This window comes from Lonchura striata, chromosome 1, assembly GCF_046129695.1.
Source record: "Lonchura striata isolate bLonStr1 chromosome 1, bLonStr1.mat, whole genome shotgun sequence".
Classification (NCBI taxonomy): Eukaryota; Metazoa; Chordata; class Aves; order Passeriformes; family Estrildidae; genus Lonchura; species Lonchura striata.
In genome coordinates this window covers 131,319,394-131,433,959 of record NC_134603.1, presented here as the reverse complement: position 1 = coordinate 131,433,959, position 114,566 = coordinate 131,319,394, and the positions used below count along the sequence as shown (strand labels likewise).

At 38.1% G+C, this 114,566-nt stretch overlaps 3 protein-coding genes across 9 annotated transcripts; 2 read left to right on the top strand and 1 right to left on the bottom strand.

The window, feature by feature from the left end:
* Positions 1-11,707: 11,707 nt before the first annotated feature.
* On the top strand, positions 11,708-24,397 carry MIOS (meiosis regulator for oocyte development). Of its 2 annotated transcripts, XM_021538358.3 has the most exons (11): positions 11,708-11,785; positions 12,708-14,069; positions 14,266-14,364; positions 15,241-15,498; positions 16,324-16,493; positions 18,125-18,190; positions 18,752-18,910; positions 19,673-19,825; positions 20,986-21,190; positions 22,265-22,394; positions 22,609-24,397. In XM_021538358.3, exons 2-11 carry the CDS (start codon positions 12,773-12,775, stop codon positions 22,703-22,705), a joined length of 2,634 nt encoding a protein of 877 aa, XP_021394033.1. In that variant the 5' UTR covers positions 11,708-11,785; positions 12,708-12,772; the 3' UTR covers positions 22,706-24,397. The 2 variants fall into 2 exon arrangements, with proteins under 2 accessions (XP_021394033.1, XP_077643973.1); XM_077787847.1 differs by lacking the exon at positions 11,708-11,785 and having other exon boundaries at positions 11,847-14,069.
* Positions 19,311-31,028, bottom strand: RPA3 (replication protein A3). Of its 2 annotated transcripts, XR_002466150.3 has the most exons (5): positions 30,858-31,028; positions 29,931-30,005; positions 27,928-28,036; positions 27,250-27,397; positions 19,311-19,491 (listed from the first exon to the last, which is right to left on the bottom strand). XR_002466150.3 is itself a non-coding variant. In XM_021538365.2 (4 exons), exons 1-4 carry the CDS (start codon positions 30,954-30,956, stop codon positions 27,315-27,317), a joined length of 366 nt encoding a protein of 121 aa, XP_021394040.1. In that variant the 5' UTR covers positions 30,957-31,028; the 3' UTR covers positions 26,457-27,314. The 2 variants fall into 2 exon arrangements, 1 of the variants encoding a protein (XP_021394040.1); XM_021538365.2 differs by lacking the exon at positions 19,311-19,491 and having other exon boundaries at positions 26,457-27,397.
* UMAD1 (UBAP1-MVB12-associated (UMA) domain containing 1) lies at positions 31,021-109,743 on the top strand. Of its 5 annotated transcripts, none has more exons than XM_021538360.2 (5): positions 31,021-31,071; positions 33,852-33,903; positions 37,960-38,078; positions 91,045-91,127; positions 108,000-109,743. In XM_021538360.2, exons 3-5 carry the CDS (start codon positions 37,997-37,999, stop codon positions 108,255-108,257), a joined length of 423 nt encoding a protein of 140 aa, XP_021394035.1. In that variant the 5' UTR covers positions 31,021-31,071; positions 33,852-33,903; positions 37,960-37,996; the 3' UTR covers positions 108,258-109,743. The 5 variants fall into 5 exon arrangements, with proteins under 5 accessions (XP_021394035.1, XP_021394036.1, XP_021394039.1 ...); XM_021538361.2 differs by having other exon boundaries at positions 31,042-31,090; XM_021538362.2 differs by lacking the exon at positions 31,021-31,071 and adding an exon at positions 31,169-31,351.
* The last annotated feature ends 4,823 nt before the right edge of the window (positions 109,744-114,566 follow it).

Genomic DNA, 114,566 nt, shown 5'->3' with positions numbered 1-114,566 from the left:
TAATAACGAAGACAATATGTTAAATGTAAAAATCCTTCCTAAATTTCCTTTTAAAGTCCATCAAGCAGATACATATCCAGAAACCATAAGTGCAGTCCTCTAAAATTAGAGAGGAAATAACAAAGTCTCTTACCTTTGAAGGCATCCAGAAAGCAAATTGTGGATTAAAAAAGTTTTCAGTGTAGAAAATATGTCTGGTAGGTCATACTGGAAAATACAATTTGTTAACCAAAATAAAGCAAACTACAAATAAATAGCCTATCCACTTGTAAATTTTCTTTTATTGCTGCTGTTTAGTTGGGCAAAGTTTAAATGAAGACAGTTGGGCACTTTGCCAGTGCTGAGCCAGAGACTGAGCCTTTTCATTAAAGGGACAATGTCAGTCTGGGAGCACAAGTGTTTTCCCACTTTAAGTAACTGTATTTTTACATTTAAAAAACCCACTTTTCGACAACCTACATCTTTACCCTTCACTCTGCCAGTCACATGCCTTCAGCTTGTCTGTGTTAATGTTGCAGCACTGGCTAGATCAGAAATGTGAGTGCAGTACATCACTTGCAGGCTAGAACTGAAGTCGGACCTGATGGTTTGAGAGTCTGCCAGGACTGCAGGACTCAAAGGTGGTAACTGAAGTAGCAAGTACAAAAATAAAAGATGACTTGGAAAAAAAAAAAAAAAGAAAGAAAAAAATCTTCTTGAGCTCTTGAGTTTCCTCAGAAATTCTTTCTGCTTTTTAAATCCTCTGAGGGATCAGATACAGACATGATATCTAAAAGGGGTCATGCAAGCAGCTTTCAGAATGTTTCATGGAAATGATATTTTTTCTATCTACTGGCAGACTTCAGAGTAAAATTGTGTTATCACAGGGTTGAGTAAAACAATGGGGTGAGAGGAAGCACGCCAATGGTAAGTCTCAAGGAATCATAACATGCCCCAAGGGAGTTAAGTGCAAATGCCCAGCAGAAGGTAGCAGACATCCTCTAGACAGGTGCTGCCTACCAGGCAAAACATGCCTCAGCACCTGGTCACAGGGCAGAATCACAGAATATCCTGAGTTGTAAGGGACCCACAAGAATGTAGTCCAACTTCTAGCCCTGCACAGGCTAACATCAAAAATCACACCATATGCCGAAGGAGTTGTCCAAAAGTTTCTTGAACTCTTACAGGCTTGGAGTGTGACCACTTTCCAGGGGAGCCTGTTCCAGTGCCTGTTCCTGGCTGCCAGGACACACTGTCAACTCATGTTCACCTTGCCATCAACTAGGACCTTTAGAGCCCTTTCCATCCTCTTGTTCCCCACTTGTCCTTACATGCAAGATTATCCTGTCCTAGGTGCTGAATCTGGGACTTAATGTTAAACTTTATACAAATGGTGATTTCTGAGCCCTCTAATTTGTAAAAGTTTTTCTGCAGGGTCTCTCTGATGGAGTCAATAGCTCCTCCCAATTTAGTATCATCAGCAAATTGACTTAGTATACCTTATAGGCCTCTGTCCCAATAATTTATAAAAATGTTGAAGGACCAAAGATAGAGCCTGCAAAACCCCACTAGTGGCAGGTCACCAGTTTGAAGTCACCCCATTAACTATAACCCTGGGCCTGACCCCTGAGTCAGTTGCTCACACATCACATGATGTGTTTATCCAGCTGTGTGATTGATATTTTGTCCAAAAGCATCTTGTGAGCGACAGTGTAAAAAACTTTACTGAAATCTAAAAATATTGTATTGACTGGCTTCCTTTGATCAACTAGGTGGGTTACCTTGTCATGAAAGGAAATTAACTTCAACAAGCAGGATATTTCCTCCATGAAGGCATGCTGGCTGTGACCGATGATGACTGTATTGTCCTTCAGTAGTTTTTCACTACTTCCCAGAATAATCTTATCCATAATTTTGCCAGGCACTGATGTGAGACTGACAGACCTGTAGTTACTAGAGTCATTGTCTAGATCTTCTTGAAAATTTGGCTAACATTTGCCAGATTCCAGACAACTGAAACCTCTACAGATTCCCAAGACCAGTGAAAAATCATTGAGTGAGGTCTCACAAGGAGATAATCTCTTTGACTACCCTGGAATGAAACCCACCAGTCCCTATACACTTAGCAGAATCCAGCTGCGGCAGTAAATACTACATTAGTTCAGGACTGGCTGGGATATACTAACTAGGAGTCAGTGAGTACATTGAGCTTTTATGTAAGCAGAAAATATTTCCTGTTGATTTTAAAAAATGTGGGTGAAAGGGAAAAAATAGGGAGGAAAAAAATAAGGCACAACTGACCAATGAACATAAAGTATCTGTCTTCATTAAGGTCAGTAAACATCCTTCATGTAGCCTGGTGCATGGTGTCTCTAATGATAGACTGAACACTTCCTTAAGCACTCACTTTCTGCTTCTCCAAGGCTAGATCCCTTTACAGAGACATTAAGCTAGAAATACACCTTTGCCAACACTGTTACCTATTCATGTGTGCTGTGAGCCATTAGTATGATACTACATGTAACTTTAATTAAATTAAAGGGTGAGACAAATGTGAAGGAACTCCAAGAGATCTTAGCAAAGATGGAGATAATACTAATCTGTTTCAGTTGGTTTTGGCTGGGGCAGAGCTGATTTTCTTCACAGTAGCTGGTATGGGCTGTTTTGGATTCATGCTGGAAACAGTGCTGAAAATTCAGGGGTATTTCAGCTGTTGCTGAGTAGCACTTACGCAGGGTCAAGGCCTTTTCTCCTCATCTCACCCCAGCAGAGTGGGCTATGGATGCACTAGGAGTTGGCAGTGGACACAGCCAGGGCAGCTGACCCCAGCTGACCCAAGGGATATCCCAGACCATATGCTATTATGATCAGGATATAAAGCTGGAGGAATGTTGTCTGGAGGGGCCAAGGCTCAGTGACTGGCTGAGCATGTGCCAGCTGGTGGTGAGCAATTGTTTTCATTGCACCAGTTTTGTGGTTTCATTTCTCTTTGCTATTTTCCTTTTCATTACAATGTTATTATTGTTATTGGTTTAAAAAATTAATAGGTTAATTAGTTGGAAAAAATGAATAACCTGTTCTTCTCTCAACCAATGTGTTTTCTTATTTTTACCCTTCCAGTTGCATTCCTCCTATCCTGATGAGGGTGGAGAGTAAGCAAGAGGCTGTGCAGTGCTTAGTTGCTGGAGAGGATTAAGCCATGACAGGTTGCATATGAGAGCTGTACCTTTGCCCTATGACTGTACATAGTACCATTCCTACATAGCTTTGTCAGTTTGTTCATTCTCTGTTAACATGGAATGTACTGAAGGAACATGCTGCTAACAGAAAAAAAATTCTACCTGCCACCACTGCTCACCCTCTTCACCCTGTTCAAGTGAGGAAGGATTTGCTGGCCTAGCAGATGCAGCCCCATCCTAAAGGGCTTCCTTCCTAGAAACCTCTACTTTGTCTCCTGTCAAATATGTGTCAGATTTATTGAGGCTAATTGTCTTCCTTAAGTAAATGTTGTCTTCATTACACACATGGAAAACAAAGAATTTTCAATATTTTACACTAAATAGCTGTTAGTGCTACAAATGATAATTACTGTTAGCACCCAGCATCTGTTGTATTAGAGACACAGGTGATGATCAAACATTTCATTAGCAACAAATTAGTCACACAGATCACTCATACTCTCATACTGTTTACATACTTATTCTTACCCTTATGCACACTTAGATCAAGACTGCAAACAGCCTACCACATCAACAGCTACGGAAAAAATTCCTTTTCCAGCAGTTGGCAAGTTGTTAAAATAGAATTGAATTAATGAATTTCCAGATGTGTTCAAAGGTTTCTCACTTTTCTGGGGGATCTGCAAACATGACTTTGATCCGGCAGAGATCAGAAAATGTTAACACTTATGATTTTTAGACACAACAATTTGACTAGTCAAATATACATGTATTCTGGTAGCTCTGATGCACATGCTATATTTGGACAGCAATGGGGTCAAGTTTGGTTGCATTTTTGCCTAGAACATCTGTAAATCTGTTACATGTTGGTCTGTAACTGGTCTCTGGGAACAGCCTAAGCTCTTTTTCACTTCTTACTGTGTTTTGGAAGTACAGTAAGAATCTTGACAGCTCCACAACAGGATTGTTGATTTACAATTCACAGCTTTTTTTTTTTTTTTTACTAGTGTTTTTAGTATATATTTTCATAGCTTTGTATTCCCTTAGAATTCAAATTTAATGAAAGTAATGCCTCCAGAATTACAGCACTGTTTTAATAATAATACTTCCTGCAAAGCTTTTCAGTGTTTCAATTGCTGTCCTGAACCACATGCTCTGAATGAGATCCTCAGCATAATCAGCTGCCAGGACTACTGAATCTGTCTAAATGCACTCATTACGTGACCATACTAAACCCTAGTCTGCAATACAAAATTTTATCTGTACAACTCATTTTATGTCGCTAGTGAGTTTCAAGTTAAAAAGCCTTCAGTACCTGCATACATGCTAAGTCATCTCTTCTACTGGAAAAAATAATGTATAGCTTTTGTTCCTGGTACATACCTGCATTCCTTGAATATTTCCTGATATTCTCATTACTGAAACTCAAATGATGGTAAAGAAGAAATAAAAAGAGAGAGTTGAAAAATATAAGAGAGCGCTTTTGTATGAAGACAGACATAGTAAATTATTATTCTGTTGCTTGAAAAACCACAACTGAATGCCAATATGATACAATCTATACAGGTATGAAAGAAGGTGAGTATTCTAGAATATATGAATATAAAATGTCAGAGGACTTATTTTTGATGATATCAATCAAAACTCAGTGTCTTAAATTTATATTTTTTGCCCTGGTGTGCTCTTCACTTAATAAGAATGTATAAGGAAATATCTACTATAGTAGATATTTTTTCTCTGGCTAGGAGACATCACTAGTAGGTGCAATTTGAAATAAATATTTTAAACAGCTTTTAAAAATCACTGTTCCTATATATTGACTCAGTGCTGTTGTTATTCATAAACTGCATAAGTGAAGTTGTGATTACTTGCCTTCTTAAACCAGATTGCAGTAAGTGTGTCAAATTGATCACTTAGTTGCTGAATTGTTAAGCTATGAAGATATTTATACTATATAAATCCTGCCCTCTGGTGTATCTACATGATAATGCATAAAGATAGTAATGATAGTAATGATAGTACTTCATACCGGGTGCCTCATTGGGCATTTAATCATTTATACACACCTAGTGAAGGAGGCTACTGTCTGGGCAAAACATTTGTGCCCTTGTAATAGAAGGTGGAAGCTAAAGACCAAGATATTAAAAGACTAAGAAACAATAATTTGAGGAGAACAATATGTCCTGAAGAACTGGTTTTACTCCTTAGCTCCTCCCTGATCCTGAGATTCTAAATATCCATTTCACACATTCGTCTCTTTTAGATATCTAGATTAAGAGCACCAGTACATCACATGGATCTTCTGTCTACTGCAAAGTTAATGAAAGCTAAAAGTGAATGTATTGGCAAAGTGGTATGAACTGCTTGAAATAAGTAGGATTCTAGGTTGTCAGAGAAGTGAAATTACAATCTTGTTGTGTCACTTCTGTAGCAGAAGCCTGAGAAGTGTTTTGCACCAGTAATAATGTAAATTATTACTTATATTTGTAAAGAAAACAGAGCATGGATCAAAATGGCAACTGTTTACAACAGATTCACTTTACTTCCTGGCAGTCCCTGAAATTCCACAGTTTCTGAAATACCACAGCTTCTATTTGGACCAGGCTCACTTTGTTTTCCTTAAAAAAAAAGACAAACACATACCCCTCAGTGCCCCCCCCCCAAAAAAAAAAAAAAAAAACAACCAACAAAAAACCACCCAACCCCCCCCACAAAAAACCCTAACCAAAAATCACAAAACCCACAAAAACTACAACACCAAAAAAAAAAAAAAAAAAAAAACCACAAAAAACCCCCAAACAAACAAACAAAAAAAAAACACCAAAAAAACCCAAACCCAAACCCATCCAAAATTCCAATTTAGAATTATTTGTTTAAATGTTTTACTTTACTTACAGCTTAAAGCAAAGATGGCCAAATGTGTAGCCATTGCAGCATCCATTGTGTAGACATTTTGTGGCTACAAAAAATTGCCAATTTGAATAAGGGCTTTGGTCAGGCTAAGCAACACGGAATATTGTTAAAAACCAGCTTATTTCAATTTCAAATGCTTTAAGCAACCCTTTGTAAACCCTCTCTGTCTCTGCCTATCATAATATATGATAGGCAAATGAAATTCTCTCTCTAACAGCCTACAGTGATCAAAACTGAACAGTTACCTTTTATTTAATGAGTTTTCCTAGAAGAATACGAGTTCTAATATATGAAAAGACTTGTCCTCTGTCACATATATCCCCTGCTCTATCCTTCTAAAATCAGGATTTATATCTCATGCTACCTTTGGACTTTGAACACTCAAACTTTGCAATCCCTTTGGTCTAGGTATTCTTTCAGGAGCCTGGATACCCTAAAAAGTTTAGATAGGACATTAATTTCTAAACTTCCAAAGACCAGTTTTTCAATTAATAAACTGCAGTAGTTATCTTCAAAAGAAAACAAATGTACCTGTGAAATTCTTGCTGTATTTATTTCAATTCCCCTTGCTCACATTTCTATACATCCCACTGAATAACAAGTACAGCAACCACCAGTAACATTAAAGGAGTAAGTGAAGCCGAGAGTTTTTTCCCTCTTATCCAAGCCTGTGCAGTTGACAAAGGTCATTCTGCCATCAAAAGAAGAGTCACCTTCCTTACTTAAAAGGCTTTCTGTTTTGAATGCCTCAAGTAATGAATGACAAAGGTGAAGGACCTGGAGAGCCAACTGGACCTACTGGATCTTCTGAACATTTTTCGCACTGAAAATATATGGCATTTGAATACAGCAACTTGTATTATGTTTTTAACATGAAATTATATAAAATTAGGTGATAATTCCAACATACAAAGAACAAAAGCATGATCTGTTAAAACAAAATAATTTTCAGTAGAATACTAAAGCCTGGAGGAAACAGTCATGCAAATTGTGCCTATGAATTCAGCATCATACTGCTAAATCTGTGAATCTAATTAGGATCTTTATAAAGAGACATACATTTCACATAGACAGAGAGCTCTGAACTCCAACTTCAAACTCCCAATGTAATGAATACTTTCTTCTCTTACCAAAAATCAGATAAAGCAATACTACCAGGTATGCATCATGGCATGAAGAAGTACAACACTATATCTGAAACAATCTGCTAGGCTCCATCAAGATTCTGCAAGTTTAAGTAATCAAAACCCAAACCAGTAGTAATGCTAAAAATAGCAATGACAGAATATATACTTTTTCTGTAAAGGGAAGAGCAGCAGTAGACTTAGACAACCAAAGTAATACTTGACATGTTTTTAAACCCAGTGTTAACACTGCATTGCGATATACAAAACTCCAGCAGTATTTATATGTTTCTGTATTCCTGAAATGATTTAGCTATTTTGGCCAGACATGACACAAACACAAAAAATCTGGAAGATTAACACAAACTAAGCAAAACACCAGCCTTCCAGGAATTAAATATGAAAAAGCATAGCAAAGTTGTAGGAAAAAAGCCCTTCCAGTTATATCAACTGGTTTCCAGTTAATATAAAAAAAATATTAACTAACCAAATATTAACTAACCTTGGTATACCTTGATGTCCTATAAATTTTAATGTATCTTTAAAGAAGAAGATAAGTTCAAAATGGAATTTTTATTATACAAAGTCTCCACATGATTAAAAATTCTTAAAGAACTCAGAGATTTTCACATAGAGCAAACTTGGACTACTCTGCAGTTAGAGCAAAGAAAAAAAAAAAAAATATAAACATCATCCATGAAGAGAAATTGCTGAAAACAGTTTGAGATTCAATGGCATGAAAGTAATTGTTACGTATAAATTCACATTAGAAATGAAGCACATCTTACAAGGAATAAAACAGGGGCTGATCACAAATCCAGGCAACGTCTGAGAGGCCAAAAAAAGTAGGATTAAAATGAGACTTGATGAAAGTCAAGCTGAATTAAATGCTTCATGATTTAGGGGTTTAAATGTGTAAGTTTATTTAACTATATCAATTACAAGAAACAATGTACTATAAAAATCACTTGTTATGCAATGGTGATGAGGAGATTAATAATCACCTATGTACAACACCAAAACTAAACAGATATTCTGTATTATTTACAAATAAAGATGCTGCTAGTGAACAAAGATGCAAACGTGGAGACAGCTAGATGCAAACTAAAAGAGTAAATTAGGGCATAGAAAACAGAAGCAAAGATCCAAGAGTTTAAACGAGTTCAGAAACATTAGGGGAATTCACGACCTCACTAATGAAATACTGGTGCAGCATTTATTTTGAGATCAACATAGGAAACATAATTTCTGCACGTGGTAGAATGATCAAATACAAATCATCTATGTCCCAGCAGTTCATGTAACAGATCTAGTAACTGTGACACAGTGGTCCCTGGCGTGACAACATTCATTTGCATTCTGAAACACAAAATAACCCTTATGTTTCTCTTAACTTACTTTGTATCTGTCATTGCAGTAACAGCATCTATTGCTTCAAAATACCATCTCTCATTTTCAATCTCTCTGAATCTCTCTTGTGCAAAAGACACAGGCAACAGCTCTTCTGCAGCTTGTGCACTTGGTAGTAGTTTATTTGGACCATCATTAGGACTCAAGAAATGAGCAAGATGTCAGATAGTTCAGATGCTGATTCCCTAGTACCTGAAAAACTTACCCTTAGAATCAAAGATATTGTGTAATTATTGCAAGTATTACCTACATTTATAAACCAAACTCCCATACTTCCCCATGGAAAAATGTTAGGAGTACACAAACTGAACTTCATCTTTGTTATAAAAAGAACCACCAGTGATTCTTGGAAATCTTGGTGACTCTTGGAAACAGAGGTGAAAAAGTCACTATGTTCCACTTCAACATCAGTAGAGAAAATGGAATGATGAAACATACAAGCATGAAAATCCAGCCTGCCAGTTTTGCCTTTGATACATGATAGACTACTTAATCTGAATTACTTTTGTATTTTTCCACATGATTTGGTCTATTTTATTTATCAAAACAACTGCTGAGCTCCTTAAGAAAAAAAATGAGCTGGTTTCATGAAGTGCTTTTTAAATTGAAGGAATAGTACAACAATATCTAAAACAACTAGTTGTTGCAGAACTAAATGACATTAGTGGCTTAAATTAATGAACCCTATTAAAATATAGCACATAAAATGTATTTTGTAATAAATTCTTCACTATGCTTAGAGACAAGAAAAGAGACAACAGGCATTAACACAAATGATGTTCAAAGCCACTCCATACACATTTTTAAACTAAAGTCACTGAATACACGCAGATTATTGAAAAAAATGAACATTTTATCATACATTTATCATTTATCATACATTTTCTTAAAAATATTTTGCTAAGTTATAAAATCATTGGAGAGGCCATAAATAATTATTTGCTATAATTAAAAAAAGAAAGTAGGAAAATATTTAATAAGGAAGCCAAATATATATGCATTTCCTTTCTTTTATAAAAAAACAAAGTAATAAAAGCAGCTAAAGTAAGGAGCTAATGTCCTGACTCTAACAGTGCTGCAGGAAACTTTAAAAATGTGACGTTTAAATATTTCCAAGCCAAATACCACTGTTTCATTATGAAGAAAGTTATTCTGAGAGAATCTGAAATTGTTGAATTAGTACTTTAGTTTGTAACTTTTATTACAGCCAATTTTAAAGAGCATTTAAAACAAAAGGAAAAAGGTAACAGTTGACATCTCTATGGCTTGCAGAAAAACAGGTTGAAAAATCCTAATCACATAGGAGTGAGGAAATACGATTTTTTTTCCCCAGGTAATTTATATGTAAGAAAACTTTATCATTGTGTCATCAAATAATGGGAAAAGTTGCCCAGAGAGTTGCTGGTAGTCCCCAGCTGCTGTGCTTTGGCTGTCTGTATGTCCCCAGAAAGAGGGGGTAGAGTTAGACTGGATATGAGGGAGGGATTCTTTGCTGTGAGGGTGTGAGGCAGTGGCACAGGTGGGCCAGAGAAGCTGGGATGTCCCATCCCAGGAAGTGTTCAGGGCCAGGCTGGACGGGGCTCTGGGCAACGCGGTACACTGGGAGGTGTCCTTGGCAGGGGCATTGGAATTGATACCTTAGAATGTCAGCTTATATATATTTCATATATTTGTAATCCTGAAGTGCTTTAGTGTATAACTCTAAACTCCATATGGAGTGTGAGCTATAAGAAATGTAAAGTGAGGTGGGGGGGAGCAAACTTAGGTAATGACTTCGTTACCTATAGCTGTAATTGGAAGATTAAACCCCAATATGCAAAGGGATCAAACTTATCAAAGTATGAAAACTTGTGACGCATGGTCCATTTTTGGGTGTAGCTCCTGAGGGAGCTTCGTCTGCCCTAAATGCACCTAGAGGCCCTTCAACAAATATAACTGCTTTTTATTCTCTTAATTGTGTCTGGCCTCTGTTTTAAGGCAGTCACAAAAGTGATGAGACTCAGATGCTCTTTGTGGTCACAGAACGCTTCAGGCTGGAGGGGGCCGCAGTGGGTGCTCCAGTCCAATCCCCCTGCACCAGCAGGGCCACCCTGGAGCCCACTGCCAAAAGTGCGTCCTGAGGGGAACCGCCGCCGCTCCCGGCCCGGAACCGCCGCCGCTCCCGGCCCGGAACCGCCGCCGCTCCCGGCCCGGAGCCGCCCCCGCTCCCGGCCCGGAGCCGCCCCCGCTCCCGGCCCGGAGCCGGCCCCTCTCCCGGAGCCGCCCCTCTCCCGGCCCGGAGCCGCCCCCTCTCCCTGCCCGGAGCCGGCCCCTCTCCCGGAGCCGCCCCTCTCCCGGCCCGGAGCCGGCCCCTCTCCCTGCCCGGAGCCGCCCCCGCTCCCGGCCCGGAGCCGCCCCGCTCCCGGCCCGGAGCCGGCCCCTCTCCCTGCCCGGAGCCGGCCCCTCTCCCGGAGCCGCCCCGCTCCCGGCCCGGAGCCGGCCCCTCTCCCGGCCCGGAGCCGCCCCGCTCCCGGCCCGGAGCCGGCCCCTCTCCCGGCCCGGAGCCGCCCCGCTCCCGGCCCGGAGCCGGCCCCTCTCCCGGCCCGGAGCCGCCCCGCTCCCGGCCCGGAGCCGGCCCCTCTCCCGGCCCGGAGCCGCCCCCGCTCCCGGCCCGGAGCCGCCCCGCTCCCGGCCCGGAGCCGGCCCCTCTCCCTGCCCGGAGCCGGCCCCTCTCCCTGCCCGGAGCCGGCCCCTCTCCCGGAGCCGCCCCGCTCCCGGCCCGGAGCCGGCCCCTCTCCCGGCCCGGAGCCGCCCCGCTCCCGGCCCGGAGCCGGCCCCTCTCCCGGCCCGGAGCCGCCCCCTCTCCCGGCCCGGAGCCGCCCCTCTCCCGGCCCGGAGCCGCCCCTCTCCCGGCCCGGAGCCGGCCCCTCTCCCGGCCCGGAGCCGCCCCCTCTCCCGGCCCGGAGCCGCCCCGCTCCCGGCCCGGAGCCGCCCCTCTCCCGGCCCGGAGCCGCCCCGCTCCCGGCCCGGAGCCGCCCCTCTCCCGGCCCGGAGCCGCCCCCGCTCCGCTCGCGCCGCTGAGGGAGGAGCGCGCGCGGCCCTTCCGCTTCCCCGGCGCGCCGGAAGCGCCGCGCGCTTCCCGTTCCCCTGCGCGGCGGCGGCGCCGCTGGGGCGGCCGGGCCGGAGCCTTCTGCGGGCTGGGTGAGCGGCTGCTGCCCCCGGGAACGGACGGAGGGACGGAGGGAGGGTGGCAGGGTGGCGGTCTCCCGGCTCCGGTCCGCTCTTGCGGCCGCCTCCGCGCTCCGCGTCTCCTGCCGGGAGCGGGCCGCGGCCGGGGCCCTGCGGCCCCTCGGAGGCGGCCGGGGTAGTGACCTGCAGGCACACAGAGGGGCCCAAGTGTCGTAAATAATGCTGTTTTTTCATACTTCCCCATCTCGCCTGTCCTTTTTCACAATGATAGCAGACGTGTGCAGGACCTCTGCGGTCTGTTTGCATATAGGCACGTGTAGTGATTCTGGGCATGCAGCTACCGAACGTGTGCGGGGAGTTTGACAGTAATGTGCCTATTTGTTGCTGGAACAGATACGAACGGAGACAGGGTAGCACTGGGGCAGGTGGTGGGACTGGGAGCTGTCCAATTAGATGACAATATTAATTTCTGTTGAAATCTTCCAAGAGAGGAAGCCTTTCTAGCCTGTGGAGTAGGCTTTAGACAAAACTGACAGACTAATTTTTGTCACTTAATGCTTTTTAATTAGGCCGGGAAATTCACTTTATATGTTTGAAGGAGTGGGTCTTTCCCAGAGTGTGCCATATGTGTCACACCCACGCATCCTGCCACAGCGCATCACGGGTAATGTCTTCTTGCTTAATACTGGTGTGGAGTTTGTAAACACAGCAAATCCTGCTGTCATCAGTTTGTAGGTGGCTGTGTTGGTTCTGTCTTGGTACATACATACCACCAGAAACAGCAGGTGTTGTGAGGAGAGTGCATAATGATTTGGCGTGAAATGTGTTAGGAGATAAACTCCTATATAAATAATTTAGTTTTGTTTGTTTAATGATGATTTCAGATAAAGAACTTGGGTTTTGATAACGTTCCTACAAATTATTTTCTCAACAGTTTCCATATGCATGGATATCACCTGAACCTTCTTAGCAGAGTTTGTGTGTCAACTTACCCTAGCCATGAGTGGCTCCAAACCTGATATCCTGTGGGCCCCACACCATGTTGACAGATTTGTTGTGTGTGATTCAGAGCTGAGCCTTTATCACATTGACTCTGCCGTAAGTTCTGAGCTCAAGGCAGGGTCCTTGCGGCTGTCAGAGGAAACTACGGCCACGCTACTGTCAATAAATTCGGATACACCGTACATGAAATGTGTGGCTTGGTATCCCAAGTATGATCCTGAATGTCTCCTTGCTGTTGGACAGGCCAATGGCCGAGTGGTACTTACCAGCCTTGGTCAAGACCACAACTCAAAATGTAAAGATTTGATAGGCAAAGAGTTTGTTCCCAAACACGCTCGGCAATGCAATACTCTGGCGTGGAACCCACTGGATAGCAACTGGCTTGCTGCTGGATTAGATAAACATCGGGCTGACTTTTCCGTACTGATCTGGGATATCAGCAGCAAATATGCCCCAGAGACTGCAGTTGCTACAGAGAAAGTGAGGCTTTCAGCAGGAGATGTGGAAGCAGGCCTGGTAGTTACAAAACCACTATATGAATTAGGACAGAATGATGCTTGTCTCTCTCTCTGTTGGCTTCCACGGGATCAGAAACTGCTACTAGCTGGAATGCATCGAAATCTGGCTATCTTTGATCTTAGGAACACAAGCCAAAAAATATTTGTAAACACCAAGGCTGTCCAAGGAGTGACTGTTGATCCCTATTTCCACGATCGTGTTGCTTCCTTCTATGAAGGTCAGGTTGCCATATGGGATTTAAGAAAGTTTGAAAAGCCTGTTTTGACCCTGACAGAGCAACCAAAACCCTTAACAAAAGTTGCATGGTGTCCAACAAGGACTGGACTGTTAGCTACTTTAACGAGGGATAGTAACATCATTCGACTGTATGACATGCAGCATACTCCCACCCCTATTGGAGATGAAACTGAGCCGACAATAATTGAACGAAGTGTCCAGCCATGTGAAAATTACATTGCTTCATTTGCCTGGCATCCCACAAGTCAAAATCGAATGGTAGTAGTGACTCCCAACAGGACTATGTCCGACTTCACAGTTTTTGAAAGAATTTCTCTTGCATGGAGCCCAGTGACATCCTTAATGTGGGCTTGTGGACGGCATTTGTATGAGTGTACAGAAGAAGGAAAGGCTAGTTCCTTGGAAAAAGACATAGCAACCAAAATGCGCCTCAGAGCTCTGTCAAGGTATGGTCTTGATACTGAACAGGTTTGGAGAAATCACCTCCTAGCTGGAAATGAAGATCCTCAGCTGAAATCACTTTGGTACACTCTGCATTATATCCTTTATTTTGTTGTAGTTTTTGTCCTAAGGAAGTAAGATATGTTTATATGTAAACTACTTACATAAAATGCATTAAAATCTTTAAATACAATGCAACATCCTGTTAATACTTTGTATATGTTAACAGGATGTGACTTTAAATTTTTAAAAACATTTTTGGGAAAAATTAAGTTTCCTATACATGAAAATACTTATGAAGCAGTATACTGAAGATATGGATCAAAAACTTACAGGAAACAAAGGTCCCTTAGTTTACACTGGCATTAAATCAATTGTGAAGTCATCTTTGGGTAAGAATGTTCCAACTTTGCTAAGTATTGTTGTAGTATGTTTGCAGAATGATGCACTCATGAGTTTGTCTTTGGCAATTGTTCAAAGAGACTATTCAAAAATATAAAAACAAAGTATTTCTGTTTGTGTTTTAATAATGTAAGTTAATGTAACTTCCAGAGTTTTCAGTGTTCTTGGAAAGTCAGTAATTATAGAAGCATAGAATCCTCAGAAGTAAATCTTGGAACTGTTTCAAACAGTTGAATTTTGACTATGGCATTAAGAATTCTTGCTCCCTGAATAATATTATACTTTTTTGCATAATATTATATTCCCTGCAGAATATTGTATTTTTCAAAGCTCCACATGATTGCTGTTTTCACTGTTATTGTATTAAGTATTTTTGTGTGACTATGTTTAAATAAGCTGACCTGTTCTGAAGTGGTGATCAACCCTGGTTCATCACATTCTGCCTCTCATGCTTGCTGAAATCTTTCTTACTATAATTTATTATTTGAATACTTTCTCTCTTCAATATATGTCTTCAGTTGTGGGAAAGCTTTTCACACATTTATGCAGACTGAGAGCTGGTAGAGCAGGTGCTTGACAGTGTATTATGTATTTTCAATTTGAACATACTGAGAACTGTCAAATGTAATAAGTGGTAAAGAGAAAAGGACTGAGAAATATGTGTCAAGCTTAGGTGCATAATTTTTAGTAGATCAAAATAATTTTGTGCATGCTGCTCCTTCCCATGGAGTTGTAAGCAATGTTAAAGTACTAAAATGAGACACTCAGCTTTTGCGCTCTGCTTTATGATTGAAATCAAAGCTTTGTGTTGTGATTGCAATTGAAACTGTGATTTAAGCATAATTTAATTTATTTCCCTTTTCTAGGAACAACAGAGAACCTCAGACACAGCAGGAGTGGATCTGATAGACAGGCAGATATTATTCAGTATCTGAGTGAGGAGAGATCTTTGGCTTTGCAGCTCTGTGGGTGGATAAAGAAGGGAACAGACTTAGATGTGGAACCTTTCCTAAATTCATTGGAGCAGGAGGGAGACTGGGAGCGAGCTGCTGCTGTAGCACTTTTCAACTTGGACATACGGCGAGCAATACAAATTCTGAATAAAGGGGCTTCCTCAGGAAAAGGTGTGTACTGTGTTTTGGTTTTTATTTTGGCACTGTGTTAGTAGATTTTTTCCGTTAACAAAGTTATAGAAAAAGTATGGAAGAGGTGCTTGCTCTGTTGTGAAATTGTTACTTGAAACACTTGTATTGTAGCTTGACAAATCCTGATATTTCACTCATCAGACTACCATATGCCATACTGTCTATTTAAAATAGATCACGTTTCAGAATTTCCTTCCTGATAAAAGCCCCAGAAAGGCTTATGTTCAGAACTAGTGGGATTCTTTTTACTTTAATGGAGCTGCTGGGGAAAAAGTGTCTGTCTGTTCCTTCCACAGGGAGGGTTCAGACTGTAGACATGCTATTTTGAAATTCAAGAATAAAATTGAACTTTCTGACAGAATGAACATTTACATTGAGTAGTTTTCGCATTTTTAGACAGCGTCTTAGCTTGAAATTTTTGTATAAAATTGTCATCCTCCAGCTAGGTCTATTGAACAACAGCTGGATATACAAGCCTGTCTTTTCAGTTTTTGTGGATATGAATTAGGATAAATGACAATCTTTTGTGATAGCTATTTCAAAATACCACAAGTAGTGTGATGATGTTTAAAGGGGTTGTTATGCATGTAGATGCTAACTTACACAGACAAAGGTATATAAAGTTACTATATGTAGTAGTGTCTGCACATGACTTAGGTAGTGTTAATTCTACTACATTTTATGTTGCATCCTAACAAAACATTGTGCTTCAAATGGATGCTTTCATTTACAATTTTAACTGGATGTTTTTTTAAGTCCTTTACTTGAATGATATTGTTTCACTGATTGCTTTTCATAAATCAGGTGATCTGAACCTTAATGTAGTAGCAATGGCTCTGTCAGGCTACACAGATGAGAAGAACTCACTTTGGAGAGAAATGTGCAGTACTCTAAGGCTGCAGTTGAACAATCCCTACTTGTGTGCTATGTTTGCTTTCCTGACGAGTGAGTCTGGTTCATATGATGGTGTTTTGGTGAGTAAATTTCTGTGATAGGTTAAAATTTCTTTATGAAATAGGAGCTTATAGATACATGCTCTTATGTAGGGGGAGTCCTGTATACTCCAAGAATTAATCAAATTAATACCTTTTATCCTGGTGCTGGCAAATAGCATATCTTTCTGCAGAAGAGTTATCTCATATTAGTGAATGTTGTGTTAGTGAATAAGTCATGCATGAACGGCCAAAATAGAGATTATAGTTAACATGTTTTTAAGAGGAATTTTATTTCTAGCATGGAGTTATTAAACCTCCAGAAATACATTATCAAAATAATGTAAGCTGTGGGAAGAAACAGAATAGAGATTAATAATGCTTTTGCAAAAAGCAGACTAAATGCAGAGGAGTTTGCAGAACTTTCATCAAGCTACCTTTGTATTGAATTGTACTTTATTTTCCCTTACTTACTTGTTAAAATAATTTCACTTTGTTGAAACAGTAAATAGAGTAGTTCTAGGCCTTCTGAAAGTGATACAGAAATGCCATTTAAAGGGCAAAGTAAATCTTTAATCATGAGCTACTTTGAGCCTTTGGAGGAGTTAATGTACTTGATTCCTGGCTAGAGAAGAGTAGAAATACTTGATTCAGTATGAATTATTTAGCCTAGGACAGGACTCCTGTAATGCAGCAGAGTAATTGGCCCAAAGCTGTTGAAAGTGAAGTTGTCATAATTTGATGCTCTTAGGGTAATGAAAAATAAAAATGGTTAGAATCCCAGAGGAGAGAAACCTGAAATTTCCCCCCTGGCCCCCCCCCCCCCCCCGCCCCTGGGAGAGAGTATTGTTGTTCTCTGGATGTTTGGTAGTACTTTTATAGACTTTTTTATTGATCAATAGGCAATTCACACATGATAAGGTGCTGTTTGTTTTGGTTTAATTTTAATTTTTCCTTCAGTGAGGCCTGTTGAAGTCTGCATGAAAGATTTTGCCAAGCACATCTTATTTTGGCAATGAAAAACAGTCACAATTCCTAATCTGAAAATATCAGAGGGAAAAGTATGGGCATAGCTAAGTGTGAGAATTAATATAGAGAAATATTTTTTTTCTTCAGTGTCACATCTAGTAAAATGGTTATACACTGCTGAACCTCAAGTGTTAATGTACTTCTGAGAAATTCGTTCTGGATGTTTAGTTTTTGTTTGCTTGGGGTGTTTTGTTTGCTTTGTTAACTTTTTTTTGCAATATAAGGAAGGAATGGAGTGGTTAGGCTACTTATTATGTAAATACAGTAAACTGAACTGGGTTTATTTTTCTTCTGCCTATGACTTGGCGAGACACCTGGCTATACATGCTGGAAGCACTAAGTCCTCTACAGGACTTGCAAAGTTCATTTTTGTAGAGTTTCATAAACCCTATAGGATGTGTTGTACCAGGCTTTCCTGGTAGATTGTTCCCATATCCATAGTCTTCCTCTGATACCTGTGTCTGTGAGTACAGACAAGTAAGCTGATATTTAGACTTAGCCTTCTCCAGATGGCTACATTTTCTTTGTACCAAATCAATTTAATTGCATTAGTTAGACAGTACTGCAAGTGTTCTGATTTTTACAATGTGTTGGAAAAATGAATACATATCTGATGTTAGTAATTCCCATTTTTCTCTCTAAAGTATGAAAATAACGTAGCTGTACGAGACAGAGTGGCATTTGCTTGCAAGTTCCTCAATGATGCTCAGGTAAGTTTGTGATTGCACATTTAAAAAACTTTTTATTCAGAGGCAGAAGGAACTCTGGGGTAGAGGGGTGAACAGTGGAAATAATGAGTCATAAGTGATTTTTTTTTTCTTACCACAGTAGTATATAAGGTATAGTATAATCTAGTTTTTAGTTTGTACTTCCAGCTTAATTTTTGATTCCATTTTTGGTTGGTTGATTTGGGGGCTTTATTGGTTTTGTGGTTTTGGAGGCATTAACAGTGCACCTGCTTTACTGGAGAGTCTTTCTGTTTCTTCAGTATTTATCTCCAGGAGTTAATGTTCTCTCAAATTCTGGTTTGGTTTTGCAGCAGAAATGTTATATTTTAAATTCACCAAAGTATTCTAAGAATACATAACCACTCTCCTTGCATTTTCTGTCAGGAAGCTTAAAGTTTATTTATAAACACTTGATTTCATGCAGTTTCATACAATCTAGTAATTTAACTTTTTCTGCATAACATCCAGCAAGCAATTAGTTCTGTTAGCTGCAGATGCTGTTTTTACATATATTTATATATTTCTTCATAAATATTCTTCTAGCTCAACAGGTTTATTGAAAAGCTGACAAATGAAATGAAAGAGGCTGGGAATTTGGAGGGAATATTATTAACAGGGCTGACAAAGGATGGAGTTGACTTGATGGAAAGTTATGTTGACAGAACTGGAGATGTCCAGACAGCAAGCTATTGCATGCTACAGGTCAGTGTTTCACTCAAAAGTAAATTTTATGGAGGAAAACTAAACATAGTTTCTTTATCTTGTGAACTAAAAGGTATTTTCTGTATTTAATTCGGACACTTGGTTGTTTTTGGTTTTTTGGTGGTTTTTTTTTTTTTTTGTGTGGAGTAATCTGAATCTTAGTGTTAACTGTTAAGTGTGTCTTCACACTTAGTGTGAAGAGGTAGCTTAAGGAGATAGTAAAGGAAAAAGGCAAAAGAAAATCATAGCTGAACTGGGAATACCCATTTATTTGTTTATTGCTGGTGTGTTTCCTGACATTGTCTTTTTTTTTTTTTTTTTTTTTTTTCTTTCAGGATTTTGGTAGAGAAAAAATGTGAGGATTTTTGTTTTTTTTTGTAGGCTTTGGGTTTGTTTTTTTTTTTTTTTTAATAATGGACTTGCCTTGGCCCTTACACAGTAGCAGCGGTGTATATAAGTGCATATGCAGTCATGACAGTGATAAAGATTGTGATACATGACAGAACTTTCAAATCCTTCATCTCACAGGCATGAGTTCTTAGGAGGATGTGGCAGCACAAGTATTTTCAACCAGAGAGAACCTGAAGAAAACATTTATCAAACTCACATTACAATTTAACACAAAATTCATCTTCTTCCTGATAAATGACACTGTATTATTTCTTATGCCTTGTAGTACAACTTGTCAAGCTTTTGAAAAAATGAGCAATATGTATTGTGTGTCTTTAATGTATGTCTGACATTTTTTCCTGCCTACTTTAGGGTTCTCCATCAGACGTACTTAAGGATGAAAGGGTTCAGTACTGGATTGAGAACTACAGGAATCTTTTAGATGCCTGGAGGTTTTGGCATAAACGTGCAGAATTTGATATTCATAGGAGTAAGCTGGATCCCAGCTCAAAGCCTTTAGCCCAGGTAAATATAAATCTTATATGAAATATGACCAGTCCAGAAAGGAATGTGACATGGTACTTCTGTAAAAAAACCCTTGCTAGCCATATCTTGGTTTTCATGAGGATTTATGTGCAAAAGAAATATTTCAACTTAGCCTGCCCTAAAAAAAAGGAGGTGTCACTTTTTTTTTCAAATAACAGGTCTTTCAGAAACTGTAAAGTATCAACACTTTTATTCTGGGGAAACTGGAAATTAATTTGATTTTTTTTTCTCTCACATGCTGAAAAATGAAATCAGAGATGTATCACCCAGCTGAATTCAGTGTCAGGGTGAGACTGATGATGCTGAAACCATGGAACTAGTTCAGATTGCTTTTGTTTTAATTGAAAAAAAATTTCAAAGCTGTTTTGAACCCTTGAACCTGAAACTAAAGTGAACAGCAGCAAATTTCATTATCAGTTCTGAACATACACTGACCTAAAAACTAATGCCCTGCCCAAATGGTGTCTTTTTAACATGTAGTGGCAGTTTCAGCCAACATGGTCTTACCATGGCACTTTTAACTCTCTCATGTCTGCTAAGTATGTTCATTACAAGCTTTAGGGCCTGAGAGTTTCTGAGGAAAGCTGGTTTTGAATTATTTTAAGCAGAGTTGTTCCAAATGGGAGGGAGCTGAGTTTACTGGTCCTTCCTTATGTTGTTAACATAAATAGCCCTAAAGAATTTGAAATACATGCTCCTTGGTATCAAGTCATAACTTGTGACATGAGGGATTTAGGTAAATACTATGATAAATCCTTATGTTGGGGATCGTAGTGTGAGTCATCTGACTAGAAGGAGGGAGAGACTAGACTTTATGTAGTTAGTAGAATAAACCTAATTTCTTCCATTACTGAAGATACAGCTTTTATTACCTTAAATAATATCTTTCAAAGTTTTAGCAAGTGTGCATGTTTTTATGTGCTTTTGAAGTTAGTGAGCATCATTAAGGACTACTTCTCAGGGCTGTGTGCCTCATCTATAAACCAAGATGTTAAGAGCTCCTACACAAGTAGCCGTGGCTTTCCAGGGCACTCTAGAATATGTGGTAAATAAATGTTAATTAGCTTGAATGGATTCACTCACAGGTGTAGTAAAAGTGGAACCAAACCAAGAAATTAATGGGCATCTGTTCTCTTTAGGTGTTTGTGAGTTGCAATTTCTGTGGAAAATCAATCTCTTACAGCTGTTCAGCTATTCCTCATCAGGGGCGAGGTTTTAGCCAATATGGAGTCAGCGGTTCACCAACCAAGTCAAAAGTTACGAGCTGTCCTGGTTGCCGTAAGCCCCTTCCCCGCTGTGCACTTTGCTTGATAAATATGGGAACACCAGTTTCCAGCTGTCCAGGTATGACACAGTGGGTTTTAGTTATTCAGCTACAGTACTAGTTGGAGGCCAAATTAGCAGTTCCTATTGAAAGATCTTCTGTTGCACTTTTATTTTCTATTTGTGCTTATACTGTAAATATTCACACTTGTCATTTTGAAGGCAGAAAGACCATAATTGAGAACTTGTTTACATCCCATCTAATTTTGGGATGAAACTTTTGTTTCAATTCTTAATGGTCAGACAGTATGCGGTTACTTGGTTCTTAAAATTTTCCATGAGATTGTCAGTCAAATTCCATAGTTAAACAGATGTAAAAATCCAAGTATTGTGAGGATCAGTATTGTGAGCTTTACAACTGAAAGAAATGGGGAGTGTGTTTTCTTGAGATGAATTGTAGTCATGCTACACAAATCATTGAATGTGAATTAATTAATTTTTCGCTGGAAGAGAAAGAGAAGCATGGTGTACCTTTTGTTACTAAGCATGAAAGAAAGCATGGGTCATGCTGTCACAGCTAAGAGGTATTATGGCTGGAATTGTTTGGTTGTAAATGCCTTTGGCTCAGCATTATATAATGTCTACGTGAAAAGGATTTCAACCATATTTTTAAGTCAGTCTCATTACAGAGCCATGAGCAGCTGTACTGTTGTCATGTTTTACCTCTTCTCATTCTTTCACTCATCTTTGTTGTGACTTCTATATTGTACTTGTTCCAATCCAACTTAGATTTTGTTGATTTTTTTTCTAAAGCAGATGATTTCATGTACAGCAGAACAGGCCCATAATTCACGGGACTATAAATCAATCAATAAGGCATAAATCACCATTGAAGGAGATTCTGTCTGTAAAACTTGTTTAATAGGCAAGTTTAGCATATCTATAAGATGTGAAGCAACCGTTTAGCAGTCTAATTATTTTTTGGCATTCTTACAGCTCTTAATATTTTTACTGACTTCTATTTTAAAATCATGATGCTTTTTCACATAATGTTCCTTATTTCATAATCATTTTAATGGTGTTGTTGGACTGAAATGTAAATTAAGTGTAATGATTTTCAGCCATATTTGTGGGGGTGGGTTTGCCTCTGGACAGGAGGATCCAAATCAGATGAAAAAGTGGATCTTAGCAAAGACAAGAAGTTAGCCCAGTTCAACAACTGGTTTACTTGGTGTCACAACTGTAGGCATGGTGGACATGCTGGACATATGCTGAGCTGGTTCAGGTAAGTTGATGTTAAAATTTTGTTAATTTTCATACATGTTCTGCACTGAATACAGCATATCTTCTTCCCTGTATCTATCACTATAAAGTTGAAATAATAAAACTGAACTATGATATTGGGTTTTTCTGAGATACTATACCTCTGCACATAGTTAAATGTATAATTGCAAAATTATTTTACCTGTTTTTTTCTTTTTTTGGCTGTTGCTATTTAGGGACCATACTGAGTGCCCAGTTTCTGCCTGCTCTTGTAAGTGTATGCAGCTGGATACAACAGGGAATCTCGTTCCAGCAGAGACTGTGCAGGCATAAATACTGTTAGAAAATGTGTGGCTCTCTAATGGATGTCCATCATAGTCCAAGCAGACATTTTAGACAAAGGTAATTTGTAACTTACTGTGAAAAAATAAATTGCTATCAAAGTAGTAAAATGATGTGTGTATGACTGTGCTTGGTAGAAACAGGAATTCCTGAAGTGAGCCTATAGGTACAGTGCATGGCCCTTATTCAGAGGACTGAAGAAAAGCACTCCTGGAATTGTGGACTCTTTGAATTTGCTAAAATGTAAAGAAGACTTTTATTTAAAAGTTTTCAGAAAAATGCTGATTGGTCCCAAAGCTGAGTTTATATGCTGTGAAAGCAGACCTTCAAAATAAACACTTGAAAAGAAGATGGCAAAGTTACGCTGTGGATTACTCTGTTCATTGTTTGATTACTGTCTTTTATGCAAATGTTCAGTTGTTTCCTTGTAAGTTTATTCAAAGTACCACTGCTAAGTACCTTCTAAACATTTTTATTTTAAAGAAAAATCCTTTTCTTTCTGTTCCCAGGTTTTGTTGATAGTAAAGCAATGTCTTTACAATTCAAGTTGTTACTTAACTAAGCTACATTCTAGCTGATGCAGATTTTAATGCTGAAGAGTTTGGGGCTTTTCTCTCTTAGTGATGACTGTATCCTAGAGAATAGTTCCCTGAGAAGTCATGTGACAATTTCTGTGCAGAGTGCAGGTAAACTATAGGAGGTTGTATCTGATAAATTTTAACTTAGTGCTGTGAAGATCTGAAATCTCGAGGACTGGAGACTTGTAAATACGTAAGTTTTAAACTACATGCAGAGTTTTGACTACAAAAATATTTGAAGACTTTGAGATAATTAGTATTTCCCTGTACTTCAGAAATGTACTGGGTAGTGTGGAATCAACCTGTATAAACCCTGCTTCTGGTCACTAGTGGACACCCATCTGTTCCCACTTTTGAGTAATTGATCAGAGTACTTCTAGATGTGTTACCAGCTGGAATTAAGATTATTTATTAACTTGAGAGAACATCAGTGATATTTTGCTAATACTGTGCTAGGAGCTAATTGGTATTGTTGTCCTTGACTCTAGGCAATGTTCACACAAATTAGGGAAAAAAACCCAAACCTGTTTTAAGGTATGTGATAATAACATCAGTTTACTTGGTGTGTGTTTATTTACAGTATACAAGTTACTCAACACTTGTGCGCTATGAAATACTAAATGGAATGCTAGCAATAAACCGGTACTGTTTGCCAGGACTGTAAAAATTGGTGTTTCAAAGAGAATATATTGTAATATACCACTAGTTCTATGTGCTCTAGTGTAGTTTCAAGAAATTAAAATGTGGAAATGTACAAGATCTACATGTACTGTGGATGTACATCAGGACTTTGGCTTATATTTTCTGAGTTAGTGTTAATGTTGTAATACATCTGCTGCATTTATTTTGATCTAAAATTGGCAGAGATAATTTTTTAATTTAAAAATTCAGAGGTACTTGATATTTCTAGGCATGGGAGAGTAGTTTGTTTGTTTTTTCTTTATAGAATATTTATTTCTCATTCCAGTATTTTTGCACACGTTACATTGCTGTTGAAGAGCTCTTCAAAATGTTCTCCATTTATAAATGTAAACTGGAGCTTACTGTATGATACCCTATTTATATAAATACAGGCAATAAAGGTTTTGGTTTATGTAAATGAGGATTGGTAAGTGTCAAGTATTTGTTTTTTATTCTTGTATAGTAACATTTAGTAAATTTCCCTGATAATTTCCATATTGAGGTGAATGCAACTGTCAACATACAGTGTCTCATTTTCTCAAGTAAAGAAAATTCATCTACAATATTTTCATCTCAATTATAACTGTGTGTGTAAAATTCTATCACTGAGTTAAATTATGTGCTCACTTTAATACTCATAGCGTTGCAGTGTTTTGGATTATGAATATGTATATTTTGGCACTATGGGTTTTGCTTGTTGCAATTAGTAATCAAGCTTTCAGGTCAGTAGTTAACAGTATTTGCAAAATTTACAAAGCAAAAGCTCTATGTCTTTAATTACCAGATTTTTTTTTCCTTGTCTCGTTTTTAAATTAATAAATCTGTCACTTTTGGGGTGATTTCTTGTTTTCTAACAAAAATATAGGTACACCCATTTTATTAGCTGCAGTTGTATTTTTGTTTACTGTTGCCTGGTAAATCTCAACTCTGCTGAAGGTGTCCTTGCATGCTAAAATGTTGTGATCCTGTGGCTCATCCTGGTTACATTCCACTGTTGTAATTTTGTTAGATGCTCCAGCCTTGCAGCCCTTCCTTGATTAAGCACAAGCACTTTTTCATCACACACGCAGGCTCCTTGCTCTTGAGCACGTGTTGTGCATGTCCACGTCTATGCCCAAGCCAGGACAGCAGAGCAGGCAAGCAGGGTCAGCCAAGAGCCCAGCAAAAAGGTACCAAGTCTCAGAAGTCAGTCATGAATGTAGTGGGAGTAGTCCTGTTCCAAACAGCATGAACTTCTGGAATTCTGCTCCAGTTACAGCATTCACTTCCTATGCCTCTTCTCCTCTGCCAGGTTCCCACCTCCTGGTGCATAGTAGGAACCCCCCAAAGAAGTCCTCCTAAAGAAGCCACCAGCTCCTCTTCATGCCTTCCATTACTGGTCCATTACTGGCTTTGGTGACATCCCTCTCTGGTGTTTCTGATTCAGTTGCCCTGGTGCCTCCCCTTTGGTCAGTGTCCCAGGAAGCCCCTATTTTCCCATTTTATTATCTATGAGGGCTGGCAGTTTCTCACCTTTGACTGTGTGTGTGGTGCCTGGGGCCCTGCTAACCATCAGGCCCATGGTTGTGTCTTTCTCTTGGTATTTAAAACAGCTGGCAGTTTTCAACACAGTAATGTAGGAAATTATGCTGATAAATGCTTATATGACCTGAGCACTACTCTAATACCAAGAACGTTTACAGTTCCTTGCATTGCTGTGTGATTTGCACAGCCATGTAGCCAGGGTAGGCCATTTATTCACACAGACTGATGGTTGGTAGAGAAGCAGACAAATAAAAAGTATGTAAGGAAATCTTTCGGTTGTGTACAGCTTGCCTAGGCACCCTTCACCGCTGCACGACCACATTAATAAAGAGTCTAGACCGACAAAGGGAAACCAGCATTTCCCACTTGGTGTGTTCAAACTCTCTCTCAAAAGCCCTCATATCCCAGGCTGGTGTCTGAAGTGCTAAAGCCATATAGTGCCAGGCTGCTCCACTGGGCAGGGGTGGTCTGGGTAACTACATAATATTTTACAGGGTGTATGTACTCACACAAAATACCGATTTTCTAAAGCAGAATAGAACAAAATAGTTCTAAATGCTAGGAAAACATGCATGCAGTTATTAAGAATGACATCTGATTCTACTGAGCACTTTTATACATGGTGATAGGGCGAGGTATTGTGCCACATGGACCTTGTGTTCTGTTTGTGTATGAGGCAGCTTCCATCAGAAGACCTCCTTCCCAGACAGAGTAACTGCGTATCTGTAACAGAGTATCCATCTTCCAGGTGGGGAGGGAGGAAAAAACAGATCCTCTGTTAACTTGATCATCCCTCCAGTTTGTAGTGAGTTCAAAGTGTAAGTTTTTGAAATATATTCCTTGACTGAAAAAAGAGATGTTTCTAAATAAGCACAAACCTATCAGTCTTATTAAGGCACTAAACCTAACTACTAAACCTGAAACCTGTTTGTACAAAAGTTCAAAGAACATGGCTACAGTTTACTTAAAGTACTTTGAAATACTTTATTAATTTGCAGAGAATATTTCCAAAGTTCAATTTTACTTAAAATGTGTTACCTCAAGTGATGCAAAAATTTTGCTAAGTGTTGTAAATAGCCTGGATAGGAACAAAACTGGGAACTGTTGGAAGTTCCTGTGGTTGGTCACCATGACAAGCTGGCTGAATCCTTGTACTGCTGCTTAGACTCCAACCAAGAGTGAAGGCTGTGATGGGACTTCAGCTGTGATTGGAATCCCCAAACCTAATTTGACATCCTCCAAGTATTTAGCATCATGCAAAAGAACCTTATACTCCACTTCGTTAAATTTAACTGTGTCAGGTCAAACAGAAGATGAGTCACCACATATCAGTGAAAATAGCACTCTATTATTTAATGCTGATACAAATGACTAAATGCAGTGAATCTTCTTTATTGGTGAAGATACCATTTTCAAGATGCAAAATATCCCTTCCATACAATAAATTTATATTAAAACAAATAAAAAATCTTTGTATTGAAATCCCACCAATTTTTTTCCATACAAGTTTGCTGTAACATAGCCTAGAACCTCTACCAGCTAGAAAAGGATGTTTATTTTCTGAAAAGTCTGATCTTGCAAGAGAACACTCCTCTTAGATGCAAAAGGGTAAAAAATATACAGTGAGACATTCACATTTGTTCTCCTTGCTAAATAAATACATTTTCAAAGAAAATATTCTTCATAGGCAACACTTAGCACATGTAACAGTGTCTTTTCAGTATATTTGTTGAAAATAAATGTAACTATTACCATTCTGTTGGGCAAGAAGCCGCAGTATTGTGCCCTCTGAAGCTCTAAAGATATGCTAATAAAAATCAAGTGTTCCTCCCAGTACCAAATGGGAAGTATTCAGGGAATTCATGAATAATTTTTAGTGCTTCATTGTAGAGTTCCAGATCTGAAATAGGGCAAAGAAAATTGTTATAATGCATAAGCTCATTTCCCCACAAATCACTGAACATCCAAGTACTGCTCATTTTAAAGCAGCACTGCTGAGTGATCCCAGTCTCCCTCAAGCTCCCAATTTCCCATGGCAGGAACACTCATTGCTTGTTTTCTGGAGGGTTGCTTTTAGGCCTGCTAGCTGCACAACCACACAAGGTCCAGGGCAAGGTAAGACCCACATGGTCAGGAGTGGGAGAGCAATCAGGCCATAGCAATGGCTGGCTCCAGACTTCTAGACTGGTTCCAGCACTGAGCCACTCCCTACAGTTTAACCGTAAATCACAATATTTAGTACAGAACTTCTTTCATTACACTTTTCTTTTCTACACCTTATTACACTTCATTACACTTTTCTTTTCTTTTCTACACCTTATCTGGCAGCTTGAAGAAAGACCTTGTCTGTAAAAAAAGTAACTAGGCTTATTTACTGAAGACAAGTTCAGAACTCAAAATGAATTTGCTATAATGTATATTCTTACTTACCAAATGAACTTTTATCTTCTCGGAACTGGACATATGATGCACACATGATGGTTGCCTGATTTGTTACTCTTCCCACCACTTCAATAACTCCTGAAATCTCCTCATCCAGCTAGAAAACACACCAAAGATGAAATTAGTAACACTAAATAGCTGCTGTCTTTACTGCACAGCGAGGAACTCTCCACAACTGATGGTTTCTTCATGACAGATTCTGTTCCACATCAAACAATACAGTACTACTGGACAGCCCAGTCACCCTCCCCCCAAAAAACCCACAAAAACCTTGATCCACTTAGGGATTTACAGATTTTGTAATAGCCAATTCAATACCAACAACAACAAAAAAAAAAAAAAAAGCAAAGATGCATCCAAGATCCAAGGAATGATACTGGTTCATAAGTATATAAAACTGTGTCATATAATCACTGAACAGAGACTAATCTAGGACACAGAGAGAGAACAATTCTGATTTTAATGCACTTCATTCAGACCTGTCAATTATAAACCCTGGAAGAGTTAAGGAGGTATCACACATTCCAGAGAGCAGTTCCAGTGTTCCACATGCAGAAGGTATATCTGGAAATAATTTCTTAAGTATGTGTTCAGAATACAAAGATACTGTCACTAACAAGTCTTTGGTTGAACAAAGGAAAAAAAGGCTAAAAATTATATCTTATGCCAAATTAATACAGCTTGAATGTCTTCTTTGTTTTTAAGATAAAATTTTAACAATGGAGTACTGTTTTGGTAATGCTCTTCCAATATCTAAGGCTTATTTTTTACTTTCTAGTAAGTCTTCTGGAAAAATTCCCTTCCTATAATTTTGGGGTCCTCTGTTGAAAGAGGGAACTAGACACGCACAAAGAATGAAATACATTGAAAGGGAAAAAAGTTTGATTAGCAAATCTATTCCCCACCGACATTGGGTGAACTGGAGAGATGAACCTGGCCTCGGTTTTTTGCACACACCAGTTTCTCCCAAGGCAGTGGAACACAGACTGAAGTGCCCAGCACTACAGCTTTGCATTTATGGAATTCAACCACTTACACTGTTAGAGAAAATATTATAGAATCCTTGGTCAGATGCTAACATCTGAATTTTTAACAACCCAAGGCAGGAAATGTTTTCACGAACTCAAGAAAAAGGTAAGAGACATTTTGTTGCAGTTTGATGTCAGCAATCTTCACATTTATAAGACAAAACTCTGCCAGATTAAACTGCAGTTTTCATCAACAAGGACAGACTCTTGTCTTAAAACACTGAGAGAGTACCATATACAATTATTGCCCATGGAAATGGCAATGTTTCTCAGCATTTAACAACTCATTCAGAGAAAAAGATGTAAGTATACACATGCATTGAGTCAAGCTAGAGCATTTGCCATCACAATTAAAATAATTCTTTAATTACAACATTTCTTGGTGGACAAAACATACTTAGAAGAGATTGCCGAAATATTCTTACTTCAGTGGTAGGTGATAACAAAAGAGGCAGTATTTTTGTTCAGTAGTTCTAATTATATCTTATACCTGTTGCATTCATTGCTTGGGATTTTTTTTAAGAAAGAATGCTTCAAGCTAACTATAGAGTGTACTGAAATGCTATGACAAGTGTTCTAAGTGGATGCAACAATGTTAACTCAAAAAACTCTTGAAAACACTATGTTCTTTTTTATTATAGAAGCAATAAGAAAATAGAAAGACTGAAATTGAAAGAAAGCTAATAAACTTAGTGGAATATATTAGTGAACAACTAGTAGAGTAAGACAAAATAGATAGGGATGTGTCTGATAAGTTGTCACTTAACACCAGCTAAAAATTGATCAAGACCAAGACAGTTCATGGGTAAGAAGACTACAAGTTAGCTATAAGATGCAAAAAAGAGAGACAATAAAATACAGGTGGAATAACTCAAAACCTCATATGCAGGTTTCAGAGGAGACAAAACCTCCGGATTCCACAAGAGGCGGCATCAAGTATTTCCAAAGCATTCCTTAACTTACAGGCTCGCTCAGCTCCACAGTCGTATGCTTTCCGAGCCCATCCGCAAGCACGACAAGCTTCCCGCTAGGATGAATCTACAAAAGAACATCTAAGTCTAGAAAAGGCCTGTGCGCTCCAAAGGCTCCCGGAAGCGGCACAGCTTTGGCCGCCTCAGCCAGTTCTTCCCGCAAGCCCCGCGCGCCTCCCGCCCTGCTCCCAGGCCGCCCGGAGCTGCCGCAGGGACGGCGCCAGGCTCCGAGCGCAGGGCTCCGAGCGCAGGGCTCCGCACGCAGGGCTCCGAGCGCAGGGCTCCGAGCGCAGGGCTCCGAGCGCGGGGCTCCGAGCGCAGGGCTCCGAGCGCAGGGCTCCGCACGCACGGCTCCGAGCTCAGGGCTCCGCACGCACGGCTCCGAGCTCAGGGCTCCGCACGCACGGCTCCGAGCGCAGGGCTCCGAGCGCAGGGCTCCGAGCGCACGGCTCCGAGCGCAGGGCTCCGAGCTCAGGGCTCCGAGCGCAGGGCTCCGCACGCACGGCTCCGAGCGCAGGGCTCCGAGCTCAGGGCTCCGAGCTCAGGGCTCCGAGCTCAGGGCTCCGAGCTCAGGGCTCCGAGCGCAGGGCTCCGAGCTCAGGGCTCCGAGCGCAGGGCTCCGCACGCACGGCTCCGAGCGCAGGGCTCCGCACGCACGGCTCCGAGCCCACGGCTCCGAGCGCAGGGCTCCGAGCGCAGGGCTCCGCACGCACGGCTCCGAGCGCAGGGCTCCGAGCGCACGGCTCCGAGCCCACGGCTCCGAGCGCAGGGCTCCGCACGCACGGCTCCGAGCGCAGGGCTCCGAGCGCAGGGCTCCGCACGCACGGCTCCGAGCGCAGGGCTCCGAGCGCAGGGCTCCGAGCACAGCGCTCCGCGGCAGCCGCGTCCCGCCCGCAGAGCCGCCCAGCGCCCCGCGGACCTTCTCGACGCGGCCCACGAAGCAGACGGGCTGCCCGATGTGCTGCGCCAGCTGCCCCGTGGCGATGCGCGGCCGCGGCGCCTCGTGGACGTCACCCATGGCTGGAGCCGCTTCCCGCCTTCCGCCGAGGGAGGGACGGCGGCCCCGCGGGCGCGGCGGCCGGGGCGGGACTTCCCCTGCGCCCGAGGCGACCCGGAAGCGGAGGCGGAGGCCGGTGAGAGCGGCGGCGGAGGGTGGGTGATGGAGCGGCGGCTGGCGGTGCTGCTGCGGCGGGGAGGGCGGCGGGGCCGAGCCCCGGGGAGGCCGGGGGAGCTGGCCGTCAGCTTCCAGCCCTGTCCTGTCATTTAATCCTTTGAAATCGCCCCGTATTTCCCCTTCCCGGCGTTTTCCCTCCCTCAGATCCTGGTTCCGCTCCGGTGTATTTTGGCAGCGCGCCCTGGCAGCCAGGAGGGCAAGAGTCGTCCTGGGGTGCATCAAGCGCAGTGCAAATAGAGGTGATTATCCCGCTGTAGTCAGCAATGGTGTGGACTCACCTGGAATATTGTGTGGTTTTGGGCTCTGCAGCTACGTCCAGAGAAGGGAATCAAAGCTGGTGAAGGCAATGTCCGTGAGAAAGGGCTAAGGACTTCGGGTTTGCTCGGTTTGGAGAAAAGGAGGCTGAGGGTTGTCCTCATCACTCTGCGGTCTCCTGAGGAGGGGAAGCAGAGACAGGATGCTGATCTCTTCTGCCTGGTATCCAGTGGATATCCCAGGGTACATGGCAGTGATTCAAAGCTGCACCAGAAGAGGTTTATGTTAAACATTAGGAAGCATTTCTTAGAGGGTAGGCTGGAGCAGGCTTTCTAGAAAGGTAGTCCACGTCCCAAGCTTGTCAGCGTTTAAGAGGCATTTGGACAATGCCCTTAATAACTTGCTTTAGCTTCTCATCCTCCCTGAAGTGGCCAGGCGTTGGACCAGATGATCATTGTAGATTCTTTCCAAGTGAGCTATTCTATTAATTTCATTTTATTGCATCACTGAAATTGAGCTGGTGATCAATCCCCGAAGTTGAGAAAAACTGACGGATGTAAGGCAGATATAGCATCTGGACGTGGCACTGGCATGCATCTTCTCTTTTTCCATGTGTTTTCCCAATTGATCCCTGGTGTGGAGAGGTTCCTCCCGATTGCTCTTGTGGCAAAGGTGACTCCCAATCTGCATTTGAAATGGTGTTGCCAGCAGGTGGAGTGAGCTGCTGATTTCCTCTGCTATGCACTGGTGGGGCACCTGGAGTGCTGGGTGTGACGGCAGGAGTGGACATACTGGTGAGAGGCCAAAGAAGGGTCACAACAATGATTAAGGGACTGGACTATCTTATATATGAGGAAAGACTGAGAGAGAAGCAACTGTTTAGCCTAGAGAGGAGAAGGCTCAGAGGGCTCTTATTAATGAATATAAATACCTGAAGGAAGGGTGCAAGGAGGACAGTCAGGCTCTATTCAGTCATGCCCAGTACTGAAACACAGGAGGTTTCTCAGGGAACATCAGGGAACACTTGTCACCACGAGAATGACCAAGCACTGGTACAGGTTTCCCAGAGAGGTTGTGGGGTTTCCATCCTTGGAGGTAGTCAAAAGCCACCTGGATATAGTCCTGAACAGCCAGGTCTAAGATGGTTCTCCTTAAGTAGGGGGTTGGACAAGGTGGCCTCTGAAGGTCCCTTTCAATTGCAGCCATTCTGTGGCTGTGATTTCCTTTTCTTTTCCAGGACTGGTGTTTCAGGAAATACCTGAGAAAATCTAACTCTGATCTGGCTTCAAAGGGCAATCACAAAACCGCCTGTGTGCCGACTGTCTCTTCTAACCAGCCTCGGGCCAGTCCAGCTTGCTAACCAGCACCAAGTGATTTCTGTTAGTTGGCTGGGGTAGTGTTATATGGCAGTAGCTTGTGTCAGCTTGCCAAGGAAACAAGCTACTGCCAGAAGCTGTGCAGAGCCAGCATGTGACCAGGGAGTGCTCTGGACTTAAATCTTATATGAGATTGAGCTGCTTGCCATCCCCTCAGAGTCACCGTGACATTCACCTGTTCAGTATTTCATTTGCAAGAGAATATCCTCATCTCCATAACGTATCTTCAGAGATTTGAAAGGAGAGGTCTCATTACTGTAGCTGTTGGAGTGAGGTGCAGCAGGCTGCTGCACAGTGGCCCTTCTAGGGCTGAGGAGTTTGAAGGGTCAACGTCTATAAAAACATATTGTACAAGTTCTTACAAATGTGTGTCTTTACCACAGTAGCTGTTGAAACTTTGCAATCAGAAGAAAATTATTTGAAGGGGAAACAGTAGGCTTCAGCCTGTCCCTAGCTTTCTCTTTTTGCATTTCCTGTCTTCAGGGTTTTGAATGTTTACATCAGTTTAAGTGCTCTTATTTCATTCCTGGCTTTGTTTTTCTCACCTTTGGTTTTATTGTCTCACTTGGTTGTGGCTGATTTTTTTATGCTTCAGCCTCTTCAAGTGTTTTTTATATTATGGTAATTTGGGTTATATAGTTCTTGTATTTCTGCTTTCCCTAAATTTTATAAAAACATTAAAAAGAAATACTAACAGTTTATGTAATACAGAAAAAAATCTTTGTTAATGTTTCATTATACATATATCTCTTTTTTTTAAATTTGTGTTTCTTGTGATACTTTCTGTTCTTCTGTTTTCAAGAATACAAACTAAATAACCGTGACTAATGTTAATGCCAGAGAAAAGAAATCATATGGCTTTTCTTCCTTCTTCATTTAGTAACTTACACTGGGTCAAAAGCTTTTAAGCTGTTCTTTTGGTGTCATGGAGAAATATTTTCAATGCACATATTCTTGACTCTTAAATTGGTTGTTTTCATGATAAGAAGGATTGTACAGGGCTGTAAACATCTTGCTCTTTTTCTGATTGCTGCTTTATTGGTGAATCACAGCAGATGGTAGTATGGAAGTGAGAATTGCTCTGATGCTCTGTTTTCTTTTTCCATAGATTGTCTCTCTTAAGCTGCTAGATGTGAAATTATTCCGGTTCTTTCTTTAAGGTCAGTTTTGTGTTTTCTTCTGTCCTCATTTCATCATTTATGTAATTACTGGCAGTGCCACTGCAATTCTGCTTTGCTGTATTACTGGGTATTGTCTCTTCATCTTAGTCTGCATCTTTGGTGTTTTTAACATTAAATTATGATTCTCCTCTGGTATTGTAAACATTCAGAAAAGGCTGAAAAGTAATCGTAAATATACTAAGATCTTTGTTGTATAGAAAAATTTTATTGGATTTAACATATTAGTTTGGCTCAAAGGTCACCTATAGTTCTTGTTAAAGGAGACTGACAAAATGCAGGAGGAATAAATTAACCCCTTTGTGCAGCTCTGTAACTCATCTTTGTCCAGTGCCACGTATGTTCTCAGAGCCTCACAGAAAGACAAAATATTTTTTGCAGCCTCACAGAATTGCTGTTGTTCAGAGCTTATTATTTGCTAATGACTGAAGCTCTGCCAAAAGCATTATTCTTAACTATCAGCGATTGTGTTCACTTTTTTTTGTGAGAGAGAAACATGAGGAGGAAGGGAATTGCATATTCCTACCAAGGGAGATTTTTATCTTTAGGCAGTGAATTCAATTTCAGGTCTCCTATAGAAATAAAATTAATCCCATCTGGAAGGGAAAAGTGCTGTGCTATATAGGAAAAATGACTGTAGGAATGTGGTACTATCTCTGAACGGCGGGTGTATTTTCTGTGATTATGTGCTGACAGCTTTTTTTTAAAAAACTCACAACTAAGTGCTTTTTTTTCTCAAGTCTGTGTGACCATGCACCCAGATCTCCAAACTTAAATTTTAATTTTTACTCTGAAATGACACTTGTATGAAGCTGGTTGTTCTGAGATTTCATTACCTGAAACATCATCTTATCTACAAGTAGTAAAACTGCAGCCTGATTCTGCAAGTGCTTAAAATGTGTCCTTATCTTCAAGAGCACGAGTGTTTCCTTTCAGCTCTGTGTTTCTTTGTTGGGTAGGGGCTTTGTTCTGTTTTTAACATGTGATTCAAGAAATTTAGTAGTTGCATTTCCCGTTGCTGGGGAGATTTATGTTTACTTTTGAAGTAGCACAGTTGATAAGATTCTTAAAAGAGCATCACAAATGCATTGCCTGTTTACAGTCTTTCCCTTACCCATGCTGGACTGTATGTAGCTCTATTTTTTGTTTCTGTCCCCTCACTCTGTTTTTTCAGTCATTCTTTGCTTTTTAGTTTATACTTTATGGTGTGTTCAACAAAGCTACCGAAATGCTGAAAGTAGTAGTATGTGAACTCTTCATTCCACATACCTTTCAAAGACCCGAGATCTACAAGCACAACTTTTGTTTCTAACAGGCTCCTAGAGAAGGAAACACTAAATATGTTAGTCTTCTTAATATGTGGATTTTATACCACCTCCCCACATTCACAGTTACAAAATATAGCAGGTACTGTTTTCTTAGTGCTGGGCTGGTGATTTTAACAGCGTAAGGACTGGAGGCCTGAGCTTAGGAGGTACTTTTGTTAATTTTGTTTGTTTTTCTGCTTCAAGAAACCTATATGTGGGTTTTGATTTTAATTAGGTTTGGTTTTGGTTTTTTGTTTTGTTTTCTGTTAGAAAAGTACTGCTGGCAGTGGAATTAAGCTACTTCAGAAACAGAAAATTCCAAAATAAAGATCAACACATATGTAGATAAGATGAATTCTGTGGGTTTTAGAAAAAATAGAATAGTGTCAATGAAGTAAAAAATCTAATATGTGAAAGTGCTTTTAACCTTACTTTGGCTACATCAAATTGTCTTGATTGCTAATTTACTCTGAATTTAAATGTCTATTGTCTTTTAAGAAGTGACGTTTAGGTATGTTAAGTATGGAAGATTTAAAAGACTAAAAGTGCCCCGTTCCTTATACAAGTCTTTTGTGCCGTGTATATACTGATTAAGATGCTTTTCTTTGTGCTAGAAAGAAGGGAAGGGGGACCTTAAGTGATAGAGCTGAAAACTGTACAATAATGCAGATCTCAAAAGAGAAAAAAATGTGATTGGAGCAACTGCAGCTCTGGCACCTCAAGTGACTGACTGGAATCCGAGCCTTTACCAAAGCTATCTGTAAGATTTTGCACATCAAGTTGATTTTGCTTCTTGTTGCACACTTAGGATGAAGGTAAAATTGCATTTTAAACTGTTCCACAACTGCGTCTCCTTCATACATCATTGGAGCAGAAACCTGACTCTTGAGCATTACAGCACAGGTTTTTACCACTTGAGCTATGGGACTGACAACCCTAATTGGTAGCAGGAGAAGACTTATTCCCTGAGGGCTGAAAAAGGAATATGCTGCTGGCGCCATGTGTTGAGCCTGGGTGTGGGGGGAGGTAAGGAATAAATGAGATAATTAGGAGTTTCTACTGTGTAATCTCCATGGAACTGGAAATATCAGTATTTCTCTTGCTAAGGCAGGAAAACAAGCAAAAAGGAATAAAGTTCCAATAAATAACATATTTTAAAAATAACTTTATTCCTGGGATTGGATCACAGAATGGTTTGTTCTGTTCTTGTGCACATTAATGTAGTTTATTTGGTGGCCAGAAGTTGCACTGTGTCAGCATAAGCAAGCAGGCCAGGCTGTGGGGTATTCAGTCTTCAAGTCTCAGCTATCAGGCCACAGTTTGAATAGCTGCTGCTTTTGCCATGATCTATTTATACACTGTTCCAAGCCAGTGCTCACATTTCATGACTTTCTGGAGTGTACGATCACTTGTAACAGCAGAATTTTGGGCATTTCATATGAATAATCAGTAGCGAGTTGCTGCAGGTCCCCAGCCAGAGCAAAAATAGTCTTGTTTATGGTATCATGAATATTTGGGTGGGAATGAAGAATTCCAGCAAGTAGTTAATCCAGGATTTTTACCTTTCCTTTTTTTTTTTTAATCTGCACATTTTACAGTAGCAGTCTTCACTCTTTCCCACATTCTAAAGATTCTTCTTTGTTAAATTTGGTGTGAAATAGTATTACTGAAATTGACCCTGTATTCCTTTTTAATTCTTTACCCTGGAGTCCTTTCCTCGGTTGGAGGTGTTTATTAGATGTTGCTATTGGTTTGTCAGTCCCTTCTCGGTAACATGTTGATGTCTGCAAAATAAACCAGGATTCTGCTCCTCAAACTCTGCTTCCAAGTTGAAATTACATTATTCCACTTTCCCAATTTTATATGGGTATTTTAGTAGAGAAGATCTTCGCATGCCTTTATTTAAGCCTTCCTCTTTGTGTTCAGCACATAATGTGTTTCAGCCAGACCGCAGGCTGCTCCATGGGTTGATGTTGTCCAGGGGTCCAAGTTCAGCCTTTGAGAGACCCTCTTGGGCCCTTCATGTGTTTTTAGTATGACTTTGTCCTATTTAAGCTACTCAGAATTGCTTCTATGTAATCTTCCAGTCCTGAGAGAGGGGGGATACTGACCATTTTCTGTTGCAGTCCATTTTTATCCCAGTTGTTTCCTTGTTTTGTTCTAGCAGTGGAGTTCTTAGTTGCCTTGGAAGATTCTTTTAATTACTTATTGTTGCAAAAAAATTTCTACAAATGATTTTTTGCTGCTTTTTCTTTTAAGGAATTCATTGGTAGCTGTTAATCAAGCATACTTGACTGTTAGGCTACTTTTAGATTGCGAAGTGGGAAACTGAAAATAGTTACTGCCCTCTTTGAAGAGAAAGGTTGCCTAATCACAATACAAAGTAGCCGAAAAATATGAAGACATGCTGGATAAATGCTGAAAGGAGTTTCCATCTTTAATTTTCATTGAGAAAAGTTGAAGTTTTTTTGTTAGTTTTTTTTTTTTTTATGATTTCACTCCATTCATAACTTTGTATAAAAGCCTTTTGTGCTTCACTCTACTCTTGCCTGTTGAAGTAAGTTGCTACATCAACAAGGTAATCTGTTTTACACAAAAATGCCTGATATTTCAAACTGGGCAATAAAGATTAGGTATGTGGCCTTACTTACATACATAGGGTCTGTTATGTGAACTTATTGTAAGTTCTGTTATCACATGTTTATTTAACATGTTTTTGTCTTGAATTTAGGTAACACCTTAGAAGACAAAAAGAACCCAAAGAGACTATGTTCAGCTTCTTCCGAAAGGGTCAAGATTCAAAGAAGGTCACAGTACCAGAAAGAGAAGCAGATGGATTTGTTATTGTGGGTAAGTTGTGCTTCTGTATGAAGTGATTCTTTCATCTTTGAAATTTTGATCTTTAAGTTTCTTTGAGATGCGTAGACTAAATGAAATGTTAAGAGAAGTCATGATAAAAATTGTTCAGTATTCTTACTTTTCCTGACAAAGTTAATTTTCCTAGTCTGCTCATTTGGACTAAATAGCTGAAGTTTTATTTACACAGGTCATATTCAGGAGCACTGAAAATGTACTTTCTTGTTTTCCTTTCATGCTGAGTGTCAAGAAGTTACATTCTTACAAAACAGTAAAGGTCAAAGTTTAGGCTTCTAGCTTTGTGATTAGAGTTATGGGAAGGGAATATTTTACTGCAGTTGTTAAAGGACTGGCTTTATTCAGGTTCCTTCCTTTTCATTTTACCCCCAGACTTTTTATATTATAAGCCAAGTGCTTATGCATTTCTGGTCATGGTGAATGTAGATGCTCTGTCTCCGAACCCGACTCTTCTGTTTGATAAGAATTAAACAGTTTAGGGCTTTCAAAGTCTTCTTGTTGTTCAGAAACTAATCTGAAGTATACAGACCTATAAATTGGCTAAATTTGGAACTTTGATCAAGCTCTTACACAGTTTTGCAAGTCAGTTTAAGTATGCAGAAGAGAAAAAATTATTGCTGTTATGCTGAAACTGATCCTTTTCTTTTTTATCTTTTGGCAATTTGTTTTCCTCCTTGTGAATCTGTCATCATCAATATTCAGCTTCTGCTTCTCTGATTTACTGACTGATTCTTATCAGTAATCTTACAGTATTTCTCTGTTTAAGTGTTATTTCTTTTTTGAGCATTTTCAAGTCACAGAAGCCCTAGATTATCGAAGTCTAACAGTACGAAAGGCTATTGGAACCCTTTCTGAGAACTTAGATTTTTGGCAAAAGTTCTCTGTTAAAACAAATCTGTTTCACATCTGTGACTGTGTTGTCATGCTTTATGGCTACCTTCCACTAGATTTTGTTCACCTGCAGCAGTTTTCGTGGCTACATCCAACATTTGCATTGTGAAAGGGTCAAAGGAGACTCGTCATCATCCCCAAAAGGTCTGGAGACCATTTAGCATTTCAGTTTCTGTAACAAGCAGAATTCTGCACCCAAATGTTGCTATGTCCCACAGTTGCTGGTCCTGATTCTGCATTCAATTTAGCTTCATTCCTTTTCCCTGAAATGCTGTCAGTGATTATTTTAACTTTGTTCACATAAATTCACATAAAATTAATCTGTTAAGTATAAACTTAAGAATGATCAATGTTATTTGAATCTTTTTAAATTATTATTTTTTTGCTTAGACAGAAGTTAATTTAGCTGTCTATAATGAAATGGACTGAACTGGGCAGAAGAGCTGTCATCAACCTTATCAGTGAAGCATATAATTGTCTTGCAAGACAAATGTAGTTGCAGAATTATGGGTCAGGACTTAAATAGATATTTACCTGGATGGGGTATTCTTTTCTAGAAATAGTGTAAGGGGAAAAAAAAAAGCCCAAACCACAACACTTAGCCATTCTGTTAGTTACTATTTTGTTACTTAGATGGAACTATTTTGTTACTATTTATGTTTATGTTACTATTTATGTTTAGTGACTATTTTGTTACTTAGATGGAATGTTCTGAAGCTTTTCTAAACTGGTGTCAAATATTCTGGAAATCCAATAGTAAATATCTTTAACACATCTCAGTAGCCGATTTCTAGGACCATTAGTGTAATCCTGCTGTAGGCAGTGAATGCTCTTGGAGGGGGTGAGAATTTAATTTCTTACATTTTTAGTTGGTTCTTAAACTCAGTCTTGCATTCAGAGCATATAAGACCAAAAAGCCTGGTTCACCAATATCCTGTGGACATGGGAGGAATCTTTCTGAATTGGTTGGTATTTGAAAAAGTGAGAAGAAAATTCAGTGCTTTACTGAGAAAGCTCCATCACAGCTATTGCCTTATCAAATCTTTAGAATTATTTTTTCTTTTCTTTTGATTTCTTCTCCAAGTCCTGTTATAAATTGCTATATTTGAAATCTACTTTTTCCTTGTAAAGTATCTATGCATTTGGGAATTCAATGTCTGACTAGAAAGGTGACTCATAAAAACAGCAGAATCAACAAAACCAACTGTGCAGCCTAGCAGCTGAAAGAAATTTTCTATTTTCGCTTTTGGGGTAAATATTGCATGTGTGGGAGTCAAGCAAAAATAATTTGTACTTCTGTCTCTACAAAATAAATATAAAATGTAATTTCCTACCAGGGACTAAAACATTTTTATGTTTAATCACCAGTTCACTTATTTTCTGCGTAGTGGTCATCTCATCTCTTCACGAAGCTGTAAAAATGGTGGTTGTTCATAACAAGCAGAACTGTGACTCTGAAAAGGGAAAAGAGGCTTATAAAATAGGCATAACACATGCAGTTTGATGAGTGAATTGAATGCAGAAGTATGGAAAAATATTTCAGAGACTTTCCTGATCATCACAATTTTTTTTAATCTTAACATTCTGAAAGCCAGAATTAAGAACAAGTAATTTTCAGTTAGCTTGGGAATCTTGGAGAGTAGTAGTTCTTCAGGAATTCCTCACGTTTTGTGGCTTTCATTATATAAAATAAATTCCAACCTACCATTCAATCCTAGTGTTGCTAGTCATAGAGAAAAATACAGGTTTAATGCTAGCATTTTGGTTTGGCACACAGCTAAAAATGTCCCATCAGCCTCAAATATCCAAATGTCTTATAGTCCTAACCTCAGTGTAAGATCAGGAATTGAAAAACTGAAACAGCAATGCTACTTCCCATGTGTGTTTGGCAAGACAGAAACTCTGCAAAATCCCCATGGTGCTGATGGTGCAGCTGAGGTGGGTGGTTTTTGCTTGAAGCAACTGAAGGATCACAGAATCATAGAATGATTTGGGTTGGAAGGCACTTTTAAAGATCATTTAGTCCAACCTGCCTCCATGGGCATGAACATCTTTCAAGAAACCTTGTTGTTCAAATCTCTGTGCAGCCTGACTTTGAACACGACTTTTTTTTTCTGGGCAACCTTATCGAGTGTCTCATTACCCTTATCATTAAAAAATCATGTAAATAATTAAAATCAATTAGAATATTGTTCTGTATGTCCTCTTTCAGAAGGACCGAGAGAAGTTAATTTTGTTTTCAGGTTTAGTTTAAGAGCCCGATGTGCAGGGTCTTGTTTACTTTTCCAGACAAGATTGCAGTGAGCCAGAGTGAGGGAGCAGCAAATGCTGGTGGCTCCAGCAGGCAGGTGAGCCTGCAGCCCAGTGAGGGTGCCAAGGGTGCAGGGGCTCAGGCAGAGACTTCACTGAGGAGCAGGACAGTCCCACGCTCCCTGCGCAGGGACACCACAGCTCCGGGGACAGTGATCAGGGCCAGCCGAGACCTTGCTGCCAGACACTTCTGCAGGGATCAGGCACATCTGAGGCCAGGCCAGGAAGTCAGGTCAGAGAGTTGTGGTCACCCAGGATCCCAAGCGTCCCTACAGGGTGCTTTTGGCAAGGACCAAGAAATGTGGCTTCTCCCACAGCTCTCTGCCTGGTCCTCATGGATGTGCTCAGGCTGCATCATGTCTGTGCTGGCCATGGGCACAGAGAGCCACAGCTCTGGCACTGGGAAGGGGCTGCCGAGCCCAGTGGTGTGCTCGGGGCTGGACAACCAGGAGGGCTGTGCTGTCTCTCACTGTGTCTGGAGGCAGCACAGTTCTATGAGGAACTCTTGGTCTGATCCTTTGACCATGCCCGAGTTCAAGGTTTTGTTTACTTTTGATTTGTAATTTCAAGGGGAGTCTGTTCCATGGATTTAAAGAGTTGTTGGGTTTTGTTTTGTTTTCTCTCAGGGATCTTTTTATGTTGGGTATTGGAGTGGAGTAAATGGTTTGGATAAGCAGCTCAGTTACAGGTGCTAGCAAACCTGATTTTTAAACATATTTAACTTCTGTTTCTTTCTTAAACCTAGGACAAATTTCACTTTCGTTTTCTAACATGTAAATTTACATGGGCTGTCATTTCAGAGCTCTGCTCTCAGCTTCAGGAGCAGAGCTCTTAACAAGTGGTAGGGAGTATTGGTACCTATAGGGAGCAGTAATGGTTGTTTTCTGAGATTCAGCAATTTTGTAATAAAATTTTTCCATGAGGAAGTACCTAAGGAAAAGTGAACAGGCACAGGATTCTCATCCGAGTAGAGTGACCATCACAGACACAGGGAGGCTGTGTACATGATAAGAAAGTTTGGCAGGAATTTTGTACTAAATATACACTTTGCACTGTGAACCTCCCTCCTTCCTACTGGGCTTTCCTAGATCCATCTAGGATGGCCATCTAGAATTTATGAGCAAATTTTGGTTTGACGCTTATTTGTTAATATTTATCACTATTGGAGTAAGCATGATTTTTGCCTATCAGGTTTCCTCTTAATAGAAAGTAGTGACAGACATAAAAAATTAAGGGTTTTGCTATCTCTTTGAAATAAATAGAGGGATCTGTGGTATTTAAATAAGTCTTGGATTTCAATTAACCAGTGTCCCGTCTTTTTCAATGATGATGTCTGAAGAGAAAAAACTCTACAAAGCAAATGTGTTCAGTCTTGCACCAGCATCTAAAATGTCACAGAAAAGGAGGTGGGAACTGCTGTTTTTCATTCTGTGAGATGAAATACAGTATAAGGCAATTATTTCTTCCTTATTAACAATACAGAAAAGAACTGGTACTAATACCAGTTGACAGGTAGAAAATTTGGGAACTTTTTGTGAGAAGCGGGATGTTGTTGATTTCATTATTACAACCTGCTGTGACAAAGTCAGTAACATAATGGGCTACAAAAAGAATACACAGGGAGTCTGATAAATTATGGTGGATGATAACAGGTTACCTTAAAATTTTGGTGGTCAGATATGACTTACTCTTTTAAGTTAATCTCAACAAGGCATTTGAACTTTGACTTACTTCAAATTAGGTACTTGAACCTTACTCTGATGTATTCAGTATCTGTATTGTTGAGTTGAGTTAAATCAGTATTATAACTCCTTCTTACAGGATCATCTTCATCTGTAGGCAGGAGTATCCTCATTCCTCTGTGAAATGTATGATTTATATCCAGATGAAAGCTTCCCTTTGTCAACTGCAGTTATATTGCAGAAGAACATCCTTAACAAATGGGAAAGTAATCAACCCAAGTCAGCTTTTAGGTCTGGAAATCTGGACTGTTTTTCCACAGAACAATTTTATGTATACTTGTTCCTCTCCAAATTGCAGTTTCTGTGTTGCCATGAATTTACTCTGCATGCAGGTAGTTTTTTTGGGGTACTTTGGATAAAGTGTATATTTGAATTAAGGGACACCCCCAGTGTTGCCCAACATGGAAAAAGGCCTTACAATAGGATCCTTACAGTTTCCATATTGATCCTAATAATAGAGATTTTGACATATATTTTTAAAGAACTCCTTAAATGTTTGCCTCTGAGAGAAATATATATATGTATAAATTTTCTGGAGTGAATCTGTTATGAAAGGGAAATTTAGTATATTGATATTCCTGAAACAAAGGAGTACCCTCACACTAGTTCATTACTGCAAATCAAATACTTTTTCTGCTTTCTTCCCTCTGCATACACGCCTCAAAGATTAAATGCATCAAGAGATTTGTAAAATCTTAGTGTTATTGATGCTGTTTGTTTTCTAGGAGTTAGTAGTAATGTGTAGTAAGTCCCTGTAAATATCTACTTTGCTTTTCCATTAATATTTAAGGAGCTTTTGAGTGGTGCTCGTAAGGAAGGTTGGGCTGCTGTAGTGTTTTAAAATATACTGTTACATTAAGGAAATGTACAAGGCATTGTGTCAATTGTTAAAAAGCAGTGTCTCAATGTCCTTTCATTTCTGCATCAATGGACTTACATGAGCTATTTTTTACATAACAAGAAGTGCTTGTGTAGTTATTTCCAACCTTATAGTTTTCAAATAACCAAGCTACTGTTTTTTATGGGTTTTGAGGTTAAAATATTTAACACTAACTTTATAGCAATCTGAGATTTGGAGATATCTGTTAATACTTTTATCTAAAGAATATTTTATATGTATCAGCCTGTGCCAATGTAAGTGAACACTTTTGATGCACACTAAGAAGTTACAGTATTTAAAGCGACCTCTTATCTGAAGTGCTGCTTTATGGTTTTTATACTTAAAAACCATGGTAGTTCTGAGTTTTGCAATTCAATCTGGGCATTGAATTTTGCAGCCAGAGTTGATTGAAAAGGGAGGAGGAGGAATTCAGAAGAAACAGCCCTCTCCTGTTACCAATCCTTAGTTGCATAAGGAGGTAATGTCTCTGCTTCATTCAGTGATGAAGTCAAACTAATCCTCTTTGGGACTAATTTTGCACAAAAACAACCTGCGGTTTTCAGTGGTGCCACTAGATGGGGATTTCCCTCGCATTCAGGACTCGGAGGGCTTTGCTCTCCCCCTTTCACACACAAAAGTGCAGTAGTAGTAATTATCAGTGCACCATTTGATTAGACTGTAGGTTTTCAAGAGATGTATAAAAAGCTTTTAAAGCCTAATATCAAATCTATAATGACATTCCAACCTAATAAAAACAATGAAGCTTGAAATGTTGACAGCATGTATCTAGATGTTGGCTTGTAATTCGTTCCAAACAGATCTGTTGAGGCCCATGTGGGACCTAAATAACACAAAGAAGTAAATTTGCATATTTTACAGCAGGGGGAAAAAACAGAATGCAAAAACATGAATAATTAGGAGCACAAGCTTCATGCTATATTAATACTGTTGAAAAGCATGTGTTGATTGTATTCTGAAAGCCAGTAGTGATTTGGTTGAGTGAACTCAGTCAGCATCTCTTATGCAGATTAAAGGATCTGGGTTACAGAACAACTGAAATTCATTGTTTTGTTGTATAAGGAGGTATATTTCTTAAAGGAAGTGCTTTTTTTTTTCCCTCTTGGATTCTATACAGCAGAAGCAGTCTTTAATGTATCGTCAAAGAATATTTTTGTTGACAAATGACTGTGAATTTCTTCATTTACTTGTACACCTCTAGATTTTAAAAACAGTTCTCTCAGCCACAAATCAGATGTTAGTATATTTAGCACTATAGTATACATGACCTACTTACTTTTCATTCTGCATAATTTCTCTTCCTTTTGCTTTCTAGGGCTTGAGCCCCTGCAATATACTTATGATGCTTTCATGTTATGATTTATTATTATTAAATTTGCAGAAAATGCCCTTCTCAAAATATTAGAATACAGGCCAGTTATGACTCGGAATATTGTGATTGTTGTGTTGGCTTCTGTTGAGCATAACATAAAATGTAGCGTACTTTTTATGAAAAAAAAAGGTTATTTACATAAAAATGGTAAATAGTACCAAAAATGATTTGTGGTTTGCTTTGGCTGAATATTGTCTTGGCCCCTTAACTCACAATTATCTTAAAAAGTTACCTGGTTTTGACCATAGACTCAAGGGAAGAGAAAAGAAAGAAGATGAAGACTTCTTGTTTAACTTGTTTTAATGCTGGCAAGAAAGAATTATGTGCTGCTGTATCGAACAGCTCTATTTTGGGGCTTTAAGAGACAAAAATGCCCAGAACCAAACACTTCCAGTTCTGTCTATTAAGCACATCTTCTTAATTTGCATAACCAAAGGAAGAAAATGGTAAAATGTAGCCGTCTTTTTAGAAGTTGATGTAATTGTAAGAGGTTAAAGAGGCATCTGGCAAAAGGTTGTTTTGAGGTCACACATGCATCTGGCAGTTTGCTGCCAGTCCTCTAAGAAAATATTGGTTGGGGTTGCATTCCTGTTTTTCATATTAACTGCCTTCAGACTTGATGTATAATAGTCACTTTCTAAAATCCAGGTCTCCAAAGTGCTCCTCAGAGGTTTGGTCCTACTGATTTTAATTTTTGCAGATACTGATGGGAGCAGAATATGCTTAAGTAAGAAAATTCTTTTTTGGCTAGAAATTTTTTCTTAGAAAAGATGAAGATTTTTCTGGACCTGACTGGTCTACAATCATGTGTTTACATAGCTGAGATTGTATTCTTTAACCTTTCTTATAGTAGGGTGATCACTTTTGACACCTGGCTTCTGACAGTTTTACTCCCATGTGTAGAAGTTAACTCTCTAGTAGCAGCACCATAGTCTATTGGCCTCTATGGCATTCTTAAAGAAATTTGAAGTTGAAATATGCAAAAGGAAAATACCTATTGCCTATTGTAAAACAGAGTAAAACCAGTAAAATATAGTATAAAAGTATGGATTTTCAAATGCTGGTGGTAAACTTTGTTTCCCAGAACATGCTGGTCATTAAATCACTTTTAGAATTAAAAGTTTCTGTGCTTTATGATGCAAAGAAAATAGTTCAGTGTATGAGAACATATTTTTAGGCCAAGTCTGACTTGCCTGTGTACAATGGACTCACAGGTACAGCTAACTGAAAAACAGGAGGTGAAAAACGTGTTGTAGGAGCACAAGCTGATGTTCTGGCAAGTGATAAATTCAGGTTGAAGTCCCTCTTTCAGCAGTTTACAGCATAGTTAGATGTTCATTCCTTGTAAAGAGGGCCCTAGTAATTGGCTCATGCAATCACTGCCTGTCTGGTTAGAGCCATTCATACTTCTACAGATGTTAATCAGTGTTAATTTTTATGATTTTAAACTCCTTTCTATCTCTGTCAAATAAATGTTTTTGTACTTCTTTTTTTCGGTGGAAAAAGAAAAATTACTTTTACAAATATATATTGTCTTGTTTATTTTTAATTAGATATTATAAAGAAACTCAAAAAGGTTTTGTTCTGTTTTACAAGTGCTTCAAATCAGTCATGTCGTAGGCCTCAATGTGAAATAGTAACATAAGTGTAAGGCTTTTCCTTAAAAATGAAAGGAGACTTGTCACTTGTCCATAAAGATGCGAGATTTTTTAGCTACTCCTTCTTGGTATACTAGTAATTTGGTACATTTTAATCAGGAAAAAATAAATTAAAGGATATAGGGGACTTATTTCAGTGCTATTTCATCAGTTTTTGCCATAACATGTCTTTGGAGGTTAATTCTGTATATTGTTTCCTCAATTTACACATGGTTATTTGCTATAAAAATAGGGCAAAAATTATAATAGACAGAAAATACTTCAAAATGTTAACTTGATTTAACTCAGACTACTGGTACAGTGTGTTTCTCTCTTTCCTCTTCCCAGCATTGAGATAAATGTGGGACTTGATTAAGCAGATGAATAGAGTCTCTTCATTTCCTTCTTGATTTTGACAGCATGTCTAGGTGAACTTAGGGGAACATTGATTAGGTGGATATGGATTTGATATTTTGTCTAAAAGAATACAAGTACAAACTGTAGGGAAATCTCACAATTGGAAGTACTGAGTTGCCAATGGTGAGGCTCACTGTCAGTGGTGAGGCTCATTTGTTTTGGTGCTTTGGTTTGTTGTGGGTTTTTTGTAGTTTTTGTTTGTTTTTCAGTTACCCTGAGATAAAGATGAAGTTTTAAGCATGTAGCTGCCAGGTGCAATATATATATTTTTTCAGGTAAATTGGGCAAACTTCCTTAAAATGATCCAAAGTCACAGATTTTTCCTGGAACAAAACAAAGCAAACCAGAAAAGTCTTGCTGTTAGACTGTATCATTTAAAATCTCTTTTTGCTGAGATCTGTCTGGACCAGCTGCAGTTGTTCAGGATTTAAGCTCGTAGTTTTCGTACTCCTGGGTGAATAAGGGAGAGCAACAATTTAAAACCCATGAGATTAATTTTGTCCTTATTTCAGTTAGTATGAAACTCCAGGCTTTTTTGAGAGGAGTGGAATGGAACTTTATGGCTATTTCTTTGCCATATTATTTTTCAATGGGAACTTGCTTACCTGATTACTTCTGAATTATTTCATCCATAGGTCTTGCAGAAGGGCAGGACTACAGAAAATTTGATCTACAGAAACATTAGACAAGCTATTGTAGCAGAAAGCATTCAATATTTTCTTTAAAAGATGCATATTAAATGCACATACTAATGCACCCTTCATTAGGAGGCAAACTTGTGGAGACAATATTTTTTGATTGGAACTGTTTTCTTTTACTAACCCGCAAGTTATGTCAACATACTTATAAAAAGATGCACAAAGAGCTTTCATTAGGTCTAAATACTGACTCCAGTTGAATATAAACCTCAGTTGCATATACCAGCTCATACAAAAATTTACTTCTACTTTACCACTGAGCAACCCAAAGGTGAGACCCAGTGAAGAACAAGTAGTAGTTTTCAACTCATGTATTGTGTTTTTAAAAAGTTGGAAAGAGTGAACCAAGAAATAGAATTAATCCTCTCTGAAATTTAGTTTACAAAATCTGTTGAGAACATGTTTGCCTAAAATGACCTACTGAAAAAAGCAGAGACCAGCAATAAGCTTGAATTCTTGGTATGCTCTGGAGTTGAAATTACTGAATCAAGGCACCATACCTCAAGCACATCTATCCACTTGACTCAGGACCAAAAGCAGAAGTTACAGCATGTTCTTCTTGAAATATGTTTGGTGTGTATTGGTGCTTATTCAAGCATTCGTCTGAGAAGTGGGAGACCTCAGCTCGAGTTCTGCATAGGCTTAGTGCTGTCAGATGCACATCTTCCAGCATCAAAGTCTGAAAGTCCATAGAAGGGATTCCCAGTGCTTATACTGGCTGCACAGTGTTTCTACTTCAATAATGAAAGACATAGGAGATTCTCTGATACTGCATGAGTCATTGAACTTCAGTGGCCTGTGAGTAAGAAAATGGGAATATTGATCTCTGCTCCTTGGCCCAAGTGTGTGGTGGATTTGTGCTTTTTTTATTTATTAAAATGAAATGACTAAAGCTTTTGAAAAAAATTTTCAGCAAAAAGAGACAGAATGTGTTGCCAACTTCTAGGCGTCAGGCTCAGACTTGTTCTGATTTGTTTTGCTTCTGTCCCAGGCAACCTTTCCTTTTTGGGTGAACCAGGTCCAGCTTCCAAAGAAAGGGGAGAAAGGTTCCCAAGACAATTAAAGTGTAGCTGACAAAGAGAACTCCCTGTGGCAGCCAGGAGTCTGAATATCATCAGACTACAAGGACCAGATTTCAAATCCATTGTTTCTTGAGTAGGCTGGTTTAGAGGGTGAGGGTAAAAGCAATATCTGCTCTCCTTTTCCCTGGAAGTTAAAACAAGGGGAATGTGCCCATTATGCCTGAAACATGCAGTGGGAAATGTGAGGGGACACATGAGTTAAGCTGCTTCGCAGTCAGATCCAGGACACTGGTGCAGAAGTGACAGCTAATGAATTTAGGTTCCTAATGCATTTTGTGGCATGTACGACAGCTGCTTTCTTAGGTTATTGTTTCAAGTATTCCTTTGTAGGCCTCCTACCACTTCTAATCTTGTTGATAACAAAATATGCATACGGTGTGAAGATAATGAGTTGTGCTTTGTTATAATACGCTTTTCATTTAAAGTAGTATAAACAGCAGTCAAATTCTATACTTGCAAGTCCTTGCTATTGCACTAAACAATCTTTTTAGGAGTATTAAGAAACTTAAAACAAAGAAGGGAGCAAAATAATTGAGCATCATACTTGTGGGTGATATTCAACTTGTCACAGCCATGAATGAATTCATTAGCTGTCAAAATTTGATTTTAAAAAGCCCTACTTTGTTGCTGGACAGTGCATTGCAGGCACAGCTGTTTGGCGGAAGAGGGTGCATTTTGTTTGTGCATATTCCTTCTGCTGGCTTTGTGATTCAGTGGGCAGGGGCTTCAGCCCTCCAGGGGGGCTGACAGTGCTGGCTGATAAAAGAAATGGGATCTTGTTCTGTGTAAAATAATAGTATCACAGGATATGCTGAGTTGGAAGAGAGCCACAAAGATCAAGTCCAACTCCTTGTCCTGCACAGAGTTGCACTGTGTGCCTGAGAGCATTGTCCAAATGCTTCTTGAACTCTATAAGCCATGGTGCTGTGACCACTTCCCCGGGGAGCCTGTTCCAGAGCCCAGCCACCCTCTGGGTGAAGAACCTTTGTCTAATATCCAACCTAAACCACCTCTGACACATGTTTAGGCCATTCCCTCCAGTTCTGTCACTGGTCACCCAGAGAAGAGATCAGTATCTGTCTGTTCTTTTCCTCTCATCAGGAAGTTTAACTGCAATGAGGTCTCCCCTCAGTCTCTCCTTTTCTAGGCTGAAAGAAAGTGACCTCAGCCACTGCTCATATGGCTTCCCCTCAAGGCCCTTCACCATCTTTGCTGCCCTCCTTTGGACACTCTTTAACAGCTTAGTGTCTTTTTATACTGTGGCACCCAAAGCTGCACACATGATTCGAGGTGAGGCTGCCCCAGCTCAGAGCAGAGTGGGACAATGCCCTCCCTTGCCCGGCTGGTGATGCTGTGCCTGATGCCCACCAGGACACATGTGGCCCTCCTGGCTGCCAGGACACTGCTGAGTCATATTTAACTTTCTATCAACCAAGACTCCCAGATCCCTTTCTGTGGCACAGTTCTCCAGCCTCTCATTCCTCAGTCTGTCCTCATATCCGGGTTTGGCCCATCCCAGGTGCAGACACTTTCCCTTGTTAAATCTCATATAGCTGGTGATGGCCCTGTTCTGTAATTTGTTGAGGTCTCTCTGCAGGCCTCCCTGCCTTTGAGGGGTCAACAGCTATTCCCAGTTTTGCATCATCTATGAACTTGCTTAGTATCCTTTCAGGTCTTGTGTCCAAGTCTTCAATAAAGACATTGAAGAGCACAGGACTAAGGATGAAGCCTGCAGAACACCACTAGTGACAGGTCACCAGTCTGATGCCACCCTGTTCACTGTAATCCTTTGTGCCTGACCCCTGAGCCAGCTGCTCACACATTGCATGATGTGTTTATCCAGTTTAGTGCTGGACATTTTCTCCAGAAGGATCCTGTGAGAGACAGTATTGAAAGCTTTTCTGAAATCCAAAAAGATTACATCGACTGGCTTCCCTTGATCAACTAGGTAAAGTAAAACTTTATAGTTAAAAAAGTAAAACTTTATAGTACAGTAAAAGCTGCCCAGCACATTGTGATTTCAAGTTTGATTATAAGAAGTCATTAAGAACTTCAGATTAAATGCTCTTAACATTTTACTTACTTGCATATTGCCTTTTTTTTTAAACCTGTAGCACTCACTACTGCTGTGGAAGTTGGTTTAAATTTGTTCAGGGACATAGTCCAATAGTGTTTGTCTTGTCTTTATCCTTATACTTCTGAGCTAATTTGTCTTGCAATGTTTGGGTTTTTTTGAAGTCTTCTGTTTTAACACAAAAAGGCAATGCTTTTTTTTTCTTTTCTTTTTTTTTTAAGACTCCCCTCCCCCTCAATTTCTCATTATATCTACTGGTTGAACAGTACAGGCTCATACCTGCTTAATGTCAGCAGGTATCTTTCAGCTGCACATCTTGCATACTGACCTTTGTAACAGATACTCTTGAACAAAAAATGTTTTCTATTTGATGAATCAGATGTAAATTGAAGAATGTCTGTGTTATTCTTTTGTGTTATTATTTCAGAAGGTGTCATATCTGTAAGTGGTCTTGTCTACTACTTCCTTTCTCTCGTTTTCCTGCCCTTTCCCTTGGGTCCAGTGAAACTTCTGAATCCTCTGGGTTTGTATTTCTTTAAGTCTTCAGCACATTCCTGGCAGCATAAGCCATCTGTTTGCTTACATTCTGTAGCTAAAGTCAATGAACTTCTTGTGCAGGGAATGAATTATGAAGTTAAGACATTTCTGGTGAGAACATGTCTAGGCAATTTTGATCTTGACTCTGGAGATCCAGCTTAACACGAGGTACAAATGAACAAACTCTAAGAGGCTTTTGTTTTAAACCTTCCATTCTACTACCTTTCATTCTACTCCTGCTATTTCCATTCTACTACTGATGACTTTCCTCATGTAGACCCTCTTTGGCAACTGGAGAGTGACCAACATTTAATCTTGTTATCTGTCTGTGTGACTTTAAGTGGCCCAAGTGCTCTGATGTGATACCTGCAGTGTTAAGGACAGCTGATTGATGCAGTGTTTCAGCAGTCCAGTCTATTTTGCCCTTTTGAGAGGGCTGAACCATGTACTACGCTGACATGCTGCAAGCAGATGGTGATACCTGATGTACTGTGGGGATATTCTTTGACTTTTGCTTTTGATTTTACTTTATGTCTGGTAGGCTTTTTATTACCATGAAACCACCCAAAGAACAGAACCTCTGTTGAAAAAAGCTGGCAGTTTCTGAAGTCAGGATTTTAAGTGCATTATTTAAGATAACTAAATAGATACGTGCTATATAAACTGCCTCATCATCTGAAGATCGGAACAAAATGCTACAGGGCCCCCTCATCCTTCTTTCTTCCCTTCAAAACAACTGCTTCCAACTAGAACTCATATTCTGAATTATAAATTGAATGATGTATACGAAACCTAGTTATGAAGTACAATCTGCAGGTAAACAGGAAAAGTAATGTGACCTCACTTGCTTTAGAAACATGCTGAAATGCTAGTCAAGCAGAAGCAGAAATACCCTGAAGTGTATTTACTTTGGCCGTTTGTTAAAATCCTGACTACCTTTAGATATTCCTTGCTTCTGAGATATTTATTATCAAGAGATAGAAGAGTTTCAGCTTGTACACTTGATGGACAAAGAGGTATCCAAGAGCTTTCTATATCCTTACAGTCCCCATATTCTACTAAAAAGTTATTTTAGTTCTTAAATAAAAACATCTTATTTGTACACATTACTATACACCCTGAAGATAATTGTGGTGGAGTCTTTCTAAGAGATGTGGTGAAGCAGCTCAGGAACAGTTTGTAGATTCCCATTAAACCTTTAGGATGAGTTTACTTGGGGCTATGTCTGTGGCCTTCCTACTTTTTCAAGGTGGATTTATGTACAATTATTTTTGTTCGTAAACCTGAGGTTTACTTGCTAGTGAGCATAATTCATGCTACAGTCGGGGTAGAAGTGTTTGGATATTTTGGATGTAAATTTTGTAGATAGATCAAATAAATATAGTTTGAAGGAAGAGCATTGCAGATGGGGAGTCTTTCTTATGTTTTACCTTATTGTAAACTGAATGTCTGGTTACCATTTTCCCCCCTATATATTGCATCTGTATTTTAGCATGTGAAAGTCACCCCTGCTTCCACAATGGAGCATACACATTAGACAGTACTATTGATTCTTTCTTACAGAACACTAGTAAAACTTTACTGCATGTACACCACCTGCTTCTGAACAAAATATTTCTAGCAATCCATATGTATATTCTATTTCCATTTAATTGCTTTCTGAAGAGTGAACTGAAAGAATAGCTTCAATTGAAATAAGTGTGTGCAGGGGAAATAAATTTGGTGTAATATTAAAGGGGAAAAGATCCAAATATAAATGTGGAGTTAATAAATGAAGCCGAGCTCCATAGTTCTTCACCATCTCCTGTGACATCTTGTAAGGGGAGGATTCTCAAGCAGTCAAATAACAGGAAAATGGTGAGAAAAAGCCTGAATAACTGGTTTGGTCTCATAACACCATTTAACTCTTGTATCCTGCTATTCTTCTTCAATGAGAAAATACCCGGATAGAGTCAGGTATGTCAGCATCTTCCAGGATGATGCCCTCTTGACAAAGGGGAATTTTAGGATGGTAAACATTGTGTATGATGGAACCATTTCAACTAAATCTGCTGTTAATGGCTTAGAACATGAGAGGAAATGGGAGGGGCACCAAATATGTCTTTGATTTACCTTTGAGCTAACTGATTTCAGGTGCCCAGTCTAGTATGTTTGTCCATGTAAATTAGAGTGCCCTTTTGGCCCCAAAGGTAACAAATTTTAAAATTTTAAAAAAGAGGTAGACACAGAGAAAAGGTATATCTTACTAGGACATGGTAGAAAGTATTAGCTATCCCTGTTCAAAATTCAGCTTCTGTTGTTCATAAGAATAACATCTCATGGAAACCAATAGCTTTTGGCCAGTTTCCAGACACGTGGGGCAAAATTTTGGTCATAATTATGCGTTACAGCTTATTTTAATAAAAAAAAAATAGAAATAACTTCATGTTGACCACAATTTACTTCTGTTTTCATGAAAACAAATATTGTACCAATATGAAAATTTAGTTTTTAAGAAAGTGAGCCTAATTTTTAGGGGTTCTTTCATGTGAATGCGTTTCACAGAGATATATGATTATCTGTTCAAATTCTTGGTTTCAGTAAACCAAGTTTTTCAGTTTGACCACAGTAAAGTTTTTTTTCTATGTGTAAACTGAAAGCAATGCTACACACTTAGGAGTATGTTTACCTGTTACTTTTTTCATTGAATGAAAGCTGAAAGTTGATGACATGTATTTTATGTGCAGCTGTCTCTGCATTTTCAATATAAGAGGAAATACAATCAGTTCAGCATGACTGGATTACTATAAATAGTGCTAGAAAATACCTTCATTTCCTCTCCACATTTATTTTTGTCATATGCCTTACTGACTGTAACACATAATGTAACCAAAAGTGGAGTGTTATATTTTTATTTTAAAAATGCAACGTTAAAACGTGGAGCGGTATCTGTATTTGAGAAACAGAACTGTAAAATAGAGCTCACCTTATGAAAACATTTTGGGCATGTTTTGCTCTTTTTTTTAGGGAGGTAAGGAATTTAATAATTGGAGATAATAGTGATGAAAGCAAGAATTCAATAATTTTTTGTGCTAAAACCAAAAAGTTATTTTGGGAACTAAGCAGTACATTTCTGCATTAATAGGAAAAAATAAATATTTCAGTCCTCGGTTTTGTCCTTCTAGTGGAAGCAAATTAGATAAAAATTATTTTACAGTAGTTCTAACTTAATATTCCTTTTTAGTTGAAAAGTGGAAACTTTAAGGTTGTTATGCTTTCTTTGTATGATCATCTCCTAAGCTAGTGTGATTTGCTGGCTTTTAACTAGGTATGGAAATTATGCATTTTATTAATCAGATAAGTACAGGCTGTAATAACACACCGTGCATAAGATGTCTGAAAGGAAAAACACCTTCCAAAAGTACTCATTCCATTACAAGCAAGCCTCATAGAGCCTGCTCTCTCATGGCTTTACTGCTCACCAGCCTTAACCCTGCTCCCTTACCCTCCTTCAGTCCCATCTGTTCTCCCACAAATCTCTCCTTTCATGGTTTGGCAAGGAATGGCATTTCCAGGGCTGGCTGGCTTGCTGGTCCAACACAGAGGACAGTGCCACTCCCAGATAAACCTAATGCAGCCCTTGGCTCTGGCTCTGATGGGTAGCAGCTGACTCCAGAGGCTGCTCACAGCCCTCTAACCCTTGGTTGAGCTGATCTGGCTTAGCAGCTGTAGTTTAAGAGCTTGGTTGAAGCTTAATTGACACAGGCCAATGATCACAAAAGTTATTAATGAATAACAAATGGAAACACATCGGCCATCCAACTAAAAAGCCTCTTAAAAAAAAAAAAAAAGAAGTTTTAGTTACGTACTGCTTGGTTTTATAAAGAGTAGAGAAGTCTGTAATTGTCTCTGCGTTACTAAGAAAGTAACTTTCAGGATAGCTGCAGAAAAGTTACTTTTGTGGAAAATATTAGCAAAAATTTTGTGGAAAACATTAGCACTAATTGTTCCCAGGGACTTGATTTTCAGTGTTCTACATGGCAAGTAAGTTTTCCATCATTTGTGCCTGTGCCAGGGGAAGATGACAAGGCATCTAGCCATATAAAAGCTGGATGTTAAGGGGTGTGCCTTCCTGTTATGAAACATGCTGCAAGCCTGAAATTCAAAGTAGATGAGAACGCGTGCAAGACATTGAGAACAAAGGAACAAGAGAGTAAGCACTGAAATAAATATACTGGAATGTAGATTCATCAGGTTGACTTTCTGATGAAATAAAGCTGGGAACTTTGCTGCCCCTAAAATCGTATTAGGTGAGTTCAAAGCTTGTGACTAGTGAGCCCACTTATTTGAGTAGAAACAACTATAGTAAACCTGTGTGAGAGCAGCCATATGCCAGAAGCTAACCTAAGTGTACGATGAACCAATGTTGTTTCATACATGTATCTTTCCATAAAAAAAACCCAGCCAACCAAACAAAACCAATAAAACGCCCCAAAAAATTAAAAAACCCCAACCAAACAAAAAAAATCCAAAACACAGGGGGAAAAAATGGAGTTGTTTGCTTTTGTAAATATTTACACTAGCTAGATACCTGAATGGTTTGATAGCTTAAATGCAGTCCTTTAAACAGGAGGAAAGACAAGTATACAAAAGAAACCTTTAAAAAAAACCCCAAAACCAAACCAAAAAACATGGTTTTTAAAAATCCTATAAGCTATGTGCAGGATGCCACTGCATTTTTCCCAAGAACAGAAGTTCCCACTTAGGATTGTAGTGAAGGTGATTGAGACTAGATGGATGAAGTGTAATACATAGAAGAAAGAAGTCAGGTCTGCAGAGGTATTGCATGATAGCTTCAGAGCCATCTAATTTTAAAGCCAAGTGTTATCTAAAGAAAGTAGATCCTTTATTCAAAGGCCATTATTGGAGAAAATACTGACAGAATACTTTTAAATATACAGATGCATTTTTCCACAATTAATTTAGTACTTTGTGCCACAGTGAATTCAGGTTGGAGAGCATACTCCAATGCTAGCATGAAAAATGTCTGATTATCAGCAGATTCAGGTGAAGTTAGTTTTTTAAGTCTGAAAAAAACCCCTGTTAGTCTCCAAAAAGAGTAGTCATCATCTGTATTTCTATATCATGTGCAGTCTCATCTTTTTTTCTCCTTCCTCCCTGTTGAACAAGATAGCTTTCACTAAGAATTACAAAGTCTCAATATGATTAAGTGATTTTTAGAATGTGTAACAATTGCGTATACTTGACATGTTGAGATAAAGTGGTTAATATTTCCTATAGACAGTACCTTCAAATTTATTTTTAATAAAATGTAAGTATTTAAGGATTCCCAAGCAGTGAACAAAGCAGTTGTCATCCTGAATGTTTACAGCAGCACTTTTAGCTTGTACCAACTGACTGGGGAGAAGACCTTCCTTTCAGTTTCTGTTCATAACAGTGACTTGCGAGAATGAAGCAGTGCAGTTGGTAGAGCTGGTTTGATATTGAAACAGTTCATCCATGTACTTTGTCTATATTGCTGTATTCCTTTTTGTGTAAACTGTGCTAAATTTGGGGGACCTAGAAAATAATAGAATAGCTGAGTAAGGGCAGAGCAGATGTCAAACAATTGCCCATTTCCTGAAATCTTTGTACAGAATTTGGAGGCAAAGCAATTCAAGGAAATGCTCAGTATAAAAATGAGGGAGCTGCAATAATTCATGAAATGGATTGTGTTGAGGAGGTCTAGAAGGTTGAGTGGAGGTCTGGCGTTGAGAGCTTCTGTCGGCTCTGCTGACTGAAGCTTAATTTTAGTGTCAGCCGAGAAAAGATTGATTGACTTGTCTTTCCTTTTGGTTTTGCACTTCAGTTGATACTAACATTTGGGCAAAGGTGAGAGTATGGTGTTTGACATCTTTCAAGAATGTGAAGAAGTTTTCTTAGGCATTCTGGGTCTCTACACTCTCGTGTGTTTCTGATCCAGATTGCATGTGATAGGTCTCTAATAATTACAGATAGTCTTTCATTCCTTGTTGTATTTCATCCTGTCTGACTACAAAATGAACTCTCATTCTTTTTTCTATTGCACAGCAGGTAGGTAGAAGACATCTGTGTATATAAATTAAAATAATTGGAGTTTTTAAGTGTTCAGTGAGTTGCAGAGCAAGAGAGCTGGACTTGCCTATTTGGCTACCTGCTGGCCACACTGGTATCTCAGAGCCCACTCGGAGTGGTCATGCTGGTTGTACCTGCTGGTGCACCTCAGGTGAGGATTTCCTAATAACTGGAAGACAAACGGAGTTGTGTTGGTATCCTAGAGGGTGAAGTTCTAGGTGGGGCTGTTCTAGGTGGAGCAGTTTCCTCTCTGTGTACACAGTCCACCAGAGGGAGATGAACACCAGAGTTGGCAGGAAGAGGAGCTATTTGTGCCAGCAGAGGTTTGCCTGGGCCAGCCTTTTGCACCTCAGAGTACAATCCCAGGTTGACACCTTTGTGTGCCAGAATCAAGACTGGAGTGGTGGGTGGTTTCTTGTACTGCTGAGTGGAGATCAAGGCCATCACTGTATTTTAAACTTTTTGTTGCTATACCATTGCCTTGGTAAAACCTTGTAGGAAAGAGAATGGTAGTGATATTCCTATGGGTTTTCTTAAACCTTTCTGCCTGGCTGGCCTTTGGATTTTGCAGTTGATTTAACTTTAGGAATATCCTCAGTGTGTCTGGTCAGTATGTATGAGTCCAGACAGATTCCTGGGTCATTTTGCCTGAGTTCGGTAGGCTGTCTGGACATGGGACTTCTGTACTTTATAATGCAATAGCGTTGAGCTGTGCCTGAGCTGCTGAGCCGGCTGGGAGGAAAGGTTTGGTTGCCTTGACGTGAGTGACACAGTAAATGGAGCTCCATTGTCTGGGCTGGAGCTGCCGCGACTCCTGCCAGCACAGAAGGGTTGGCAGAGGAGTTTGTTTGTCAGCATGGAGCTATATCGGCACATCCTCAGTCTCAAGGGCAAGTGTGTTACTCATTCCAGTCTGGAAACTGATTGATTTAAAAGACTCTTGAGATGAGGTGGTTCTTTAGGTTCAAGAGCCAAGTAGAAGTGAAAAAAAATTATTTTTGCCTAGTGTCTGCTACAGATATTATACTGTAACTTTCTTTACAGTGTCAGTCCAGTAAAGTGTAACACAGGCTGTATTTCAACTAAGATCATATATCTTAAGTATTTTGAGCAAGTGAATGAAAAGGAAGTCCTATTAAATGCCTTTTTGGGGCATCGGTCTTGTTCCAAACCTGTTTGCTTAGTAAGTTTTCTTAAATCTCTCATCAACTGGTATAATTTTCTCACAAACTAAGATTTTTAGTCAATCCTTTTAATTGAAATTGGGAATTTTCCTTAAAGTTTAGGATTTAATTCAAACGATTTTAAGAGTTCATCTTTCTTAAGTGGCACATGTCATGACAAACTTCCTTTCTTCAGTTATGTGTTCCATCTTTAGAATCTGAAAGCAGAGTTGTAATTTTTTGAGTCGTTTTTAAATTAGTTTATTGCATCTTATAATTAAACAAGTAATTAGAACACAGAATTTGTTTTTTAGTATTTGCCATTTTTTCCTGTGCATTAGTAAACAGAAGAAATGGGAAAAAACTACTAAGATGTAGACTCCAACACATTATAGATATCTGCTTTAAAGGCAGATCCTGCACATTATCCAGGCACACCACAGTGTCTTGAACAGTAGAGTATCTGTGTGTCTTTCCTAGTTCTTACCTGTTTACTTGGAATCTTCTGGTCTTATATTAACAATGTCAACAATCAACTAATCATATTGTCCAGAATATAACAGAAATTAACATCTGATGATGTACAGACTTGCCAATAAAATACATTTTTGATTTTCCTTTGAGGATATGTTCAGCATTTCCTTAAAAAAAAAAAAATCACAGGTTTTGTAGCTGAATATCCTGGATATGGAAACTGCCTTGATTGAGAGAACTGGAAAAGACTGGGCTTCTCCTGCTGTATGATTCTGATATTGGGATACAACTATGCTCAGTTTAGACAGATGTGACCATGGTGTTCAAAATAGGAATATTTTGCCACAGATCCTCTCATATTCTTTAAAATTTATTTTAACACTGTTAACATTAAGACTAAGCAACTTCCATTTTATCTTGGTCTAAAAGTGTTTCATATTTATACCTAACAGGAAAAAATATCATGTTTAACGTGATTGTGTTTAACATAGCACAGCAAAATTAGCCAGCTTGATGAAGACGACTTATGAGAAGTTTTCCATTAACTTGAAAGTCCTGTAGATATCAGCTTTATAGGTAAAATATTAAGTTTCATGCAACATGTAAGTAGTCATCAGGTGTACTTATGTTTGATTTTTGCCATGGCATTTCTGGTCAGCTGTTGGCTTTAGGAGAACCACGAAAATTGCAGATGTGGAACACTTTGAAAGACTTATTTGGGGTTTGAAATTTTTTTTCTCAGTTTTTCCAAGAGCTATGTTCTTTAACAAATAGCATGGATCTGCTTTAGTTTATCTGTAATTGCAAAATTTGGGCTTGCTAAATATCTTGGTTCTTTACTATTTATTTGATATCAAGGACTATGTTTATTAGTTTGGAAGGTGTGGGGGAATCCAGGCTCTCACCACCTTTTGTTTCTCTCTTAGATTTACATCCCAGTTACTGAGTTTTATGTTTGTGGGTTTCTTTAATTATAAATTTATATGGTAAACCATGTTCGTTTTTATGTCCTGTGATAAGTACATTTAGCTAGCAAAGATCCTCATCCTTGATCTTGCTCTTTCACTTTTGTGTTCAGCTGCTCCTGAATAACATACTAAAAATAAACTAGCTTTACTGAGGTAATTTGTTGACATTTATATTCAATGAGTCATTGTAGTGTGTTGCTATATGATTAAGATCTATTTTGGCTTTTAATCATATATCCATGTGGTATACTCTTAAAAACAAGTAATTGAATGTTGAAAATTCTGGTTTCTGTCATAGCAATTTAATGATGTCCAAATCTCTGTAAAATACTAATCTCAGTATCTGTCTGTTGTCTGAAGATATCAGTAGTCAGCTACAGTGGATTTTTATTGCAGTAGAAGTTCAACACTTATATTAGCAATAACACAGATAGCTTAAGTGACCCAATGCAGACTCTGGAATAGACTAAACAGGAGTTTGTGTGACAATAAGGGACACTTTAAGTACATTATGAGAATAGAACATCTAGAATCTAGACTTCAGCTAATTAATTTCAAATGAAGCAAATGAGACAGTTGTCCTAAGATGTGTGGGGTTTTTTAGTAGATTTTTGTGCATGCAATGTCAAACTATCTGTAAAAGGCTTGTAGAGCTGATAGAGAGGTTATATAAAGAAAATCAATATAGTATTTTCCAAATAGCATATATGACAATTTATATAAATTTATATATAGCATTTGATATTTTCTATTACATTTGCTGTCTTGCATGCTATTTTGGGGTAAGCTGGCGGACAGTTTTTTTTAGTCCATAGTTACATGGATGTCTATATGCACATCCTCTGGAAAGTGGCAGCCACATGCATTTCATGTCCAACACTGCTGGTGTGGCTGCACACAAGCTGGATCTGGGAACTGATCAACTAATCAGGTACACACTGTGTCTGGCCTGAAGGTGATGATACAACCTGGCTGGGATGAGATGCAGTGGTGATTTCAGCTGCATCTTACACTTTATGTTGGTTAAATTGATTGTGAAACCAGCCCTCAAGGTAAGCCTATAGACCATGTGTCCTTACTATATTTTTGTAAACAAACATGCAATGAAGAAAATCCAGTGCTTCTTATAAAATAATTATTAGAGTTGTGTGAATTTTCACAGTACAAATTGCTCTTTTTCACAAGTATGAATCAGAATATTTGTGTGGGCAACAACATGAGGGTGAGTTGTTTTCAGTAGTAGTCCTTTTTCTGTAAACTGATCACTTTTAAAAAACATTTAAAAAGTAATTAGCGACATATCATAGAATTAAGTAGACAACATACTTAAAATAAATGAAAAATCAGTTTAAGTTAGTGTATCATGACTGCATTGATTCCAGTAATGTAGTTTTCAGTACTTCGCTCTGTTCCATGGCTTGGTGCTCTTACTGAATTGCTTTGTTTTGGTATTACCCAGCTATATCTGTCAAGTTAAACCAGTGAGCAGTTAGGGATCTCAGAATTTTCAATAGGTGCAAAATTCTGTCTCGGCATGTGTTAAGGCAAATATGAATTCTGGTTTCTTACTAAGGAGCATATTTTAAGCAGCTGCAAAATTCTTGGTGGGAAACCAGAAGTTTTTCTGCAAAAAAATCATACCAACTGAAAATGTCCAGTCATTAATTTATGGAATTTATGGATGCTTAAGTAATGGTGTTTTTCCTCCAATATCTTTTCTTGTTAGTTTTGTGTGGTGCTTTTTGTAGGTCTTTGTTTTAGTGGTGGTGTTGTTGTTTTTACTTTGGTTTGTTTTCACTTTGGCAGGATTTTGTTCGGTTTTTTCTTTTTTTTTTTGGGGTCTTTTTTTTTTTTTTTTTTTAAATTCTTCTTTTAGTGTTGCAGTTGGGTATCACCAAACTGGATAAAAAATAGTACGTTCTTATCCTTCAGAACTGTTTTTCTTCCTATATTGGTTAACTGTAAAAATTTCAAGCAGTTACAGTAAACAGTTTAAAACCGGGACATAGTAAGTCTTTTGCTTCATAGTAAGTCTTGCAAAATTAGGGAGTTATATGTAGGAAAACCCAAATTAAAACTACCTGCTTCCTTGCACCATGCTTCAGTGGTGTACAGCATATATCAAGGTAACCAAAAGTAGTCCAGGTATAGGATTTATGTGTATTCCCATGTCTGCATGAAGGAGGGTCATCCCCATCTCAACTATAAGAGCTGCTGCTCTCTGGTACTAGTGGAGCGATTAAATTGCTTTTAAAATTTTCTACATATAAATTTACTGCATGAAATCAGTTTTGTGCACATTTCTTCAAATCAGATCTTAATTATATATTTGTACTTTGCAGCTTTGTTTAGTTTTACAAGAATGGAGCAGATTCTTAAATGTCACTGAAGATGTATGTATTAGTACATTTTTTATATGCATGGTAGTATACTTTTGTTTACAGTGACAGTAGGGATGTTTTGAAGAATGTAAAATAAATATTTTGGGATTTTTTTAAACTGAAAAGTACTGTCTCATTTGTCTAGTTAGTTGATTGCAGCTTCCTGCTAAATGACAGATTGCTTCCAAATCTGTTTTTACAAAAAAGTTCTTTTAAACACAACAAAAATAATTACTTCTTAAAACTGGAAAAGTAGATTATTTTTTTTTCCTAGCTATTTGACACATATAGAATATAGAGTTTTAATTGAACAATGTAAAGATTTGGGCTTTGATCTAGCCTTATATATGCTGACATATGAAATGTCAGCATTCACAAAGCTCTGATCAGAGAGCAGGGGACTAGGTGCATGGCAGATAGCATTTCTCACTTGGCACTGCTCACCAATCTAAAGAAGCCATGCAGATACAGACACTAGTTTTAATCTTGTGCAGACATGCCTTAAAAAACTGTATCAGTTTGTCAAGAATGAAATCTCACTTTGAGAAATACATGTACATTAGAAGTCTGTAACCAGTTCCACTTTCAAGCAGTGTGTGAGTAGCAAATGAAGGAAACTGCAGAATGAAAGAAAAATCACTTCCACTTTACTGAATAAACAATATTCTCATAGAGCATTGCTCAAGTAATAAATCTTTGTATTTACCAAACTTTCATGTAGTAGAAATAGATGTCCAGATGATAAGAGTTTGTTTTTTATAGCTCTATTTATGTCCCTATCACTATCCACAGGACTTAGAATGTAAGAAATGATTCCCACAAGTAGATCATCTAAATTGCAGTTTAATGCAATACTGTTGGGTATAGCGGAGGAGTGATTATACTGTTTCTGAACACTCCTGGATAGTCATCAGAGGAAGGGACATTGGATTGTTTTCTGTGCATCTATTTCGGAAGTCCCTGCTGAAGCAAAATGCTTTTTTTTTGGGTGGGAGGGGGATGAGGCTTTGTGCAGGAACTAAAGCTTGAAAAGAAACATTCCATTACAGGGAAATACAAGGTAATAAACTGACTTAATTCCTCCTTTAGACATGAGCATGTTGAAGGCCAAAGCAAGACATTTTTCACTTTAGGAATGAAATAAAAGATATTGTACGTGGCCTTCAGAAAATTTCAGCTACAGTTACTTATTCTTCTTTTTCATCACATCCCTTTAGTCTTTGTAATAAAATTTCACCTCTGATTTAAACAATATCATTGCATTGTAGTAATTGCTGTTTAGTAATAACTTTGTTTTGTCAGGTAGCCAACTTTATGATGTAGTTATTATGGAAAGTGTCCCTGTGCCAAAATTTGTCATCTGACAGGTTAAGAATTGCACAAATCAAGAATAATATGGAAGATTTCAGAGGGGTTTTTTTCTTTACTAAAAATAAAATTTGTGTGGTTATTGATAAGTGGCAACCTGGTGTACATGTTCCAGAGAGGAGAATTATGGGAATTGTCTTGAAAACTCTTAAGGGTTTTTTTGGTAATTTTTCCTACTCATAACTAATTATTACTAATTTTCCTGCAAGTCATAGTCACAGTATTTTCTAGTGCAAATAGGCCTAACATTTTGCTTTGAAAAAAGATGAAGAATATCAGTAGGGTCTCTCCTGCTGGCTCTTCCTTAGGGTTGGTGACCAGCAGCAGTGGGGAAGGGGGCTGCTGGTGTCACATACCCTTTCTGCAACAGTGTGCAAGACTCTACTTGAGGTTTTGACCAGATGGTGCCAGTTATGGAACCAAGAAGCAAGCTCAGGAAATACAGAAGTTAAGGCTTGATTACACTGTGTTAACTGTTTATCCGCACACATATTAACAGCTGTAATTAATGACAACAGCCCTTTTTTAAAATAGGAATGTATGTGACTGTACTGTGATTGTGATTGTTTTCTGTGCTTGAAAATTATCTTTGCCTTATGCTATGGATTCTTTGCTCTAATGTCTTTGAACTTAAAATTGCAGAAATTTAATTGAATTTGCCTTGTGTTTCAAAAGCAGATTAGTCTTTGAATTTTTAGTTCAGATTTCTCTTGCTAAACAGTATATGAGAACATACTTACATGTTATATTGAAAGCCTCTGTATTCCATCTCTGCTTCTCAAAGAAAATGTTGAACAGTTGTTACTCTGAGGTAACTTGATCTCAGTAGCTGGTATAGAGTTTGTCTTTTTGGTTTTTTATTCATATATGTTTTGCTTTACGTACTTTGTATGCTTGTTTGGTAAAATTCTTTTAGGCAGACAACTTTTATAGACAGATATAATATTTCCTACTAAACATGAGTACCATTAGACAAGCTAGACTATTCTGTTAGCTGTTCCACACCATATGTGGGAATATCAAGAAGGCACCTTGGATATTTCCCTCTTTACTCTTTCTTAACCATTATTTTATATTTAACACAATCTACTATTTGAGTTCTGCAGTAGGTTAGGCTCCTTATTTTTGTGAGATAAATAGACATAATTGTTATTATCCCAAAGATGGATCCATTGTATTACTGGCCCCCCAAAAAACCATACCCTTACACTGGCAAGTTGAGCTTATTTAAAGTGCCAGCTCAATTTAACTTTTCTTGCACTCACACTAAATGCAGCACTTGTAGTTCTGTGTGGCTTCCAAGCCAATTATTCGCATACGTTTAAAAAGCAATCAGATCTGGTCTGTTAGGTCAAGATAATATGAACACAAATGCACATTCTTACGAATAAGCTGCCCTAAAACATAAAGTAGAAAAACAAATGTAGTGTGAAATGCTAGGGAAAATTCAGGCAAGGCATAATTAGCAAAGGACAGTAGAAATGCTGTTTTGTTAGGACTTGAATAGTAACAGTCAATTAAGTTCTCACAACAGGAAACAGCAAAGCATTTAACAAAGAAACATCATCTCTCTCTGCAGCATAAAGTCTATTCAAAGAATCACAAAACTGAGGCAATGAATAGATCAGAAGTCATGAGTTACAAAACCAGAGGGGACTGACATAATATTTCTTTGCAATAATTAATAACTTAATTTTCAATATAGTATTTGAATTATGGTATTTTATACAAAACAAGCACATATACAAAGTATGGCTGGGAATATATGTTGTGGTAAATAATATGTAGGATGTAATTGTAGGCTTGACAACTGAGGCATAGCCATCATTACTCAAACTATCTGTAAAAAAACCTCAGATTATCAGTTCAAAGTTAGCTAGTAAGGATGTGATTAATGTTTCTTCCCTTCCTTTTCCTCAGTACCAGAATAATGGAAATTATCTAAGATGGATAAACAGAGGGGCACAGCAGCATTGTGTTAGATGCAGAGAGAAAGTAGTTATAAGTAAATCAAGAGTTCAAACTCTTGTAATAAATTTGAAACTTATACTGAAAAATTTAGCATTTCTACTTAAGTATTTTGAATTGCCCCCAGAAAGCTTTGGCGACCATGTAAATCACCAGGCTCCAATTCAGGTACTTTCATTGAATTTCTTGCATTGCATCATGTGGATGTGTGTAAAAATTTGATTTTCAGTATATAAACAGTAGAAGCTTTCTCCTGCTATAGTATGATCTTGCATACATAAGGTAATTACTTTTCTTAGGACCAGAATCAAGCCCTGTGAGAGGATACAAGGATATTTCAAGGGTAACACAATTAAGGGAAGAAATAACATTATCTGGAAATGTTCTGTTATCTGGAATTTCTGGCTTACTTCTCTGAAGCTTTTCCAAACATCACGTGTCAGGGCAGTTCAGAAAGGTACAATTTTCCATTTAGCTCCCCAGAGCATGCAGGGATCTGCTTAGCAATTTTTTGAATTGGGGTTATTTTGAGAAAGGCTGATGCCAAATAGATATCCAGTAGATTTTTAATAGCTGTGCTAAGTTGGCTAGTGATACCATGGGTTTTGATTGTGCTGCATTTACTCTTGTTTACTTAGTATTTTGAATGCCTGATTACAAAGCATATTTAACCTGGTGTTACTCCCCTGGTTATTTGGAAAAAACCTCTCAATTCCTTCCCTCTTTGCTCTCCCCACCCAAAAAGTTTAAAAAAAGAAAAGGGGGGGGTGCCGGGGGGGGGGGGGGGGGGGGGGAAGGGAAGGAAGGAAAATATTTAGCCTTATTTAAAACAGAAAGAAGAAGGCTAATGTAAATCAATTCCAGAAACAGTGGATAAGGAGGGAACAGGGAGAGGGGGAACACAACTTGACTCTGCTTTGCCTCTTTTACCCACGGAGAAATGTTGCCAGCAGGAATATGGACTTGTTGGAAAATAAATAAAGTGATCCTACTCACAGCACAAAAAAAGTAAGATAAATCTGTCTGAGTAGGTGTTTTTTTCAATGTGTTTTATATTTGCTTCTGAGCCAATACAACAGTACCGTGTTCATTAGACACAGCGATGCAGTCCAACAGTTGTACAGGGAGTGTAATGTGCTTAATGTGGTGCTGCAGCCCAATACGTGCATGCAGATGTTATCCAACAGTTAATGTTTAACTTCACTCGTTTTCCTTTGGTTTGCCTTTTTCCAAGTTTTTTCTTCTGCAGTGTTTTAAGACATTTGTCCACTGTAGAAGTACTTTAAATGTAATAAAGAGAAGCAGTGGCAACATCTTGGAAATTGTAAATGCCCCAAAAAACTTGGTAATAAAAGGCTGAAAAAGTACTGGTGTCTTGAGACACTATAGAGTCAAAGGCAAATGAAATTTAGGGCATGTGACATTTTGTACTAAATCCCAGACTGCAATTTGAAAAAGTAATTTGGATTCTATTGGACATGAATAAAGTGTTTTGATTTTTTTTTTTTTTAATTCCTCTGCTTCATTTTGAGCTGAGCTCGAATGTTTTTGTTTTGGTTTTTTTTTTTTCTTTTTACTCTGCCATGGCAGCTTTGAAATGCCAAGAGCTTCTACTGCAGAGAATTTTAAAGAAACATTCTACCTGTGGATAATTTCAGAACCAGAGGAAAAATTTTAAAACAAACCTTCATATATACCCCTGGAGATACCTATCAGAATATTTAATATAAAATAACTGACTTCAACTGCCAAAGACATGGTGCTTCTTGATTGGTATGTTTACATATTAAAACCAAATGCAATAAACAGTACTTCATTCTGTGTGATAAGTGATGAAATTTTAGAGCTCATTGAATTGCTGATTTTCAGCTGATCTGCAATAAATGTCCATCAGTGTTCACACATGCCCGGTCTGAGGCACAGTCTAGGACTAGCTGAAGGGCCATTCTTATAACATCCTTCTGTTTAAAAAAACAAGAGAGATAATTTATGTTTAATGGGACGATAATCTCATGGGGCTTTGCCCAAGAGGCTTCCACTTAAGGTGCAGATAGGACTGACAAGTTCATTTTACATATCATTGCCACTGCAAGGGGCTAGCTGCTTCTCTCTTGCACCTGACTCAGTCTAGCCATTTGTGTGATTTCTTGGTGATTTGATTCATTTCACTAAGCTGGTGAAAAACAAGTCACCCACCCACCCACGTGCTTTGGGGTTTCCTGCCTGCTTAATAATCTGAACTGTCTCACTGAAGTGTCAGATGAACAGCACAGGCAGTCTGAAGGACCAGATCCCTTAGTGAAATGTTACTGTAGCATAGCTGTCTTAAAACTACAGGCTAGGAATGACTGCGTGGTACATAATTTCTAAGAAACTGAATTATATGACTTCAGGTAAATACTCTGTAAAACCAGCTGGAGATACCATTCGGAAGTCTCATGTGTTGAGCTGCAGTAAAAACATAAAGATTTTCTACTGCTGTTGAACAAGTACTTTAGCAAAGATGGCAAGTACTAATGAGAGTGTGAAAAGAAAGTGGCATAACTGGAAGATAAAAATGCGTAGAAAAGATCCATTAAGAGCAAAAGAAGACAAAAGGCATTGAATGAAAGGGTGGCTTTTTTTTGTCATTATTACCATAGCCATCAAAAACAAATATTACCATCAAGAGAAGCCTATTTAAGCTGTGTCTCATAGTCCAAAGGAACACGGTATTCCCAAATGTTGGTTTCCATTGGCCTTAACTTTTGCATGGAACCAAGCAGAAATGTTGCACATTCTTTTGCTGTACTATAAATATAGAAGTATTTTTAAAAAGCACTTAGCTCTTTCATACATGGCAGCCTTATATTTGCATTGCCTCATCAAACTGAGGAGACTTAAAACATAAACTGATTACTGAACAATTGTTTTATTAGTTAAATAGGAGCCTACAGGCAGTACTTTGCTGATTCTATGTACTAGTTACTTCACTTCTCTGGTCTCTGAAACGTATGTGTGGTAAGACCAGCCTTTGCCAGTTCTGTGAAATGCTGCAGATTTAGTGAAAAATATACATGAAAGTGTGCAGAAGCCACTTGGCCACCAATTTAATGCTGGAGAAGGGAGGCCACTGTGCAAACTAGGTGATGAGTGTCTGTGAAATTTGTCTGTGAAATTTCCAGATGGTGACTCACGTAACACAAAGTCTTCACATGCAAGCTGTCTTCCAAAGGCACTATGCTTTTGATTTTCACTGCTTCCCTGGTATGTCAGTAAGTTCAGCCTCTTGATGTTGTCTTCCAGCTCTTTAACTTGCCACTTGCAGGGCATATTTCTAGCCTTACTCACCTATTCGAACAAATGTGTGTAAATGCTGTGTGGAAAAAAACCCATCCAACTCTATCACCTTACCATTAAGCAATGTGGAAAATGTTCCATTGCACTAAGAAAAAACCGGTGGTTCTTTGTTGTGTATATCCACTTGTTGATAATATTAGTGTTGTACTACTGAAGCATATCTATGGCCTCTTGAAATTACTTTTTTTCCAGTTGTCCACACTGAAAAGGACTTTTTTTAAGAAGTTTGTAATGGAAAACCATGTTGTAGTCTTTGAATCTGGTGGTCTTACACTCTTTCAAATATCAGTATCAGCACTGCTGCTTTCAAATTAATGGAAGTAGATGACTGAGAACAAACCACTCATGTGATTTCACTGGTTTTAATCCTGGATTATTCAGTCAGAACTTGACCTTAAAATATAGTAATACCAAGTGGGAGGAAATGCTTGGAATTTTACTGCTTTTCATCGTAAATGATAATGTATCTAACTTTAAAAAAATGTTTATCTAGCTTTACTTCTTAACAGAGGTTATGACAATATCTAGTTGATTCTGTTAATACCAGGATATTTTATCAAAGTGGGAATTGGATCCAAACATTGTTTGCCTCTTGAAATACTGCTAGGATTGCTTATTTCTGAGTCTGATCTTATTTTTGATTTAGACTTTGCAGATTGTGCCTTGCACTTTGTCACAAATTCCCAGTCAATCCTAAATAGTTGAGATTTCAGAACAGGTATTTTATGTCCTTGTGATGCCCAGTATAACCTTTCAGACCCTGTTAAAAGCCTAACAATGACTGCTGTATATGCCAAATGCATTTTGATATTTCTGAGAGTATATTGAATGGGATTAGTTTTTATTTTGCACATTTAAATGTCTATGCTTCTGTACGAGCAACTATTATGAAGAATATATGTTTGAAAATGCAGCTTTAAAAGAGTTTTGAGGATTCACTCAGCTTTTTTACTTTAGTTTACTAGCTCCTTAGTAGCTTTCTTTTGAGCTCTTAAAGAATGTCACCTGATTTCTCTTACTAACATTGCTGGAGTAGCACGTCTCCCATCTAAAGACTTTTTAATTTAAAATTTATAATGGTTTTCTCCTCCACACCCTCTTCCCTGATGAATTCATGTGAACCTTTTTTCATGCCCATACAAAGTCTAGTCCCTTCCATGATTGAAAAAGGGGATTCAAAACAGGGGAACAGCCAGCAAATAAGTAACTTCGCCTCTAAAATTACTGGAGGGCTTGGAGGAGGCAAGGATCCTAAAACTTTTCCAAGTAGAGAATTATTAAAAGATCTAGTGCAATAAGAAATTATTAAGAAACTTTAAAAAAAAAGTGAATATGTGCTCAATATAGTCCTTCCTTCTTCTCTGCCTGCTCCTTGTATGTTAATTATTCTGAAAAATGAAGGAAAAAAAACTTACTGAGAGTAGGAGCTACACAGCTGTTTCTGAGAGGGTTGGAATTATTGTAGCCCTGACTTCTAGGGATTTTTCTTATTATTTATTGCAAAATCTGGCTGAAAGTTTTTCTTTAGTCAGAACATTCATTCTTGTCTGCACCATTGCCTTGTTCATGACGTCTGTGAAGAGGTAATAATATTTGAGACTTCTATCCTTGTGTCATTTGGTTGAAATATGTTGGTTGCTCTTCTTAGACCAGCTTGAAAGAGGGACTGTTGTGTGTTGAACCTGGTTTGGATCAATTTCTCATTCTTAATCTGGCCTGAAAATTGCAGGAAACTGGGGGAAGTTATCTCTTAACTGAGCTAGTGTGTAAAGAAGTGCATCTAACTCTACGAACACCTGAATTCCAAAAACATTTTCGTGTCGGAGGAGGGGATGGAGAACATTGGTGCATTAGATACAATGACCTGGGTTTGATGGGTGCAGTAACAAATTGCAGATTTTTTCTTGCCATTTTGTGGGTCTTCCAGAAAGCCTCTGACTTCTCTGTTCTCAGATAGAAAAATTGAAAGCTGGAAGGACAGCAAAAATCAAATGTAGATTCAAGCTGTTAACTTTTGCTTCTAGAACTATGCTATCTTATATGCAATCTTAACAAAGTGAACATAAGCTGGTCAGGTACTAAGGAGTAACCTACAAAATGAAGCAAATAGTTTTGCTTCAGGAAGCTGGAGAGCTGTGCTGACTTCAACTTGCCTTGAAGACTTGAAAAAAAAGAAACAAAACAAACCCAAAAGCCAAACAGCTTGGAAGCAACAAAACAACTTTGTGACAGGAACCAGGACTTGTCTAAAGAAAAACAAAACAAAAACAAATAAACAAAACAAACAAAACCACAATCAAAAAAAGCCCCAAGCAAATCAGTTCTGTACTGTGAAATACAAGGTTTTGAAAGTGAAAGTAGTGTTCCTATTGAAATCAGCTATATTTTGCAGATAAACATTTACTTGGTCTCACCTTTATGGGTGCCTTTTTCCTGTTTACAGAACCAACTTTAAAATATCCTAAAAAATAATTTACAAATCTGTTAACCATTTCATATAGAGTGTCTTGATTTGTAAAGTAAAATCTATCAAGTTCTTAAAATACTGTTATTTTTAAAGATATACTCCAAAGTTGTTCTGTCTTGTTAGATTGTTACTCTTGAGTTATTCCTTTCAGACTTCATTAAAAAAATCCAACAAATGTGTAAAATTTGCTTATAATCATTCTGAAAATGTTGCAGTGGTATGTGTAGCCTAAAACACTTATTAACCTTAAAGCTGTCATTAGTTTGCAACACAAAATCAAATATTTGCCAGCTTCCAAAAATAGAATTAATAGGTGGACTAGGTTTTGGGGTTTTAGTCTTTTTATATGCTAAAAATTATAGTGAGTGAAGTTTTGTGTAATGTCTGGTCTGTCCTTAGCTTGTTGTTTCTAATCTGGTTCAAATACAATATGGATAAAGGCAAAATTAATGAAATAGTCATACGAAAGCAACAGACAATATTTTAAAGAAAAATCCTTATAACAACTCAGATTTTTTTCCATTACTGGGAAACGAGTGAATTTAAACAACTTGAAAGAGTTGGTTCTCATTTTTACATCAGTCAGTCAACATTATCTTGAGGAAAACTACCAAATATTTTCATTTTAATAAAATGGGAGCTGTTTTTAGCTACATCCATTTTATTTCTGGACAGGACATCAAATAAATTTAATGTAGAAAAATAACTAAACCCCAAAAATCTGATTAAACATTCACTATCCCTGAAGTATAAAATTTTACTGAGATACAAAGTGTTTCCTGGCCTGGCCACCAAGAAGTGTTATTAGGATAGTGTAGGAAATCTATGTAATGGTTTTGTTCTGATATTTTCATTAGAGTGGTTTCAGTACAGAAGAAAAAAATTCTATTTCAGCATTTCTATGTTTTGGGTGTCTTACTGGGTTTTTTGTTATCAACACTTACATTTTGCTGTGGTTACCGAAAAAATAAGGTGACACATACAGAGGTTGTACAAGGCTTTTGTTCAAAATACATATTGCGACTTAATTTGCTGCACCTTCACTGGAATAAGATTGTTTTGTCTCATATTTTATAGAGAAGTATATATTCTTGGAGAGGAAGTAATCAGGAGTTGATTGATATTTTGTCTTGATGAAAGAAATTACAGTTTTTTATAATTGTGTTAATGTATATAAAAATAATAATTGCTGTTGTTTTTGTTATTATTATTTTTATTTCCAGTCCTTATCCTGAATATCATATTTAGTGGCAGTCACTAAATATGATATTTAACAGCATCAGTATTGATCAGTAAGTGAGCAGTAACTTGGGTTGTCGGGGTTTTTTTTAAAGTTAAGCATTGCAATTTCTATTTAATACATATTCAGGCTTGCTGTGGATGGTCATTAAAAGCATCTCCAGGAAGCCGTGTGGTGCGTGCATGCGCCTGGGGGAGGGGTTGGCTTTAGTTTTGGTTTTTTATTCATAGAGGAACATTGATGTAGAAATCAAAAGCTCTAAGTAAAAAGAAAACACTTGTTTCCAGAATAGTGAAGACTTTTTTTTTTTTTTTTTTCTTTCCCCAGTCTTTTAAAATTTGGAAGTAGTGTGGTTTGTTTTTATTGTGGAAACTCTCAGGAAGAACAATTCAGAGTCGGTGCCATTCTTCCCAGCTGAATGGCGCCTGGTTTGTGAAATGGAGCAGCTGCGGTAGTTTTAGCTTGGCTCACAAAACCATTTTCTATTTAATCAAGAACTTCAGATTCTGTGATGGTTGTTCATGATGGAGATGGCCAGCTCTGCCCTGAGAGACAGCTGTAGTATAATTGAGACAGACTATGTGAAGCAAATATAAATGCTGGATGGATGTCTTAAAAGCAGCATATTCACTAAACTGTTACTGAATTTTTAAAAGGATGAGAAGCTTTTATACAGGCAAGAATTTACTACATGATGCAACATTTTATGTATAGTGATGTTCTTGCATATATTGCATAAACCAGGGTTTAAATCTTCAGCATTAGCATTCAAGTTATACAGTAGAGTAATCCAAGTTTTGGTGAAGTGTATATTTAACTGCATAATGAAAAATGCCACAATATTCTGAAAACATCATTGCAAATGTAGTTGAGGTCTCTTTCTTAAATTTGTCTGGAACATGTTGTTTGTCAGAATGCAGGTATGCATGTCACACATTCATACAGATGCTTATTATAAGAAATAAAGATGCTTGCATTTTATCAAATGGAATAGGAGGCCACTGGAGGCACAGGGAGGAGTCATTAATCTTTGGTGGCAGTTACACATTTAGAAAAACTTGTTCAAGCAGGTAAGTATTGAGAAAATAAGTGCTTCATCTTGTATAATCTAAAACCTCAGACTGACAGTTTGTTTTAGAAGGGATTTTTCTAAATAGCAGTTTGACTAAGTCAAAAATATCTTGTTTCGCATCACAAATCAAAAAGTGCTATCCATATGTTTAAAAAAAAAGTTTTAACGTTTTGTAGTAATTTTATAGTCACAGTTAATAACTATTTTGAACTTGGAGTGGGTAGTTGTATGTTTCATGCTGAACTATGCACTTTCCATTTACATGGCAAGTTTGTTATTGATTTATTATACTTATCAGAATGTTCCACTTTCTTCAGACAGGCTATTTAATTTCCTTGCTGCTTTTAAAATAAAGCTTAGCTTAACTTTCAAAAAAACTCTATTCCCAAGTAATATAAAGTAAGGGGCCTTGTGGCAGAATATGATGTTGCTCCTAGATGTCCTCCTTTGTTTTCAAACACTTTGTCCTATTTTATGTTTCCAGTGTGTGCAGTCTCAAACCTCTTTGATGCTGACTAATTGGGGGGGGTGGGAAGACAATGTAAAAGGGTTAATCCGTTACACTGGTATTAATGAGTCAGCTGGATCCCTGCCATTCTCTCATTTCTGGTTCACTTAGCACTGATTAGCACAAATGACACTTCGTTCTGTGGGAAGCAAGTGATGAGGATTGTAGGTAATGCAGACCTTGGAGGAGAGCAGCCTGGTCTCAGGTTAATACAGGTAGATAAATCCATGCCATGTGGGCTGAGATCAGAAATAATCCTGTTTTCCTACTGGACCCCTGAGAACACTGGGAGCAGGGGTAGGGATGTTTTAAGCTCACACGTGATAGATCAAAAGGTGGTCAGGTTGTTTTCTGAACTCCATTCTCTGGTGTGCTGCTGGGGATTTGAGCTTTGGATATACTCACCTGACACCCAGGCATTAGAAGTGAGATGGTGAAAGAAAGTAATTACAGGAACATATGTGCAACTGAGAGTCCCTTTCTTAAATGCCAGAACTCTTGTGACAAAGTCTTGAAAAGGTTTGCTTGACTATTTATACAGTGGTAATGTTTCTGTGGTCTGTCCTGAGCTTTTAATTTGAGATTCTGGGACATTAATAAAGATACACTAATTCAAAGATGTACTGTATTTTCATTACTTTTGATTACAACTGAAAATTGATTGTAGAAGCAAGTAGGGAAAAGGAAATTATCCTTCAGGATCCACTTGTAGTCCGGATACTTTTTACAATGTTTTTTATTAATTTAAAAACAAATTCCAGCAAGACAAACTCAGAATACTTCTCTTAGACCTTCTTTCATCAGGTGCCAGAGCCTTTTCTTGCTTCCCAAATCTCTGCAGTTGCTGGGGTGATCTTAGAGGCATGCTCACATCCCATATCTGAAACTTTGTATTGTAGCAGAGCTTTTCTTCCGATGGCCACATTTCAGAACAGCTGCCTAGTTTTAGTGTACCCTTTGTGTTGGAGGATGGTGTAGAAATCATGGATTAGGTTGTTTTTAGTAGTGTTTGACTTCAAATGTCTTCATCTGAGAGCAATTCTTTCAATTTACTAGCTGGATGGAAGATCCTTCCCTGCATACTAAGCAGATGTTTAACGTAGGTACCTCTTGGGCACTTTTTGGGAAAGTCTGTTAGCAATACCTGTGTGGGGAGCCTGATCTCCTAAATTAGAGATCTATGTTGCAGCTATACCCCTTTCACAGTAAGTTAGCTCCAAAACATTCTCCACATTTGTACACTACATCTGCATTTTGACAAACAACAGGCACAGTCTTTTAACCTCCAAGTTGCTTTGAAAGTTTGAGACTGGTTGTTTTTCAGGCCTTTGTTCTTATTTAATCCCTTTGGGGCAGAACAGTAACGCAAAGTAGTCTTTTCTAAACACAAAGTTTTAAAGTTAAGTAGTGTGGGGTAGCTCAAAAGCAAAATCCTATGTGTTGTCTTCTCCTATTTCTGATCTTACTCATTTAAGAGCTTTTTGGCCAGTAGTGGTTTTGCAAGTGAGGATAATCTAGATTTTATCAGCTCACCACTACCCAAAAGCAAAGGTGCTACTTTCCTCCATTTCAGTGAATCTTGCTTTGCTCCAGCTCTGGTGTTTGCTGGACTTAGTCAATTGGCTCAATTCCCAGTAAAAGGTGGGTTCATGAGCAGAAAGTTCGTTTTTTGTCAGAGTCAGTGCAAGGGAAAGGCCTTTGAGTGAGTGGAACAGAAATTCCCTTTCTTAGTGGTGATGAGTGATTAGATGAGCTCTCATAGTCTCACACAACATCACCTTTATTCAAGCAAGAATTAAACATGACTGATCTTACTACATGCAAAAATAGTTGCTCTGTTGAGAAAATCACCCTGTCTTAGGCCAGCTCTGTATGTAGCTGGGCTAATCTGTATGTAGCTGGGCTAATCTCCCTGAAGGAGAGCCAGGTGCCCTTGTCCTGCTTCAGACTCTACTTTTCTGCTATTTAATTTTTCTGCAATTTAGTGAACTTTCTTCTGGGTTAGTGTTACACTGTTCTAGTAATTGAATTTTAATTGGTTCAAAGGGCTTGAGTTATGCAGCAGATATGACAAGAGGGAAGACAGAAGTGGGAGGTAGGAATGGAAATGCATCCTTGGTTGTTGGTGCTGCTCAGTTGGCTCTGGGTGTCTTATTGCTCAGATATCTGACAGGGATCCAGGTCAGGAACCAGGACTAAGGTGCAAGCAAATTCAGCTAGCAGGAACAGTTCTTGTGGCTTGGAGAAAGGATAGGACACCCTAAAGAGCCAGACTACCCTCAGAATGGATGTGGGGTACAGCAGGAGCAAATAGCTCAGAGTGGAGAGGAAAGACAGGTCACAAATCTTGACAGCATTTGGCAACCACATACATTTTCTGCCCTGTTGCAGTGTTTGTGTGTGTAAAACTCCAGGTGTGAAATCTGTTGTCCTCACCTTAAAGGAGGTATGAAGGAGATACGAAGGAAGATATGAAATCAGTTGTCTTCCAGACAGAAGCTTTGTCTTTGGGGAAGGGTACCATGTTGTTTATGGCCCTGTTTTTTTTTTCCTTCTAGCTTTTTCTGCCTATCAGCCTGCATGATGATTTTGGGCAAATTGCAGTGTGATCTGAATATAGGACATGTTCCTGAGTAGAGCACACATAAAGCAGTAACTGCATCATGGAAACTTAAGCCTCTCTTGTTTTGTGAAAAATCGTTAATGTACCGTAGCAGCTGCCTATCAGATACAGGAGTACAGGTCTTTGTGACCTAGAATTTCATCTGCCAATTTGTAGCCAGCTGAATCAGTATGTGGTAACACAGCCCTTTGTGCATAGAATGGGTTGGTTCATTGGTTTTGTAGGGAGACATCAGGGTGACATTATTGGTCTGTGCTTTTCTCTGAGTACTGGGTTCAAGCAGGCGGTGATAAGGAGCATGGCTAGGAATGGGAAAGAATATCAATATGACTGGTTCAGGTCTCATCTTCACAAAATTCCTCGTGTTCAGGGTTCGGGTCAGTGCATTTTAAACAGAATTTACAAAAATTGTATGACCTCACCTATTTTTTTAATACCTGATAGAAATTAAAATACTTGGATGGATTCTTTGCATTGACCAAGCCAGATTTTAGATTTTTCATAAAATTGCTTTATCCCTGGCATTTTTTCAAGCCAGTCTATGGAAGTAGCTAAAGAGCTGTCATTCAGACTAACACTGTTTACATCCACAGAGGGCTCCTTTAACATAGCCATGCAGCCTTGTGTAGTAAGAGCTCACTTGTCTGATTCCCTGGGGCTGATGGAGTGAAAATAAATGCAACTTTCTCATGAGAAGAAAGCAAAAGAGAGAAAGTTGCACTGTTGAACCCTTGAAGAAAAGGAGGAAAACTAGGAATATGTATTAATCTTTAGTTTCCTATGGCCTACTGATAACAATAAAAACTACCATTTACTAATATAATAACTTGTTTGGGATTTTTTCCTATGTTTAAGAACTTCCTTATGTTTTTGATATGTGAGGTCTAGCACACTTCTGAAACTTTACATGTTGATTTGTCTTATGTTTGGAGTGAAGACTACATTTAGATCTGAAATATTGCCTCCTGCTTTTTGATGGTGGAAAGCAAGACTGATTCTACGATAGGGTATACTTCTGCAGAGTGGCTTAACTCTCTGAAGAAAGGGTCACCTTGCTTCTTGCTCCTGGAAGCAGGATTACTTTCCATCACCTATGTGCCAGCTCTGCCAGCTCATTTGACATCTCTGATTTAGCTCACAAAACTAGCAGAAAACTCACCCAGCAAAACAGGGAGTATGTATTTATCTTTTTGGTAGCCAGTTCAGTAAGCTCAGGTGGCTCACAGGCACTTGGGAGAATTTGGGGGCCACCACAAAGTAAAGAGCAGGAGCAGCCATGCTGAGAGGAGAGGCAGAACTGCTCCTTTTGGCAGCACTGAGCTGTTACCCTGACTCAGCCATGTTGTGAAAGCTCACCCTTAGGTAATAATGTTCACACTACAGGTTGACAGTTCTTCAAATAGTAGCCAGAAGGGAGTTACCAGCTGTATGCAGTTTGTTTTTGTAGGGTGGCCTTGTCTGTTTTCAGTGTGCTGTGTTTTGAAACAGATACTTATTCTATTCTAATCGTGTTATTGCATGAAAAAGTTCTGCAGAAAAATTACATGTACAGGGCGGACCTGTCTGGGAACTTGGTGTTGAGCAAGTGGATAAGGAGCCACAGAACCTGGAAAACTTTGTACTTCAGTTTCTGGGACAATTTGCCTGTTGCATTTGGAGGGACTCAGAAACTTGTACTTCTAGTCTACTGAGTGTTGCCAGCTTGAAGGCTTGAGGCAGAGTGTGGTCCCTCATCTTTGAAAATTGTGAAGTTTTTATCAGAAGATCTGGTAGCCCCTCTAATATAGTTTACACATCACCATGGATCTTAAGGCCCATAAGCATGGAGTTCCATGGAAACCTTGGCTGCAGAGCTTGAAATCCACCCTCAAGGGGTGAGCCCCATCCCTGGCTCACCCCTTGAGCTCCCCAGGGCCTCTGCAGATGTGTGTGGGTGGTTGCCATCTCAGAAAGAAAAGAAATGCTCTTTTTTTGAAAACTGCCCATTTGCCTTTGTGCTCTTTGAAGCTGGCATGATCCTACGTGGGTGTTTTGGTTTTGTTTTTCTTACAAATTGAAATGTTTAATATTCAGCTGGAAAATTCCATTTCAATGTAGAGTTTAGGGAAGACACTGATTTACAGTGTAAGCATAACTTACACAAGCATTTGTAGCCCTCCGTTTCACATAATGAACAGCTGATAATAAAACAGCTGCTCTGACCTTTCTTCATTTTCTCCACATATAAAACTAATATGGTACAAAGTCCTGACAGATTTTTCTTTAAAATGAATTATTCAAGTACTGCACAATTATGTTTTTGTTTTTTTTTTTTTCTCATTGCTTTGTGGGCAGTGTTAATGTCACTTTTTGGTGTACATGCAAACATTTGGGCATTTCACTGAATGATAAAGCCAAAAATGTATCAGCTGGACTTTTACATCTGTTGCTCTTCTATCTTTGTAAATGGATATTTTAATGTGGTGAGGTTTTTTTAGACTTTGTAAAGCAAATTTCTCTGGAATTTTTCAGGAATTTTTATTCATCTCTGTTTCTCCTCCCCAAAATAACTTCTGCCCTGCTCTTTGGATACTTCTAAAGAATTATTCTAGTTCTTTTTTCTGCTGATAATGAATTTTTTTTCCTAATAGATCTGTACTACTACTGCTTGTGTAATGCAAAAATGCAATAGAATAGTTAGAAAGGTTTTAAAGTAATGAAGACAGACATACTAAAAATCTGTGAATATTTAATACTATTTATGTTATTGCCTTTAGAACCAAGGAATCTAGCAGTAATATATTGAAATGAACATTTCGATTTTGTTCACACACTAGTCAAGAGTAGTCCAGAAGTTCTGTGGTATAGTTTCTTCTACAAAGCTGGATTTAGAATAAAGTTCCTAGAAATACTAAACCAGCTTAAAGCACAAAAATAATCAGAAAATAACACTTTAATCCTAGTTAAGCCACATTATTGACCTATGTGCTCTAAATAAATAAATAAAATTAGGTAGTCCTTTAATCATAAGTGTGGAGCTGGTTATTTGTGACAGAGGTATGATCCACAATTCAGCTGCTATGCAGGTTTTTGTCCTTTCTGAGGACATGTTAAATGGATTTATGTTTTAGTTTGTGAGGAGACTTGGTTGATTAGTTTTAGATCCCTTTGTAAGTCTAAGATCAGAAGATGGTACTAATACAACAGAATTAGCAGTGTAAGTCAAAAGTAGTTTTTCAAGGAGCTATGGAAGTAGAGATACTTGGTTTATTGAATAATCTGTTGAGATTGCTTTTGTATGTTTGTTTTCCTTTTAAAAAATACACAAAACCTCTCTGTACCAATTTTAGGTATGTTTATAAAGTTGTGTTTGTCACTACAAAAAATGCAGAAAATTTATGCTTTTTAGAGAAAAAAACCCCATGTTGTTCAGAAATAGTCTGCAAGCATGTTTCACAAAATGCAAAAGCAGCAGTGAATGTACCATAAGGTTTTCTGCTCAGAATTGACATTATATAGTCACAGTGACATAAGATTTCCAGGCTGCTGTCTAGAAAATAACTTAAAAAAAACCAAAACAAAAACCCAAAAAAACCAAAACAAAACAAGTAGGTAGGGGATATTTTTTGAACCACAGTATTTGTAAGTCTTCTAATAGAATCTTAGGTATTATGATTTAGCTTTCTGCATCAGTTGTATTTATGGCATGCAGACATTATGTTTCAGGATATCTATATAAGTTTGTGTATGGTCTTTATGTTTAAAATTTATTCTGCTTAACTTTGTTTCAAAATTAGTGGGGTTTCTATGCCTCTGAGAGGATAGTAGCACTTGGGTATGAAACGATTGTTACTTTGGAAATTTCTCATAATTATGCTACATATGTTATCTTAAATGAGTGTTCTGTCCTATTACCAGTTTTCTCCCACAAAGTATAAACTCAGCTTTCTGGTACTTTCAGAGTTTCTAGAAGACATGAGAAAGTTAATAATAACTAATGTGAATGTTGTAGGCAGCTGTTCACTTGAAGGTTGGTTATTGGGATGAAGCTGTATGTGATCATGAGTTCATCTCAGTGCATCGTGGGACAAAGATGTAAGTGGCCCTAATAGGAGTCAACTGATAGATTTACAAATATTTAGGTGGGATTTTTCCTCTCTTCCTCTTTATAAAAGAGTATTTCTTATTTCAAATAGCTGAAATACTATCAAGAGAATAGAACACAGTGTTCCCTGGAATAGTTTATCAAGGATCTCCTTGAGGATTTCCTAGTCCTACCCTGCTAGAACAGCCCTGAGCATTTCCCTGCATTATTACAGTGGCCTCCCTTGCCTTCCCTTCATTCACAGTGACCAACCACAGCAGTATTTGCCAATTGACCAAGCAGGCCAAGAATAACAGAGCAATGGGTTTTTCATTCAGCTGAAGCATTACTTCTAGTCTCTTTTTACTACCCAGCTGCAGATGGTTATATTCTGTAAATTCTAAATATCTCCAAATCTTCTACCTCTGTGCCAATTTCAACTACATTTGACAATGTTTTCCTATGTTATCAAGGACAGAAGATTGTTCATGTAAATCTAATTCTATAGGAAACCAGTTTAAATTTGCATTGTTTGTTTTCTAATATAATTTACATTTATGTAGCAAGCTTCAGATGCAAATATCAGGCTATCAGCACCTCGGTTTTTGACAGGCAAATAAATTTAATGCACGTTGGACCTACTGAAATGCAAGTTGCACAGTGTAACCAAGACACTGAACAGGCAGACCACGCAGAAGGTTTTTAATCTCTGTCCTCATCAGTGGGATTCAGTGCATGTGCTGTTTGCTTTCTGGACAGGATTGCCTTTAGAACTACATCATGAATAAAACAGGAGGAAGGGAGTCCTAATGTCATAGTTAAATGAGGATACTGAAATAATGTTAATTTCATAGTGGAAAGTGGAATGTTACAGTGTATATATATGTTTGACAACTGAGCCTGCAATCTGAGATAGGTTTTATAGGTTGGATTAACTAGTGACAAGGAAATGATGCTGCTAAAACATGTTAAAGGGGAGGTTGCTCGCCAGCACTACTCTGTGTGAGCTGTACCATTGTCTTCATTTGAGTTTGTTGTTATTACTGATGTTTCCCCAAAGCCTTTTACTATTCATCAGGAACTGAAGAGGTAAAGACTTCTATTGTTTTGAGATTAAACTTTTTATCATCCTCACAAGCAAAAAAAGAAAATGCAGGAAGAATTGTGAAGATTGTGACTATCATATTCTCTCAAAGGTAAACAAGAGAAAGTTAAGCAAGAGAAATAGAACAAATAAAGGGAAACAATGTTGTCTTTATCTCTGTCCCTTGGAAAAGCAAAAAGGATCTAGTGGGAGATTATAATCCTGGAAGAAAATTAAGTTTGCAAACTGAAGCTTTTGCACTTGTTGCATACTAACCTATTGTTACAGCAAAGTTGGATTATGTGAAGTGTAGATATCTTCCGCTACTAGGAAACAGATTTGAGAGTGAAGGGGAAAGAGATTATATGAATTAACATTAAACTGTTCTAAATATTTAAAAATTTAAGGGATTAAAAATAATAATTTAAATTTAAAAATTTAATATTTTTTAAATGTCTAAACATTTTTTATTTAGTTCTGGTCTTAGAACAATATATTTGTTCTCTGGGATGATTGAGCTGGTCTAGCTGACCATGACAATCAGGTATCACTGAGTGATTATGTCGAAAATAAAAAGAGAGCAAATCAGTTTATAAAACTTTTTAGAAAGGTAGCTTAAATTGTTTGCTTCCCCATAAAAGTGTGATTCACTTGGCCTTGGAAGGTTACATTTATTTTGGCTTAATTGACAGATGAAGTGAATGACAGGAAGATGTAGAGGTTCTCTAGGAATGTCAAGAACTCTGACTTAGTGCATGAACAGAACTGGCCTGTGGCATCTGATCTGTCTCTTCTAGGCAGACTTGCTGGTTCTTTTTAAGGGCCAATATTAATTATAAATATACAATACATATGCTAGGGGTATATCCACACAGTATCAGTTGAACATCGGAAGAGCAGTGAATAGTTTTGGATTTCCCTGAGGCAGTGGCGCACACACACAGATAAGCACAAATCTTGGGTCAGAAGACTTAGAAGATGTAGATTTCTCTTGTTTAGCTTTTTCTTTCAACTTTTTCCTTATAAAATTCACATTTTATAAGGAAAAGCATGTTATAAGCCCTTACTTGAATCTATATTGTTGATTTCTTCAGTCCTAAGGTTGTATTGAGTAGCTGCTAAGTCCCATCACTTGCCAATTCTGATAGCACAACTTGATAAGAAGGGTGTGGCAATATCTAAGGTAGTGAAGTCTAGAACAGAATTTCCAGATAGTAAAATGGAAAAACGAGATCTCTGGAAAGATATGCCGTGGTGAGTGGATTCAGTGTTTTGGTAGACTACTGAGAAAGGCTGTCATGCACATATAAGAGATGAAGAGTACTTGTATGGATGCATCACACCAGAGAATCAGAGTGATATTAATTCCTGGCATTTCTTTATTCTTGACATTAAAATCTCATAACCTAAAACCAAAGGAAAATAACATTTCATCATGGGGATTGTGGCTCATGGACTAACTAATTCTACAGCTTGTTTTGCATGTAACTGTGAACCTGGATGTAAGAAACAGTAGAGGGATAGATATAACTGAGACATGAGAGATGCTGAGGAAGCTCCTTTTTTGGAGCCTTAAAATTCAGCCAAACAACCTGAGGTACATAGTCTCTTTCACTTTGAAGATGGCCCTACACCGAACTGGAGATTGGACTGGTGTGACCTCTAGGATTCCTTCCAACCAAAATTTTGCCACAAACTTTGGCTTTGGGTTCATCAGCTTTCTGAAAGAGCTGGGCACCTCTTAAAAGAGAGCCTTTTCAATGGGGTTCAGAGGAGTTGGAATTATTTAGCCTCAGTGAAGCAGCTGGAGATGGAGTTAGATCTAAACTCTAAGGGTCCTTTTTTCAGGATTCAGAAAAGCTTTGAAAGAAGTGAAAATTTTAAGTAGTTGGAAATATAGAAAAGCACAGAAATAAAACACTTTTTGCAAACTTAAAAATATGTAGATCTGGGATATGGAAAATACAGGAGCCTCTAATCCTCTCATATTGTTTTTCTATTGCTATCTTCTGAAAAGTTTTTGTTTGGGGAAACAAAATATTTTTCATAGAGAAGTTTTTAATCTGTGGTTTCACTGTGATCTTAAAAGTGGGAGCAGGTTGAAAAGACTCTGACAGAATTGTTTACGAAAAAGGAGACTCTGCGTTAAGAATCCCATCTGCAGAAGGATGGGATACCAAAATCAGACTGGGTGGCAATGTGGGGTGCCATAATCTCCAATGGCATGTGCTGTAGCTGGATTTGCTATTCTTCATTGGGAAAGGACTGAACCTTGTTGCTTCATGTCTGCAAATGCAAAACCATTCAGGGTGATGTTTAGCTTGTTACAGTTTCCCCCCTACCTTTTACAAGTTTGAAGAAATCACTTTAAGATTTTCATTGCAGGGTTTATATAGATTTTTCTTGTGGTTCATCAGGAGAATTAGGGAAGATACTGGTTAACTTCTACTCCCAATCAAAGATTTATTTGTAGGACCTCTTAATACACTATTGAAACTCAATGTAAGGCTGCCACTTACCATTCCTCTGCCTTAGCATGGACTTAGCCAGACTTCCTTCTCACTCACCCTTATGCAGCATAAACTCTTAAACTCTTGTTTTGCTGGAAGTTGCAGCTGTGGAGAATCTTTCTGCTGATATATTGGGTTTTTTTAGGAGATATTATTAGCTTGTTGAAATGAAACTGCTGTTGATATGAAAAGCTTTAATATGAAACCAGGATGAGGTGACCTGAAACTAGGATGACTTCATTGTTTTGCCAACTAGATATATATTCTTATAAGGCTATAATGTCTTGGCCATGTACATGTGGATGATAATAATGATTAATATGTAGCTTTATAGCACTAATACTAGACAGCATGGTAGTCCCACTTTCAAGAACCTATATAGGAATCAACTATTCATCAATGTCCTATCTGTGCCATTGAAGAGGACACTGGCCAGTGCTTATTTGGTTCAGATGGATCACTGAATGATCTGTTGACCACCAATGCAAACTGTTAAATTACAGCTTATTTTGTACAATCCATTCAGGACAGGTGGAATAGATGATCTTTAAAGTTTCTTTCCAACCCAAACCATTCAGTGTTTCTATGCTTATTAGCAAAGATTTCTAAGGATCTTCCCTCTGTCTTCCCTGTCTTCTGTTACTTATCTTGATCACATAAAATCAGCACAATTCTGTGTTTGGGCTACTGCCTTCAAGGTTCCCTGGCACCACCCCAGTGCAGTCCCCAGCACACTCACTGGGTAGAGACTGGCTGGTAAGAGGAAGATGTGAGACCCTGGAAGTGAGTGCTGGAGAGCCAAGCAGGGCTGGAAGAGACTGAGCAGAAACATGTTTCATCACTGCTGAAAGACCTGGAGGCAGAGAGGAGAGCAGGACTTGCTATCAACCCCCTCTGCATGGAAGTGCCATTGCAGGGACTCATCAGACAGGGACTCATCAGAGACAGATGTTTAGAGGGAATTACAATACTTCTTAAATACCTCCTGAGACTGAAACACTGTCAGTATTGATGGACTGATGCCTGAAGTTCTGCTAGTTTATCCTGGATCAGGGTAATTTAAAATTGCTGTGTCTGACCTTTCTTCCTTATCTCATGGAGAGAGGGGAAGATTTATGAGTAAGCAAGAGGGAAAAAAAACTGTAGGAAAACTTTGATGCTTCCACAGAGTCAGTCTCTCCTGTTTTCAGATCTTACTAATCCTCTCTTAAAACTTTTTCTTTTTGCTGCCAAGTAGAAGCCAGAATATTCTTTGTTTTTGCCATCTGTATGCAGGACATAGAAGATAATGACAGGCAACAAAGAGTTAAGCAACTAACTAAAGTATAATTGAAAATAGCTGTCTTCCTTTTGAAGCTGAAGGTGACATTTGAAAATCCATGTGTTTGGTAGCTAGTTACTGCTTGCTGTGTTGTACGTGCTTCAGTGTCTCACAGGAGTTTTACACAGGCCGGGACAAATGGCAGTCTACATTATAAAGTACATTTACAATTGGTTTTCATTTATTCAGCTGAGGGTGGGCTAGGCTTTTAAATGTTGTCTGTTGATCAAGAGACTACACAGCTTGAGGTTAACAAAATGCTGGAAGAGGAAAGAGTATAAATAGAAACAACACTTCCTTGTTGAGTAGAAGCCAAACTTGGGGGTGAACCTTTCTATATGAGAGTTTGCTGAGGTTCAGATAGGCAGCTGAATACAGATTTCTGAAGACACCAAAAACTCCAAGTTCTGAGAGAGGATATACATAGTATATATTGAGGACTGGACTAGGTATTTCTTTCCTCTGGAACACCTGGCTGCAGTTCTTAGAAAAAGATACCAGTGGAACTTGGAGAATGTTGGTGAAAATCTAGCATCAGCTTAGTGAAAGGAGAAACGTATGTCTCACCTTTCAGTGCAACACTGATTATTTGGGCCTGGAAAAGGCTTAATATAAGTCTAAAAAAGCCTCCCAAGATGGAGGCTTTGAAATACAAGCTTATCTGGTCAGTAGGATAAATACGCCTACTATTTCTATTCAAACTTTAAATATTTTCCCATTGGTAAGGAAGGGAATATTTTACAGCAATGAACATGAGTGTTTTTTTCCTGATAAATTTTCCCAGTAATGTACTGCATATTACAGATTATGCTGCTGATATTTAAACTGTATTACATTTCATGAAGTGCCCTCATTTCTAATTCTTATAGACTTTAAACAGTATACATCATTTTTTGATATATGACTCAGATTTATTTTCTAGAGGAGTTTTATGACTGACATTTACACAATGCTTAAACCAAGGAATATATGAGCCAGAATCTAAGTGGTTTTTAAGATAAGTAATTTTTTCTTTTATTCCCTGATTAAAATACAGCTTTAAAGTTCCTCTAGTTCAAATAAATTAATTCAAGAAATCTTATGGCCTATATTTTTACAGTAGTTTAGGCTAAGTGATTACCATGGTCCTTCTGCCCTTATCTTTGAACATATTTGCAGTTCTGATGAATTTCAGTTCTGATGAAAGACTTTATGGGGGCCCTTTCCACTAAGGTCATGTATTTGTGATCTTTCTTCAGAGCCAGATTTCAGTTGCTTAGTTTGGCAAAAATATGGTGGTATACCTATTTATATCAAGATTGTGTAAGAGAACTTGTTTGGGTTTGTGTGTGTGTGTGGGGGGGGGTGTTTCTCTAAATGTTTGGAGGGGAGGGGTGCTTTGGTTGTTTGGGGTTTTTTTCCCCAGTCAAAAGCTATCAACCAGAATGTTTGAAGTGCTCAAAAGGACCCTGAAGTGCTCAAAAGGACCCACATAGTTCCTGCACCCAAAGGTCTGTGCTCTCAGGGATGTCTGTCTGTTTGCTGTTTGTCATCATCCCCCTTCCTCACATAGTGGTAGGTGGGTAGGAAGAGGAGATTGCAGGGTTGCAGAGGGAAAGAGGGAAACCCAGACCAGAGGGAAGCGGCTGAGCCTGAATAGGAAAGACAAACTATGACCTCCACTTAAGGAAAGAGATTAGACTATAAATCAATGGGAAATCAAGACAAGCTAAACCAAAAAAAAAAAAATTGTGGGTGGCTAAACATGATGAGTCAGCTATGACAAACTAGATAGGGTTGGGAATTGATAGAGCTGGGGAGGTATGTCACAGTTAATTAATTATTTGGGCTAGTAACTATTTGGGCTAGAAATAAGGATGACTAATTGGTTGAATATTTGAGATAGGAACCAGTGGAAAAAGTACACTGAAAACACCAATTTATCTGTAAAAATACTCCATCCTGCTGGATGTCTTAGACAGCTTGGTGTCTTTGGCAGCTGCCTATCACTGTTTTAATTCCATTAACACAAATAATAAAAGTCTATACAAAGACTCATGGGTTATCCTTGCAGGACAATATGCCTGAGAATTTGGCAAGATATTGCAGTTTCCCCTTCTTTGTTTTTTATTTAACAAAGAAGAACTCTGCATTGAAGTGCAGTTTCACAAAGGCAATTTGAATTGTGAAACAATACAGGTATTCCTATATTTGGCTTCCTTAGGAGCTTGTGAATTTTGGGAGCTGGATGACAAAGTTGTAAGTAAAAAATTTCATTTCTCTCTAAATGAGTTATTCTTATTGTTCCTTTCTTATGATCATTTATGACCTTTTGATCCTGATTATAAACCAAGACTCTTTTCTTTGTAAGGAAAACTAATCACAGGGGAAAAGTATATTCTAGATAGCATTAAACATATATATACATTGGGTTTTCTTAATGTTTTTTTTTAATATAAAAACTTTGGAATGCTTTCTCAGGAATGGTTTGTAAAGACAAGGAGTAGAACGTTGGTTCCTGTGATTCTTGAATCCTTGCTGTAACTGTTTTCAGTATGTTTATGCAAACACCCAACTTCACCCAATATGTCCCAGTGATACTGACTGCCCACACGGCCCTGCCCTTACACACTTGGTGAGTCGTTGTCCATCTCACTGCAGTCTCCTTGCACCTTCACAAGTCTTCAGCACACAGCTAAGCTCCCTGATCTTGGGAAGGGGTATCCTGTGGAGTCATTCCTCCTGCATTGATCATGGAATGTAGGACTAAACTAAACACAAAAAGGTCATTCATTCATCTTCCTTGTCTTGGCATGATTGAAACCATTAACAGATGTTTCTTCAGCCCATCTTGGAAGCCATTTGAAGATTAACCATGGTTAAGAGAAACCATTTTGTTAGGTTGATCAAGTGCTTAAGTAGCCTTACTTCTGGAGAAACTGATCTAGCCAAAATTTGGTAGCATTTAAATCTGTTTGCAGTCTCATCCAAGCAAGTGTACTAAAAATATGCCTTACTGCCCTCTTCCTGCATCTGTTAACCACTTTTACACCTCCCTTCGACAGGGCGCATTTACAAAGCTTGTAATAATTTTTGTTTGCAGGCCTCTACTTCATTACAAATGTAAACTAATTGTTTGACATTCATGGTTTTCATTACTCTTATGTAGAGAATTACTAGTTTACTAAGAAGCATCTTTCAACATCAGAAAAGGTCTTGGAAAGTGCAGACATTAATGAAATTAATAGGCATCAAAGACCTGTGACAAAGACAGTGATGATGATTCTCTGCATACACTGTTAGGAATAATACTTGGATATAAAAATTAGATATTAGTGCTTGTTTTCATAAAAAACTTTACCTAATATTGCATTGTACTTGAAGGATCTGACCAGTCAGACCTGGGGGGCCATGGCAGTATGAAACAAACGTACATGGACCTGAGTGTCATTTGTTTTTGAGCCTAACTGGGCATGGGCAGAAGCTGACTGCTATTTCCAAAGGCTTCTGCCTGGTGCATTGGCTCCGAGTACACCTCTGGAAAAAATGGAACAGCAGAGCCAGAACCACTGGTTTAGCAAAGAAGTTAAACTACAGTAACTTGAACCCTTTTATTTTGAATTGTTGCTGCAGGACTCTTTAAAGATACAGACTTCCAAAATACTCCATTACAGAAAGCAGTATGAATTCAAATAAAAATAAAACTAAAAATAACTACATCTTCAATCTTTCTCAGCTGTCTGCTCTTACAAACTATTTACTGACCAGTACTAACAGCAGAAGGAGATAATCTGCAAATTCTTTACAGCTTCTGGTACACTTTTCCATTGACAAAGAAAATTGGAGAAGATATGATAGGTGAATGTTTGTTTCGCAACATCTGAGAAACAAATTCTGTTTTTGTTGTTTTGTATTGTTTTATTTTTTTACTACCTCTACCTTTTAAATAAAAATGATAATGTACCTTCTGTCTTAAAAATAAATGTGAAAATAATCTGTCTCTAGTTTATCGCTGTGATCTACCCTATCTTTAGATCAATACCAGCTGCACCTTTGGGGATAAAAGGAGTTGTGTCTTCTGGTAAAATCCTGGGCAAAGGTAGCCTCGTGTATACAATGGGAGGAGATTAGTGCCCAGCCTGCCAAGCAGTCTGTGTCCCCATACAGTCAAAACCAGGCCATTTCTCAGAATGCTTTGTCTCTTTCTCTGCACTCATGCACAGATATCAAACATGTGGAAATGAGGCTACTACCCTGACATTGAATTGGGATGTGATGGATGTGCACCTAGTATCTCCTTTCCACTACATAGTCACACTACTATGTACCCTTTGCTAATTATTAGAACCTAATGGTCCTAAAGTATGCAAAAATAGGGGCCCTGCTTTTTTTTTCTCCCCCTTTCCCTCAATAATTTTTCCTTAAAATAATTGATACAGGTTTGTTCCTGGGTTTTGCAGATTTCAATGTCTTTATGTTCAAAATTTCTCAGTTCCCTCATTTTCTCTCATGTTCAAAATTTTAAATATAAATATGGCAACACAAGTCCCCCTTTCTCAGGGTATAATTTGATTTTAGGAAGACTGAAGAGGTTTTATTACTCTATGTAAAATATGAAGTATTTCAGTTATTTAAAAGTTGGTCTTTTTTTTTTTCTTTGTAGGTGACACAGCTGATGATCGAAGTAGAGACTCAAAGGATAAAACTTCATTTCCAGAGACCAGACCAATCAGTCAACCTTCACAGGTAGGAGTCTTTTTCCTTATGCACAATGATGAAACTTCCATAGCAGCTCATTTAAGAAGCATGAATGTCCTGCAGAAGATGGTTTCACCACATTCACATCTTCCATTGGCTGAGTCACTCTCAGCCTTCCTTGTCATCTATCATAAAAGCAGCACTGTTGTTAATTAGATGGCAATAATATGAAGCCCACTGCTGTGGATTTGAAAAGGAAATAATAGAAGTCTCGGCTATATGGTATTGTTTAATATCTTATTTTTATACTTGAATTGTGCAAGCATGAAACTGTAGCTAGAATGTAAATGAATTGCCTAGAAGCATTAGTGTAGTGAGTAGTAGTGAGTAGTGATTTCCACAACTACCATTATGAGCAACATGTAAACATGTCACTATAATAGACTGTCTTTATTGTGTGTTTCTGTTTCTCTACTGTGTGGCTGTAAATCTGAACTTCTTTTTCTTTGGTTTATTTGATATTTGATACATGTTTACAGGCGAGGGCTTTTCAGAATATTTCTGCATATGATGTACATCTTCTCCACATACTCTGAAAATGTTTTTGTACCAAGTATGGGCCTGTTTTCCATTGCCATATAATTTTAGTCATTTGCAAGGTGACTTAAGATATTTAGCTTGGCCTTTTTTGCTTTTGTAGTGGTTCATTTATTGTGCTTAACCTATCCTGTCTCTTTTTCCTATATCTCACTTGGTACACTGTGAGTACCAAGTGTCTGTCTGTCTCTTTTCAATGCCACTTCAATATTTACTATTGCAAAGTGCCTTGGTATAGTGAAGGTGTGTATGACTATTTTTCCATCTCTTAAGAGTGCTCTGTGGGTATGCGTGGCCTGTAGTCTTTTTTTCTAATTTAAAATTTAGAACTGTGTCCTATACAGAAATCTTCAATTCTTTGCAAGTAATGAGTAGTTTGCCTTCTGATAATGTTAAAGTATGAATTAGTTCCAACCAATTGCAAAGTTTTAGTCTGACTTTTAGATCCATGCACATCTGAGCCAGGGTGTTTGCAACTGAAGTCCTGCAGATCTGGGCAGTATAATTATTTGACGTTGTAGTTACCTACTGGACAAACGTAGTTTCCCTTAATGTGATATTCTTGCTGGGGATGGTGAACTGCCAGTTGCTGCAGCCTCAATGGTTTGTTCAGTTCTGTGGAATATCGGGAAAAGAGGAACTTATTGATTTTAAGTTTTATGAGTTAGAGAGAAGAAGAAAAATTTTCAAAATAAAATAGCAGATATTACAGTGAAAATGAAACAAAGGTATGTTTTCACCTTTCTATTAAAATACTTACATGTCATAAAAATACTAGTATGAACTGGCTTGTGACAGAATCAGTTAAATAAAGATCCAGTGCTATTTAGGCAATTCATTCCAGTCTATATTTCAGTATTTGGACTTCACATTTACTCAAAGGAATTCTTAAGTTCCCAAATTAAGTAGAATAATTGTGAATAATGGAAATTAAATGGATAATTCTGGCCATTAGGAAAGTAATGGTCCTTCTTGCAGTAGTGAGTATATTTTTGTAAATTCGCGGGAGAACTTCACCAATTTAGAGAAACTGGAAAAGCATTGTATTACATATTCAATATGTCATAGAGACATAGAACATAAATTGAAATAATAACCTTGTTAGTATAAAAACACAAAGTCTTGATAAACATTGAACAGTACGCTAAAATACAGTTGTTACTGCAAAGTGGCATCTGATATTTATCATGCAGAACTGAATAAAAGAACATTTAGTTCATCAACCAGTTAATAATTTCAGTTGCTGGAAACCTGCTTTTATTTTTAAATATAAACTTTTTCACTACTTATTAGATATAAACTTCATGGAACATGAAAAGTGCTTTTGGAAATGTGATTTAAAGAAGAATTAAGTAATACTTTGTTCATGGATTTTCAAAGGGAAAATGAGGTTGAGTCTGATTTTTGGAAGAAATTATCTTCTGGGGTGTTTTTTGGTAATGGCCATAATCTTTGGAATTTCCCATTTCCTTTGGATTTGATTGCTGTACAATCACTGAATTTTCAAGTTCGTATATTTGTATAATCTTGTATAAATTATTTTAACAAATGCACAAACAAAAGTTTACATCAAGATGGTCTTGCTGCCACTGGGAAAATGCAACAGAACCTCCTGCAACCCCTGCCATACAGTCAGGGTTGTTTTCAGCTGTTTGGATATTGCATACATGTTAGGGGAATTGCAGGTCGTTGACACTCCTTGGAGGAAGGGTGTTCTCAAAGGCCAACTTCAGCCCAAACATTTTGTCTTCTGCTTCAGACTTCTGCTCCTGCTTTGGACAAACTCCCATATGGAGTGTCCTCCCCATCTCCACAAGTATGGACAGGGGCTTGGGAGGGTCATCTCCTACTGCTGGTCAGTCGTAGGGGGATGAGTTGTTGTCCAGCAGGGTAATGAGTGCTCTGGGCCTAATCAAGCATGTCTGATCCTCTGAAGTTGCTTCAGGCTCATGAGCTAAAAGTCACACACACATCTAAGTGCTTTTCTGGATTGTGTCCAAAATGGTTAGTGCTCTGCAGGGCCGAGAACTTAGTCTTATTAGTGACTAAATTGGTAAATTAGTGACCATGAAATACAAAGCTAATTTTAACTGCAACACAATCATAATTGAAAGAGACACTATGGTTTTATTTTTTTTATGCTTGTGTTTTTTCCATTATCACTGTATAATTTCCAGATAATTCAATCTTTATCTGCTTTCATTTGGAATTTGAGGTTATAGAAAATAGCAGAATGGAAAGGTTTGCTTTGATATATCAAGTGTGCTAGAAACCCCAGTAATGTGGTGGGGTTATTTTTGATAATGAGCTATTCCATTGGTAAAGCAAATTAGTGCAACCATGTATTTTTGCCCTACTGTGAGAGCAATTATGAAGTGTATCTGTTAGGAGACATAAAAAATATTTTTGACAGATGGTATGGCTTTGAATTAGGATTTATGAAGATTATTGTATGTCTGATGCCCAGGACACCTGGGATTATTACGGTGATGTAAGAAACAACAACAAAAAAAAATTCAATTTCTGGTAATCGCTGCAGTGTTTTGTATCTCCCTACTGTCACCTTAAAAAGCAGTTCATGTTTATTTGATCTTGCACTTCTGGATAATCTGACATGCGCTCTTTAGCCAACAGATGTCAGCAGATTTAATGGGGGAAAACTGGACCGCTAAGTGTATTAAAATAAACTACCAAAAAGGAAAGCCATCTTTAGATTTTAAATTAGGATTTTTATCTTGCTGTGTCTTTTTTTTTTCATTTTTCCTTATGGTCCTACTTCTCCCTCAAATACTTAATAGTTATTGCCTTCTATCTAAGGAGCTTGTTATACGTTTTCTAGGGCAAGAGAGAATCCCCCAAGGGATTGCTTAATCCATAATTATCTAATTTATATGTTGTTGTTATAGCCACTCTAATTATATACCTTGCTGTGATTCTTATCATCTTAGGACTTAGTTTTCTTTATGAATTGTAATAGCTCTGCTATGATTCGTGTCTCCTTCCTTTTGATAATTTGCTGTTAAAAGCTGAGAACACAGCAGATAGAAGTTCCTGAAGTAAATTTTAAATTATCTGTGATCTTATACATATAGAAGCAGGCATGCACCATTATAGGCAAGTATCTAAATAAATGAGGAGAATTTTGTTTATGTCTGAATTGGCATTGACTCATTGAAGTCATCCTTTATACAGCTGTTGTGTAAAGGATTCTACATGGATGTAAATAACTGTTTCCTAGATATCTGGTTAGGGGATGTATGACTCAAAAGACAGAAATACTATGAGATATAAAATATCAAGGAAGCAATAATGAGAGTTGAGAATCCACAGAATAGTGGAAAAATAATTTAATTTTTCTTTACCCTTCTAGTGAAATTAGCAGGTATTGCTGAAGTTGATATACTTTTGGGATATACTATAGTGCAGTAGAGCAGATCAACTGATATAATTCCAGGGCATGAATAATATTACTGTTATCATATTTGTTTGGGTTTTTTTCCTATTAAAATTACTTGCTTCTATCAGACCTATTATTTGCTATTTTTTCCTTAAGCTTGTCTATCTGGATTATTTTTACAAGTTACTGGAAAAGGAGTTATTACTGATCATGTTTCTGTTCACTTACTGACTCTTGGTTTATAGTTCAAGGGTTCCATGTTTAAAATCACAAGAAGGGTGTTCTGGGCTAGATTTGTTGCATCAGTTTAAAATCCCCACATTTACTTTAGAGAAAGTGGTTTATATTTTGAAATTATTGTGATCACATTATTTGTGATTAATTTGCTCTCTTTTGACAAAATCCAGAATCTATTGAAAATGTTGTTGCTTAGCTTGTTTTTTTTTTTTTTTTTTTTTTCTTTTAGAAGCTCTTATAAGGAGCTCTTATAAGGTAGAATTCCAGTCATGGCCTGGTTAGATTAATTGCTTGTCATATGTCATACTAAGATCTTCTTTTTATTATATAAAATGCCTAAAGCCTCTTGGTCCATATTTTCTCTCTTCTTAATTGTGTATGTAAGGAATAATCACTTAATGAAATTATCCACTCTTAGAAGGGACTGGAATAAGACTGTCTGCAGCAAGTCATCAAGCAGATACTCTTCTCTGAAAAGAGAAGCTGGTACCATCAGAAGAAAGATCTTATGTTTTATTAACTATCATGCATGATCATAAGGTGTAAGAAGTGAAGTTTTAACATTACCTTTAAATAAGAATGTCTGGTGTTCAGCCTTGGCAGCTGCAATAGACATCACCTTCCTTAGCTTCCTTCATCATTTGTGTGTATGGTAAATAAATATGGACTTCATTGAGGAATCCATATGCAGCCACATATGGAAAGTGCATGAGTAGAGCTGGCATATGACAAGAAAGGAAGGCATGGTTGTGATCTTACTGAGAGCAAAGGTAAATAACCCAACCAGCTAAAAAAAAATCAAATATTGCATATTACAACTATTATATTTTACAACTATTATTATATGTTATTGTGTACTGTTAATGTGCAATAACATATTTACTTTGTAAAGCTTCATTACATCATAATGTTCATATTGCTATCTGTTAGATAATTTGACTAAATTAAAACTGAAATATTTAGGAGGTCTTTTCATTCTAGGAAGATCTCCAGAACACACAGACCAGTGAGCCTTTGTCTGCCCTTACTGGACAACAATTGGACAACTCAGGGGGAAGGGGAGGGTTTATATACATATTGTGTATAAAGTTAGGTATAAATATATTGATCAATATATCAATAGCTCATTATATATATTTATATACACATTATATACATGTATTAGAAAGTCTGCTTCTCATGTTACAAAGGATTAGTTACAGTGGCCTCACAAGCAACATTTTATAAACTGTGATTTGTGCAAGCTATTGACCCAGGGTCAAGCAGTAAGACCCAAGGTGTCTTGCAAGACTATCACCTTGTAGAGTTTTTCTCAATTCTAAGGTGAATAGCTGGATTTGTTTGCGTAACAGGTACGCAGCTAGGGTTATTCAGGTACTTAGTAATCAGAGTAGCATCATTAATACTATGACCATTGTCTTTTATTAAAAGGAAAGCATTCTATTTGTAGATCTATGGAACTTGAATGGGAATTGAGAGATGTGAATTGACGTGGTTGTCACCAACTTCCTCTCTGAATTTAGGAAACAGTTCATTTTAAAAAACGTAATTCAGTGCTGTCTTATGCTTTTCTATAGCACTTTGCAAGTGTGAAATACTGTTAAACCCTTTGTGTAACTTCAGCTGAGATTTCAGTACAAGAGCTGAGGAAGCCTTACAGTTTTCCAAGGTGAGACATGAATGTTCTGTCTGGCCAGCAAATACATGTAAACACAACAAATTGATTGGAGCAGCCCTCTCTCTCTCCCACAGCCCTGCCTGTGGAGTCCAGAGTCAGTGCTGCAGTCAGATTGCACAATTTGTGAGGTTTGAGCAACAGAAGACAAAATTACACTCTGTAGGGAAATATGACACACAGGCATGGTATATTTTCATATTTCAGTGTCTATATATAACGAAGTATATACCCATATGTAAAAAGTTCATAAAATAGTATAGTTGGCCTGATTTTCAGACATACACACCAAATGGTGATCAAGGCACATGTATGCAGGAGCATACTATGCATAATTCCCTATTTAGTTTGGGCAGAGACTCACTGTATGTTTGATTTAATTGCTTGCTTATTCAGTTACATTGGTTATTTGTAGCAAGAGATGCTCAAACTAGGTGCCCAGATGTTCCCATCACATTTTTAGTCTTTCTCTAATTTTGGGATCTCCTGACTAACTAATCCCAGATAAAACTACTGATTATCCTGTGTTTCTTGCCCAAATACATGTGGTTAGACTAAAAGCCAGTAATGCTGGTTCACTTTGCTGCTGTCAATAAATTGATCGGTCATCTTGCCTCACAGAGCAAACCTTCTGGGCTTTCTCAATATGAAAATTGATCTAAAATGCAATGTAGATCATACATTACTTGATGAGACTGTGTGTGAATATGGTGCAGTGATATTTACAATGTGGTGCATTAGCATAAAATGGTGGGTGAAAGACCATAGCGTAGGGCAGCTCGTTAACAATTACTCTGAACAGCAAGTAAGGGAAAACAACAATGTCTTTAGCTTAGTTGCACTGCCACTTTCAGAGGGAAAAGAATAACCAAACATAAAACTCACCACAAATGGCAGTAGGCAGTCCATTTTAATGAAAAAACACATGACATGAAAATTGTCCCATTTCAACCCAGAATGCTAATATTGGTAATACAGGAATATGTTTCTCTGTACTTTCCATCAGTGTTGTTTGATCCTTCTGCTACAATATACTTCTGCTGTAATTTTCACCTTGAAAAAAGCCAAACTGGAACCTCACAGCTCCTGTCCTTCTTGTGAGAGGCTGTGCACTAGGAAGAACATATTCAAATTTTGTTCTAAAGCACTTTTGAAAAATACAAAAGAAAATGTAAGTTATTTGTTTACAATTTTCTTTTCTTTGCATACACAATACTACAAATTTTAAGAATGTGTTTCTACTGTTCTAATGTGATTAACAGTACTGCTAAATAAAATCACACGTATCTTTAAAAAAAATGTATCCTTCTTCCTTTTCATTGTGAGACAATTATTTTCCATCCATAGAGAACAAGGGAGAATCAAAGAGGCCACCTTATTTAAAAGAGGTGGACCAGTATTAGTTCCCTTTAAATTAATTAATTAATTAATTTGTCTTTTGCTGCTCTAAGAGTTTTATTCCTGAATCTGAAAAGCCTGCTCAGTAGGTGCTGAGGACAACTCAGTCCTGTTGCTGTTTGTAGAAACTCTGGCTCCTGGTAACCTGTTTACTGAAGGTGGTGTTGACAAGTGTTACAGTTACAGACTGTTTATGGAGGAAATTAAAGTCAAATACCCATCCTTCCTTTCTCTTACTGACCCAAATCTCTGTGGAGAGAGCAGTTGGAAAGCTGTATGCGAAGATACTTGCTTAATTCTCTTTTTTTTTTTTTTGGCATTAAAATATTTTAAGTTTGTAATCAGGACATATTGCTATATTGCTAGTGTAGCCACATGCTTGGAATTTAAGCAGCATGATAAAAACCTCAGAACATAGCATTTAGTACAGCAATTTTTATTCATGCATCTGTGTAAGAATTCTTTTAAGATCCAGGGGTTCAGTTGCTTAACAAAACCCTTGAAAGCATGGCTGAGGATGTAATTCCCAGTTATCGCTGGAGGAAGACTGACCTGAGTTATCTTCTTTTCTGAAAACCAAATCGAAGATAATTTTCTTTTCCTTTCCTCTGATAGAAATTGTTACCCTTCTGTCTTTTTTCTCTCATTGATATTGACAATCTAGGGAGATATTTCATTGATATTGCTGACTCCCTCAGTTACTCAAGGAGAGATTTCCTTTTCTTAAAAAAAACCCAAAACCAACAACAAAACAACCTTCTGATCTGTACTTTTCCCAGTTGGCCTAATTTGCTGGAAAACTGTTGGCTTTATTTTTGTGTGCAACTATGTTTGTTAAATATTTTCTTACTGTTTTTCTTTTTGTTTAATTGTCAATGTTTTTGGTTTTGTTTTTTTTTTTTTTAGCAGACAACTCTCTTTTGCATTCAAATCCTTGGATTGTCACACATGTAGTACAGTAATGAGAGAATGCAGTATTAGCTCTAATTTCAGAGGTTCTGCTCCATGGGCATCTACCATCTCAGAGAAGCTGTCATCTTTTTCCTACCATAGCAGGTTACCCTGTTAGAGCTTCTACAGTAGCAGGGGTTGGGAACAAGAGATAGAGAGACATGAATGCAGAGACCCAGTGAGTCTAAGCTGCTGCTGTTCAAGAGATCAACCTCCCAAAAGTCTTTAGGATACTTTTTTGCTTGAAGAAGTAAAGAAAACCACAACTTGTCACTAAGTACATTGACGAAATGTAGCTGCTAAATTAAAACAAATTATTTAAATACTGGTTTTTAATTTTAATATTTTTTGTTTTAATTATGCTGTTAAAATTTTAAATTAATATCTTAGTATATTCTCTGGCTATGTTTAAAGTCAATTATCTGAATTTTGCATTACATCATGAATGAAGGTAGCAGCAAAATAAATGTAAATGCTTTGTGCTTCTGGATGATACTGAAGTTACAAAACAAGTCAATTTATCAGCATTTATCAGACTTGCCTGTTCATTTTGCAATATATTGAATTGTCCTTAACTTCTGATTTGTGTTTGTAGAATGCAGTGCTGGATGTCTAGAGCTATGTGCATTTTCAGTTACAGTTCTCCTGGCTTGCATTTCACTTAATATAGTAATTTTCTTTAACTTTTTTATCTTTCAGCACACATGCTACAGAAAAAAGGAAAAAAAATCTGGCCTAGTTAGTGCCATTTCCTGGCAGTGGCAGAAGCACAATATACTAAATATTGTTAATGTTGCTTATTATGTTGAGATCTTTGCTATGAATAGCTTGCATAGTACTTTGAAGGAACAGAGGATTTAGATAAACTGTTCCTTGTTGAACCTACATGCCTGTCTTTCTTCTAAGATAATTTTTATTACAATAATCGTGTTTCAGAGGGGATTGCTCTGTAAAGATGGTGCCCTAAAACTCCGGGGCCTTCAGAGAGGAATGAGGAGGCAGCAAGGAAAGAAGCCCTGCTTCTGGGGGGGCATTAGTGTTGATACAGGTCTTCAATTATCAGACCCATCAGTGGTGAAATTGGTTGGGATAGAAGGAAAGATAAGAGCATAATTACTTAATGTGGGAAATTAAGCCTTATAATTTTTAATAAAGCTTTAGAACATTTTCTGCTTTCTTATTTCTGCTTTCATTTAGGTTTGTAGTCTTGTTTTCATGTTGCATGTTATCCCTGTTTATTCACAATTTTTAATTTCTCATTATAGATGCCCACATTTGAGATGTTTTGTTTCTCTGTCTTCAGACAATTGCTGAATGAAATAAATAATAGGAGTTAGGAATAAAAGAATAAAGGCAGGAATTAGAAATAAAAATATCATTATACAATTTTAGTTATATTAAATTAAATATATTTACTAAATTTATCACTAACCCCCCTCAAAATATTTCCTGTGATGAATTGTTATAGGGGACTGAGTAAAACCAGAACCTTCATCTTGTACTGGTTTGAGTTTGCAAAACTGGTAACCAAGAAAATCAGGGGTTTTTTCTTAGGATGACAAAATGAGGTAGTTGGTTTAGACACTTAAGTTTGAAGTATTTTGTGGTACTTTAGAATACTTTTCAGGGCAGAGTTACATTCTATGAGTTCTCATAAATAAAACTCACAGATATCTCTAGTATTTACTAGGATTATTAAGAAAAATAGGTCTGTTTCTGGAAAAAAACCCTCTTTTTTACAGAAAGTGTACATTTTTTTACATTAACACACTTTAACCATGGAAATTCAGAGTATCCAAAGTTCAAATGGCGACCATGCAGTTCTCCTCCTCTACAGAGATGAACAGTTTTATGACTGTTTGAGAGGGTAAGAATCACATCCAATTACAGCAAGTTTATCCTGCATTTACACTAAAAAATTGTTCTAGTAATTGCACTTTTCCAATTGCTTTAATGCCAAGAAGGATTCAGAAATGTACATCAATAATGATACTGAAAGTGTGGTTTAGCAAAGATTTCCCTGCTGTTCTTTGCAGACCAAGGAACTACATGAGGAGCTTTTCTCTGATAAAGAAAAACTATAGAATGTCAGAGCCTCTTTTCATTGTTTCTTTAGAGTTTTTTTCTTTAAGATTTCAGTGATATTAACCTGACCTTGATTCCATTCTAGTTAAGAAACAGCTGAAAAGCATGCTCTAGAGGAGAAAGAAAAATACCTGAAATATATGTAAAAAATTAGTAAAAATATTTTTAAACTCTTATTTTAAAAATTGGTTTAAAAATTCATTTTACTCTGAATAGCAATGTTGATAAACATGTACTGGTAGCAGGAGGTCTTTAAGAAAGATGAATTGCTGCTGTATTACAAAATAAGTTTCATAAGAAGCTTGGAAACAAGAGCCCAAAGCAAATGGCAAAGCTGATTTCCACTGAGAACCATTCTTGCTTTTAAAAGCCTCTCCAAGGTCTCAGTGTTAACCCAGACCTTTCAGCCTGTAGGTCTGCCCTCCTGCAATTCCTGAGAACACCAGTCCTTGGCCACGTTACAATCCCAGACACTGCATTTCTGCTAAGAAACAAGCAAGCAACCAGAAGAAATTTGGACATAGCAACAAGTTACTGCAAGGTCTCCAGCACTTCTTACATCTAATTTTGCTCTCCCAGCTAAGAATAGCTTTTCTCTTCAGTCTCTGGAGGGGAGGGCTGATGAAAATTTTGAGTGAACCTTGAAAGAATAGCAGCTCTCATTATTCACATGTTGCTTTCCGAAACCACAGGGCATCTGTATTGTGCTTGTCCAGGTGGGCTTGTTCCTTTCTTGTAGTTCTGTAGGGTTGCAGGTCACATTCTTACTGGTGTGTTGGGGTGGTTTTTTGTTAATGTTTTGGGTTGAGGGTTTTGTGGTACTTGAAAATTATCATATTGTGCACTTTCCCCACCACCAGCAAGGTTTTACTTGATCATGTTTGGACATCAGAGGGAGTTTCTTCACAGAAGGGGTTGTTAAAATTGGAGTGGACTGCCCAGAGAGGTGATGGAGTCACGATCCCTGGAGGTGTTTAAGGAAAGTCTGGCCATGGCACTCAGTGCCATGGTCTGGTTGACAAGGTTGTGTTGGGCGATAGGTTGGAGGCAGTGATCCCAGAGGTCTTTTCCAACCTAATTGATTCTGTGATTCTGTTCTCCTAGGTTAAATTTTTGAATGCAAACCTTGTGAGTATTTTTTCTTTCCTCCTCTGTTCATCTTTGCCATTACCATTTTTATTTGAAAAGTGAATTGTTGTCCTCAATGGAGATACTCATTCCAGAATTCCTACAAATTTTCTAAGCATGTCCAATGAGTACCCTAAAGCATCAACCAAAACACATTGGAGGAACAATCCCATATGTCAATTTCCATTTCTAGATAGATCAGTAATTACTGCATGATGCTAAATAAATTCTAAATACCTTATGATTCACTATTTCCGGTAATACCACAAAGTTGCCTGAAATAAAGATAATTCTTTACCATTAGTCACATAGCAGGTGTCTGTCATAAGCATTATGTTGCTGGATGTTTACTAAATATTCTGGAAGACTGAAGGTACTGTTTTTTTCTCGAGGCTGTTTTTAAAAGAAAAATAGGTCTGTTTCTGGGGAAAAAAAAACCATCTTTTTTTATAGAAAGTGTAATTTTCTAAAAATTAATAATTTTTGATATAAAACCTTGTTTCCAGGGTTTGGATACTAATAATGCTGGCACTAGTCTTTGATTCTCCTTCAGAACACTGTAAATCCATCTTCTCCGTACATTGTAAAATGTGCAGTTTTTCTTCCTTATGAGGCTCCTGGCAAACTTTATAGTTAATACAAAGATATGCAGCAAATTAGGTATTTATAAAAAACAGCTGAGAAACATTTTTTTAAAAAAAGAAAAAAGAAATAATTTACTTTAGAGGGTAGTTTTTTACTTCATTAGTTTCAAAATAACATATTGTTTTCAGAGCACAATTAGTATCTGGTGGCCAGCTACTATATATATTTACAAAGTGTTTCTTATCTCCCTGTTCTTTTGGATTGCAAACCAAGAATAAAAAAGCCACCTTGCTTATTTGAATTAAATTTTATTGCCATACCTTACATAATTTTTACTAATTTTTTGACTCCTTGGTGTATGGTGAAATACAAATCAGTAATCTTCTTGGTCCATTCAATTAATATTTCTCATAACAGGATTATGTGTCATAGCATTTGGCAGTGCTTAGTTTAGCTAATGTCCAGATAATATGCTCTGAATGCATTGTATTCTGGCTAAGTAAGTTAGGCATTTTAGTAGAAACCAGTGTGACTAATGTGCAATATCAAATTCTCTAGGACTTGCAGTTCTATATATGCTTGAAGAATGCATGCATAAAGCACAAGCCATTTCATAACCTTGACCTCGGTTGCATCACGGCATTTTGTGCTGGTGTTTGCACTGGAAGTGACCTCTGCACCCATGGGTGACTGATGTTCTCCACCAGAGTGTCCAGTTCTTCATCACATTACCTGAAAGCCTGCTGGGGAGTTCAGCTTCAGCAAGGCCTTTTCACTCACGTGGGCTCTCCAGTATGAATGAAATCCTTCTTAGCCCATTTAAAGGATATCTTCATGTTTGGGAAGCAGAGAAACCGGTCTAGTTTGATAGGGTCTTGCACAGGAGGCCAGCATCTAAATATCACTACAGGAATGCTTAGAAACAGCTCTGCGTAGCAAAGGGCGGTGACTACCTGTGATGATTGCTCTAGGCAGAGCTGAAAAATTACTTCTTCTAACCTGAATTCTTCAGTACAGAAACATTTTTCTTCATATAGATAAATAATATAAAATGTGATTTCTTCTAAATGAAAAAGTGAATGCAAACTTTTTAAGATCATTAGAAATAACTGTTTTCATGGGAGAGACAGTAGTGGATTAAATGTGAAACTGACATAGAAAATCTAGGCTCCTTTTCCATTTACGTTGTGAACTGATCTTGTTATATTAGGCCCAAGAATTTCTCATGAGGGGTTGAGTAAACTAAGATCCAAAGACCACTGGAATTAAGATAAGATCAAGGCATTTGTTAAACTGACCTGAAACTTTCCTTTGTTTCTGACTTACCAGTACTATGTTTATGTCAACTATTTCAGGCTTTCTTTATGATACTATTTTGACTATTCAAATAGTATCATAACCTATTAAGACTTTTAAGAACCTCGCTGACAGCATGCAGAGATTGAGTTTGGTAAAATTATGTTTTCACAGTAAAATAAATCTAATGTAATTCATCCTTCCTTACCACAGCGTTGCTTTCAATTGTGGAGTGGGACTTGGGAGTTAGCAAAGCTGGTCCTTCCTCCATCACTCTCAGGACATGGTATCTGCTATGTACAGAAAGGGTTTTAATTTCTGGGTCGGCCCATTTAGCAGCATTCTAAAAAATGTAAGGTTTATAGAGGAACAAAGATCCAAGATGCTTTGTTCTTGCTCTGACTTTTTTTCCCTTCTTTGAAATTAGTTTTGCCACATGATGGTCTAATTTACATTGTAAATTGTGTTCACCCAGCTTGGGGGACAATTAAGATATAAACAGGTGTTCATAAAAGTATAATTTGCCAATCAAAATAGACATTAGATTCTAGGGATTTCTGATTATCATCTGAATGATGGGAATAGGACAGTGAGTGAGGGATCATTTTCCCCTGAAAGTGGGAGGAGAGGGAGGCAGAAAGGTCTTTGAAGATCTAGTTTAATTGATTCCTAGATGTAACCTGCTTTTTCAGCTGGGGCTTTCTGGCTTCCCTTCAAGATATGGAAATGATGAAAGACAAGCAAATACCAGCACCTCAATAAATGATCCACAAGTTCTTTCTTTCAAGAGGGAATGTAATAAATTCATGCAGAGTAGAAATTAAGAGAAGTTTTTTAAGTTTACAACAGCAACAAATTTAAGGACTCGCCTGAATTGTTGTGGGATGTTCTTTCCAATGAATATTAACATAAATACATGTTCTGTCTGTTTGGCAGTGTTCTTAGCAGGAGAATATGTCTGTACTGGAAGATGTTTATGACTTTTGTTCTGATGCATACCTTGGGCCCTGGCAAGAAGGAAGACTTCTCTCAAAGTGTTGGCAATGAGCAGCCATAGAAGCTAATACCTCTTCAAGGGAGAGCTGATTGGAGATAACTATGCTGATTAGAAAAGTACAAGAGGTTTAAGTGGTTCTCCTGAACTTGGAGACTTCAAGTACTATTGCCCATGGTATTTTGCTCACAGCTTGGAAAGCTGGCATAGAACTATGCAGTCTATCTTCCTGACTTCTCTGCTGGCTTTCCTATTTTCTCTTTGTTCTAAAGGTACCAGAATCAGTAAGGAAAGCCAAAAGAAATCTCTATCAGCTCTTGCCTCTGTTGTTGCATGTAACTTTCTGAAGAGCTGTTAGCTACATCTAAAAATGGAGAACTGAGAAAAGGAAAGCCAGGGAAAGTAAAGACATATCTGCAAACTGTAGCTGTAGGAATTCTGTAATAACAGCCATACCAGTATTACAGTAGCATGGAGAATGTCGCTCCTCTTGTGTATTGGATCATAACCAGTAAGGTTAGTAGCTGTATGTAGCAGTCATTCCTTTTAATAAACTTCTTAACCTGCAGAAATTTTACATTATCCTGTGACATGATAGCAACAGATCTTGGGAAGTTTAAAATAAACCTTAGGTTTCAAATCATTGTGAGTACGAACAAAAGCTTCCAAGTGAGGGCCCCTTTCAGTACAGCACCACTCACTAACCCCTTGTGTCCCAGCAGGCTGTGGAGGAGCGTGCATCCTCCTCTACCCAAGACAGTGCTGGCTGTGACCCAGACTGCAGAGGTTATTGTTGTTGACTTGTTGTCAGCAGGTTAACAGAAGGTTTAGCATTGGTTTCTCTGTCCTGCCAGATGAAATGTTGGGCTGTGTAAGGAATGACTAGTGCTCAGGTTGTGTTCAAGGCAAAGCCAGTCCTTTCTTTGGGAAGAAGATGGAATATATTTTCCCTGGGTTAAATGCTCTGGGCAAGAAAACAAAGCACTCATCACCACCCCACCATCCAAACTGTTCTTCTGTCAGACAGCAACGCCCTCAGGTTTTCTGGAACAGCCACAATCTGTGATATTCAGTTGAGCGCAGGTCAGATCTTGAGCAGTACAACACCCCTAAAAATCATGGATGCAGGCAACTTCCATATGACTGGACCCATTTCATGCTTAGGATCAAGTCAGTACCAAATTAATGTTTCAAACTTTCAGTGCTCTTCCTTCCCTAATAGCTGTGTAAGCTTTGGAGTTTTCTGGCTGCATGTTGAATATGGGAGGATGAAAGGAAGAAGTCTGTACTTCACTGAAGTCAGGAAATCCTGTCTGTGTTCATGGCTCTTAACATGACTTGTTAAGCACTTTGGAACACCTTTCTGAGTATCTCTGTATGTGTGCTGATACAAAGTAGAAATCCTTATAATAAACATCTTGCTTCTAGAGATTACAGAATCATTGAGTGGCTTGGGTTGGAAGGAACCTTAAAGATCATCTCCAACTCCCAACTCTCTTGCCAGGGACACCTTCCGCTAGATCAGGTTGCTCAGAGCCTGTTATCAGGAACATCATTATGGGTGCCTAATGAGAGGTATCAGTTTGTATAGAATTTTATTGTTATAAACAGAAAAATAAATTACATTTGATTTCTAGAGGCAGAGTAAATAGTATTTTCTTCATTCTTAAAATGGCAAAAGTGTCAGGATAAACACATAGTAAGATCATATTGGTAGGTGAGGATCAAAGCTTGCAAGTCTATTGTGTCCAACATTATTCTCTAAATTGTGTTGACTACTTCTGTATGGCAAGTTTTTATATATCCTTTTGGGTTTTTTTTCCTTAATTTTTAATTTAAGAAAAGTTAAAACTTTTCTCAACTTTCAAAGTGTGTTTTTTAATAAAGAACATATTTGGTAATGCATATATTTCCCTATATAAAATAATTTACCAGCCAGTCATGCAATTCTATTTCACAGTGGAAAGCAACACCATTAATCCTGTGAAGTGACTGGGATAGGACAGTTCTTAATCACGGAAGTCATACTTATCTTGGGCAACTTCTGGAAAGGCAGAGGGGGAACAAAAAATTGAGCTTCATCAGTTTATGAAAGGAATTGTATGAAGTAATTTCCCCTAAACAAGACTGAACATAATGACAAAAAGTCCCACGAGCCTTGTGGGTTTCATAAATGAAGAGTAATGTTGGATACTTGTCTGAGTTCAAGAAGTGTTTGGACAACATTCTCAGGCACATGGTGTGACTCTTGGGGTATTCTGTGCAGGGCCAGAAGTTGGACTTGATGACTGTAACTTCCCTTCCAGCTCAGCATATTTTGTGTTTCTGTGATCTCAGTCATCATTACAAAGAGTCTTAGTTTTATTTTAGCCTTAATTCTGGTGAACCTAAACCAAATAATTATATCAGCATGTATTAAGAACTGCTATTTTAGATCTACCTAAACTGAACTCTGAAAATACTTTTTTTTTTTTTTTTTTTTGTTGCCCTTTGTTAGTAGGTCCTTGTGGTTCTAAGTAAAAAGTCATAGCTGCCTGATTTGTAGTGTGTAAATTTCTGTTCTTCTGTTCTCTTTAGATAAATACGGGGCACCGGTCACAGTTGACTGTACCAAGCACAGAGATGGGAAATCAAAGGAGTCAGACTTTGGAAAGCAGCCCTTTCATGTCAGACCTGCTGAGCGATGTCCCCTTTGCCCTCGCACCACATGTGTTAGCAGTGCAGGGCACCCACAGTGACGTTCCTGACCGACTGCTCACCTACGACATCAATGAGAATTTATCAAGATTTTGGTATGACTTTACACTTGAAAATTCAGTGCTTTGTGATCCATAATGTTCTCTTTATCTTTTCTGCCTCTGTCAAGGAACAAGTCTTAAATTGAAGATAAAGACTTACTGTAATTGACTTAATATTTTGGGGGCATGCTGCTGGTATATCAAAGGGATTATTATTCACAACTGTGATATATTTCTTAGCTTTAGGTGAACTATAACTTAGTACATTAAATATTCCATTTATTTCCAAAGAAATCAAGCCTCAGTAGGAGACTGGCTGCTGGTATCTACTTCCAGTAGGTAGGCTGCAAACACAAACATTTCATTACTTTAAGAGGAAGTCTATGTCTCAACTGTTTTGTTATTTCAATTAGTTACAAAACACATAGATCCTGTTACAGATACTAAGATCACCTCTTGATTTTGTAAGATAGAAACAAATATTAATGCTAAAGCGATGCTGCTCTGCACTACTGGACAGAGAGCTTTTCAGTGAAACCAAGTTTTAAAACTCAGAGTTAATTACAAGCTCTTAAGTAATCATTAAGACTTAATAGAATTGGTTAAACTTACCAATTTCAAAGTGAAAATCAGTTGCTTCCTTCCCTTTTCCAGTAGATGGTATTTTGTCTGTCTCATTTTGTGCCTGCCTGGAGAAGTTGTCCCCGCCTGCCTGTTGGCTGCTGTTTGTTCTCATTACCACATGTGTTCCTGATTTATATACAGATCAGCTTTTCCATTTTAACCTCTTTGCCCCCTGAAGAAGGAAATCTCAGGACACGTACTTTTAATGGTCACACCCTTCTTTTTTTAATTTGTGTGCCTGAGGTACAGATGGCAATGTTTAACAACAGGAAAGCATTACATTGTTTCTTATCCAACTAAATTAAACTGCTAAATACCTAAACACACATTCTCACAGACCACTGTGTCCCCACTCACAAGCTTTGAGCATATTTTTACCAGCTAAGACCAGAGCTGCTCTTCCAGCAGCAACAGCTCTCTGATGTCACATCATGATTTGTGATGAATGTGTGACCTGTGGCAAGCACTTGTTTTCTCTCTTGGGGTACAATATATATATTGTGATAAATGTTGGTGGATATTTTCCTATATTTTTTATGCTCTTACACTCTTGTGGTAGCTTAAAGTACATATATTTTCAGACTTGGATCCTCTTACAGTATTTGAGATAAATACTGTAAAATGATGAAGAAATTACATTGTGAATATGTCTTAGGTTGTTAAATATTCATGTTTTAGATTTTTTTAAATGTGCATATTTCATATTTTTGAACAGCTATGTTCTTAAATGTTTTGAAGGTATTGTTTCAAGGGGAGTATCTGTGCTGCACTCAAAAATGCCAATTAATAATGAGTTATTTTTTATATGTGAGAGTTATTACGTGGTTTTACCTATATTGTTTACTACAGTTCTGACCATTCAGCTTTCATGGGAACTTGAACTTAGAAATTCAGTTTGAAAATATTTTCAGTGTCATTTAAAATTTAGTGTCCTTCTAATAAAATATATCACACTCTCATCTGATGGATTCTGTGTGCTGTGTTGGTGACTTGCAGTGGTTTAGGTGGCATCCGTGACACTGCTTGGAGAATAGTATGTCTGGGAGCTGGGAAGTACTCAGGTACTCCGGCCTTATAAAAGGAGGAATTAATTTTATGAAGTTGTTTAGAACTGTTTTGTTTTTTGAGATTTTAGTTAGCACATACCCAAATCACTAAAATAATTTAATTATTATTTTATATCCAGCAGTTAAAAGATTGGTCATTCTACAAATAGCATGTTTCTATTCAAGCTGTCCATTTGGAATCTCAAATGTTTCTGCAGTTGAGCTGGTCTAGAAGCAGAGCTGTAAAGCACTGTTGAAGACCAAACAAACTCACCATACTGGTTCTTTATTTGCTAGCTGACCTGGAATGTAATTTTTTGCAATAATTTTTTGCCTAAAGTTAGACAATTTATCTAAAATAATTACATCTTGTCAGGTTTGAGCTCTGTTGCGTTCACAGGTGTCCTTTCAAAAGGAAATCAGCAAAGGAGATTAGGGAGGAGATTGTATTCACCATGATGAGAAATGTGGACAGTAGGTTTAAACATTTGGTCTTCATCTTTAATTGTCCCCTGTAAAGGGTAAAATTTCCGCCCAGCAAAGTATCACTAATGAGCAAGGGTACTGGGAATGTATGTCCTGAGTGCCCTCCCTTTAGCACAAGCTGGGGCTCAAACCATTCCCATGCTTGAGAAAGTGCCTAAAATTGGATTGATGCCTTATGGCACTAGTTCAGAGGTAAATCAAAGAACAACTGCATCCAAAGCAGCCTGACACAAGGCTGAGTGTCCCTACAGACAGCTCCCTGGTGACAAAGTCAGAAATGGAACCAGACAATGTTGTGTCCAGCAGGTCAGTCAAGGTAGTGGTTACAGATCTGGTTTCTGCTGTTTTTGTAAAATGTGATCCAAACCCTGATATAACAGTCAGCAAATACACACTTGTGTGGTCACAAAGGAGAGTGTTTCACCCTAGAACACTTACAGAAGAAATGCAAAGAACATATTCACCATGGCAATTACAGCATCTCAAAATAACACAAAGTTTATTGCATTTTTAGCTGGGGAACCTGTTTTGTTCACAAAAGCACTGAAGCAGCCTCCTGGGCAAGATGAGCGGGTTGTTCTGAACAATAGCATAAAACTGGAGCTTGAGAAACTGCCCTCCTCCCCACAACCACCCTTTTGTTATGACATGATAATCCATCTTGCTTTGGGTTTTCTCTGCTCAGCCTAGTGACTAGGGAGAGGAACCAGAAGTGCAACTCCTAGGGGTAACTCCTTCCCTTCCTGAGTAACTGCAACTCTTCCACTGATGACAGGGCAATTCCAGATTAACCAGATTTCTTGTTGGAGCCAGAGAGTGTACAACAACAAAAAGGCAGAATATCCTCCTTAAATTCCAAAGGTAGACTCCTGTTTAGTGCTGTAGGAAGACGAAGGTTTAATAAGCCAAGCTGAGTTCATTCAGCCTACCCTGCTGTGCTGCAACTTTTCATCAACGTTAAGCCTGACTTTCTGTAATGAGCTCACAAAATTAGAAAGCATGTGTGTTAGGCCAGACTTCTTTACATCAATACATCAAATTCCTTAAACTAAGAAAAAAAAATTAACTTCTTGTATCCTCCACTGCAATTGTGTTCTTTCTTTACCAGTAGATATTTTTTGTACTTTGAGTCTCCTAGAGAACTACAAACTCTGCTTTTCAATGTCCTTCTGAGAGATGAGTTCCCACAGACCCTTTCTTAGCTCTTCTGCCTGAATCACAGCCATGGAAACTGAATGAAGTGCAGATGGTAAGAATATGATGACACTATCATAGTGGTGATCTGAATCAGGACATAAATCAGTATCATGTCCCATAGTCCTTTTTGTGTACATGTAGCAGACAGCACAACAGTGCCTAATGCCTCTGTACACTAACATAAGTAATGGGAGATTAGCAGTGGATCACATACTCATTTGAATATTTTGGAACATCTTAGTCTGCAGCCTTCCGTGCAATATTCTTTCTAAATTGTGTTTTACTCCAAAAAATAGTCATATTCAATTAAAGTTTACTTTCTGATGCAGTATCAGAGTAGCTCAAAGAGCTTTGTTGTATCACAGCTCAATGTTTTGTCCCTTCTACAGAAGCAAAAATACGGTTGTATGCTTCATAAAATAAACCAGAAGTTGTAAAGCTTTCAGCAGGTTATGATGAGATGTTGAAGAAGCCTTTTTTTAATTCTGTAGCAAAAGAGAGTATCTAGTGATAGAAGTAGAAGTTATGGTGACCCCAGAATGATGCAGCAGCTGTAGACCAGAGACAAGAGAGTGCTTAGTTCTCCTAGCCAATTCAATTCACTTTTCCTTGCTGCAAAGATAAAATAAACTCTTGAGATCAAAGATCTAATTTACAAGGCTGTCCTCTCAAGTCAGCTGACACATGTACTTCAATAACAGAACATAAAAGAAACTGCTCACAAGCAAACAAAAAAAAAGATGAGCCTTGATTACAAACATCCTTCACCCAACTCTTTGTGGCTATTAGCATTATGGTTAGAGTAGCCTCTCACATCCAAAGGCTCATGTAAGTGTTTTGGGAGGTCAGCTTTGAGCAGCCATCTAAATCTCACTGGAAAATAAGCAGATGGGCTCAGAAAACAAGGCCCCAGCTGGAATAGGCCATCACAGAGGTGGGAATTACTTATTTAAGGCAACTGATACTAGTAGAACTTTAGTCTGACCTTGTCTCAGCCTTTTTATGAAGAGTTCTGCTATTTGTCTGTTTTCCTTTAGAAAATGAAGCAATGTGTGATATGCTGTGAGCTGTAATGTAATTTCCTTTTTCACCTGTTTTTAAAAACTATTGGTGATCTGCTTGGCTTATTCTGCTCTTAAAGACACTTCTAGATTCTTGCATTTTGTTCCTTTAGATTCCTCTGAGTTTGTCTATGGTATGTTTAGATAGGGCTTATGTAGAAGACTTAATGTTTGTATTTGCAATTTATTCAAAGGATCTTTTTGTTGTTATTTGACTTTTATGTCTTCTGCAGTTTGCCTAGCTCTCCTTCAGTTGTCTCTCAAATAAAAAACATCTACACTTCTCCCTCTATTTGTTGGGGTAGAATAGAACATATACATTAAATTTATCCCAGAAAGGACTGCCAAATTTTAGTTCAGGTAATAGTTCAGGTAATAGTACTTGCAGGTATTACATATTAATCATAGTGTAATTATGGCTAAAAGTGGACACATGGGGTTAATGTTCACTATCTTCTAATGTAGTTCAATTCATGTTATAATTTAACTTCTGTTTTGTGGGCAAAGTAGGAAAGTGTTGTAATGACAATTGATACTGGTTTAATAGAAAAATTTAAAACTTCCTTTTTACCAGATGTAGTTTGCAGTATATGCACCTACCCAGGGATCAAGTTAAAATAACTGCTTCAAAACTAGAAGTTGCCATCCTGTTAATAAACAGCATCAATTAAGAGGTCATTGATTGAGAAATGGAAATGTAGTGTTTTGCTGTAGATCTCTCAAATGCTTTACAGTACAAGTCAGTATTAAGAGTCATCTTGAAACTTAATATCATATATTGAAGACAAATTTAATCCTAGGACAACTGTAAAAAATAGAGTGAGAACAAAGATGGCTGATGTATTTTGCTTTATTTAGAGGCTAGCTAGCTAAATTATTTCACGTTGCAGTTATTCACATCAGAAATTTTGTGTAGCACTGTTGTTATAGCTATTGATTTGTACAAATCTGAGAGAAACTGTAGGAATAAAGCCATTTTCCAGGTTTTGTCCAAAACTGTTCACCTTCATTAATCAAGACTTCTGAGTCTTCTCAAACTCAGAGAGTTCACCACTACCTCCAATGGCTGTCTCTTCTTCTGAAGAAAGTTGTACCCTATGTTAGAAACATCAGTACCTGGGAGATACTCTGCTCCATCCAGCTGGGGCTGATGATTTCCAGCATGGGGCATATTCTGGGAGACAGACATCTCCAGGGTGGCAGTTCTTAAGGAAAAGATGTTATACATAGATATCCTGCAGGTAGAAGCAATGCAGACCTAATCAACTTCCACTCCTGTCTCCTACATGACCAGCCATGTGGTCACAGATCCCTGACACAGCTCCTCTAAGCATGAGAGGTGCTGCTGAAGTCAAACTTTGTCTTCTTGGAAAATAATTTGCCTTTTTTCTAAACTGAGCAAATTCATCTTCTGGTGATCTGCCAGTCTTAGCAGTTTGCCTGTGCCATTTCACCCTGCCTAAGCCAGAAGGGGAGACTTCAGACATGATGCTAAAAGCTGTCTGCTAGAACAGGAAGTGATTCCAAGACTGGTCTGCTCACCACAGATATCAAAAAGAAGTCAGATAAGATTTGCTCTGCAATGATCTTCTGTAGCAATGGAGTCTCTGGCTGTTTGTAAAACGACATGCACAGTGTCTTAAAATATTACTTCTTGCTATTAGATTGGGTTTTCTAGTCTTCATGGCACAGCAAGAAAAGTGTTCCCAGTGTGTCCTTGGCAACAGCAATTTAGCTGTACGAAGATTATTTTCTCCTATATAGTTAGGAAGAATAAAAATCACCTACTACACCCTTCTTAAAGAGATGAGGTAATTCAACTGAAGGATAAAATCTTACTTGGAAATTTGCAAATAAGTTATTCTGCTTTTAGATAAATTAACTGAACAAGGCCTTTTTGGCACTTTCTGCCTCATCTTGCTTCAAAGACTTCTTCTGGCTTGTGCACAAACTCATATTCTGCTCTCCCTAAGAAACGATGAAGATAACGCT

What these genes read in the sequence shown, in the direction of transcription:
- MIOS (XM_021538358.3), top strand. Translation starts at nt 12,773, where the DNA reads ATGAGTGGCTCCAAACCTGATATCCTGTGGGCCCCACACCATGTTGAC. An exon ending in GTTCATATGATGGTGTTTTG is followed by an intron (nt 16,494 to 18,124) that starts GTGAGTAAATTT and finishes TTCTCTCTAAAG; the next exon opens with TATGAAAATAACGTAGCTGT. An exon ending in CAAGCTATTGCATGCTACAG is followed by an intron (nt 18,911 to 19,672) that starts GTCAGTGTTTCA and finishes TGCCTACTTTAG; the next exon opens with GGTTCTCCATCAGACGTACT.
- RPA3 (XM_021538365.2), bottom strand. Translation starts at nt 30,956, where the DNA reads ATGGGTGACGTCCACGAGGCGCCGCGGCCGCGCATCGCCACGGGGCAG. An exon ending in TCGTGGGCCGCGTCGAGAAG is followed by an intron (nt 30,006 to 30,857) that starts GTCCGCGGGGCG and finishes GTTCTTTTGTAG; the next exon opens with ATTCATCCTAGCGGGAAGCT. An exon ending in AGAAGATAAAAGTTCATTTG is followed by an intron (nt 27,398 to 27,927) that starts GTAAGTAAGAAT and finishes GCCCTATTTCAG; the next exon opens with ATCTGGAACTCTACAATGAA.
- UMAD1 (XM_021538360.2), top strand. Translation starts at nt 37,997, where the DNA reads ATGTTCAGCTTCTTCCGAAAGGGTCAAGATTCAAAGAAGGTCACAGTA. An exon ending in AGATGGATTTGTTATTGTGG is followed by an intron (nt 38,079 to 91,044) that starts GTAAGTTGTGCT and finishes TTTTCTTTGTAG; the next exon opens with GTGACACAGCTGATGATCGA. An exon ending in CAATCAGTCAACCTTCACAG is followed by an intron (nt 91,128 to 107,999) that starts GTAGGAGTCTTT and finishes TGTTCTCTTTAG; the next exon opens with ATAAATACGGGGCACCGGTC.